Below are 144,179 nucleotides of genomic sequence, written 5' to 3'. Positions count from 1 at the left end.
ATAGGTTTTACAATCCCAAAACCCAAGTTCATACACAAACCAAGCTACCCTCCTTGACTAGGCTATTCTCTTCATTAGGACACCAAACCCTATTTTCTTGATTTTTCTCCCAAAATTTACAAAATGCCAAGAAAATAAATAGTCTTTTCAAATACCCTTTTCATATTTTTATAACATATCAAAAAATAAGATATCACTCCTTTGGAAAGATTGTATGGAACAGGGCAATTTGTCTCAAAATTAGGCCTAATTAGGCCACTTTTACAAAGCAATTACCCTTTAGACTTTTAACTCCAGACTTCCAAAATTTCTATAGTATGTTATTTTTATGCCAAACTAAGGATTCCATAGTTCTTTTACCAAGTTGACCTTTCTAAGAAAACTTTCCAACAAACCCTCTCATTAAATGATGCAAAACAAGGGTTTTACAGTTCTCCCACTTCCAATCACTTCTAGAATCCATTCAAAGATGGAACACAATATTTAGGATATGCCATAATTCATCCAAATGTAAAAACATACCCTTATTAAGGTAGATCTTCTACTACTGTACTTGTAGCACCATTTTCCTCTCCCTTTTCCATGATTAGTCATGGTGATCACCCTCTAATCAATTCTTCATACACTTAAAATTGTTAGTGGTATTTGAAATATGTTACAATAGATCCATTCCAAAGGAAATAGCAATAAAATACCAAAGGAATGGATCAGATCATTATTAGAACCCCTCAAAACAATGATTTCAATAATAGCACAGTTGGAATGAATAACAAAACAAAAAGATTTTAATGATCCAAAATCCTTTCAAGCAACCATAAAATGACTGTATGAAAGCCTTACTTCAACCAACAAGAGTTAAATGTTGTAGTTAATGAAAATAAAATGAAATCATTCAATGAAATGATGTGAAATGATAGGAAAACTATATTTATTCACTCCAAAACTAAGATTTCCATACAGTACTCCTTCTTCTTCTCCCTTCTCAAGAACATAGACCTCCCTAGGCTTTATAAACTCTTATTATATCTTCCTCTATTTTATTGATAATGATTAAAACTAATGAAACATTAAAATGATCCTAAAAACACAAAACTCCTAACTAGCCATTATGGTTTATTTCAAATTTGAAACTTTTAAAAAAAGGACTCCAACCAACCCCTAACTAATACTAACATATTTTAATGGACCTTATTACTTATTGAACTTATTAACAAGCCTCTCTAGACTCCTAAGGCATTATTAGCCCCTAGACTCCTAAGGCATTATTAGCCCCATTTACATTGCATTTTAGGCCTAAGATCTCTATTAGGACCTTTAGGACATTTACTCATTACATTTCATTTTTCAATACAAAAAGCCATAATAGGCTTCAAAATATTCCAATTTATTGGCTTTGTTGTCAAGATCTCCTCCTTAGTCCTTGGTGTCTTCATTGAATCACTTGCCCTCCTAGGTGCTCCTGCACCATTAGGGATAAGGAGCCTAGGACATTAAGAGATGATTTTAGAATTGCAATCAATATTGAAAATAATTTGAGGATTTCAGGGAGATTGGAGAACAAAAGAGATGATCCTAGGTTATTTGGGAGTAAGGGAAATAGAAAAGAAGAACACAAATCTATAGGAGGAAAAAGACAAGAGCCTAGTGAGATGAGTCAAGTTTTGAATGCTATAAAAGGCTTGAATCTTCCTGAAGGAAAAAATGATAGGAATCCCATTGAAAATAAGGCCCCTTATCAGTCCAACTTTGGTAGACAGAATAGATTGCAAAACTTCCTTTATAACACTACTTAGAAGGATGGTCAGCCCAATGTCCCTCTTCCTAAGAACACCAGTAACAAGGTTACCCTTGATCCTTTATCCAAAAAATTGATAAATGTGGTAGATGACCCTAAACTCACTACTGAACCCACATGGTGTTTTGTTTGTCAATTACCTCATGCTCCTAAATATTGTGCAGTAGCTTTGTCATTTTTTTGGAAATCAAACTGAGGTAGAAGAAAATCAAGAACATGAAGAAAGTAGTGATGATATAGGATGTAATATGTTTGAGTCACATTATGATCATTATGATAGTGATGACCATGACAAAGATGTAGTGGAACAAAGATAGTTTCTAAGTCATATGTAGTAGCAGGTATTTTCTAATGAGGAGAGTGATGCCAAGGACAATGTATGTAACATGGCATCTACTAGAGAGGAGGTGATACTAACGAAGCCTTCCAAAGAAGAGGTTGATCAAATTACTAGTAGTATGATAGCTCAAGTACAAACCAAACATATGGCTTAGAATACTGATAATAGTAAGGTGGCTAGTATATTTGTCAAGAAAGTTGATCATAAGAAAAAGGAAGTTGTAGAGCCTAAAGAAATTCTTGCTATGAAGGTCAAAATTTATAGTAAAAAATGGGAACCAAAGAAAGGATGAAATCCTAAGGAGTTAGAATTCTCAAATAATTTTCCTAAGAAATTATATGAGAAAGTATCAAAAGTGATCACTGTATATGACAAGAATTATCAAGGTACTTCTGATAAACATCATGAGAAGAAGGATATGACTATTGATAATCCCTCATATTCTTCTATAGATATGCTTAATGTTCTATCACAAATCACTATTAAAGTTCCTTTGTTTGAATTATTAAGGATCCCTGAACACTGAAATAAAGCCATAGCATGATTAGGAAATACTGATGTAAAGACAAAACAAGATTGCAATGAAATTCATGATCCCACACAGAGAAGCAAAGAAAAGATAAAAGACAAAGAAGCTGAAGTAGTTGTGTCTCAAATTCCTTAGATGTTTTTGGATAGCTCTATTAATGAATGTTTGGGAAGTGTTGAGCCACTTTTCTTGAGTATCATAGTACAAATGGTAAAACATCAAAAAATTGCATAATTGATTATGGTGCTTCCAATATTGTTATGCCTTTTGAAATAATGAAGGAACTAGGTTTGAAAGTTGATACCAGCCAAGGAAGATGTTGTGTCATGGATAAAAGAGAAGTGATAGCCATAGGTACTATTAATGCCGTACCCTATAGACTTATAGCCTATCCAAACAAAGAACTTACTATGAGTGCCTTGGTTGTTGATATGCCACCTTAGTATGGTATGTTATTATCTAGAAAATGGAGTGTTTCCATGGGAGGAAGTTTGCAATGTGATCTATCATTTTCTACTTTTAACATTGATGGGAACTGGCTAAAGATAAATAGAGAACCAAAGAGCATATATATGATAGAAGAAGATATTAAGGATGATATGACAAACTTTGTGGATACAAATGTTAATGCATTCAGGGCAGAGGTTTTGACTCTGAAGAAGGGTAAGCATAAATCTCAAATGGAAGTAGAAGCTGATACAAAAATAGATAAAGAAGATTTATGGACCATGTTCTTTGATGGTGCTTGTTGCAAAGATGGAGTAGGTGTAGGTATTTTGTTGATATCTCCAGCAAGGGTAACATACAAATTCTCCTTTACTTTAAGTTTTCCTTGTACTAACAACATAGCAGAATATGAGGCCTTGTTGTTGGGACTTAGACTAGCTCATAAGCATGGGATAAAATGTTTTTATGTTATAGGAGATTCTGAATTGGTTGTATTCCAAGTAAGAAATGCTTATGTGTTAAAAGACAAAAGATTAAAACAATACAAAAATGTTGTATGGGATATGATTGAATTTTTTGATGCATTTGGGTTAATTTGGAAAGATAGGACTAACAAAAAAATAGTAGACTTGTTAGCAAATATAGCAATAAAACCTAATGATGTTACATTTTTTGGCATATCCAAAGTTGAAACTCAAACTAGACCCTTTGTTCCTGATAATATCCAGAATTGGAAAATGTTTGAAGACGATAAGTTTTGAGATTTGTGAACTATGAGAATATGTTATCAGGACAAGAAATTGATTGTGCAGCTTATGTAGAGAATATAAATGGACAGCAAGTTGTACAATTAAAGACAAATAAAATTCTAAAGGGTTTAGTTCTTTTAGAAACTATTTTTGACAACCAAGACAAGTCACAAATGAATACTAATGAATATAATGCCAAGGATCTAGAGGAGGTAAATTTGGGAACAGAGGAAACACCTAAAAAGGTATATATTGGTAAGGAATTACCTCCTAAAATTAGGAAAGATTTGACAGACCTCCTAAGGAAGTATAGACATGTGTTTGCATGTTCATGTGATGACTTAAAGGCTTATAGAAAATATCTATTTCAGCATGAAATCCCTTTGAAATCAGATGCTAAGCCTTTTAGAAAAAAATAAAGGCCAATAAACCCTACTTTGGCTCCCAAAATGCAAGAGGAATTGGTCAAGTTAAGAGATGCTATGATCATAAAGCCTATTAGGAATTCCTCTTAGGTATCCAATTTAGTCCTTGTTAGGAAGAAAAATGGAGACATAAGGCTATGTGTTGACTTCAATAATCTTAATATATCTTCATTAAAGGATAATTATGGATTGCCAAATATGGAAGCTATGTTGCAAAGGGTCACTGGTTCTGAGCTTATGTCTATGATGGATGGATTTTTAGGTTACAATCAAATGGTTGTTAAAGAATCAAAATAATTCAAGACTACTTTTACTACTCTGTGAGGTACTTATGTTTATGTCAGGATGCCTTTTGGGCTTACTAATGTTGGGGCTACTTTTCAAAGGTCTATGGACGTGGCTTTTTCTGATATTATTGATAAATTTTTAGTTGTGTATTAGGATGACCTCACTACTTATTCCAAGGATGAGAATGATCATTGTATACATCTAGAAAAGGTATTTATCAAAGCCCTTAAGTTTGGTATTTCTTTGAATTCAAGGAAATGTAGTTTTGGCGTTACTGAAGGAAAATTGCCAGGACAACTAGTTGGTAAGCATGGAGTGAGGATTGACCTTGAAAGGGTAGAAGAAATAGACAATATTCATAAACCCAAAAGTGTTAAAGGCATTCAGTCTTTCTTTGGACAGATCAACTTTCTTAGAATATTTGTGATTAGTTTTGTAGAGGTTAGTAGGCCTATATCAAGGATGCTAAAGAAAGGATCTTAGATAAAATGGGATGGTGAACCTAGCATTGCATTCCAGAAGATTAAGCAAACTATTAAAGATGCCCCTATTCTCAAAGCTACAAATTATGATAAACCAATGCACATATTTTTCTTTGCCTCATTTCACATTGTTACTATAGTATTGTTACAAAAAAATGAGGAAGGTTATGAGCAACCCATCGCATTTTTAGCAAATCCTTACAAGAAACAAAACTCAAGTATGATATAAATGAAAAGCAAGCATATGCACTAGTGAAAGGAGTCAAATCTTTTAGGTGTTACTTAATGGGAGCTATTGTTATTGCTTTTGTTCCTACTACTATTGTGAAGGATATTTTTTCACAACAAGAGGTATCTGGTAGGAGATGTAGATGGATTAATAGGATACAAGATTTTAACATTGATATTTAGATTACCAAACTAGTTAGGGATCAAGGTTTAGCCAAATTGATGATAGAAGCCAATTTAGAGGTGAACCAAATTAATCGACTTGATGATAGTTGTAGGGGTAATCTTTTTTATATGGATACCTCTGACTAGTACAGAGATGTGATTTATTATTTGTAAAACATGAAATCTCCATTAGAGTTAACAAAAATTTAGAAAAGCTCCCTTAAGTTATAGGCCATAAGGTATGTTATAGTGCAAGGTCAATTATGGTGGAGAAATATGGAAGGGGTACTGTTGAAGTGTGTAGATGAGGTTGAATATAAAAGGATTTTGAAAGTGATGCATGAAGGTGTATGTGGTGATCATTACATGGCTAAAACCACTACTCATAAAGTTCTTAGGGCTGGTTTTTGGTGGCCAACACTTTTCAGAGATGCTCATGAGTTTGTAAAGGTTTGTGATGCTTATCAAAGGTTTAGTGGAAATTCAAAAAAAATTGGGAATTTACCATTAAGACCTGTTGAAGTATAGGCATCATTTAAAGAAAGGGGAATTGATTTCATAGGTGAGATCTCAAATAAATCTAGTGTTGGACATTCTTAGATCCTACTGTTGGATAAAATTGTTTAGTTGTGTGTTGTCTTTGATGTTACAAAAATGTATTATCAGTTATCAGTCAAAGTCTACTGAGCTTAGTTGGTCAACAAGGCAAAAGACAGAGTCTACCAAGCTCAAAAGGTTAGCAAAGTGAATTACAAAGTCTACAAAGCATTTCTAGAAGTTACACTATGAAGATAGTTTCTACTGAGCTCACTCGGGCATTGAAGGCTTATATGGCAGAAATTAATTTCTACTAAGCTCACAAGGTCAGCGAAGGAAAGTTAGTTCTTACCAAGTTCACTCAGTATCCAAAGGATTTTGTAGAGTTTGCAATGTTTACCGAGCTTCACCTGGTTAACACTAGAAATCAATTTTTGGAGCAATGTTTACTAAGTTGGGTTGGCCAATGAAGGATTTCATTATTTTGGGAAATAAAGTTTATTTGTTTAATGTAATGTTTGTAGCTAACTAATGTATTTTTTATTGGTAAATGTAATGTGTAAATGATCTGACTTGACAATTTGTAATGTATAAATAAAAGGTCAAGTTGTGAATTCTAAAGTATGAATGAATGGATGTATGAATGAGCGAGTATGCAAGTGAGTTAAGAGGAAGTGTGAGAAAATTTTGAAGAAGGATTAGATATCTTTGATGAGCAACAAAGTTGTATTCGATTAGAGAGGATCTATTGAAGCATAATAGAGATCTATATAAAAAAAGTTCAATTGCATCTCATTCAAGTCACTTATTGTTACTTTCTCATGATTGTATTAGTAATTCCTAAATCTCTTAACAGAGTTGGTCTAATAGCCATTTTGTAAATCCTCTAACAAGGTGGACAGTTCTACTGAATTGTTCTAAAGTCCTCTAGCAAGGCCACTCCTAGCAGGGTGATTAAATCCTCTAACAAGGTCACACCTAATAGTGTGCTTTGTAACCTTTAATAAGGTTGGCTCCTAACAGGGCTCACTTCAAAAGAGTGAAAATTGGTAGCTAGTTACTTGGTGGTTTTTTTCATATTGGGTTTCCACATTAAAATCTGGTGTCTCTTGTGTTCATGTTGTTTACTTTTTCATGCATGTTAATAATTGTGAATGCTTAAAGATCAATACCAAGTTAATCTACCGAGTTATAGCATTTTTCTGTATGGTAACTGAGTATTAGTAGTAACTAGTTATTTAAGACATCTAAGGGATTTGTGGATTTTTTTTTGTGGTAATTGATTCAACCCCCCCCCCCCCCCATCTCAATTACTCCATCTATAATTCCAACAATTGGTATCAAAGCTTTTGGTGCTTTCAAGAAAGATTTCAAGGTCTAAGCCAAAGATCAGGATGTCTTACAAGAGGGAAATTCCAAGGCTTAACAGGGATAACTTTTTAGCATGGCAAGGTCTCATGAGACTCCATCTAGCTTCTGTTGGAGACATAGGATTGAAATATTTGGATGAAGCATATGTAACTCCTTCTAGTATATTATCTATGAATGACATTGCTAAGAAGAAGACTCACAACACCATGATGATAGACATTGCATTTTCCCTAAGCTATAAAGAATTTGATGATGTCAAGAATTGGAAAACTGCTTATGAAATGTGGAACAAACTAAAAGATATTTATGGAGGAGATGATAATGTAAGAAGAGCCAAAGTAGAACATCTAAGAGGAAAATTTTATTAGATGAGGATGAGAGAGGATGAAAACATTGCAAAATATGTTGAAGGATTCAAAGCAAGTGTTAGTGCAATCAAAGCTTTTGGAGGAGATATCAAGGAGGAAACAATTATAAGTAAAGTTCTTAGAACATTACTTCCCATTTATGCAATTAGAGTTTCCACGATTTAAGAAAGAAGATGTGAAGAAAATCATAAGATAAATTTAGAGGCCATAGTTGGAAGATTGACTGCATTTGAGCTAGACAACTATGATAACTATGTTCCAGCTACCAAGAGCATTGAATCAGCATTTGAAGCCAAGCTTTCACTCAAGGAGAAAGGCAAGAAGATAAAGGATTCTCAATCAAAAAGTGAAGAAGAATCATAACAGAGTTTAGACAGTGATCTTGAGGTGGTTGAAGCCCTACTAGCAAGGAAATATTCTAGAGGCAAAGGGAAATAGAAAGGTAAGGTTCCTCTAATCTATTTTTCATGTGAGGAAATTGGACATATTGCTACTAGGTGCCCAAATAAGCAGAATAAGGATGAGAAGAAAGGTCAAAAGTGTAATGTCAAGAAATACTTCAAATCATTCAAGGACAAAGGTAAGAAAACATGTTTCATAGCTAAGGATTCTAATGATTCTGATGAAGAAGAAAATGAAATTGTTTACATTGCTATAAAAGATGAGTCTGACAATGATGAGGAAATGGCACTTATTTCTCATGTGAGCAAAAATAATACATGGATCATAGATAGTGGTTGCTCTCAACATATTGCTGGTGATAAAATAAAGTTTGAACATTTTGAAGACTATGATGGTGGTAGTGTGAGGTTTGATAGTAATGAACCTTGTTTCATAAAAGGAAGTGGAAGAATCTCACTAACCAAAGAGCTTGTATGTGATAATGCATATTGGGTAGAAGAACTAAAACACAATATGTTGAGTGTGGCACAGCTACTCAATAATGGATTCAAAGTGGAATTCATTCATGGAAAAGCAAGACTACTAGATGACAGAGGAATGCTAATTGGATCAGACACATAGACAAAAGGTAACTTGTTCTATCTTGAACTTGGTGAATTTTCATGTTTTATTGCTCAAGTTGAAGAAATTTGGTTATGGCATAGGAGGTTGTGTCATGTGAACCTTGATAACTTGGTGAAAATAAGAAAATTCAAGAAAGTACTAGGCATTCCTAATATAAAGAAACCTAAGGTTGGTATATGCAAGAATTGTCAGATTGGTAAGATGGGAAAGACTAGCTTTAAAAGTAAAAACTATCAGTCTAAGGAAGTTTTAGAAATTGTGCATACTAATTTGTGTGGACCTATTGGAATTGAAAGCTATACTGCTGAAAAGTTTTTCATTCTTTTTATTGATGATTACTCAAGAATGATGACTATCATGTACCTGAAAGAGAAATCAGAAGCATTTGAAAAGTTCAAGTGGTATTTGGCTAGAGTTGAGAAGGAAACAGGCAAAAGACTGAAATGTTTGAGGTCAGATAGAAGTGGTGAATTTATCTGCCATGAGTTCAATAATTTTTGCATTGAAAGGGGAATCAAAAGACAAGTATCAGCCCCTAGAAGTCCCGAGAAAAATTTAATAGCTGAAAAGAGGAACATATCTATCATGGATTGTGTAAGAACCTTAATGATTGAAAAGAGCATTGCTATCAAATACTAGAAGGAAGCTATCATCATTGTAGTTCATACCTTGAATTGAGTATAGTTGAAGAAGGACTCATTCAAAACCCACTATGAGTTATGGTATGGCTATAAACCTAATGTAAGTTATCTAAAATCATTTGGAAACAAATGTTACATTTTGAAAGAATCTAGAAAAGGAAAATTTGATGTGAAGGGTGATGAAGGAATTTTTTGGGATATTTTTGCAAGAGTAAAGCATATAGATATTTGAATTTGTCTACTAACAAAGTCATAGAAAGTGCACATGTGAAAGTTGATTAGTTTGCAAAAAGAATTAAAGAAGAAAACAAAAAGGAACTAGAAGATTATAAGAGATTTGTTTTCATTGAACCTGATACAGTGCCAAATACAATTGTCAATCAAGAATCTTCTACTCCTGAGTCTTCAATAACTGAGTTACAAGAAGTTCAAACCAAGTTGAAGGAAACTAAGTCACATTCTAATGCTATCAAGCCAATGCCTACTAAGTTTGAAGGACTCAAGTAGTAGATAAAACAGCTAGAGCCTGAAGCTGAAGTGCAAGAAGATGAAAATGCAAAGTGTTCAAAAGGCAAGGAACCTATATTAGCCAAGTATGTTAGGAGACATCATACACTCGATCAGATCATTGGAGACAAATCTAAAGGAATTATGACAAGAAGTAAGTTTAAAGGTACTTTTTTACTTGTTGATTTTGAACCTAGAAGTGTCAAAGATGCATTAGAAAATGAAAGTTGGATTGAGGCTATGAATGAAGAGATAGAGAAAATAGAGAAAAATAAAACATGGACTCTTGTACCTAGGTCTAAAGATAAAAATGTGATTGGAACTAAGTGGGTATTCAAAAATAAGTTGAATAAAGATGGTAAGGTGTCAAGGAACAAAGCTAGACTGGTATGCAAAGGATATTCTCGAGAAGAAGGAATAGACTACAAAGAAACATTTGCTCATGTTGCAAGATTGGAAGGTGTCAGGACCTTACTTGCATATGTTGTATGCAAAAGATTTAAATTTTATCAGATGGATGTGAAGTCAATATTTCTCAATGGTATATTGGATGAAGAGGTTTACATTGAATAGCCTAAAGGTTTTTTTGATCCAGACAAGAAGGACATGGTCTGCAAATTACACAAAGCATTGTATGCTCTAAAACAAGCCCCTAGAGTATGGTATGAAAGATTGCATAACTTTCTTATTCAGATTGGTTTTTAAAGAACTAATGATAATAGTAGCTTGTATATCAAGGAAGGACTAGATAATAAGATTGTTTTGGTAGAAATATTTGTGGATGATACTTTGTTTACAAGAAATGATGATCTTTGCAAAGAATTTTAAGAACTAATGAACAAGGAATTTGAGATTTCAATATTTGGAGAAATCAAATGCTTTTTTGGTCTTCAAATTTAGTAGAGTAAGAATGGCATCTATATCACTCAATCTAAATATATCAAGGAGATACTGAAATTTTTTGGTATGGAAGACTGCAAACTAGTTGGGACTCTTGTGTGTACTGGATTGAAGCTTAACAAGGATGATGAATCAAAAGAGGTGGACCAAACATTGTATAGATCTATGATTGAAAAGTTGCAGTATGTAGTGCATACAAGGCCAGAGATTGCCCTTGCAGTTGGTATTGTAGCAATATTTTTAGCAAAACCAAGAGAAAATCACATGATGGCAATCAAAAGGATCATAAGATATTTGAAAAGAACTAAAGATTATGGATTATGGTACAAATTTGAAGGTAATTTGGATTTGAAAGTGTTTACTGATGCAAATTGGGCAGGAAATGTTGATGATAGAAAGAGTACAAGTGGAGGAGCTTTCTTTCTTGAAAAGAGGTTGGTTTTTTGGACAAGTAAAAAGCAAAATTGTACATTCCAATCCACAATAGAAGCAAAGTATTTTGTAGTAACAATAAACTATTCTAATATTGTTTGGTTCAAATAGTTATTGGAAGGTATGAAGGAAGAAATCAAAGAACTTGTTGTTATGTTTTGTGATAATACAAGTGCAATTAACATATCTAAAAATCCAGTGATGCATTCAAAAACCAAGCACATTGCAATAAAGTATCACTTTGTCAGAGAATTGGTGCAGGATACGGAGATTAGATTGGTCCATACAAAAGAAAAAAATTGTTGACATATTCACCAAGCCTTTACCTAAGGATGCATTTTTTTTTCTAAGAGGTAAGTTAGAGGTCATTCCCCTATCTGAAGCTCACTAAAATGAAGTTTTAGTGATGCATCAACAGGTATCAAGTTGAAGATCTTTCAGTTGATGTAGAATAATCATGGAAATATTGCATATGAATCAGTACATAAGGTACACTACTATTCATTTGGTTTGTGTTGTCTTTGGCATGTGTTGTCAAAGAGGGAGAGTATACTGTACTATCATATCTTTCTAAAATTTGAATTTTTTTGTGAAGATTTTGATGTTTGTAAAGAAGCTGTGTAAGTCCTTCATAGAGGGAGATTACTATATTTAAGAAGTTTGTGGAATGAAATGTAAGAGAGAGAAACATTCTATCAGAAAAAGACTTGTTTTCAAATTTCATTCTGCTATGACATGTTGTCTTGCCATCAATGCCAAAGAGGGATATTGTTGGATACAATTGTTCAATTGTGTGTTGTCTTTGATGTTACACAAATGTCATATCAATTATCAGTCAGAGTCTACCGATCTCAGTTGGTCAGCAAGGCAAAAGACAAAGTCTACCAAGCTCAAAAGGTTAGCAAAGTGAATTACAGAGTCTACCGAGCATTTTTAGAAGTTACTCTATGAAGATAGTTTCTACTAAGCTCACTCAGGCATTGAAAGCTTCTATGGCAAAAATTAGTTTCTACCAAGCTAACAAAGTCAGCGAAGGAAAGTTAGTTCTTACCGAGTTCACTCGGTCTCCAAAGGATTTTGTAGAGTTCACAGTATTTACCAAGCTTCATCTGGTTAACACTAGAAATCATTTTTGGAGCAGTGTTTACTGAGCTGGGTTGACCAATGAAAGATTTCATTGTTTTGGAAAATAAATTTTATTTTTTTAATGTAATGTTTGTAGCCGACTAATGTATTGTTTATTGGTAAATGTGACATGTAAATGAACTAACTTGACAATTTGTAAATTATAAATAAAAGGTCAAGTTGTGAATTCTAAAGTATGAATGAATAGATGTATGAATGAGTGAGTATGCAAGTGAGTTACGAGGAAGTGTGAGCAAATTTTGAAGAAGGATCATATATCCTCGAGGAGCAGCAAAGTTGTATTCAATGAGAGAGGATCTATTGAAGTAGAACAAAGATCTATATTAGCAAAGTTCATTTGTATCTCATTTAGGTCACTTATTGTTACTTTCTTACCATTGTAGTAGTAATTCCTAAATCTCTTAACAGAGTTGGTCTAACTACCATTTTGTAAATCCTCTAACAAGGTGGACAGTTCTACTAAAAAATTTTAAGTCCTCTCACAAGGCCACTTCTAGCAGGGTGATTAAATCCTCTAACAGGGTCACACCTAACAGTGTGCTTTGTAACCTTTAACAAGGTTGGCTCCTAATAGGGCTCATTTTAGAAGAGTGAAAATTGGTAGCTAGTTACTTGGTGGTTTTTCCCATATTGGGTTTCCACATTAAAATCTAGTGTCTCTTGTGTTCATGTTGTTTTCTTGTGCATGCATGTTAATAATTGTGAATACTTAAAGATCAGTAACAAGTTAATCTACCAAGTTACAGCATTTTTCTATGTGGCTATCGAGCAACAGTAGTAACTAGTTATTTAAGACATCTAAGGGATATCTAGATTTTTTTTTGTGGTAACTGATTCATCCCCCCCCCCCCCTCCCCTATTAGTTACTCCATCTATAATTCCAACACCTAGTTGCTACTGATTACTTTACTAAATGGGTTGAAGCAATCCCTGCTAAAAATGCAACAAGTAAAGTAGTGATTAATTTCATCTTAAATAATATTGTGACCAAGTTTGGGTACCCACAGAAACTTGTAACTGATAATGCTATGTTTTTTAGATCTGAGGAATATAAAAATTTATGTAAGAAGTATGGCATTACAGAGTACACATCATCACCCTATCATCCCCAAGGAAATGGTCAAGCAGAATCAAGTAATAAAAGTATATTGAAAATCATCAAGAGGATTCTGGTAGAAAATAAGAAGGCCTGAGATTCAAAATTGCCATTAGCTCTATGGGCTAATAGGGTTACTGTGTCATCTAGACAACTTATTCTGATGCATTCCTTTTTGTAGCCCATAGTTGAGTCTAGTCCAGCCATAGCCATGTGTCAAACACTTTCTTTCTCACATTGTCTATCCTTCGTGCAACTTTAGAAATCGAGAATATGACAAGCATTGATATGCTTCCAAATCAACAGTTGTGATTGATCGCGGGCCTTTAAGACATTTTTTCCTTTGATGCTCCATGCAATCTCAAAATTTTGACACATGTTTAATGCTATGTCACCACCACTGGGTCCCACTCCTAACTCCTTGTGATGTAGTAAAAACCCTAAATCTTGACTAAATTTTTTGACATTCAAACATTCACAACTTAAAACATTTAGCCAAAAAGCTCCTACAATTATTTGACTTCCATTGAATCACTCCTTTGTGACCTTAACTTAATAGTTAGCCTAAATAGTTGTGAAGCCATGATGACTATTATCTTGATTGTTTTGCATCTTCACAGCATGTAGAACAGTTAGACCTCAAATCGGAGTCACAAGGAAATGAAAGGGAGTTCACATCATCGCAACTTGAAATACTCATAAGGATATTGTCATACAATACGAAGAATTTAAAGATTTGGGGATATAAAAAAAAAAGAACGTATAACCAAAGTTTTTATGTATCCTTTTTTATGCTTGCATGGCATTTTATGAATAATTCATCAGAACATCGGACATGACTATCTCTAGGGTGTTTCATGAGGATGGAATTTTATGAATAATTCATTATAACCTATGGTTTGACCACCCTATCCTAAGTATTTATTTAATTAGAAGAACATGTCTCATTTTAATTAAATAAATCTCATTATCCTATGTGTGCACATGAAAAAGGAATTTCCTATTTTTTAAATAAAAGAAAAAGAATTTGTGTCCATACATTGAATGCACACTTTCCAAGGAAATTGAATATGTTTTGCCTCTCATTCCCCTCCACACTTATTTTTCCTCTTAACCACATCTATTGATTTTGTCTCTTGAGAATTTTGTGCACCAAAGTCAACATGAGGGTTATTCTCCACTATATATTTTGCCTCTTAATCTCTCATTGTCCTATGTTTTTTAAAAGGAGGCTCTCTCCCCACTCTCTCATATCTTAGAGTCTAATGCTATTTTTATTTTGTTTCACTTTCTCTTGAGCACTTGAGCACTCACATTGTACTCTTGCATCCTTTCAAATTAGACTAGTTATTTAGTTTCTTGCATTCATAGTAGCTTTATCTCTAGTCATAGCTTATATTTTCATTGTTTAGCTTATCTTTACTTTATTTTTCTTAGCTTAAATTTTCTTGCATTCTATTTAGATTAGATTTAATTTTCTTGTACTTAGATCTCATCTTTGATTAGCCTTGCACTTTTATTCCAGCTTGCCTTGGCATCTCATTTGAAATTCTTGGATACTAGCATTCTTGCTCTTATCTTTGAATCTTCAATTTTATGGTGAATCATGAAAGGGTATCCTTTTGAGGCTCATTTGAGAGCCACCTTTGATACTCTATTTTCTTATTTTCCCTTATACATAATAGATAATAAGATCTAAGTCATCATTCAAGGTTCCTATTTCATTTGATCCCTTGGATAAAATGTCTTAGAGAAGCATGTCACATTTTTCGCATACATATAAAAAAATTATTTTGTTGTTTAGTTTCATTCTCATCATTCAAAAAGGATCATTTGGTTACAAGGACCTTACATCTATCCACATATTTAGAATGTGATGACTTGGAAAGTTTGTCTACATGTGCAATATGCGCTTTATCATTTAGTCTTATATTTGTTCCCCCTTAATGTTGGGGACACTCATAATCTTCATCTCCTCCATAATGGAAACATTTCCCATAAAAACCTTCTCTACCGATTCCTTTCCTTCTTCCTCTTCCTCTTTGATCTCTATTACTTTTATCACGAGAATGATTGAAACCCTCATTCCTTAGATTTTGAATTCTAAACACATCTTTATGTTTTCCTCTAGCACTCATTTTGATTCCTAGAGGATATTCCACCACTTCCTCCTTGACTTCACTATATTTTCTTTTTTTAAAACATATTTTTCATATTGTCTTCTACCTCTAAAGAAAATAGATACACCTCTTCAACATTGGTCATTCTAACTAGACTCAAAACATCCTAGATACTTGTCCTTAACCAATTAAGGTAACCAAAAACTTTATCCTTGTAAGATTCCACATGACCTATTATGATTAGGACTCAATAGAACTCTTTTGTATATTCCTGTACAAATCAACCTGCTTTCTTTAACCCTTGCATTTTCTTGAGTAGATCAAGCTCATATATAAGTGAATGAATTGTCTCTTCAATTTCTCGACCATCCATTCCAATCTTTTTATTTTCTCTTTTCTCTTCTATTTCTCTCCAATTAAATATCCTACTACCAAATTTGCATGACCCTTAATTTTTTCCTTCCCAAATTTGGCCCTCTTACGATCTTAGGCATCTTTGTACTCAAAATATTCCTCCAAATCATTAATTAATTTAATCAGTTCCTTTGGGTTAATATTTCTTGGGAATATAATATATATAGGGACTTCGATCTTGGGTCTCTTCCTAATCCTTAAAATACTTGGATCTTGGGTCTCTTCCTAATCCTTAAAATAACTGCTCACCTTCATCTAGATCTTTAACCACTTTTGGTGCTTCTTGTTTAACTTGTTCTTCTTAAAATTCCTCCTCACTTTTGTCTTTTATCTCAATATTCATTATCCTACGCATCTCCTCTTGCAATTCTTTCACTTGTCTCAAGAGGGCTTGTTCTTAATGAAGAAATGAGATAAAATAGCAATATCTAGTGTGAATAAAAAATATGTGATATTTATGTTTAATTTGGAAAAACTTTCAACTTGAAAGAGTTGTAAAGAATCCAAAAGCCATCTTCTTATTTGAAATTGTAAGAATATATACAATCAAAGATCAATATCAAGAGTCACCACACTGATAAGAATTCAAATTGAATATCTTATTATAATATTAAAATAAATAAAAATTAGTTTCAGACAAAATTTCAAAAACAGGGAATTTACTTTCCCCAACTTGGTGGGATCATAACTTTTGACTTATTGCTCAAAATTCAAAACTGCATGCACCATTGGAAATAAAAACTAAAAATATAGTTTTAGTCCCTAAAATAGTGAGCCTTTAATTTCCTAGTTTTAGTGAACAATGAAATTCTTGATTTTAGATTTTGAACAAAAGGCCTCTAAAAATGTCATTTAATAGAACCTAGAAAAAATTTAAAATAAAATAGTTTGTTTACATTTTTTAATTCATTTCATTGTAATGTCCTTGGCCACTCTAGATCGTGTCTCTCCCTTGAGAAGAAATGGGCCCCATTGCACTAAAATTCTACAATAGACAAGGGAATTGTACTCCAATATATTCCTTGGTCGACCACTTGCCCTGATGAAAGAATTGACCAACTCAAACCACTCGATAAAGAGAAATGTTCTTCAAAGATTTTAGCTTGACTTTAATGACATGGTTACACTATAATGGATTAGTACTGGATAGATTCAAATATGTAGCATGAATGTGTTCAACAACTTGAAAATTTTCCAATGATAGATTAAAATAAGGTCAAAACAATTCTACATTAAAAACTAGATGCAATCCTAGAAACTATGGCAAATCAAGTTTAAAAGTATTTTCACCAACTTGCTTCTTAATGGTATATGGTCCATAACAAAGAGGAAGAATCTTTCTATTAGGTCCTTGAAGACACTCCTATTGGAATACTTTAGAATAAATGAGAGGGGGGTGAATCAGTCATCCAAGGTCCAATGTACAAATACAACTTTTTAGTACTAAACAAATATATGTGCATGCATTAATCACCCAATATCTCAAACCATAGTATATACTGTCCTAGGTCAAATGAACTTTTCATAAATGTAAACATGAAATAACACAAAATCATTCACATAATTTGACACAATGATTTTATGTGAAAACATAATTTGGGAAAAACCACTAGTAACATGCTACCAATTTTCACTCTTCTAAAGTGAGCTCTATGAGGAGCCAACCCTATTAAAGGTTACAATGCACATTGTTAAATGTGACCTTGATTAAAGGATTTCAATCACCCTATTAGGAGTGAGCCTTATTAGAGGACTTTAGAACATTCCATTAGAATGAAACCCTGTTAAAGAATTTCCTCACGACTGTTAGGTCAACCTTAATCTAAAGGATTTATACAAACTTATATAGTTGTTAGATAGTAACAATAGGAGTTGATTTAATAACAAAACAACTCACTTACAAATTACATATCTCTTATTCATTTCTCCATTTTGCTTGGCATTCAATTTCCTTCATCAATGACTACTTGTTCAACCTTCAAGCTTCACCTCCTTAATCCTTCATGCTTTGTATGCCAACTACAGGTTCATTCCTTTGGCCACCAAATGAAGCAACACCTCAAGACTCCTTGTCTATCTCTGGTTTGCATAATGACACATTGTTCCTAGCTTGTTATCTCCTTATATAGAGAATTTATATCTTTTTTCACTTAACCACAATCCTCCGTCTTAAGATTAGGTCAAATTCATCGAATATACCCTCTTTTCCATTTTGTTCGCTCTAGAAACTTCTCTTACAATCCTCTTTAAATTTGTCTTCAACTAGTTTATCTTGAATTTTGTGCCACCAACTCATCATAATTATCTTCCACATGCTTCACACAAATCAAGAAATTAACCTTATCAGCTTAAATTCATCAAATATTTGATCAAACTCATTTCACTAACACTCAAAAATAGCATTTTGTTTGCTTGACAATAACTTCCTTTTGACGCTTGGTCAACACTAGGTTCCTTGACATACACTACGTTTAACTAGTGCTCGCCACACACTAAACTTCCTTTGCTCGACACCTACTAAATTTCTCTTTTCTCTACACATACTGAATTTCCTCAGTCACAACTAACTTTCTGCTTGGCCTACACTAACTTGCTCAACTTCCACTATTTTCTTGGTTAGGCTTGGCAAACCCATTTCTTTTCTTAGCCTTCTTCTTGTCTTTGTTCAAGTACCCTTTCATTGTGGTCTTAAGTAGATAAAAAATACACTATAACATCAAATTATTACTAAGTCTTAGTGCTTCTTTTAAACACCATATAACTTAACCTTTCTCTAGGTACTCTTGTTATCCTTTCTTTCCAAATCTTCTTCATCAATTAATAAAATGTTAGCATTCACACCAAATTAGGAATTGTCTAACCAGCAAGTAACAAGATTGACATCAGTGACAAAATAATGATTGTTCCATGATAGGTTTCATCAATCTTCCTCATTTCTATACTTCAACAATCTCCCTCTTTAGCATTGATGGCAAACTAATACCTAAAAAAATACCAAAAAGAAACCTAATACCTTGTATTGAAATATTTCCCTCTATTAGTATTTGTCCTTCTATTTAGACTACAATCTCTCTTCTTCTTTAGATATTTAGTGTAACTCTTCTTCTTTCTCTTCCTTCCTCTTTCTTATCTCTCTCTTTTTTGTTACTAACTCTCCCTCATACTTTTAGTAACATGTAGTAAACCCTCCCTCTTTGACAACAATACCAAAGAATTGACATCTTCTCATGTAGATATCAACAATTCAGGTTCTCCCTCTGTCACCTTGCATGTGATCTTTTTTTTTAGCTCCTTCCTTACTTTAGATAGTTCCTAAAGTAAGATACACTACATCAAGTTGTAACATATGTCATTCAACTCAGTTGATGTAGGGCACTACTCTTGCTTCTTAAGTGGCTTTGGATAGGGTATAACCCCTAGTTTACCTCTAAGATATTTGTGTACATCCCTAGTAAAGCCTTTGTGAATATATCAGCTATTTGTTCCTTTTTATTCACATATTCCATTCTCACTTCTTTGTCTTGAACCAACTCTCTCAAGTAATGATTTGTGAGTTTAATGTGCTTTGTCTTTGTATGCATCACAAGGTTCTTAGATATGTTTATAGCACTTGTATTGCTATAGTAAATTACCACAAGTTCAGTGATTTCTTTCTTCATTCCTTTGAGTAACTATTTGATCCAAACCACATTTGTACAATTCACTATAGCACCCACATATTTAGCTTAGTAGTAGATAGTGAGATGTAATTATGTTTCTTGCTAGTCTAGGTAACCAATATTTTTCCTAACAAAAAAGCTCCACCACATGTACTTTTTCTATTATCAATGTTTCCAGCCTAATAATAATCTGCATAGGCTCTCAATTCAAACTTGTCACATTTCTTGTTGTATAGACCATAGTCTTTTGTACCTCTCAAGTATCTCATAATCTTTTTAATAGTCATTAAGTGATTCTCATTAGGATTTGTAGAAAATCTTGCAATAATCCCAATAGCTGGTGCAATGTTAGGCCTACTATGAACTACATATTGTGATTTTCCAATCATAGACCTGTACAATGTTCAATTTACGTCAGAAGAATCATCATTTTTGGATAGTTTATGTCTTGTCATCATGGGAGTAGTAATTGGTCTTGAATCTTTCATACCAAAAGTTTTCAAGATTTCCTTTACATACTTGGACTAAGTAATGTAAATACCATATTTCATCTGATAAACTTGTAATCCAATAAAGAACTTTATTTCTCCAAACATAGAAATCTCGAATTCTTTCATCATTTCATTTGAAAATGTCTTACACAATGTATTTTTTCCTCCAAATATGATATCATCAACAAATATTTCAACTAGTAAAATTCCTTTACCTCCTTTTGTCTTCAAGTACATATTGTTGTTGTCATCAATCTTCTCAAAACCAATCTTCACAAGATATTTGTGCAGTCTTTCATAACATGCTCTGGGAGCTTACTTTAAACTATATAAATATTTGTGTAGTCTACACACTATTTTCTTATTGTTTGGATCAACAAATCATTTAGGTTGTTCAATGTAAATGTCCTCTTCCAGTATACGATTCAAATTTTTTGACTTAACATCCATTTGATAAACTTTGAATCCTTTATAGGAAGAATAAGTAAGAAGAGTTCTTAGACCTTCCAATCTTGCAACTGGGGCAAATGTCTCTCCATAGTCAATTATGTCTTATTGTGCATAACCTTTGCAGACTAGCCTTGTCATATTCCTTGTTACTTCACCATTCTCATCCAATTTTTTTTGGTACACCCACTTGTTTCTAATAGCATTTTTGTCCTTTGATCATGGTACTAGTGTCCATGTTTTTTTCTTCTCAATCTAATCAAATTCTTCTTTCATGGCTTCACTCCAAGCTTCATTCTCTAATGCATCCTTCACTAATTTAGTTTCATGTATGCTTACAAAACATGTCTCACTCCTTAATCTATTCCATTTCATTGTTCCAACCTCTTTTTCTCTGATGAATTTTTTAACAAGATTATGTCTTATGACATATTTTGATAATCTTGTCTCTATTCTTCTTTCAACAATAGGTCATTCATGAAGTTAAATCTCAAGTTCACTATGTACTTTTTTGTTAGGTAACTCAACATTCTTTTCTTGTAAACTAATCTCAGCATTAGAATGTACCTTGGCTTCTGATTATAACTCAACTCCTGAATGCAACTCATCATCCATTGTATGTGACTCGACAATCATTGGTTCTTATTGATTAGCAGCTATAGTATCATCAACATTAGCATACATGCCTTCATAGTAGTACATAAAGGTTTTTTAATTCTTAGGTTCCTTCTTTTGTTCATCTTCATGTATTTCTTCTTGACTTGTACTCAGTTCAAGGCATAGACAGTTGTACTGACAACTTCTCTCTAGTATTTTAAAGCAAAATTCTTCTCCATCATCAATGTTCTAGCATAATACATCACATATTTGTTCCTCTTTTCATCTATCCCATTTTGTGGAGGGTTCCTAGGTACAAAAGTTTGTCTTTTGATTCCTTTGTCATTGCAAAAGTTATTGAATTCATTTGATGTAAATCTCCACCTCTATCAGATCTTAAACATTTCAAGCTTTTACCATTTTCCTTTTCAACTTTAGCTAGATACCACTTAAACATTGGAAAAGCATCAATTTTTTCTCTCAAAAATATAATTGTCATCATTCTTGAGTAATAATCAAAAAATGGAATAAAATACTTGTCATATTTGTAGCTTTTCACATTAATTGGTCCACATAGATAAGTATGAAATAATTACAAAATTTATTTCAAAGCATGAGTCTTATTCTTAAAACTAGACTTTGTCATCTTGCCTAACTGACATTGTTTGCAAATCATATTACCAAGTTTCTTCAATTTTGGCAAATCTCTGACTCTTTCATCTTACTGATACTAACCAAGTTGTCAAAGTTTACATGACATAATTTTTTGTTTCATAGCCACACATCATCAAATTGTACAAAAAGACAGTTAGCTTCATTCATGTCAAGATAAAACATATCACCTCTTGTCTAATCTCCACTTCTAATGTGTTTTCCATTAGCATCATAGATCTTAGCTTTCTTGTGTTCAAATTTAACTTTTTATCCTAAACTATTCAATTGTGACACACTCAATAGATTATAGTTAAGTCCTTCTACATAGTAAGCATTGTCACACATGATCTTGTTTTCAATCTTATTGATCCTTTACCTTTCACTAGACAAGGTGCATCATTAACAAATCTAACACTACTTCCATTGTAATGCTCAAGGGTAATGAACTTACTTTTGTCACTAGTCATGTGATGAGAACATCCACTATCAATGATCCATCTTTCACCTTTGGTTACATAAGATATTAATATAGTTGTCTCATTTTCATCTAAATCATCTTTCATAGCAACATACACAACATCATCATGATCATCTGATTCATCATTAGATTCTTCTTCAGCAATGTAACAAGATTTTTTTCCCTTGCCTTTATAGCCTTTGTTACTCTCATCTTTTGTACCTTTGAGTTTTTCTTCATTTCTGTTGTTTTTCTTCACAAGACACCTTGCTACAATATAACCAACTTCATTACAATTAAAACATATAATGGGTAACTTTCCTTTGTATTTTCCTTTTCCTCTATGAAATATCCTAGCCAATAGTTCTTCGAATTCTTCTAGATCGTCATCATTTGTGCTACTATCACTAGCAACATGCTTGACCTTTTTCTTTCCTTTAGGCTCTTTGAGTGTTAGCTTAGCTTTGAAAGCAGAATCAGTATTCTTAGATTTGAAATTATCAAAATTTGAAAGTTCAAAAGCAGTGATTCTACCAACCAATCCTTCAATGATTAGATCAGTACCAGGAGTACACCTTAGTTCTCGTATAGCAAAGACTCTAATAGCATAGATAGGTAGCAAGGTTCTTAAAACTTTCTTGATCAAAATCTCATCTTCAATAATTCTATTTTCTCCTTTGATTGCATTTACAACATCTTTGATTCTTGAACAATACTAGACTGTAGTCTCACCTTATTGAATTTTCAGTTCATCAAATTTTCCTCTTAGACTTTATGCTTTGGCTCTCAGTAGATTCTTCTCTCTTCCATAGATCTTATGTAAGGCATCCCACATTCCTTTAAAAGTGGTACATATTTTAATGTCTTCAAACTCTGAATAGCTTAGGGTAGATGCAATCTCCAATATTGCATGATTATATTCTTTCTTCCATTTGAGTTGTTCAGTAGTTGGGGCTCCAACTACTACAACATATTTAGTAGTGATAGTTTCCTATGCATAATCTCCAAGTCCTCCTACATGTAGATTCATCAATCTTTTCCATGCAAGAAAGTTTTCCTTGTTTAACTTGGGCACCTCATTTCTATACATCTTGATCTTTAGCTTCAAGTACTTTCAAACTTTTCCCTTCACAAGCACCAAATGCTTTGATACCAATTGTAGGAATACTTTAGAATAACGAAGAGGGGATGAATCAGTTATCCAAGGTCCAAGTGTATAGATAAAACTTTTTAGTATTGAAAAAATACATGTGCATGCATTAATCATCCAATATCTGAAACCATAGTATATTACTATCCTAGGTCAAATGAACTTTTTAGAAATCTAAACATGAAATACCACAAAATCATTCACACGATTATTACTATCCTAGGTCAAATGAACTTTTTAGAAATCTAAACATGAAATACCACAAAATCATTCACACGATTTGACACAAGGATTTTATTGGAAACCCAATTTGGGAAAAATCACCAATAGCATGCTACCAATTTTCACTCTTTTGAAGTGAGCTCTAAGAGGAGCAAACCATGTTAAAGGTTACAATGCACACTGTTAAATGTGACCTTGATTAAAGGATTTCAATCATCCTATTAGGAGTGAACCTTTTTCAAGGACTTTAGAACATTCCATTAGAATGTCACCTTATTAAAGGATTTACTCATGACTATTAGGTCAACCTTAATCCAAAGGGTTTATCTAGATTGATACAGTTGTTAGAAAGTAACAATAGGACTTGATCTAATAACAAAACTAAAGATACAATTGTTAGAAATAACAATAGGACTTGCAAGTTACAAATCTCTTATCCATTCCTCCATTATGCTTGGCATTCAATCTCCTTTTTCAATGACTACTTGTTCACCCTTCAAGCCTTCACCTCCTTAATTCTTCATGCTTAGTATGTTAATTGTAGGTTCATTCCTTTGGCCACCAAATGAAGCAACACCTCAAGACTCCTTATCTATCTCTAGTTCACAAATGACACATTACTTCTAGCCTATTATCTCCTTATGAAGAGAATTTAGATCTTTTTTTGCTTAATCACAATCATCCATCTTAGGGTTAGGTCAGATTAATCGAATCTACCCTTTTTTTGATTTCATTCCCTCTAGAAACTTCTCTTACAATCCTCTTCAAATTCATCTTCAAACGATTTATCTTGAATTATGTGCCACCATCTCATCATACTTATCTTCCAAAGACTTCACACAATTCAAGAAATCAACTTTTTTGGCTTAGATTCATTAAATCTTTGATCAAACTCATTTTACTGGCACTTAGCAATAACATGTTTTCTTGGCAATAATTCTCTTCTAATGATTGATCAACACTAGGCTACTTGGCATAAACTAAGTTTAATCGTTACTTGACACACACTAAACTTCCTTTGCTTGACACCTACTAAAAGTTTCTTTTCTCAGCACATATTGAGTTTCCTTGGTCGCAACTAACTTTTTGCTCAACCTATACTGACTTTCTCAACTTCCATCGTTGTCTCAATCAAGCTTGGTAGACACATTTCTTTTCTTAGCCTTTTTCTTGTCTTTGCTTCATTGTGGTCTTAAGTAGATAAAAAAAATATTATATCATCAAAGTCTTACTTGGTCTTAGTGTTTCTTTTATACACCATATAAATCAACCTTTCTCTAGGTACTCTTGTTATTCTTCTTCATCAATCAATCAAATGATAGCATTCACACTAAATTAGCAATTATCTCACCAGCAAGTAATAGGTTTGACATCATTAACAAAATAATGATTATTTGATGATAGGTTTCATCAATCTTCCTCATTTCTATAATTCAACAATATTCTTCAAGAACTCCTCAAAATGCAACCATTGATTATCATGAATCTAGAATTGATGAGGAGTTCTATGTTGGTCATGTTGTCCAAAATATCATGAACTTGTTCTAATTGTCTAATCTTTTCAATGAATTTCTCTTATTTATCTATCTCCTTTTCAATTTTTGGTGGACTACTAGATTTTAGAATAGATAATGATACATCCATATTTGTTAATATTTGACACCCAAGATAAACCTCAAATAGACTATGCCCTGTAGTACTATAGAATGTGTGGTGGTTGTAGCTATGTTGCACCTAAGGAAAGATCTGATCTCATGTATGGGGACAATTGGAGTGATACATTCATAGGATATAAATAACTATGTGATTTACCACCTCTGTCTAGCCATCTATTTGAGAATGGAATGATATAGACTTTGTCAACTCTATGTCCATCATAGACCATAGTGAAGACCAAAAATTATTGATGAATATACTATACCTATCAAAAACAATGTTTTTGGCAAATTGAAATTAACCCAAACATGTTCAAAAAATTAGCTTGGCAGTCTCCTCGACTATATTCATTTTTTCTAAAGCCTTCATGGTAGCCATTTTATGAAATCTATCTACCACTACATATACATAATCATGTCCCCAATAGCTAGTTGGGATTCCAAACATAAAATCCAATTTTGAAACAAAATGCCATAAGTTATCAAGAAAATGTAATGCTAAACAATGGCCTAATTTATGATTTGTAGGCTTTCCAATTGCATAGGTTGCATAAGCCTGTATGTACAAAATGATATCATGTTTCATTGATGCAGGAGCATCCTAAGATAGTAAGCAATCCTGCATGCTAGAGTGGTTTGACCTTGGAGTTGGATGACTTGCTCAAAGAAGGGATGTTGCTCGGTCATTATTGGATTTAGTGTTGATCAAGGAGATTGGTCACTTAAGGAACTTGGCATATACTACTTTAGCTCACAAAACACTATTTTAATTGGCATACACTACATTTCTCAACATTTTTATATTACTCAACATGTTTGGTTTCTTATCATGTATTGTTTATTAGCAATGTTTGTGTTTTTGGTAATGCTTGATAGTTTGGCACACTAAATATTGTTCTTACAAATTGAATAGATCAATTTGGTATATTTAATGTGTATAACATATGATCATGATGTGGATCAATCATGGGGGCTGTGTGTGGACCTATTTGGGTCTTGGTTATTCATCCTATGTGTATTTAATGTTTTTTGTAAGCTAACTTGTGGCTTATTGGTTTATTTAGGTTCTAGATGATTCTATTTGTAGCAGGTCGACTTGTGGTCATCCAACTATTTAAGGAGGGCTTGGTTAGAGTTATAAGCATTCAGTCAGAGGGAGATGGGAGCAAAGATATTTTAGAAATTAGAGTTGTGAATAGAGAAAAAAGCTAGTAGCTATGACTTGGAAGACAAGGAGAATGCTTGGTGGCTTGCGAGTATGAGTTAAGATCTTCTTGGGGTTTCTTCCAAAGTGTTTTTGTGTTACAAATCTAGACTAGATAGGGTTTGGATTGGATCTTAAGAGATCTTGTAGAAATGTTACTTTCTTTGTATTTGGCCATAACTGGTAAAGCCTTATAGCTCAATGCATTGCATATAATTAGTTGTTTTATGAATAAAGAGTTGTGTTTTGGTATCAGCTCTTGTATGCTATGTTATGTTCCCATTGTGTGGTTAATTGTTGGGAACTAGATCACCTTCATTGGGTTTCATCTAGTTCTATAGTACATCAGGTGGTATCAGAGTGAAGGTTAGATTTTCTTGACTTGTGGATTTGTTTCTTTGGGTTTGCAAAGATCTTGGAAGATGCCTCTAAGATGATTGGACAGGTCACTAGATAGAGATTGATAGAGACTAAATTGAAGGCTAATCTCATTCCTTCTGACTATAAAATTGAGTTGTTTAAAAGATTGCAAAATTTGAAGTAGAAGGATGTGTTTGTGAAGAATTATACTGAAGAGTTCTACAAGTTGACTATTCAGTTTGGACATAGAGAACTTTCTAAGGAGAAGGTATCTTGGTATGTTAATGGTTTGAGATTAAATATTTAGGATGAGGCTAGTATGCTAAAGATTGATTTAGTTGAGGATTCTTATCAATATGCCTTAAAGCTAGAAGATAAGTTGAAAAGAAGACATCAAGGTACTTCCTAAGAAAAGGAGAAGTAGGATCACTCAGCGAAGGATAAATAGACAGTTGAAGATGAACTGAAACCTATTGAGAAGAGGAAGAGAATGGGTAAGGTTGCATTTAAAGGTACTTATTTTTGCTATGGAGAAGAAGTTCATAGATCTTTTAAATGTTCCCCAAAGGTCGGTGATAGGAGAGTTGTTGTGGTAAATGGGAATGTTGGTCAATGTACCTGAGTAGGAAGGGGAGAATTTTTTTTGCTTGACAACTATTGTTTGGTAAAAGGGTATTGGAACCTTTTTAAAGGATTAATTTGTTCATGACTCATTGTAAGTCTACTGGTGATTATAGATAGTGGTAGTACTAATAACCTTATTGTTGAGGAGATGGTTTTGAAACTTGGTTTTAAGACTTTAGCAGTATCAGTAGTTGTCACATATTACTTGGTAGAGCTTGGAAATATGAGTGCACAATTGTGCATGATTGTGTCAAGAATGTATTTATAGTGGAGAAAAGTGGAAAGAATTTTTCATTGATTCCTTTGTAAAATGAGGAACTCAATAGGAGGAACCTGAGTTTTTCTAGGAGTTATGAAATGAAGAATTCTGCAAGGGTTAGAGATCAAAGTGGGAAAAAAACATGTGGAATGCCAAGGAAGGATATGAAGAAGAAAAGTAAGTAGGTGTCTATTGTTGGAAATGATTGGTAGAAGTAGAATAGAGGAAAGAGTGTACAAGTTGATAACTTGGAGGATGTGTATTGAAGAATTAGTTTGGGGTTTATGTGTTGAATTTTAGAAGATGTTCTTCTTAGTTTCTAAGAACATATTTTTCACACCTGGTTATAGGTCAGTTAAATACCTTAGTAACAAAGGATTGGACATCCTTTCATAATGATTCTACAATCAGATAGCATCATTTTTTTTACTTAAAATAGTACACTGACTTCATTTGATTTATAAATCCAAGAGTGTAAACTTGAAACGGTGACTGCAAAGTATATGCTCTAATTCACCTATAAAGACATTACAACTAAAGAAAAGACAATACTTAAGGAAATCTATGCTAGAAATAGAAATGACAACTTAAAGCTTTGGATAATGTTGCAAATGGTAAACCTATCTAAGCACCTATAATGTAGGAAACAACCAATGGTTCTATTACTGAGTGGCTGCAGGAGCAACAGAGTATAACTACTTCAAGAAAACTTAATCTAATTCCTACTCAGTTACAAACTGAGTTTACCTTCTGTGTGAGCCCCCATGAAAGAGTGACTAAATTGAAAACTTAAAGACTAAGATCTAAAAATATCATTTATTCATTCATGAAATCATAAGTACAAGATGAGTAATAACAGAGTTGTATCCAATACTTGCTGGATTACAAAAATGGATTTCCTGAACATCTAACCCCCTTGAAATCATGAACTATATCTTATTTATATACAACTAGAAAACAAAACTACTAAGAACTAGGATCCTTCCATTCATGAACATAGCAAATTTTAGTTACAAAAGAAATAGCAACATTCAATGTAGGAGTAAACTACATTCATACACACAAGAATATAGGAATGCATGTTTCCTAGATTTCCTCCCAAAATAACTACTGAATGAAAGCAATTTCCATTGATTGGAAATAATGAAGTTGTTATGAACCTTGAAACTAGTTTGTTATCTTAATTACACAACATATATTTTGAGTCTCCTTTTACCCACTAACTTATCCTTTCTTGCAAGAGATTAGTGCACACAAAACCCGCAACCCATACCAAAGATAAAGATTCATAATAAGTTTCCCCACTTTAGCATTATTCTCATCACATGGCTGCAAGAACACTGCCCCATTGATTCATAATGGAAAGAATACCATATTTCATCCTATATACATATATATATCCATCATATTCTTTCAGTCTTAAAAGTAGCAAATACACACAAACATAGCATATAAACATGGAAAGTCTTAATATTGTTTATGAAAACCTCATTAAATACCAAGTTTTAAAACCATAAAATCATAAACTAGGCTCATCATTGCCCCCCAGCTTGACCTTTTGCTAGTCCCATAGCAAACATAAAGTTTTTAATTCTAGTTGTGATTTTGTAGTCAAAAGCTATTGAATGTCCAGCACCTCCCTTGGCATGACTCTAATAAAATCCTTTACCTTCCTTGTACCTTTCCCACCTATTCACCTCTCATTCCATATCATAATTGTCTAAATTTTAATTTTCCAATAGAGGTGACATAAGAAAAGGTGGCTGAAATGTAAGTGGAATCCAAAAACTCTCTCTTATTCTGCCCAAGAAGATATGCCATTTTCCATGTATCTTAGCCATGTTGAGGTTAAGAGGTGAATGTGGCCCCTTATCTCTTAGTTCTTTAGTTAAATTAAGCCCATGCCATTGGATGGAGTTCATGACTTTAGGCAACTCATCATTAGCTAAATTTTTATACTTATCAAATTTTGCATGCAAGAGTGGGTAAATGTGCAATTTTTCTTTATTCGAAGGTGTTGTCCTTAACCAATGTTAATAAGAGGTTTTTGGGTCCTCAAGTTCCAGCCTCAGATAGAGGAGAATTTTTTCCTCCAATTCCCTATATATCTTGGCTTGAAATTCTCAACTAACTTCATTCTGAATCCAAGACATAAGAGCTCTTGATTGGATATCCCCAGTAGTCAATAAAGGATTCTAGACTTTGTTATTAGGGACTACCAAATTATGGAGAACTAATTCACACAGCAAGTTCTTAATAGTTGAAGTAGAGTTATGAAAAGCTTGAATAAACTGAAGAAGTTCTTACAATGATGGGGACCTATCATACATGATGCAAGTCATTTGATAATTCAACAACTACTCCTTAAGAAAAAAGGCATATACATGATATGGAGATCTATATCTCATTAACCCAAGAATGAGAGATGTTACTTTATGAAGTTTCTTATGTATTTCTCTACTCTTTCTTCATGTTCAGGGGTTTCCTAATAATGCTCATTTATAACCCTACTCAATTCTTTCTTTTGTTATTTTTGTTATTCTCTTTTTGAAGTTAATTGATTAGACAGCTGAAAAATAATAGATAACAAAGACAAGGAGCCAGACTTATCTGACATAGAACTAATGCTTCCTTTTTTTGTTGAATAAAAGATAGGGGACTTCCCATTTTTGGAATTCACTCCTTTCATGGGATCTGTCCATAACACCAAGGATATCTCAATATTATTGCATTTTTGTGAAACAGGGGCTAATGCATCCAACCCTTCACTCAAAATATTCTCTACCATTTGCTTAACAAAATCCAAGTTAATAGCAAGGTTTTCTTCAAAAAAAAATCTTCTTTGTTGTAGGGGATAATTCTGGTTCATCTTCTTCCATTGTAAAAAATTTCATAGGCATTTCACCATTTTCTAAGGCACTACAACTATCAGTTGTCTAAGGACCCTTAGAGGATGAAACTCTTCTCTAGAATCCAAAATCCTACTCCTCAGGGCTAGAGTTATCACTAGTTATGATAAATTCCTTAGGCATTTGTTCTACAACAACCTATTCTTTTTCTATCTCAGGAGATTCCTCAAATAATTTCTGTTGAACATTCCTAGGTTCTCTTTCCTTTTTCTCAGTGGATTCAAATTTAGCATTTAACCCTTATGGAGATATGACTACAATCACTTTTTTCTTTTTTCTACTACTTCTCAATGGAGCTTCCTCCTTTTTATCAAAAACTTTCCACTTCATAGAAGTTTTTATGGTTGTAGGAGACTATTCCTTTGTCTTCTGGTGAGGACTAGCGATAGTGTTTTCTTGCTTATCTATGTTTCTTTGAGAAATCCTTTTTGACATAGGAGTAGATTTTTCCATAGAGGTCTTTTCCTCATCCTTATTCTAGGTGGACTCAAAGGTAGAAAGAGAAGGGACACCTACAAGAGTCCTTACTCTAGACCTTTTCTTAGAAGAAGATCCTAGTTCAAGTTCTCTAATAATTTTCTTAACCCCTTGCTCAGTTTGAATTCTCTACCAAACTCTTCATCCTATAGGATCTATGATTTTTTCTTTAAACTCTTGTGATAGAGAATCATCACATGGCATTCCAGATTGTTCCCTCAAATATTCTTCAACAATTAACTTAATTAAACAACAATTCGAGACAGAGTTGAGTTTACCTTCTTGAACCAAAGTATCCCTCTTCTTCAAAATGTTGAACATGAAGATGGGAATTTTTATGGCTGAAATTCATGTCAAAGGAAGCTTAAAAACTTGAAATTTACATAATGAAAGAATGTTCATCGTCCTTCACAGGTGAAATTTTTGATAACATGGACTACAAACTACCTAAATGGTTCTAGCAAAGAAATTTTGTGTGTATCTTGCTTCTTGTCAATATCCAGAGGTGGGTTTGTGTGGAGGGTAAACTATGCCCTGGCCATTACTAGATCAAAGTCTTCAGAGAACTCTTCCCCTTCCTGTGGCAAAACCATAACATCTACAACCACTGTCTATTAAAAAGGTACCTTTAATCCCTTGACCGAGGCCACTCCTTCCTTCAAGGTACTCAAAAATTGAAATGCAACCTCTTTGTCCCAACTGGTGAGCTTTTGAATATAATCAAACCACCCTTGTGCTTAGAAGTATGGCAAACAAGCTTGATCATCTAGTAGAACATTGTGCATTGTAGGTTCATACTAGAGAAGGCCACCCCCCATCTTTAGGTTGTCAAATTACTTCTATAAAAAAGTTGTGTGAAATTTAGATACACTGAAACACAAGTCAGATAAGGAGTTTTTGAAATGGCTCTACAAGAGGAAATTTTCAAAATGCAAAAGGTTTGGGTATTTCAAAAAATGGGCTGAAAATTAGCTCTTAAGCACATATGAGTGCAAATTAGGTATATAGTACACATTAACTACTCATAATTGCATAATCACAGACTCGTACTAGCCTTCTTTGCATGAGATGTGCAAAATAAACTCATAGTTTTTTAAAAACAATCACATCACTCAAAGAACTATCACATCACTCCAAGAAAGGGATGGCGAAAGTGTGTGAAAGTAAAAATAAGACTTTAAAATAATAAAGTATAATGATTTTATGAGTAAAAAAATGAAATTATATATCTTCCCTCCCAGCTTAATTTGGCAGTTGGTCCCATAATTGCACCAAGTGACAAAGCAAAGCTACAAAACTTGGAAAATAAAATTAAGAAATAAATACCTCTGATAGTGTATGAACCTAAAAATTTGCTGAGGGCATGTGTTTTTCTCATCCATGAATGAAAAATGATGAGGTGGATGGGTGAAAAGACATGAGATGATGATGTGGATTTATTGTAGAGAAATGAGTTTCATAAAGAAAGTGTTTATTATGGAAGTGACAAGAACTTTTTAAAGAGAAGAATTGGAATGAGTAGAAGGCTCATTTTTAGAGGTTGTAGGAGAGGTATTGCCATTGGCAAAAGAGAACTATTGCAAGAACTCTTCTTTACTCTATGGTTTGTGGTACAACTTCAAGCATTGACCATTGACTGGTAATTTAAATTGAACAGGATCAATGGTAGATAGTTGGATTGTTCCATTTGGGAACATGGCAACAATTTCATACGGTCCTAACCAACAAGTTTGAAATTTTCCTAGATTTTGTTGATACCTAGAATCATAAAGAAATGCCCAATCCCCCACAACAAACATTTTTTCTTTGATAAACTTATCATGCCATTGTTTCTATTGATATTGGATGGGTTATGTGTTATTGAATGTAGATTTGCATCATTCATCAAGGCCATTTAAGCTCAAAAAAATTTCTTTTTGTGCAATAGTAATTTCCATACCAAGTTCCAAAGCAATCCTTAATGTCTTATATAAAAGCTCCATAGGCATTACAACTGACCTGCCATAGACTAGCTCAAAACGAATGAAGCTTGTTGTAGATTTCTAGGTGGTTCTATAAGCCCAAAGAGCTTCAAGAAGGCATGTGGCCCATTCCTTCCTATGGAGTGCTACTATTTTTGTGAAAATGGCTTCAAGCTCCTTGTTGGTGACTTCTACTTGGCCATTAGCTTGTAGATGGTAAGGTGATGATTTTCCATGCCAAAATGTATATTCCTCCATGAGAGCAGCTATCAGATTAGATGTAAATTGAGCTCCCTGATTAGATGTTAACTCCCTAGTGACACCAAATCCTATAAAGACATTCATACAAGAATTCGGAAACATTTTTATCCCTTAGATGCTTCATGGGTTTTTCCTTCGCCCACTTGGTTACATAATCAGAGCAAACTAAAATATAGGATTTTCCTTGTGAAGAGGGTTCAATAAGACCTAAAAAGTCAATCCCCCATTTATTAAAGGGTGCAATGACTATCTAAGGTTGTAGGGGCATTTCATTTGATTTAGTGAGTCTCCCAATGAATTGACACTTATTATATTTCTTTGTGTATCTAGTTGCATCCTTGTGTAAACTTGGCCAATAGTACCTAGTAGTAAATATTTTAAAGGTTGTCCACTTGGTTGAAAATAACCTCCATACGACTCATCATGGCATGGCATCAAGATATCATATGTTTCATCTTTCCTTATGCACCAATGCATTACTTGATCAAGACCAATATAAAATATAAATCCATAAATCCAAGAATAATTAAAGCTCTTTTTAGCTAATAACTTCCTTTCTTTAGCAGAGAAGTGAATTGGTGTCTTTCATGTGGTTAGGTAATTAGCAGTATCTGTATACCATGGATTTTGTGCTGACAATAGAAAGAGATGCTTATCTATAAAATTGTCATTAATGGTTGCAGAATCATCAAGGACATGCAACCAAGAGATAAATTCAGCTACCATATTGGCTTTGTCGAGCTTATCTACTATTGTGATATCAAATTCCTACATAAGTAGCAACTAGCAAGAAAATCTTCCAAATATTGCAGGCTTATTCATCAAGTACTTTATTACAGAGTCATCAGTATGAACAAATATTTCATATCCAGTAACATAGTGCCAAAATTTATTTAGTGCATAGATAACTACAAGTAGCTCCTTTTCAGTAACTGTGTAGTTGAACTCTACACCTTGCAAATTTTTGTTGATGAAATAAATAGCATGTTCAATTGAGTCTATCTTCTAACCTAGCATTGCACCTATAGCATAGTTTGAGGCATCTATATGAATGTGGAAAGGCAATCCCCAATTGGGCCCCCTTAAAATTGGTGTTGTGTTAAGAACCTCTTTAAGCTGTAGGAAGGATATAGTACAATCAGAGTCCCAAGAAAATTTAGAATTCTTTTTTAATAGGTTATAAAGGGGTGTTACAAGTTGACTAAAATTATTTATGAATCTTCTATAATACTTGGCATGCCCAAGGAAACTTCACACATCCTTTGGCTTCTCTAATGTGGGTAAGATACTAATAACCTCAATCTTTGCTCAATCTACTTGGATGCATTTTGATGAGATGAAATGATCGAGTACAACCCCTTCTTCCATCATCATGTAACATTTTTCACTATTTAGGGAAAGGTTATAGTCTTGGCATCTCTTTAGTACCATTTCTAAATTTTCTTTTACTTCCTCAAAAGTAGTCCCATAAATAGTAAAATCATCCATGTAGATCTCCATACATTCAATAGATATATCAAAAAAGACACTTATGACAACTCATTGGAATGTAGCTAGAGCATTGTACAAGCCAAAAGGTAAAACTGAGTAGGCACATGTTCTCCATGGGTATGTAAAAGTTCTTTTTTCTTAGTCCTTTGGAGCTATTTATATTTTATTGTAACCACTAAAATCATCCAAGAAAGAAAAATATTTCTTGCCAACTAGGTTGTCAAGAACTTGATCCTATAAAAGGCAAGGGGAAGTGGTCTTTCTTAGTGATTGAATTGAGTTCCTTGTAATCTACACAAACTCTCCATTTTCCTCCCTTTGTTGGTACTATAACTAAGGGGTGAAACCCATTGGCTATCAAAGATAGGGTAAATAAAACTAGCACTTAATATTCTCTGCAATTCATTCTTAACTATATCCTCAAAATAGGGTTGACTCTCCTCTGAGGCTGTCGAACAGATTTGAAGTTAGTATTGATGTAGATCTTGTGAGTGTAGAGCATAGGATATAATCCTTTTATATCCATGTAGCCCCAAGTAAATTCTTTTTATTTCTCCTGTAATAATTGCAACATAATTTTCTAATGGGAAGGTGATAGGGCATTGCTGACATTCAGTTCTCTTCCTAGACTAACTTCCATCTTAATGACCTTATCTACCATGAATAGCTAAGTAATTGGATAAGAATCTATCTCATGAGGTAATAATGTGTGAAGGAATTGGGAGGCTTCTAAATACTAAGTTGTGTTCAAAGGTGGCAATATGGTTTCTAGGATACATTCCACTTGAGGACACACTTGAGACTCTACTCCATACTCATTCATGATAATGGATGAGTTTTTTTCATCTTCTTCCTGAGAAGCTATAAATGACTATCGACCTATCACCATGAGCTGATGGATGGAATTGACCTTTGGATCATCATCACCCAAGTCTGGCCAAATTATTTGGTCATCTTGTAACAATGGCTAAGGAAGGCAGTATAAAGTCAAGTTCTTAGTATGGATACCATTGGATATTGTCATCTTCCCACACTAGTAAGCTATATAAGCATTTATAGTTGCTAACCATGGTCACCCTAGAATTAAAGGATATCTACCCATGTTAGGCTTTGGGGAAAGGAAAACAAAGTCTATTCGATACTCCCAAGAGTATAAGGTGACTATGACATCTTCTATCATCCCATCTAGCCTAATAGTAGAACTATCAACAAGCTAAAGTATGGTTGGTGTTTCTTAGAGACCAATGATATGTAGTTGAGACAATACCTCCTTTTTCATGACATTGATGGATGCTCCTAGGTCAACTAAAGCATTTTGGACTTACATCTCATGAATGGTAACAGTGACCACAGGACTCCCAAGGTTAGAACATTTGGGTACAATTAATTTCTCCAACATTAAATTAGACAATTTTCCTAAGACATGAATAGTTTTTGGGTCTTTCTTCTTTTGTCCTAGTTGTTTGATACATGCTTCCATGATGGCTTTAGTATAGGTAGGAACTTCCTTGATAACATCAAGTAATGGTATTTTTACTATCATTTTCTTCAACTAATTAAGCAAATCAAATACTACTTGGCTTTCAGTAAACTAGCCTTATTCTATTAACCTAAGGAAACAAAGGCTCTTTGGCTACAAGAGAGGTATGTTGAACTGATACATCCACTTGTTTAATTGGGGAATCTTAAAATTTAGTTATTATAGGTTTATGTGGTAAAGAAAGAGTAGTATCTAACCTTAAGTGGATGTCATTCAAGGAAATAGCATAGCTTTGTTGTTGTGTTGGTTGTTTGGTATTGTTGGGATTAGGATTAGGCTGAATTAGTAGTTGATTTTTCTTAGGAGTATTATTGGCTATAGGAGGAGGCATTATAGCCTATTGCTGAGGTGGTTGCATTACGGCTTGATAATTGGGTTGGTTATTCCATTTTTCAGGTTGTTGCCAACCTTGCTAAGGTTGTTGCCAATTATTATGCCCACTAAAACCAATATTCTAAGAATTTTGCCATTGATTGTTACTATTATAATTTTGAAGAGGATCTTGTGGCATACCTTGTCTTTGAGCCCATGGCCTTTGTTGAGAAATATAGAGCACTTCTCCATTTTCATCAATAGCTTTAAACTTAGTAGGAATTGGTTGTGACTCTAGGCTTGCAACAGACTTGCATCTGTAGCTCCTTTTCTTCTCCCTACAATGTGGATAGTATTCAGCTAACATGGCATTAGCTTCATCCTTCTTCCTTCTTGCTAGAATGGTATCCAGCTAAGTGGCAACATCATTAATGATGTCTTATTTGAGATCTAATAGCAAGTAGAAAAACTCCATATTTGATACTCTTGGACCACCATTAGACTTATGTGGTAGGTTTCTAAGTCCCCTACCTTTCTTCATAGTGGACCTAGAATAATTTAGACATATACTCGGTATATCAATCTAGTTTTTTTGAGTGATGTATCCTCCCACCATAAGGTCTAGGGCCTCAATACATCCATCATTTACACCTCTCAAAAAAAGATCTTACTTTGATTCCTCATTGATTTGGTGTTGTGTGTTATGCTGGAGGTTGAACATGAACCATGAGACATAATCTTCCAAGGTTTCATCTTCCTTTTGAGACATTTTGAAAATGTCATCCCCTTTCAAATCTCAACCCCTTCAATATTCTTTATACTTTGTAAGAAACAAATTACTTATTACAAGCCAATTTGCTATAGTGTTGGCACCCAGCCCCATGAACCATCTCAAATAAGCCTTCTTTATGGTGGATGGAAATAGCTTCAACTGGTGGGCATCAGTTGTATATGCATAATTTCTACAAAGGATGTTAAACTCAAAGAAGAAGGTTTCAGGGTCTTCAATAATTAGGCCATAGAACTTGGGAAGTGTAGTAGAAGGTATGCTCTTTGGATTTTGATTACATTGCTTACGATGGATAGGAAAAGGAAATGCAAGTTGTGGCTGAGCCATTCTTGGAGGAGGACCTACAGATGGTGGTTGATAGATAACAAGGGAAAGTGGATTGTCTTGGTATTCAGGTTTAGCAAAAATCATTCAAATGCAAGGATTCTTCAAAGGATGAGGGTATTCATTCTTGAGAAGAAGCAAATGGATTTTCAAAAGTTTCTTCTTCTTCATTCTCACTATGAGGTTCTTCAAGCTCAGGATTAAAAATATCTTCTTGACTATTACGAGGAAGAAGTCTCCCAAGGAGGTCTCTTATTCTATGCATGAAAAATAATGTAGAATTTAAACTAACATAATGACTTCAAGGTCAAACTAAATTGGCACCATCCCCAAAAATGGCACCAAAAATGATTGGTTAGTTTAATACCTTGGAAATAAAGGATTGGACATCCTTTCACAATGATTCTATGGTCAGATAGCATCATGTGTTTTACTTTAAATAGTACACTGACTTCATTTGATTTATCAATTCAAGAGCATAAACTTGAAATGGTGACTGCAAATTATATGCTCTAATTCACCTTTAAATTCATTATGACTAAAGAAAAGACAATGTTGAAGGAAATATATGCTAGAAATAGAAATTAAAACTTAACTTAAAGCTTAAGATAATGCTACAAATGGTAAACCTATCTAAGCAACTATGTTGTAGGAAATAACCAATGGTTATATTATCGAGTGGCTAGAGGAAGACTGACTTCAAGAAAACTTAATCTAATTTGCACTTAGTCACAAACTAAGTTCTTCTTCTATGTGGGCCCCCATGGAAGAGTGATTGAATTGAAAACTCAAAGACTAAGATCTAAAAGTGTCATTTATTCATTCATGAAATCATAAGTACAAAATGAGAAATAATAGAGTTGTATTCACTACTTGTTGGGTTACAAAAATGGATTTCTTGAACATCTAACCCCCCTTGAAATCACAAACTCTAGCTTATTTATATACAACTATAAAGCCAAACTACTAAGAACTAGGATCCTTCCATTCAAGAATACAATAGCTTTCAGTTATAAAAGAAACAACAACATTCAAATTTGGAGTAAGCTGCATTCATACACATAGGAATATAGGAACGCATGACTACTAGATTTCCTCCCAAAACAATTGCTCAATGAAAGCAATCACCATTGACTAGAAATAATGAAGTTGTTATGAACCTTGAAAGTAGTTTGTTATCTTAATGACACCACTTAAATGTTGAGTCTCCTTGTACCCATTGACTTATCCTTTGCAAGAGATTTTCACACACAAAACCTGCAACACATGCCAAAGATAAAGATTCATAATAAGTTTCCCTACTTTAGCATTATCCTCATCACATGGCTAAAGGAACACTACCCCATTAATGCAGAATGGAAAGAATATCACATTTCATCATACATAATCATATATATATATATATATATATATATATATATATATATATATATATATATATATATATATATGTGTGTGTGTGTGTGTGTGTGTGTGTGTGTGTGTGTGTGTCATATTCTTTTGGTCTTAAAAGTAGCAAATACAAACAAGCATAGCATAAAAACATGGAAAGTTTGAATATTGTTTATGAAAACCTCATGAAATACCAAAATTAGGATGATATACTTGAGCCCAAATTGTTTGATGACAAAAATTAAGATCATTATCATATAGTCAAGCCTATAATTGGAGGTCTACTTACCACTTGATTACTACTTTATTGAGGTGAATATTTTTTAGATAAGCTAACCACATTTGATTTCTATCATTTTGTAACTTCCTTTGCCTTTGCAAGAATTGAAGAGATCTAAAGTATGTATGTATAACAATTTCCTTTCTCAAGATATAATGTTTTCATTATTTATAGGCCTAAACAATGGCATACAACTCCTTGTCATAGGCAAGCTACCTAAGTATCATATTAGAAAAAATAATTACTATGATATGAAACTATATGCCCTTGTTGCATGAGTATAGCACCTAGAGCATAATCTAGTGCATATGTTTCTATTTTGAATGATTGTTGCTAGTTTAGAAGGACCAATATTAGTGTTGAACACAATGTTAGTTTCAATTCCTCAAATGCTTTATGTATTTCCTCTGTCCATTGGAATTTTTTATATCCTCCACCCCTTAGTGATTGATTAAGAGATCATGATAAATGTGAGAAATTGAATACAAATCTACAATAGAAGTTGGCTAGACTCAAGAAACTATGAAGCTTGGTGAAATTTTAGAATGTAGCCAATCTCTACTTATTTGTATTTCTGCAGGGTCCACGTAAACACCCTCACTATCAATGGTATTCCCTAAGTATTGGATTTTTTGCATATCAAAATAATAATTTTCTATTTTGGCATAGAATTTATGTTATTGCAAAGTAGAAATCACGTATTTAACATGTTTTATATGCTCAAACCAAGTTTTTTTGAAAATGAGTATGTCATCTAAATAAACAACCACACAAGAATCAATGAATGGTCTAAGCACATCATTCATTGATCTCATAAATGTACTAGGAGCATTTGTAAGACCAAAAGGCATTTAACCAACCATTAAAACAAACCTTCCTTGGAATTGACTATCATCTTTCATACATCTATTGGATCAATTAGTATTTGGTTAAACCTATATTTCAAGACAATTTATGTAAAGAACTTATCCCCCTTAAGTTGAATCAAATGTCTTGGAAATAATTGATTAATTGTGTAATGTCTTTGATGTGACACAAAATGTCATATCATTTCCAATCAATGTATGCCAAGCTCACTTAGGCATTGAAGACATTTTTTTGTGTCTATCGAGCATTCTAGAGTTTCCCTAGTTCAAAAGGCAATGTCTACTGAGTTCACTAAGGTGAAAAAGGAAATTTTCTAGAAGTTGAGTGTTAACCGAGCTCACTCAATTAATGAAGGAAATTTTGGATGGAACCAGAATTAACTGAGCTCACTTGGTTATGAAAAGAACTTTGTGAATATATAGTGTTAACCGAGTTCACTTGGTTAACATAGGAAAATCTCTTTGACTTAGGATCTACCGAGGAGGGTTGGCTAATGAAGGATTTTTGTGTTTTGGCATATTGAATTCAATTGAATTGTTTGTTGGTTCTAGCTGACTAAGAAGATGAATATTAATTATTCTAAGTTGTATTCAAGCCAACTTGACAATGTGTAAGATATATTTATAAGGTCAGGTTGAGGATTGAATGTGTGGAACATAATTGAAGATTTGATGATGCTTAGAGGAAGCGAATTAGAAGGATAAGTAAAATATCCTTGTTGAGCTGCAAAGATAAATTTGATCAGGCAGGATTAAGTATACAAGCTAGAATTGAGATCTATAATCAGAATTCAGTTGCATTAGAAATCAAGTCATCTCAGTGTTACCTTCTAAACATTGTAGCAGTTATCTAAATCTCTTAATGGAGTTGTCTTAATAGTTATTTGTAAAACTACTAAAAAGGTGGCATTTCTATTGAAGTGCCTAAAAACCTCTAACAAGGTCACTCTTAATAGGATGATTATATCCTCTAATAGGGTCACACCTTATAGTGTGTTTTGTAACCTTTAACAGGGTTGGCTCCTAACAAGGCTCACTTCAAAAGAGTGAAAATTAGTAACTAGTTACAATTGGTGATTTTTCCAAATTGGGTTTCCATGTTAAATATTTGTGTCAATTGTGTTCATGCTATTTCTTTTATGTGTATGCAACTAAGTTAAAGTAATATTAACCACAAATAACATCTTAAGATTTTCATGTTAGGAATTTGTCAAGTTATTTCAATGTTTGTCAAGTTATAGCATTTTTCCTATGTGTTTGCCAAGTTACAGTAGATTTAGTTTTCCAAAGTTTTGATTTGTATTGACATCTAAGGGATTTGGGATTTATTTTTGTGGTAACTGATTCACCCCTCCCCTCTAAGTTACTCCTCTTATATTTCCAACAAAAAAATCATCAATTCGAGGAAATGGATATTTATTTTTCACAATAATTGTGTTTAATTCCCTATAATCAATAAAAAGTCTTCATGTCCCATATTTCTTTTTACCAAGAAAAATTGGAAAACCACATGATGAAACACATGGTCAAAAATTTCCCTTTTCAATCAATTCTTTAATTTGTATCTTCATTTCATCATTTTCCAAAAATAACCTCATATATAATTGCTCATGTGGTAGTGGTACTCCTAGAATCAAATCAACTGAATGCTTGGCTTGACAATATGTTGGGACCACCACTGAAGATTTAGACACACTTCAAGACTCTTTCAAAAATTTAGCCATTTCATTTTTCTAGTCTATTATTGTGTCCACCTTAGCATGTGTACTAAGAACAACTAACTTTTTTTTCCTCAGGATGAGTCATGAGAAGAATAGAAATATGAGTTTAAGCAATAAAATATTTACATTGTTTGGCACTAATCAAAGAAGTAATTTGAGTTGGACATACATCTCCTATTCAATATTTCAATTCACCAAGCTTGATTGTGACACTACGTCGTCTAGATTCATTCACCCCATGTGTTTGATATTGTTGGTCTCAGATTGATTTTGACAATTGAGTGTCAACACACTTAACCAATTCTCAAGATGATGCAGAGTATAATACAGAAGCTGAGCTATAGTGTGTGTCGAGCTAGATAATTCAATAGGTGCTGAGTGAACTTTAGGTGCCAAGAAAAGTTCAAGTCTCAGGTATAAAGTGATGTCGAGTCACTATAGGTGCCAAGAAAAGTATAGATGTTGAGTGAAACAAAATTACTATAGGAGCCGAGTGAGACAAAATTCCTATATGTGTCAAGCATCAGCAACTAGCAAGTGTCGAGTAACACAAAATCAACATATGAGTTTGTGCCTTCATAAAATTAGATGTAAACCATTTTTGAGCTGACTTAGGATGAATCTCAAAGGATCTTGAAGATAAGATTGAATCTTTTGTATTACCTATGTAATCAGCATGTAGCCAATAAGAAAAAAGGAGAAGGCATGCAACCAATAGGAAAAGTGAAAGAATTGAGTAGAAAATGAAGAGTAAATATTGATCGTAGATTCATATCTAACCCTAAGTCTTTGAAGCCTTTAAAAGGAGGATGAAACCCCATTGTATGTGTGCATGAGGAAGAGTGTATGGGTGAATTATAGCGAAGTGCAGAAGAAAGTGTAAAGACTTAGAAAGAGCATAACAACACTGTAGAATTCAGTCGATCAAGAATAGCATATCAGAGTTTCGAAGAGAGACATATTAGATCAAGCAAGGATCATAGTAGACAGAGTAGAATGAGAATCTGGAATCAACAATTAAGGATTACAAGTCATCAGGTTAAGGCTTTCTAATACTCTCTAGCAATTGTATTAGGAGTGAAAATCCTATGATGATAGGTTGGTTTAGTAGCCATGTTGTAAGCATTTAGACAAGGTGCTAAATCCTTTAACATAGTAACATTCCAAGTGAATGTTTGTAAATCCTTTAACCAATTCACTTTTAATAGGGTGTAAAGTCTTTAACAAGATAGGTCTTTCATAGGGAAAACTATTGGAAGTGGTCAAACTTTGTAACCTTAAATAGTTACATATTGTTGCAGTGATACTTCATGGGTGTCATCCCCACCCCAGTTTTACCTTCTCATTTTGGAGGGTTTTTGGGTTACCAAATTCTTGTGTTATCTATTTTCATGCATCTCTTTACTTTCATGTTTATTAGATGAATTTGATTCATGTGAATGATATCAACTAAAAGGTTTTGAAATGGTTAAAGTTAGTGACTTTTGATTCACACCCCCCACCTCTCAGAAGTAAATCTTCCCACTTGTAAATTCCAACAATTGGTATCAGAGCCAAGTTCTCACAAGAAGGAGCCTTACATCTTGGAGAAAAGATTTGGAAATGGAGGTCTAAAAACTTGGGAAGATCATAGATAATTAGGCAATTGATATACAACTTGCTCTCCATACTTTGGAAGAAGCTAGGGAAGAACTGAGAAAATCCTTAAAGAGAAGAAGAGAGATTGCCATAGCTAAGAATGATACACAGTACAAGGAGATTGACACCTCAAAACTATTTGCAAATGGATATTCCAAAGAGTTTGATGCAGCAATAGTAGACCTAATGGAGAAGAATAGAGCCCAAGTAGAAGAAATTATAACACTCATGCTTGAACAAGAGTCACAAGCCATGATGCTTTGTGAGGTGACTAAATAGAAGAAAAGAGCCATTGAAGATAAGATTATGCTAGAAGAAGACAAGAGAAATCTAGCAAATAGACTAGAAGAAAAGTCAATTGAACTTACAAGAATTTCAAACATGTAGCTAGACACCCTAAGCCAGATGATGAATGCACACCATGAACTGAATGTCAAGGATATTGAGATCTCTACACTGAAGATGCAAAATGAACAACTAAAAAATGACCTGAAAAGAGAGAAGGAGATCACAGAGAGCTTCAACAAATCCAATGAGGCAATCAAGTACTTTGAGCAACTACTAAAATCACCAAGGGCTAGCAATGATACTTCAGGATGAGGTTACACCAGCACTGAACAAGGAGAGTCATCCAAGACTACAGAAGAAAGGAGTAACAAAGGTAAGAACACTAAACCTACTTATCATTTTTGTGGTAAAAAGGGACATACCTCTAATGTATGCAAGAGCAAGAATACTCATCAGCATGAAAAACCTAAGAATGTAAGTCACTATCATAAGTGCAACAAGCAAGGACATCAAGCACATGACTGTAGGACTAGAACTATCAGAACACCAAGATTTGAAGGTCATTGCTACAATTGCAAGAAGTATGGACATAGAGCTTTTGAGTGCAGATCAAAGCCTATGTGGACACCAAATCAGCCAACAAGGGGAAATAACTATGGACATCACTACAATTGGGACTATAACACCAAGTATCGTTGTCATTACTATCAAGAATATGGACACATTCCTGAAAATTGCATAACACATTTCAGAGGAAGCTACAGAGAATGGTTGAGTCAAACTACATGTTTTAGTTGCTTGAAGACTGGTCATATCAGCAAGAATTGCCCAATAAGGTCAAAGGAACCCAACTCAAAGAACAAAAAAGGTAAAGAGAAGGTAGATGTTGAACGCATCATAGGAGAAATGAATAAGACGTGGAAGAAGAAAAATGGGAGTAGCATAGAAAATGAAGGGATCACTTCACCTAATAGGTCAAGTGGTCACACTTCATCAAACTAAGCAAAGAGAAGGCATGAGGGACTGATTTACAAAGCTTTATCATACATGAGTTCCTAAACAAGCTAGTACTAAAAAGAAGAGATCGGCATGATTAGAGATGCAAAGTTAAAATTTCAAGATTTCATAAGGCCCTCAAATGCTGCGTAAGATCTTAGTACAAGCCAAGTTGATTGCCAAAATCAGTAGGAGTCGAATGACTAGTTACAGCCGAGTTGGTAGTGGAAGCCAAGTAAAGAGAAATCTCAATTAAAGTTGAGTAAAGGATACTCCTATGGATGTCGAGTGGTGAAAAGGAAATGGAAGCTGAGTAATGTAGAAATTCTTAAGAACCCGAGTGGATAGCTATAAATCCACTACGCATTAAATGCAATGAAAATAGGGTATATTATCGCATTTTCAATCATTTTTCTTCATCACAAAGAAAGAGCAAAGATGAAAAAGAGTGAAAAATGAATCCAAAGTAGAGAATCAAGCATTTAAGCAGATTTCAACAGCAATTCAACACAATTTCATCAAATTCAAGGTATTTACATTTGTGTTAAGTTACGCAGTTTCACATTTTCTTTGTGTTTAAACCCTAGATCACACAAATGGCTTCTAGCTCTGGGAAAATATAGGTGAAGGAACATTCGAGGTACAACTAGTGTCCAATGAAGTAAAACAACTAGATTTTTGGCCAATCCCTAAAGCGGGATATAAAAATGACCCAGCTAGAGCCTATCTGTCACACCCCCTAAAGTAGTTATGGTTCAGGTTGTAAGAAGATGTTACAACTACAAAATTGGAGCCATAGGAGACATGGAGATGAAGGAAGCCTATGAGAGATTGTGTGAAAATGCAGTGTTGAAAGAAGAGTATCAGATTGTTGAAAAGAAGGGTTTGATACGTGCCCTAGAATTCCCCACAATATTCAAGACTGAATGGATCAGGCTAGTGTTTAGCAGAATACATGATGGAAGCTTATGGTTGGAGGATGGTCCAGTGAACATTTAAAAAAGGGTTTTACATAGAGTGACAATATACCCAACCCTAAATCGGCCGAAGACCCTAAGGAGTGATTCTAAGAAAGCTATTGAAAAGAACACTGGTGCCAAGTGGAACAAGAGAGGAATGACAATAGATACTATTCAAGACCCTCTTGTTGACTTTGTTGTTAGGGTTATTGCACACAAATTTTACCAATCCAATAGACTTAACAGTGTGCCTTGCATTGTAGTGGATGTGGGTTACAAATTGGTGAAAAAGGATCATACCTATGATCATGCAGAACTGCAACTACAACAAATTAATGAGAATTAGCAGCAATAAGGAGAACCAAGGAAGCACACTACAAGTTTGGTGCTATTTTGATTTGCATATTCTTTTATGTACAGAATGAATTTCCTTCTTTTGCTAAAGTGGTATGGAAAGAAAATAGGTCTATCATAGCTCAAGTTAATGAATAAATAGAACAAATGGGAGCTAATTTTGAGACCCTAATGACTAGCTTTTTGAAGAGTTCAAGAAAACCATGAAGCAAAGGCTAAGAATACCAATTTCATTAGTGGAGAAGCATGTAAATGATGTATGTTTTCTTATAGATATTGACTACACCTATGTACAAGTTGTCATACCAAGAGTTAGATGGTTAAGACCTCTTGGCTATGAAATAAATATAGATAAGGCATTAGCAGCTATAATTGTACTACTAGCTGAGGAAATGGACAAGAGTGCACCAAATTTTGTTACTTTTGATGTGGTTAGGTCAAAGGTGGATATGGAGTTAAAGACTGCCTCCACACTGAAGAAGAAAGACAAACTTGTAAAGAAGTTAAAGGCCAAATTTGGTGAAGGCATGACAGAAGAAGAAGAAGAAGGTGAAGAAGCAAAAGATAATGAAGAGGAACAAGGATAGGAAACACTTGCTTTGACCCAAGGAATGGGGGAGGATGCAGAAGAAGAGGAAGGTGTAAAGCAAGAAGTACCCAAGGCTGAACCAAAGAAAAGAAAAGCACAAAAATAGCCAGTTGCACAGCCCAAGGGGAAGAAGAAAGCAATAAAGCCAAGCCCAACCAATCCAACTACAAGGGAAAATACCAGGGCAAAAACTCAAGTGGCAAAGGAATAGGGGAGGTAAAAGGCCACAGAGCAACAAAGGCCTACAGAGCAAAAGAAAAGAAGAAAATATGTTGCACCCCCAGAGTCAGACGAAGAAAAGATAGAGTCTAATAATGATCAGTTCAAATTGGTAAGGCATTCTACCAAATCTAAATTGGAAAATGTTTGTAATAACATTAGAGACAATGCAGATTTAACTAGTTTAAAGACCATAGATTTTAATAAATTGTCAAGAGAAGAACAGAACATAGTGGAAGAGTCCATCTACACTATGATGGCTAAGTTCAAGACCACCCCACTTGAACTAGACAATTCAATGCCTAAGGAGCTAAGCTCCATTGTAGAGAATAAATGGCATTACTGCCTTAAAATGGAGAAGGAAATAAGGGAATCAACATTGGCTCATGTAATGCCTGACCTAACTAAAGGTCAAATAAGCAAGGCTAACAAGAAACATGGGAAAAAATTTGCACCTATATAAGAGCCTTTAGAACTTTGCAAAATCAAATTGAAGATGTTGTGCAAAAGTCCACACAAATGTGGAAATTGATTAATGGATTAACAACTATCAAGGAAGGAAAGGAAAATCCTTTTGAGGGAAGAAACTATGAGGAAGAAGAAGAGTATGAAAAAGATGAGGAAGGAGAGAAAGATTAAGAAGAGGCAACAGTGGAGAAGACACAAGGTGAAGAGGAAACAACTAAGGAACAACAGCCAGAACATAGTGTCTAAGACACCCAAATGCCACCACCAAGTCCTCCACATGCAGCAACTACAGAAACAATAATTGTAAAGGATATTCCTGACACCTTAGGTTAGAACATCAGTCCATTGACTGCACAAGATCTCAAAAAGATCCTTCACCAAACCACATTGCAATCACAATTGTGTACAAATCCTATTTTGGTGTGGAAGAATTGCAAAAGGCTATAGCAGAGATTACTAGGGAGAAGGAGAAGGTGAACACACAAGAACCACCTTCACAACCTCCCACAGCTATAGAAGACCAACCAAAAGAGCAAGCAACATAGGATACAACTACTAAGGTTGATTCTACAGTAAAAGTAACAGCAACTGTCGAGGAGCCAGCAAAGGAGCAGATAGGACAAGATGTTCCTATAGCACAAAACCAAGGTGCACCTCCTCAAATCATTATCATTGATCAAGGCAGTAGAGAAGAAGAGAAGGAAGAGGAGAAAACCCCTAAGGAAAAAGAGCAAGAGGCAAACAGACACTAGTAAACTTTCCTACCTCAGAGACTCCTACCAAGCAGTCGAGCACTGATGTAGTACCATTGCAAATCTCAGCACCAGGCTTGAGCTCCACCAAGTTAGCAAGGGTACTTCACTATGGAGACCCTGCATTTCATGAGGAAATATTCATACCTAGTTATGACTCCAAGACAATGAACCTAGTGCGGATAAAAGAAGTACAAGAGGCACTGGAGAGAAGGAAGAAGCAAGAGATACTCAAAAATGAGTATAGACAAAAGCAAACATTAGTGGAAATCAAAGACATGTTCCTTGATGCATTCAGCTTGCCTATACTTGATGAAACCAAGCCCATCATGGAGCAATTGTCCAACATAGTGGACCAAGTACAAAATCAAGACCTTGATACAAATGTTAAATTATTAGAATGGTCTGAAAATAAATTTCAAATGAAAGTCAATGAGAAGATATCTAGTGAGATAGCACTTTCACAAGTTGAATTGGCTAAGAAGGTTGAAAAAGTAAAAATAATACTTGAGAATATATTCTCATTGTACTCCAAATTGTGTGACTCATCATACTTCACACAAGAAACTAACCAAAGAATATTGAGCTTGGAACACAATCTTAAGATTTCTAGCACACAGCGACCCAAAGATCCAACTCAAAGTGAGAAGCATTTTGCAAATACGCTTCACACTCAGAAGGAGTTAGTTGTATTGATAGCAAAAGAGGCCAATGTCAAGGCCAAATTGATACAGATTCAATCTGCCATTACCCCACATTTGGAAGTATTACATAAGGAAATGGCCTATGCAGAAAATGTTTTAAAGAAAGATCCTAATCTTTCTACCTTAGAAGGCCTAGTACATCTTGCAACAGAGACAGCCATCTAGCACAAATCACTAGAAATTGCCTTAGACAATTGGGATGTTTCTCTGAAGATGATAATGGAGGTAAACAAAATGTTTTTGGCTAAATACTCTATTCATTCTTAGGACCCTTTGACATAACTGTTAAAAAGGGGGAGATATTTATTATTGCATGGGGCAAATTATAATAAGAATAGGAGATAATACGTTATTTGATGGAAGTAATTAAAGAATATCCAAAGGGGGAGATATTCAAATTCACATTTTGAGGAAGTAATAAGGGAATAAAGCAAAAAGGATGCAAAAATTGCAAGAAGATGTGAAAAGGGGAGCAGAAACAAAGGGAGAAATAAAGCAGAAACAGTACACTAAAATAAGGGCAAAGAGTATCAGACACATCAGCATGAGATAAATTTAGCACAAGAGTCTTTGGTTGCAGGAGTGAAATTTTGGCTACATAAATGGCACATCAACTCAGGAGGAGTTACAAAATTTTGAGGTATACAAAATTTTGAACAAGTTTTTGAAGTTTTGTACATATGTCGAACAAAATGTGTAGTATACTCATAGAGATTAGATTCACAATGTTTAGTTAAGTATTTTTGCCACTCATGTTAAAGGGGGATATTATTGGTCTTAGATTGGTTTTGACAATTGAGTGTCGACACACTTAACCAATTCTCAAGATGATGCCAAGTATAATAAAAAAGTTGAGCTACAGTGTGTGCTGAGCCAGAGAATTCAATACGTGTCAAGTGAACTTTAGGTGCCAAGAAAAGTTCAAGTGTCGAGTGATAAAGTGATGCCGAGTCACTATAGGTGCCGAGCAGAGTATAGATGTTGAGCAAAAAAAAATTACCATAGGAGCCGAGTGAGACAGAATTCCTATATGTGTCAAGTATCAGCAACCAGTAAGTGTCAAGTAACACAAAATCAGCATATGAGTTCGTGCCTTAACAAACTTAGATGTAAACTATTTTTGAGCCGACTTAGGATGAATCTCAAAAGATCTTGAAGATAAGATCGAATCTTTTGCATTACCTATGTAATCAGCATGCAGCCAATAAGAAAAAAGGAGAAGGCATGCAACCAATAGGAAAAGTGAAAGGATTGAGCAGGAAATGAAGAGTAAATATTGATCGTAGATTCATACCTAACCCTAAGTCTTTGAAGCCTTGAAAAGGAGGATGAAACCCCATTGTATGTGTGCATGAGGAAGAGTGTATGGGTGAATTATAGCGAAGTGCAAAAGGGTGTAAAGACTTAGAAAGAGCATAACAACATTGCAGAATTCAGTTGATCAAGAACAGCATATCAAAGTTTCGAAGAGAGACATATCAGATCAAGCAAGGATCATAGCACATAGAGCAGAACGAGGATCTGGAATCAGCAATTAAAGATTGAAAGTCATCAGGTCAAGACTTTCTAATACTTTCTAGCAATTGTATTAGGAGTGAAAATCCTGTGATGATAGGTTGGTTTAATAGCCATGTTGTAAGCCTTTAGACAAGGTGCTAAATCCTTTAATAGGGTAACATTTCAAGTGAATGTTTGTAAATCCTTTAACCAGGTCGCTTTTAATAGGGTGTAAAGTCTTTAATAGGACAGGCCTTTCATAGGGCAGACCATTGGAAGTGGTCAAACTTTGTAACCTTAAACAGTTACATATTGTTGCAGTGATACTTTGTGGGTGTCATCCCCACCCCAGTTTTACCTTCTCATTTTGGAGGGTTTCTGGGTTACCAAATTCTTGTGTTATTTGTTTTCATGCATGTCTTTACTTTCATGTTTATTAGATGAATTTGATGCATGTGAATGATATCAGCTAAAAGTTTTTGAAATGGTTAAAGTTAGTTACTTCTAATTCACCCCCCCCTCCTCAGAAGTAAATCTTCCCACTTGTAAATTCCAACAGATATACGTATGGGTTCCCCAACAAGACATCACATACATCTAGAGGTGCTACATCACAAACCATTTCATTTTTTAATGGCATGATTGAGTATGGAAAATGACATTGTTGATTTATTTGAATATATTTTCCCTCATTAACCCATCCCATAGACTATGGTGGTGGGTATCTTTTCATTTGTAAATTTAATATTTTAACTATATCCATAGAAACTAAGCTCTTTTGGCTACCACTATCAACAATAAAATGTAGAGGCTTTCCATCGACCCACATCTATGAATGGGATAATTTCTCTTCATCTACGTGTGGCAATACTTTGGCAATTGAAACTATGGAATACTGGTCTTCTTCTATCACTAAATCACTCTTTTTTTTCTCACAAGTTTATCTTGGTGACTATTCAGGATCAACTTCCTCTCCTCGTATTTTTTCATCGAATATTTAATGCTTCAACAATCCTTTGTGCTATGGTTGGGCTCTTATATATCTTTCACCACGTGCCTATATCTATTTGTGTCTTTTTAGTAGCCCACCACATATTCTTAGGTAGATTTAAGGGAGGGTCCTTGTTTACCTATTTTCTTACAAATATATGTCTACCTTCACCCCTTAGATTATTATTTGTAAAGTAATTTATCTTCCCTCTTTATTTGAACTTCTCTTTAATTTCTATAGTGTGTTAGAAAGCAGTTGGCAATCTCTCAATATTCAAGAATTCCATCTCATTTTGAACATATCTTTGAAGCCTACTACAATATTTCACAATTTTGTTTCTCTAAATCTTCTATATCAAGTTTTGTTAAAACGGTATGGAATGTATTGGTGTAATCTTACATAGATTAGCCCTGCTTCTGTCGAAGAAACTATTATTCTATATATTTATGTTCATATATATCTTTAGGGAAGTATGTGTCTTTTATTTATTCCACAAATTCTCTCCATTTGGGCTTGTTATTAGAGAGTATTCACAATCCTTATTCAACAAGTGATTCCCTATCTTTATTTGACATCTTAGTTTCCCATGCTAGTTTCACATGGATTTAATCTTTCAAAAGAGAAAATGTTATCATTTCTACATCATAGAAATGATTTATAGAGAATTATTGATCCAATCTTGATAACCAATTATCAACGGCATCAGCATTTCCTTCAAATTTTGGAATATTAAATTTACTTGTACTTTAAAAGGGAATTTCCATGAAATGGTGTTATTGTCCCATAGGATTGTTGGTTCTATAAAATGTGTTTTAATTGACTTATCATCTCTTCTAGTTGCCTAGTTAAAGCATGTTCCAATATTTTATTAACGATGTCTAATGAATCATCTAACATGTTTGATTGTGCATGTCTCAAAGGAGGGCATTTAAACAAATCGTGTGTGTCCACCTAATCTTTGATAGGAAGACCTTGTGTGAATTGGCATGCAAGAGCATCCTTTCTCTAATACCACTTAGCTAAATCAATAAATGGGTCAAAACGAGAATATCTTGTGCAGATCAAAAACCTATGATATTAATGTTCAATTTGGAAAAGCTTACAAACTCAAAAGAGCTATATGAAATCCAAAAGCCATCTTATTTAAAATAGTAAGAGAATACACAATCATAGAACATTAGTAGTCACCAAAAACATCATAAATTGAGTTGAATATCTAGTTGTAATTATATAACAAAAATTATTTAAAAAATCAAAACCTAGGAGTTTATTTACCCCAACTTGGTGGGGTCATAAAATTTGACTCCGTGCTTAAAAACTGTTTACACTATTGGAAAGAAAAACTAAAAATTTAGTTTTAGTCCCTAAAATAGAAAGCCTTTGGTTGTCCAATTTCAAGGACTATTGAAATTCTCAGCTTCATATTTTGACCAGAAACCTCCAAAAATGTCATTTACTAGAACCTAGAAAAAAACCAAATAAAACTAATTTTTTAAAATATTTCTTATTCATTTCATTCTAATGTCATTGGACACTCTATATTAGAACTCTAAACCCCTCTTGTATCACTCTTATAAATGTCTTGTCATGATTCTTTGGTGGAGGCATTTTTGCACTTATCACTCAAACCCACAACCATAGTCGTGGTGCAAACTGCCTCACATTCAGTGATCTATCTACACACTCATGAACTTCTACTATGATTCCACTTGATGAAGGGTACCTCCCTTATCAATACAAACAAACATAAACATAATAGAAAAATAACAATAAATTGATAGAACCAAAAAATTACAAGAACAAGAAACCTATTTTCTATTATCTCCAAGGAAATGGAACTACAAGATTCAAAAAAATAACATGCACAGTCAAATGAACATTAATATTTGCAAGCTAGAGTCACCATATACATCCTCAAAACTACCCTAGATAACTGTACACGCCTTCATTATGCAGGGTACATTAAAACTACCCTAGAAGGTTGTAGAGATTTTTAACTTAAAATTTTGAGGTTAACCATCATTAAAATATTATTCTTTATCTTTTCTTACATTGGAATATGCCCCAAACTCAAATGAGTTCTTGAAGGAATTTTATTGTTTCCATTTTAAATAGTACAACTTCCAAAAACCATAACTCTTCACCCATTGACCTAATGGGTTATTATAACCTCATTTCAGAAATGGCTCAAAGTACTTCACAGCAATGACCAATGAAGCAATGGTCAACTAAGGTTTGACCCCCTTTTGGAGCCTTTAAAGCCTTCAAAAATAAGTTCAAAACTTTTTTACCCTTCTACCAAAATAGAAAATTCTCAATTTCTTCAAAAGAAATCTTTAAATTATGCCAGTACATCTTCTACTTCCTCTTTACTAACTTTTGAAATTAAAGAAAAATATATATGCTCATGCATCATGCCTTCAAGGAACTTCCTCACATCAACTAAACATAGTCTAGCATTACTACACACATTTCCTTTATTTCCTTCAACAGCTTCAATTTTTGTTGGACTTTATCCTTTCATAATAATAAAAATAGGTATTTGTGTACCCATCATGTATGACACTATGATCGAATATATAGAGTCGCCTTAACAAAAAATAACAAATATCCATAAGAAGATTATCACACAACATCTCATCAAGATAGTTCCTAGTCTTGAACTTTACCAAATTGGTCATTGACCAAAGCCTTGTGATCTTTTTGCAACCATGAATTTTGGTAGGGATTCAGATGTTTCTTTCTCTCCAACTTCAATTTATGAACCATCTCCTCTAAAATGGGATTATTAGTGCTACCACTATAAAAAATGGCATTACATACTTTACCATTACACTTATGTCTTTTGTAGAACACATTCTTGTGTTGTTCAGGTTCGTTCTCATAATCTGTCAAGGATCTTCTAGTGAAAAGGACCTCTCCTCTTTCAAACTCTTTGAATTGTGATGACATCTTCATCTGTATTGTCAACTAGTGTGTTGTCATCTAGTCTTCTATTTTTTTATCCTCGTTAACTCTATGTCCTTCTCCACAATGGAAACATGTCCAACAAAAACCTCCTCTTCTTGGTCCTTGTCCTCTTCTTCTTCCTCTTCGATCCTTATTATTTTGATCACAAGAATGATTAAAACCCTCATTCCTTGGATTTTGACTTGTACCCACATCTTCATTTTTCATTTGCTCCTCATTTCAATACCCAAATGATCTTCCACTACCCCATCCACCCTTAAAGAAAATTGATACACCTCTTCAATATTGATCACTCTAACCGGTACGCATCTCCTCTTGGATACGTATCCTTAACCCATTAAGGTAATGAACAACTTTTTTCTTTTTCTTTTTTGCATGACTTGTTCTAGTAAGGATTCTATAGAACTCTTTCATATATTCCTCAATATATATTCATGATCGTTTCAACCCTTTCATTTTTTTGAGAAGGTCAAGCTCATAGTCAATGGGAATGAATTATCTCTTCAATTTATCCATTATTTTGTCCAATCTTGTGATTTTCTTCTTTCCTCTTATATTCCTCTCCAATTGAATTTATTGCCACCAAATTTTTGCATGATCCTTCAGTTTGGCCTTCACAAATTTGAGCTTCTCAAGATCTTTGACATCTTCATACTCAAAATATTCTTATAGATCATTGATCTAGTCAATTAGTTCCTCTAGGATGATATTTCCCACAAATGTATGACTTCAATCTTGGGTCTCTTTCCAATCTTGGAAATAACCCTCAAATACCTATCTTCCTCGATATCATTAGTCTCTTCTGGTGCTTCTTGTTCAACTTGTCCTTCTTCAAATTCTTCCTCATTTTTATTTTTTATCATAATACTCATTCCTCTATGAAAATCCTCTTGCAATGCTTGCACTCTCCATTCAAGGGCTCTAAGATCCTCTTTTGTCACACATGTAACTCTCCTGCCATGATTCCTTTGTGTGGGCATTTTTCACACCTATCACTCAAACCCACAATCATAGTCTCAGTTCAAACTGCCTTAAGTTTGATAATATATCTACATACTCAAGAACTTCTTCTATGGTACAACTTGATGAAGAATATTCCCCTTATCAACAAAAAAACATATAACATAATAGAAAAATAATAGAAATTCGCAAGAACCAAACAATTACAAGAAGAGAAATATTATGTCCTATCATCTCCAAGTAAACAAAATTACAATATTAAAAAATATAACATGCATAGGCACATGGTCATTAATATTATGCAAGTCAGAGTCACCATATACATTCTCAAAACTACCATAGATAACCCTATTGGTTGTCATTATATAGGGGAAATTTAACCACCCTAGAAGATTTTAGAAATTTTAACCTTAAATTTTGAGGTCGGCCATTCTTAAAATATTATTATTCACCTTTTCTTACATTGGAATAAGCTCTAAACAACTTTTGAAACTCGAATAAGTTTTTGATGAGGTTTTGTTTTGTTTTGTTTTAAGTAGTGTAATTGTCGCAAAACATAATTCTTCACCCATTGATGGGATATTATAACCCCATTTTGAAGATGGCACAAAGTACTCCACAACAATGACCAAAATAACACTAGCCTAACAAGATTGTCCCCCTTTCGAGCCTTCAAACTGAGTTCAATGTTTTTAACACTCATTTGTCAAAACCAAAAAAAATAACATCTTCAAAATCAGACTTGATCTTGCATAAACAATTACTGATTAGGTTAATATAACCAAAATGAACCTCCAATGAAGAAATTAGAACATTTTGAGCTCCAACAAATAACTTACTAAAAATATTAAGTTTCCTAAAATAATAACGTGCACTAAGATAGCCCTTATTGACAAACCAAAACAATATTTTGGATGATGCAAAATTGCCCTTACACTCAGGTTGCTTGTTCATACATCATTTTGATAATGGTACTAATTGTCAAGAAGACTATGACTGGGAGGGAATATAAGGTGAAGGATATGTTGTAGTCGCATTTCAATTGTATGGAGTTATATCTAGCCAAGGTGGAGATGTCAAGGCTTATAGACTATAGGGTGCAGTACATGTCCTCTTAGTTGTTTAAGGGTGCTTGTTGAACCAGCTCTTTTCATATGATCCTCTAGCCTCTTGTGCTCATAGAGATTTCTAGATTAAAAGTGTTAAATAGTCAAAGTTGACTTATGTTTTCATGCTTAATTTTCTTCTTAGTATATGATGTTTAAAGATGGCTCTCATCGAGACCCTCACAACAACAATATCTAACTGAAATATAAAGAAATCACATCAACCAAATTTCTGATACTGTTTTGCTTCTAGTTTCTACAAATTTGAGCTTATAAATTTGTTCCACTTAAGATACCTTTTGTGTTGTGATGGACACTATTTATTTCTTGATTGATTATGTGTATGACTTATTGAGCAGACAGATTGACAGACAAGCGCAGAAGAGCCTTGATGTACTCTCAAGTTGTATCAGCCATGTTCATAAAACTAGCTAAAAAATGGATCAGATGATAAGAGTGCAGAGGAAGAGAGAAGGATCGATGTTCAAATCCCACACAAAGCACAAAAAGGGACCTTTCGGGTAACCATATTTTCAGGTACCCATTCGCAATTTGGACTATGAGTGAAATGGGTACGGTACCTGAAGGGCACGTCATACAAGTCCCTCATGACCCGTGGCGCAGAGCACACAAGTTGTTCATCGTGGCTGACGATATTTTCACAAGGCAGCTAATCTACTACAGAAGGAAAGCCAGTGTGAGTGTGGGGAATGTGTTTCCCCTCATATCTATTCTTGAGGGATTTGTGGTTTCTAACGTAAACAATATGCGGGTGATCATGGATCCTTTATTCAAGCATCAGGGGACTAAGCAATTGTCATTAGTCATAACTCAGATAATTACACCTCTAGAACCAAGTTTAAACAAGATAAATGATCAAAGTCATTCCAGCAGCAAAATATTCATGGGATCTACGTAGAGATAGCTAGAAGTTCGCTGCTCTATGCACGAGTGAGGTGGGTAGAGAGAGCTATGTTGCATTTGTGGGATCCACTCTTAAATATTACATATTAAGAAGCAAAATGATCATGGGATCTATGTAGAGATGGCTAGAAGTATGACTATTCTATGTACGAGTGAGGTGGGTAGAGAGAGCTTGTTGTATTTGTGGGATCCACTCTTAAATATTACATATTAAGGAGAAAATTAAGCTTGGCAAAAATAAGTCAACTTTGACTATTTAACACTTTAGTGTTGGAATAAAGCTTAGTGTGTCATTTTTAAGTCGTCCCCTAAGGATGGGGTATGGATCATAGATTGTTAATCCGTTATGTGTATGGGGTGTCTACGAAGCAACAGTAGTTAATAAGGCATGTTGACCTTGATAAGAGGGAGTCTCGATTTCAATAATCCTTGCTACCTTCTAAAATGCATATTTCTTTAAGACGAAAAAATATGAGGTGAAAGTCTTTTGAAAGATGTTTCTCTTTTCACTCATGGGAGTATTCATGGGAGTATTCATGGTAGACATCATGTTGAGAGACTTCATGATGACACCACATTGAGAAACACTTTGATGAGCACACGTGCACATGTTTCTTTCCACCAATAAGTATAACATTGTGAGTGTCATGTTCAATGACTTCGTGACATTCTCAAAATGAGAAATTTTTTGATAAACTTTTTATTTCACAAATGGGTATATACATTATCAATTCCATATTGAGCGACTCCATGACATTATCATGTTGAGAGATTATGTGATAAATTGTTTGTTTTACAAATGGGTGTAGACATTGTGTGTCATGTTGAGTGACTCGATGATTTTATCATATTGAGAGATTTTCTGATAAACTTTTTGTCACAAATGGGTGTAGCCATTATGGGTGTCATGATGAGAGACTCTGTGACATTGAATATTTAGAAAGATATCGTCCCTAGCTAAGAGGAAGTGTTGATGTTATAGCAGCAACAGTTATTTTTCCCTCCTTTAGTTGCCTCACTTGTAATGTCAAGATGATGTAGCCCAAACCCTTCACAACAATAACTCAGAAAATTACACAAGACATAAGTTTCAGAAGGCCTGATTCTTCATTAAACTTTTCCAACTCTACCCTGCCTCTACAATGAAAGAAAAACAACTACTTATTACAATTTCAAAAATTACCATGTTTGGCAAATTTTTGAGAAAAACAATTTTTTCCATTTTTGGTAATTTTCAAAACCCATCCTACAAATCTTGATTTTTCTCAAGAAAAGCCCCCAACTAAGACAAGATGAATTGCCAACTAATCTATGAAATCAAGAATATGATTTCAAATTTATTACAAAACAACTTTCTAAAAAATTAGGGAAAAAACTAAAAAATCCAATTTCGGAGACCAAGATGATATTTTAGGCTCTCGCGAAAATGTCAAAATGGCCCAGCAATCCAAATAGCTCCTCCTCACGCAACTGCCTTTTAAATTTCAGCCAAAACCCACATTTGAGTCAAGAGTTATGACCCTCGGAAGTAAATCTCAACCAAAACCCACATCGGAGTCAACAGCCTTGATCCTTAGATGCTCCTGCATCACAAGACAATGAAGAGAGTCGAGACATTGAAGAGTCAAGACAAGTTAATATACTTCGAGAAGGAATTCACATATACTATTACAAATTAATATCTTTTATTTGTTGAGATATCGATACTAAGGAATTTATAATTGTCTGCATATTGATATGTGTTATAATCATCAGTTCGGTTTGACTCAGTGTTTGGGCAAATTATAAGTAATATCTTTGTGGTTGGGTTTTTCTCCCTCAAGTTGGAGAGCTTTTGTGAGATAATTTTTTATGTCTTATTGTGTATTATTTTGTTTTGTTGCTTATCTTTATTTTTGGTATAAAAAATCAACAAGGTCAACTTCCAATAGTCATCAAAACATTTGGATCAAACAACAAATGTAGGAATTGGTACTCACATGTGTTTTATTTTGGGCCCCTTTTGGAGGGAATGTCGTGCTAGGCATATGAGTCCACTTGGACTATAGTGAAAGACACCCTAGTCCACCTCGAAAAGGACCAAAGAAGGATGGTTATAGAGTAGGTGGTCTCATTACATAGAATCTGGTCACTACATGAGCATACGATAATAGTTTAGCTATGACAACTTTACGAATGAGTGTTAGGTAAGCTTTGAGTTTGCATATCTATTATATAGCCTACTATTTATGTTGACTAGTTTTGAAGTTATATCTTTAGACATATTTCCTAATTTGTCTTATTTAGTCATGTCAAACACATAACAAAGAATAGTTCGAGCAATCAACATTAAGTCCAATTCTCACCAATAGGTATAAAGTTGTGTCAATTATATTAGTCTTAATGTATGTTGTGTGAATGGGTTTAATTCTTTAGACTAGTGAATCCCTTTCAACAACATCATAGTATTGTTATGAAAAAGTTGTGTCAAATAGATTAGTCTTTAATATATGTTCAATGAATGGGTTTAATTCTCAGTTTAGACTAATGAATACCTTTTGATAACATCATAGTATTGTTATAAAATAAATTTCATAGTTAAAATATAATAAGAAATGTGTTTAAAATAATTGATGATAATGTGTCACTTTGAAGGGGCAACCTCCTCATCCACTTTAAGGAGCATACTTACAATAGTCTTCATAAGAACACAATGCCCAATATGATAATAACTAATGTATGCCTCCTATATACCATACTTGTCTATGATATCAACTAGGCCAACTTAGATAGCAACATATAGTCCCTAAATGAACCATTCAAGTAAATTAGGAGATAATGATAATATGATTTAATCAAGAGTTGCAATAGTTAGAAAGTGGCTACTCATAACCCAATACATACTATAGGGCTATGAGCATTATATTCTCCCACACTTGCCTACCCCTTTTACAAAAAAAAACCATTTCATCTTCATTATCTTTTTCATTTTATTTTTTCTTCTTTATTATTTTCTTAACTTTTGCTTTTGCTTCTTATTCTTACCCCTCTCATTTTTGTATTCTCGTTATTTATTTTCTTTTTGTTCTTGTTATTTTTCTCTTTATTCCTTCTTTATTTTCGCTATCTGTTGCAAAGTTGTAGGAAAACAATAGTAATGATCACTCAAATAAAGTCCAAATTCTCTTAATTGTAACCTAGAAATGCATAAATTGTAATTGCCCAAGGAAATATATCTCCAAGAAAATAGTTATTTTTCAATATTGAAAAAGAATTTGATAGAAACTCATAATTTTACATAAAATGCTTAATTTTGTTTTGTCCTTTGAAAATTGGACTATATGTGTATCTTAATTTATTCTTAGGAAACTCTTTAAAATTTCAAAAAATCACCCCAAAAATAAGAGATGCATACTTGATAAAACAATCTCCAAGATTTTTAAAAAGAAAGCATTGCCTTCACAATGTCAAAAATCATGCCTTAGAACCACATTTTTATGAAATAACTTGCAGAAGAAAATAAATAATATACTGTGGTGAAAAGAAATTGATAATACAAACCCTTCTTCACTTTAAGGGAGATGCATACAATAGCCTTCAATATGAATACATTAATGTGTGTACATGTTTTGTGCCTTATAATATCACCTAGGTTGATTTATACAACATATAATCCATAAACGAACCTAATTCACTATATAAGAATATAATAGTAGTAATATTATAGGAGTCAATAAGTGGCTCCTCCAACATTCCTAAAATCCATGCAAGGCTGGCATAGCTTCCACACGATATAATGACAAGATAGGTTTAATCACAATAATGCATTGATTGAATATACAAGAGATTGCTTATAAAGGCAATGTGTGGCATATTATCAACCAACATGATACTAGAATTAAATGCACTATGCAAATAATAAATACCTAAGAAACTTAAAGTAAATGAGGTGAACATGGCCCCATTATAACTCTCTAAAAATTACACTAAGGACGTAAGTGAATATATGAATAGGTCCACACTGATGTCTAGTTAGGAAATAACCTCACTCACACTCAAATGTGACTCAATTAAAAATTAAATATAGCCACAAAGTGACTAATGATAACCCAAAACACACTATAGGAGAAACATAGTATTTATCTTTGTGATCTCATCTTATAACTACTGTCAAGGTATAACCATTGTGTTCCCCTTTCTCGTCATCACCAAGAAGCATGAGATTTCAAGTAAATGCTACCTGACAATCCATTATATTTGTGTAACTTTAACAACCTTGGAAAGTTTCTGTTGATTCCTAAATTAGATGTAACAACTATTTATAATTTAGATTCTCTTAGAATTTGGATATTGATTTTCATATGTACTCGTGGAGGTGGAATTTTCAATGACAATTATAAAGCTATATTTACTAAATTCTCAACTGGAATCTAAAAATTGAGTATTGGAACATCTTAATGTAATTAATCTCATATAATAAGGGTGATGATTTTGGATGTGCTCGTCATGGTATATGGGTCATAGTAAAAGACATACAAATCCTAAATGTCTAATACTGACATGGTGGTCAATTTTGCAATTCATTGTTAATTGGGAGTTAAATAAATTTATATACAATTTAATTTTAAAAAGTTATGATAATACATAACTACAATTGAATGACCTATCAACAAATATGTAATTGAATATGGTGAGAACTTGGTATATTATCCTTAGAGAAACCCTCCTTTAAAACTTCTATAAATAAATACTTGCTATGGAATTTATACTCTTAACAAAGCTAACAAACTAGAATCTAGCCTCAACAAGTGCCACCAAGGTTTCCATGTTGGGTGTGCACTCTATGACAAAGTCTCACCAATCTTGGATTTTGCCTACTATGCCATATATATTAGACTTTAGTTACTTTAAAAAGATGTTATGCACAATCACAGCAATCATATTGCATTCCAATATTTTCCACTGAAAAATTCCATTTAGGGTATGTACCTTCGTGTGCACAACTATAGTTTACTGATATCTTATAGCAAGTAATAAAAGTTCTTGTTAAGTAACAATGGTTGATTCTAAAGAAGTCAAGCAAATAATCAAACAATGGCATGCTTATGTGAGAACACAGAGGCATTGATGCCATAAGCATTCTTAAACCATGCAACCACCCACAATTAGTACTCACATAGAATCAAACTTTTGTGTGCATTGTGACATAAAGCTTCATTAATCTTGAATTTGCCCATGACCGCCTATATATCATATTCATTATATCATGTGCACTTCATCATCATCTATTGGTCTTTCTAGTTTGCTAATATCTTATAACATATAATATTGTTCACTCAACAAACTTCATAGGTTAGTTTCTTATCAAGAAACAAATCTTACTTCTAGAGAAGTTAAAGGTGGAACAACTATTTACATTAGAGCATGCAAGTAATTATATTTAAACCATTTCCCAAGTCATGCAATCTAACTACGAAAGAAGGAGAACCATATGCAATAACTACAAAGGGAGAACCATATGCAATTTGTTTTAGTATTTACAATATATATTATAGTCGTTGGGATTAGGTGTCATCAACCTTTTAAATCCTTGTATTATTAGCCCCTGCCTTATATAAGGCGTGGAACTAATGTTCCCAATAGCCCCTATCCAATTAATTTTTGGGAAACATACTAATGTCACGTTATTAAGTTTGTAAGGTTTAATTTAAAAAATCAATAATCATATGTTAATTCTGATTTTGCGATTGGTCAATCCATAATTTCCTGGGGTTTATTCTTATTTTCGTAAATGAAAATTTTGAAAATTATAAGTTGATGCTCCAAGGAAGTTTCTAGAGCCCTCTTTTCTTCAATACCTTTGTGGTTGTTACCGATTCATGTCGTCAATCCCATGGGCGATAAAATTATGTTTTAACAAGGATTTCACTAAGTAAGGATAAAAACTATTAATCTTTGAGTTCCTTGGCTGCCCAAGGCTTGTTGCACTTCAAATCTCCCGCTTTGGCAACACATTGCTTTGAAACTGGTTTGTAATAAAAATATTTGGCTTTCTATTGACATGAATCTTGTCATTGACGTTTTCATTCCAGAAGACTGTGAAGAGCTGCTATTCAAACAAAATGTGCCTCAAGTGATCTCTTATTTCTTCTCCAAATGTTTCAGATGTACACATTACTAATTTGTTTTTTTAACAAAAGAACGAATAACCCCAAATGTGAGCGCCATTTTCAACAAAAAGGAAATAGTTTTCTTGTCTTACTCTGTGATTAAGCTTCATACAAAATATGCATTTTTGTCATCCTAGTTCATAGAATTTTTTTTGAATATTTCTACATCACTGTATTTTGGGGAAAATTCCCAATAAGCTTTGATTTTTCAAACATTTCTAAGGACAATTGCCCCATATATATATATATATATATATATATATATATATATATATATATATATATATATATATGGTGCATTTAGCTCTATAATTTATTTACAAGTTTCTTGAAGATCACATTCACCTAAATTTTAGACATTTTTATCTCAATACATAATATAATAGAATAGAGAGATTAAATGATTCATTCCAAGCAAAAGCAATTTGATGGAATTTTCAACCATACCTCTGTGTTCTTTCAAAACATGGATCTTTTGATATTAAAGGTAATTTAAAAATAAATTTACAATGTTATTATGTATATTTATTTATTTTAAATAAATTTATATATTTAATGATAAATTTATTATACTATTATAGTATTTTTATTTTAAGTTAATTTTAAGATAAACTTATATTATTGAGTATCTATATTCCTTTGTTTAACAAAATATTATGTATTCAAAGATATATCTATAATGACTTTGGAAAAACAAATCGACATTTTAAATCAACTTAAAAAATGAATTTGTTAAATTGACTACTTGAATGTATATTTTTAAATGGATTTACTTATTGAAAGATAAATTAATAAGATTAATTAAATAAATTTATTTATTCATGTTAATTTAATTTAGACTATTTAAACTATCCTTCTTTTTCTCTCGTTTCTACATACATATTCCAAAATTTTAAAAAATTTACTACATAAGTTTGTATCTGATTTTTCAAAAAATAGTTATTCATGTTAAGTTACTTTAAACTATTTTAACTATCCTTATTATACAATTTTTTTACATAATTCAAAATTTTAATTCAACTATATGTTTTTCAACATTATAGAAAGTCCATTTTTCCATTTTTCTAAAAGACAGGGACTCCAGCTTCTCAAAAGCTCTTGTTTTATTTGGTTAATGTAAATTACCCATAGGAATGAAATTTATTTACCAACAATGGTTAGAAAGCTCATATAAAGATGGAGATACTTTCACTAGTTGGGCTTTACAAAAGGGACAAAGTACTGAGCATCCTCTTGGGTACTTAGAAGCAGACTTTCCTCCCAATATTACACAACAATTTTCAAAATAGTAAATTATCCGACTGACATGGAGATCATGTGGGAAGCATGTCAACAAGAGTTTTAACCAAAAAAAATAGCTGTAGCATTAGGTACCCTATCTTACAGCTAGATCTCGGTCGCACAAGACTGCGATCATTGTATCTTGTCGAAGAACTTCAATATGATGTGAAAATGGTTACGCAGATCATGCTCTAAGTCAACAAAGCAGCATTGGAAGTTTGTAGTGCAGTTAGGTACCTCCCGAAAAGGAGTACGAGGTAGTCCCATATCACTGTCACCATATGTCAACCCAAAAATTATGACTGCTGTCGTGGACTATAAAAGCCCCTCTCCTTTCAAAAATTCACTTAATTATATCATATGCATGGCCACATTTGACTTTGCAATATGTATGTTTGAACATGTTTCTCCTTTGGAGACAATTCAAGCGGAAAGAGAGCCTAGGTGTTCTACGATGATTTCTAGCAATTTCCGGCTAGCAAATTAGGAATGCTTGAAGGAAGATATTGTACATACAAGTTCATTAGTCAAAACTCAAAGATAAGTTCTCCCAGAAACAACTGGGTCTATATATTGCAAGTTACAGTTATACAAATTGAAACTGCCTGACATCCAACAGGATCCTGCACCCCTCAAAAATTTCCAAAAGAGTTGTGTCAAAAGAGGTATGTTTACTTGACCAAACAGTTTGGATGGAAACATCATACCCTCTCAAGCTGTTCCCGTTCATCAACAACCATTTGTTGCCAAATAAGACTGACAATAAATTTTGTCAACAGAATGTCACAGACAATGCAATTCCGAATATGAAATAAGATTGAAAATCAAGATCTGTAGCTATCCTAGTTGGGATCCGGCCAGCAATTGATCATGACTGCTCACAATGACATGCCCAAACCAAAAAGAATCAACTAGAAGTAAGAGAGTGTACTAAATACTATATGCTATGGCAAAAAACAGAATCCATAGAAGGGAATCAGTAAGTCCATGTCCCAAGCAATAAGTCTAAGGAAATGACTTCCCAACAAATTCAAATGTGCAAGGAAAAACTTTTAAGCATAGCCAAAAACTTGAGTAGGATATTATAAAGAATGATTATAGAGCCAAAATGGTTTGGTTAAAAGAATAAGTATCCCTACAGTCAAGTTTTACAGCGTTTAGAGAATTCTTGAATCCGTTGTAAAGCCACTGATGCATCATGGTCACTTAGAGTAGCAAAACACACACGGAACCATCCGGGTTCAATGCAATGACAAGAAGATCCCGGAGTAATATTTACTTTTGCTTCTGATAATAATCTTTCCCACAAGGCATGCTCTCCCTTCTGATTGAAGGATGGCATGAAATCTGCCATTTCAACCCACAAATAAAGACCCCCATTACTCTTAAAACATTTAATGCCTGCATTCGTCAATCCTTCACTGAATGCAGCAGACCTCTCTCTTAACCTCCTTTGATTCTCTCTCAAATATTTCTTGATAAACTGACTATCTGAAAGTATGGAAACAAGTAAACACTGTGTATGAGATGAAACAGCGCAAAATCTGGCAAATTTCTTAGCAGCATTGATGACTGTGTCATTATAAGAATAAAGAGCTCCAACTCTAAAACCAGCAAGTCCCAAGTCTTTGGATGTACCATAGATAATATGGACTCGTCTCTTGTCAAAGTCTCCTGATTCTACAAGCTTTGCTATACTACTGAATTCAGGGCTATCATAAACTGATCCTGCATAAATTTCATCACATATAAGATGAATGTTCTTGTCCCTTGCAAACTCCAAGAGCATGGTCAACATCTCCGGATCTAATGTTTTACCAACTGGATTGGAAGGATTTGATATAAGAAGAGCACGAACAGCAACCCCCCTCTTTTTATTAGTTTGAATGAATGCCCTCTCAAGTGCATTCATTGTTACATCAAAATTGTCAGTGCTACGACAAGGAACAGGCACTAATTCAACACCAGTACGCAAACAGAAATCCCTGTCAAAACTGGCAGATGGTTGAACAACAAACTGATTTATTCAGTAAACATGGTGGCAAATTTGAGAATGTCAAAAATAGAAAACCATTTTATAGAATGAAATGCACACAATCATCATTCACATACTACATAAAATTCATTTGCAGTTTATGAACATAACATTTCATAGTGTAAGGCATACAAAATGTTCAATGCCTACCCTGGATAATATGGTGATGGAACCAAAAATGCATTTCCTGGCTCTGCAAGACAAAAACCAAGGATTTCAAGGGCTGCAGAAGCCCCAGCAGTCAATACCATTTGAGATGGATTGAAGGCTGCTTTCAAGACATCCCCCATTAAGCCAGCCATAGCCTGTCCACAAAATAGCATCAGTTAAGTTGAAATGCATACTTTGCCAACTACAATCTCTATACATATGTTCTTGTACCACAGCCTCAGTTTCGTAGAGAACTCAATTCATATATGCAACTTATGAATTTGTTTTAAGAGTTGCAGGCACACATATCAAGAGGTTACAAAAAATCATAGCTTCACTTTTTTCTTCCTAATTTTAGAAAAAACATAGAAAACAGAGAAAAATCATGTCTCACAAAACTCGGTTGAAAGGAAGTATCCCAAGAGAATCAAGATTGAGACGTACGAAGTTGCAGAGACAATTCTACATGAAAGGCACTTAATGCCATAAAAAATGGTCAATAATGCTTTTAATTCTTTGTAAAATTGAAAACGAGCAAAGATTTCCTCTACAATTTTCACTTCATATATATTAAAATTGGAGGCATGAACCATGATTTAACAACCCACCTAGTTTAGTCTTTGACTAAACTATTATTACCTAACCTAAGATTTAATATTGACCCCTGCCTCTGTCCCACCATTGTCTTGTTACTTGACCTATCTAACAGAATCCCCCAAATACTTCTTTTACCTCATCAGTACTATGGTGTAATATAATTTACTAGCATTTCTCACAAACTGGCTACGACACCATATCAGAATTAGAAGCACAAGCCATGATTCAAATCTAATATCCATGTAGCAAATTACAGAAATCGCAAGTAACAATATGAACTTAGTTCAACAAGCCACTTAGATTAATCTTTAATTAAAATATCCTATAATTCATCTAATAATGCTTCTGGTACAACATTTGAAAAGAATTTGATCCGACGACATATGAGATATGAATACAAAATGCTAAATAATATTACAAGTTGCAACTGAACAGATTAATGCCAGACGTAGAATGCAATGCCAAAGTTGTGAAAAATTGCTTCGTAAAAGCAAAAAAACTGAAAATAAAATAAATTGAATTGTACAGATTGAAACAATTTTATGCAGGGAACAACTTCAGAGAATTCAACCATAACCAGATACAACAGAAACCACAATGGAAAACAGCAGAACCAATTTGGAAGCTAAGCATTGGCCCAGAAGATGAGAGAGGAGGAGAGACACATTAAACAAAGTGTATGTCATACACATGGTGAATTAGTACTAGTTGTGGAGTTAGTTGACCAGAAGAAAGGAAGGAATGCGCAAACAAATGGCTAGTCAACAAAGAGTAACTAGTACATGAATTTCTGATGGAAACATTTTGGATACATATTTTATGAGAACCAAAATCTTACTTAGGGCTCCATCTTATGAGAACCAGGCTAGTTCATAGACCAAAAATGATGGTCTACATGGGTTGTACTCCGTTTTACGAGAGCACGAGATGAAAACGGACAGCAAAACAATTTCAATTGAATACAAACTTTATCTGTCTAATGTTGAATGCAATACAATGTACTACCAGGACAAATAAAATTTAAAATGATGTAGAACCAACAAAATTAGACTAATTTTTACAGATGATCACAAGTCATCAACTGTCCTTGCACAAGCATCCATGTTGAGAATGATTTTTAGGCGGGATGACCTAATTAATACAATCAATAGAGGAAATTCAATTAGTCTTTATTGTTTTAATTTTATCTATAATAACGGTAGCTTCATCTTCAGAGTCATGGACACAAGTTAACAGATAATGTTTCCCTGTAGAGGCAGGCAAGCAGTGCATAGATTTAATGGATAGTGAAAAGAAGTATCTTCCATAGTCCTTTGACCTGAGATATGGCTGAAGCTAATAATCTGAGTTACCAGGTTTGCACCCTGGACCCTCAAACCAGGTCCAGGTGCAAACTGGGTCATGCCCGGTATGCCCAGGGTCCATGCACAGACCTGTGGGTCTCTCCAAGTACAGACCCGGGCGTAGACCTGAGAGAACGACAGGTAGACCCACCCAGACCCCTGAGAACCAGCAGCGATCAAGTTTAAAAGTGGGCTTAAAAACAATCAAATCACAATTTTTTTTTGGTTTTAACTTTTTTTCATTCTAACCCTAGAACGCCCCCATATGAAGCCTCTAAAAACATTTCATTTCACATTTGTTCTCTCCATTTTGCCTGTTTGAAGTGACATGATTGTATTCAAAGGAGATCAATTGTGGGGTGGCAAATAACTTACAAAAAGCAGACTTGAGTGTTTAAACTTAAAAGTATGCATTTCAACCATAACCGTTAATTTTTTGATAGATTGTTTTGAGTTTTTGATGAATTTTAGATTTTACTCAAGTATATGAAGAAGTTTTGAAGTAATTTTGTCTTTCATTTTTTTAATACATTGCAGCAATGAATCATCAACACTCAATGGGTGGGGAGGGGTCTCCAAAATTTAAATTTGATGAAGGGTCTCCTTTATGGAGACACTTAAAAAAATTCTCGACTTCCTAGAGGTGGGGGGTTTATTTGGAAATATAATTTTTGCAACTCACAATATAGAAGCTTATACTATAGAGTCAAATTTTGTTTTTTGGGCCCTAGGGGTAAAGAGATTAATATGTATGAGGAGAAAATAGCAGCACTCATAAAAAAAACAAGATTTTGAGAAATTGGTTGCAAAAGGAAAACAGGGTGGTTATAGTTCTGGGAAACAAAAAAAAACGCCGCCCACTTAACCAGCCTCTAGACATCCCTTCTTGCCTATGCCTTCTAGGGAGGATGAAGATGTAAAAGAACCAAAATCACCATCCGCAAGAGAGGTCCATTAGATAAGGTATTTTTAGATAAGGCATTTCAAAATAAGGCAAGAAATATTGTTGATGAAAAAATTGCATGTTGCCTATGCGAATGGTCTTCCACTCAACTTAGTGTGATCATTTTACTAGAGGGAGATGTGACAAAAATAAATAATGCATCTTATGGTTACACAAGCCCTGGATTTGAAAAGGCGTGCACCACCTTATTGCATAAAGAGGGGAAAAATGTAGAGGTCCAACCAAAACCAATTAGAGAATCTTGGGTTCAAACAAGTGTGTCTATTGTTTTTGATGGATGAAAAGATTGCAAAAACAATACATTATTCAACGTAATTGTTGTATCCCCCAAGGGGTCAATATTTTTTAGGGCGGTTGACTGTGAAGGGGAAGTAAAAGATGTACAGTTCATCACCAAGATTCTCAATGATTCCATAGAAGAGGTTGGTCATGATAATGTTGTCCAAGTAATTACAGACAATGCAAAAGTTTGCAAGGCTACAAATGCTTCGGTACAAGATAGATATGATCACATCTTTAGGACACCACGCATTGTCCACTCATTCAATTTGGTGATGCAAGCAATTGGCACACAAATAGAATGGGTGAGAAAAAATACGAGGGTGAGGAGATTCAAATGTTTGTGACAAACCACCATATGTCACAAAGCAATTTTCAGAACTTTCTCAAGATTGGAATTATTGAAGTTAAATTTCAAATTTTAATTTATTTAGTTTTATTTATTATTTTATGTCAGGTTTTACATAATTGAATAAAATATTTTGTGTTGTTTACATATTTTAAACATGTTATTACCTTACTAATAACATGTCTTTAGGTGGCTGAAACCCAGTTTGCATCTCACACAGTCATTCTTAAACGACTTGTGAGACTGAAGGAGGCATTGTCATAGATGGTTGTTAGCAAGCAATAGGGAATCTAGAAGCAATCCAATACAATGAAAGCCCAAAAGATGAAGGCAATGATATTGGGTGATGATTGGTGGGCTTGTGTCAATTATGTATTGGAATTCATTGAACCTATCATGTCTATGCTTCAATTTGTCAACACTGATGAATCATGCTTGCGGGATGTCAATGATAGCATGGGCACAATGTTGGAGAAAATAAAAGTGGTAGTTATAATACATAATACATTCCTCTATTCTTGTTTATTGACAGATATCTAAATTGAAATAGCTTACATCAAGATAACTTACATGAACATCATTAAATATCTCAGGTCATACAAAGGAGAGAGATGATCCTAAGGACACCTTATACAAAAAGGTGGAAGCAATTGATCTTCACCGTAAGAACAAGATGACTACACCTTTGCACCTCCTAGCATATGTTGTCTCCCAAGTACTATAGTACAAGAGTACTTTCTATTCCAAGTAGAGTGCCGCCATAAAGATGATGAGACTACTAGTGGGTACATGAGGGCATTTAGTAGACTCTAGCGATCCAGAGGCGATGGCAATGTTAGGAGAGAATTTGGATTGTTTATCTCAGGAAAAGATGCATACTCTATTGTTGTTAATGACCAAAGCAGAATGGATGATATTACATGATAGTACCTTCATGGGCAAGATTATATGTACCTCCAACCTCTTGCAATTAAGATTGTATCACAAGTAAGATTTTAAATTTTTTTGGGGGTTGGGCGGGGGGCACTTTCATTGTAGAATTTAACACTTGCACTCTCGAATTTATCTTGTATTTTTTATTTTGTTGGTTATCTTTCTAGTTTGCGAGCTCTTTTGTCGCTAAGAGTACATCTCTTTTATTCACACCAATTTGTGCCTCGTGGCACGTTAAGGATCTAAATACAAGAAGGGGGCAGAGAAGCTTTGGGATGTACCACCCAAGTCTACTAACTTGGATTTGTCCATTTAGAATCATGCTAGAGCCACTTTGCTTAGTGTGGATGATGATGACACGGCACCCTCTAGCGCTAGTGGAACCGGTTTGGGTTCTAATGATGATGTTGATCTACCACTTGAAGTTGCTAAAGACCCCATTGATATTGACTTTTTTGATAATTGATGAACATTATATCATGTTTCAAGCTTTTAGTGAACTATATTTCCAATTTTTATTTTGTAATGTAGTAATTCAATGTGATGATTTTCTTTAGAATCATGAACACAAATCAATGATCAAGTATCTAAATTTGTCACTTTATCTTTGACATTTGATATTGATCAATGATCACGTATTTAAATCTTTTGCTTTGTTTTTTACATTCGGTATTGATCAATGATCAAGCATCATAGCTTCATACTATAAAATGATTTAGTTTTACACTTTACATATTTCTCTTAACTTTTGTATCTATAATGCATATACATATTGTCAGTAAACAGTTTTTTCCCCTTTAATTTTAAAACTCAAAGAGAGAAAAACTCTTAATAAACTAACAGATTGAAATTCCCAAAATGTGTAAGGAATTCTTTGCATAGTATTATTTCACAATACTATAAGGTGCAGCAACCAGTTTGAAAAGATATTCATTAATTCCTCCTTTGAGGGAAACCCTTCCCAACAAGTATTTTAAAGAAAATACTGAAAAAGCCTAAACAATCAATTCATATAAATGAAAAGAATGTGCAGATTGAAAAACCACTTAAATTTTATAACCAAGATCATCCACATGATTAATCCCTATAGATGAAAACAATTTGAAGTTCACTTTTACTACTATCTATTCGAATTCTCTCAACCTCAACAACAAGATTCTAAATTGCAATAAGACAATGTAAATCTTTTCACAAATGACCAATGTAGATTCTATCATTACAGAACAGACAATATTATCTATTCCAGAAAAGCTTCAAAACATAAAACTATAGAATCTTATATTTCCTTATCACAACCAAAATTTTGCATCAAAGTTTTTCTTTCAAAATGCAAATACCAAATCCAAAAATATTTCTAGTTTCGCATCCACCAAGAGAGAGTCTTTTTGAAAACAGTTATTACATATATATACCCTAAATCCAAAATTACCCCGCCAAGAGTAGATAGTAATTTGGTTACTTAACCAAGCTAACCGACTAAAACAAAGCAGAGAAAATAAAAACTAGAAAGCATGCAACTAAGAAATTCCAAGTGTCATAAGGCTTTGTCCACGCCAGCAACAATCCTTCCAACTTTCCAACTTTCATAAGCGGCAATAAAGGATGAGGTGACTGACTGACGTGGCAGACTGAGAAAAGCAATCCTTTGTTTCCAAACTTCTTTTCCCCTCTTCAGCTCCGCTATCTTTCCTTTGTGCCTCTCTAGGTGCTTCTAATTGATTATCAACATGGCCTCGACATGGGCAATGTTCGAAAAGTCTTGTTTCACAGGTGATTTCTTTTCTTGAAGCTCCAAGAATCTCTTCTATACTTGTTTGATGATATCTTTTGTGGGTAAGACAGAGTCACCTTCTCCTTCTACACACTGCTTATAAAACCACTTCAGATTGCCGAGAATTATATCATCTATGACCCCAAGCTCAGATAGCATTTCTTTGACTTCAACTACACCTTGCGCAATTGCTTCATTTCTCCATTCAATGCATTCTTGGATCACGTGGAAAGTTATCATCAAGACCAGCCACAGGGCATTCAGACAGGAATTTTTGCAAGCCATACCCATGTATTTCATCAATCCACAATATCACTTTCGCCCAATTATTTTTCTCCTTCTCATATCCCTCAATATTTGATTCAACCTTCTTAGTAACAATTGAAGTCTCTTTACAAGTATCACTCAAGAGATTCACTTGTGTTACTGCTTCAATTCGCACAATCTGAACCCATTCTTCAAATGTCTTAGCTGTGGCTTTACACTTTTGTAAATTATCCAAGAACTGTTGATTGGTTGGAGACTTGACATCAACAATGGTTGACATTTCATTGATTGGCTTCAGATCAGGATGTAGAATTGCATTGATATATTGGGCCATGCTTCCCATAGCTTCCTTCATATCTTGTTATCTTTAGCATCTTTCCATACCCGGTCTGCAATCTTCTTGTTAGACACCTCGAATGTTTTCATGTCTACAGCCGTACTACCTTTACCAGGTCAATTTTTGATACTTGATAATCTTGAGGCGTGAGTTCTTCCTGAAGCTTATCCTATGGAGGTTTGGCAATTTCTGCCAACCATCGTCCTATGTCCTTGTCAAAATCAATTTGAGACTCTGTTTTTGCTTTCTTAACTTTAGAAGACCTTCCAAGGCATTTACTCACCAAGTCATCCATTGGCATGGAGACTAGTACCATGCTTCGTTTCTTTTCTACAAAAGTCTCTAACCACTTAGGTGACACAGGCTCCTTTCCAAGCATGGCAGTGTTGTTAATCAGAGCCAGAGTATTCATTGGTGCATTATCTCCTTCTACCATTTTCTACTAGACTTCTATTGAGTCAAACATATCTGGGGCAATGATTTGTTCTATTAACACTTAGGTTTCTGGGGAATCCAAATTTATCGCAATCCCACTCTCTGCTCTGTTTTGCACAGCCTTCTTGCTTCAGGTATATGAACAAGTAGTTCTTTTAGTGCTCACTATTTGAAGTTGACCTTGAAGTTGAACTGGAGGAACAAATACTTCAACTTCAACTTCCTCTTGACTTGCAACAGAATCACCAATAGCAACATTAGAGAGCACAATCAGCTTTCTTGAAGGCTTCTCTTTTTTATCTCTTGAGTGCTTTTTGGGCTTTTCTTGAATTGAAACTTGATTCATTTGTTGAGCTAACCAATTTTCTGTTCTCTTCAAAACTTCGGACATGCAAGAATGCAAATCCTCTGCTTCTCTCTTGTTCCAATCTAGCTCAGGGATAGGGAGACATTCTATTTGTTCAATATACAAAGGATGAACCACCTCCTCATTATCATTTTCTTTTATCTCACTCATGTCAAGTTTAACTTTGAATGCTCGTATTTGGTTTATGGTCAACCTCGACCACAATCTTTTTCTCACATCAAACTCATCAGAGCAATTAGCCCAGTAGTCTTCTAAGTGAGGGACATGCCTAAGGGAGGATGCATATTTTAGATTTTAATCAAAGTTCTCTTTACCAAGGTAGGGCTTGAGGCACAGTTTGGACATTGTTGAATCTATCAACATAGCCTGTTTGACATTAGGACATCTATAGTGGTCGATTTCTATAGGAAACAAGGCAGCATGAGCCTTTTTAATATTTTCAGACAAATTAGTGACATGCAGGAGTTGCCTACAGGTTTTGGAAAGGACAATGTCATCAAGACAATAGCGAGGCAACTTAAGAGGTTCTCCAGCGAAACCCCCAACTCTGATGTAGGTGAATCTAGAGAATTGTATATAAAAACAACCATAAATCTTAATAGCTTGCATAGACTCTTCAGAGATCCCGCAAATCTCTTGGCCTCGGAGCTCAAAAACTAGTCTCCCTAAGAATACATCATTAATCCTCTGGAACTCCTTGTAGGGCTCTTTTGCTTGTAGAAAGTCATAATACAAATATATGGTCATGTCTTATGTCCAGGGTTCGTGTGGTAACCCTTCCCATTCTTTTGACATTGCCAGGATGTAAACCAAAAAGGAGGACATGAAGAAAGGACCGAAGTTATTCAAATCTACAAGACCTGAGTGCAAACCTTCGGCTCTCAAATCTGCCCAGTCAATGAATTTTTGTCCCTCAACAATTTTCTGAATGAACAAATACATTCAGTTATCCTAGTGAAAGGCATGCTCATTTCCTTTTACTCTGTTGAGCAGAAAAACTATGTCGACGAACTCTTTAATGAAATGTTCAATAGTTAGTGGTTTGGGTAACCTTGAGCCTCCTAGTGCTGGCTTTAAAAGCCAAGTTTATGCCAAAATAGAATCATAATCTTTCTTTTTCTTTTCATACAAGCGTCCAAATTCTTCAAAAGTCCATGGCTCATAGGGTTCTTTATGAGGTATCCTTAAGGAGGAATTGACTGTAACTCTATCAATTCTGACCAAAACTTCACCTGTGACCTTTATACATCTAGTATGAGGATCATAATGATTCGCACACTCAACAATCAACTCTGGACACCCTATGGCAATCAGGAAAGTGGCAGCTTCTATTAGACCACTACCGGTGAGTTTCTGGTAAATGGGTCCAGCTTGTGCATTCTTTACTCTCTCTACCAGTCGGGTTAGGTCTACATTGACTAGGAAAGTATCCCGAATCTCAGACAGAGAGCTCAACAAACAAGGCTTCTCAAGTTTAGGGAGCTTAGGTCGGAAAAGAGTCATGGCCACCTTGACAGGGAATCACAAACTTAAATGCTTAAAAAGAAAACTTTAATCAAGAGAAACAGGAATAAGAAAGAAAAATATATAGAAGAAGCCAAAATGTGCACTCATTGGTTTCTGCTAAGTCAAGCACTTCCAGTTTTGTTCTTACCAGCGTGATGTTTTGGGCTCCGGCATAGCAAGATAGGCAATTAAACCAAAAAAGGAAAGGTTTTAAAGCACGAGATTTCGAAAAATCAAGGACAGATATGGAGTGTGTGAATTCATTAATATCGGCATGTCAATTTGTTTGACAAGACTTTCCAACTGTTTATCATTGCTCATCTCCATCACATCAACATGCGAACACATTTTAATGATGCCAGATAATCATTACTTTTACTTTCCTAGAAATAGCTGGTACTTTCAACACATGCCACTTAACTGTCACATTTATTGCTTTTTACATCTTCAACACATGGCAAGGAAGCGGGGCCTCCTTTAAGTAAAACGTACATGCTTTGCTTAACTAAATCCTTGTGAGAAGAAAACAAGTGAAATCGTTAGAAATAAAAGGGATGAAGTTGAAGTTGAAGTTTCATTTTCTTGTTCAACACCTTTGCATGGGACCTATTGGGCTGATGAAGAAACAGGAAAAAGGATTCTACATTTGCGCGAAAGATACCGACTTGAAGTAGAAGTTCAAATAAATGGGTACTAGGTTCAAATTCAACATCAATTTAGCAAAATTATGGGTATCAATATCTACAATCGGCAAGACAAATTCGAGGCTAACACATATACATATACATGCATACATATATACATATATATATATATATATGATAATAATTTGAGATTTTTATCTTGGCATTTGACATAAAGTTCACGTATACTAATTAGACGTAAAGCTCTCATTGTAGGGAGGTGACTGTGGTGGATTTCACCTTCTCTTATTCTTCTCTGATTCCCTCTATTAGCTGCTTTACCATCACCTACGTTCCTTTGGTGGACCATGTCCTCCTCAACTTTACCTTGTTTCCCTCCCCCACTCCTTCCTCTTGACCCAACCCCCCCGGGATAGCCTCCACCTTGCTCAACTACCTTTCTACGTTCATCTGGGGGACGAGTCACCTCTCTAACCCCTACCGCATCACCCCCTAGAAATCCCCATAGCACTGCAAGAACACGTCCCCATAACTAGTGGTTTGATGATGAATGAAAATCCTTTCACCACATCGTATGTGCTGCCTCCACCCTCCGTTCGACTTCCTTCGCTATACAAAAGCATTCTTACCACACCTCTTCATGTGCTTTAAAAAGCATACGTTCATCTTGCTTCATAATTGATCCCTTTGAACCTCGCACTTTCAGTCACCCAAGGCCTTCTAGCGCAACCTTTTCCCTCGCAAAACCCCCCTACTCCATAGACCTTGATTTGTTAGTTTTGCACACCTCCACACTTTATGAAATTTTGGGACAATACTCCATTATTGTCACCCCTCCCTCCCACTGTCACCTTTTCAAAGTTAGCAACATCGACGAGGCAATCATGCATCTGAACAACAATAGGGTTGTGGACAAGGAAGGGTTCCAAGTAGAACTCTTCAAATATGCCATAAGGGCATTGGACTTCTTCCTCACAAAGCTATTTAACAAAGTGGTTTGCATAGGATTCCCCTCCTCTTGGTCATGACAAATCATACACCTAATACACAAGGCTAGACCTACCTCTGATCGCAACAATTATAGGACCATCATGATTGGGCACATTTTCTCCAAACTCTATGTGATGCTTCTGCACGCTATTCTTTCCAAGGAGTCGGATCAAAAGCATATTAAGGTAGGAGACCACGTTGAGTTTCGCTCGAACTTTCATACCACGGACCACATCATGACCCTTAAGGCAATTATTGAAGAAGTGAGGCATCACTCCTTGAAGGTTTATTGTTGCTTTGTGGATTTCTGCAAGGCCTTTGATTCAATCCCCAAGACAACACAAATTCAGAGGCTTCAAGACATTGGGATTTTGAAGAACCTTCTGAACACCATCATCAAACTTTACAAGTCAATGTTTGGGTGCATTAGGACCGCCCAAGGGTTGTTTGAGTTCATTTAGAGCACCAATGGGGAGAAGCAAGGCTGCCCTCTTTCTACCACATTGTTTGGACCATACATTAATGAGTTAGAGACTTATCTTCAAACATACTCTCTTTTTGGTGATGGTTGCTCCTTACACTAGGTCTTGATCTATATTTTTCTTTTTTCGAATGACATTGTCCTCCTGACCTTGTCTCCTGATGAGTTGCAAAGACTTCTTGATGGCCTTGCTTCCTTCTGCAACTCACAGCAATTAACGGTTAACCTAGGTAAGACCAAGGTGATGGTCTTCAACTATCTCAAGACTTCTCAACTCTTCTTCTTCTTCCAGGGCACAAAGATTGAGATCTCGTCTTCCTACATGTATCTCAGGGTCACATTCTCTAGCCCTCATTTTAGCACTAGACCAGCACTTCAGCCTCATATCAACAAAAGGTATGGTTCCTTGGCCCTAGTTAAGAGACAATGTTTTAGGCATCTTTCAAGACACAACATCGAAGTTGACTCTTACGAACACTTTGACTAGACCAACTGTGCTCTATGGTTCCATGGTTTGGGGGCCATCCTTGTTGGAGTCGGATTGAGCCTCGATTGAGCGGGTTCAAACCATATTTCTTCAGAGCATTCTCTAGCATAGAATTGTCCAGGTTGAATTCGGGGGACTTGACAATATCTTAAGCTCAACCCAGTTCTTACATCATCTGCGAGGTCTTGCAGACTCCTCGGAGGGATGCCACAGATACTCCTACCTTGCCTGCTACTCCTCTAACGGTATTGCTCGCTCAGACCCCACAAGGAGGTCTGGTTGTTGGTTTTTTCATACTTCAGTTCTTCTAGGATCTAACAAGATCGACATCGTTTGCCTTCCTCCTTTCCAATACTCTTTGGATACCCCCACTCATCTACTACCACCTCATTAAGAAGTGAATGGGCGCATTAGGATGGATATTTACAAACAGTACATCCTCACTACTTGATAACCCCTTGGGGCGGTTGAACCTTAGAATGGCTTTCTATTATGTACACTATTTGGATATTCAACACAAGATCATTGTTCTCCCCTACTATATATCCCGTAGCTGGTCACATGCGCATTGTATCTGTCTTGGCTCCTTCAAAGTAGGTTAACACAGAGTCCACATTTAGTCTGACCATTAATTGCAGAGGGATGACGGATCTGCCAGCTTTGCAACATAGGGGTTGCAGAGATAGAGACTCACTTCATTTTAAACTGCCCAATTTACTACAAGATCAAAGGGAAGTTCCAATATTTGTTTAGACAAACTGAGTCTCTCCCCTCCTTTTTCAAATACACAGACTAGAGATGCCTTGCTCTCTATCTTCAGGAAGCCTTGAGGCTCCAAGACCACTCTATTGGAAATATTCTAGAGTATGCTAAGTTACTGAAAGGTGAGGGGTGAATCAATAACTTGTAAAACTTCTACAATTTCAATTCTCAATCCAACAATCCAATTAGCATTTAATCCTTCACATATAATCTGATCTAATTGCATGCATAAGAAACTGAAAACATGAAAGCACTCATAACACTTAGACACAAAGATTTGGTGACCCAGAAACCTTCCAAATAGAAAGTAAAACTGGGGTGGGGATGATACCCACAAGCTTTAGTACTACAGTATAAAGTTGGCCTATTAAGGCTTACATTGATCATTTTTGATGATTTGCCCTGTTAGGAGCAATAAGGACTGCTAGGTCCACCTTGTGAAAGGATTTACAAACATACAATGAAGTATGCACTCGGTAAAAAAATTTATAAAAGACTGTTAAGTCTACCCTGTTAAAGGATTTGACTGATCTACCTATTAGGATGAAGCAACAGCTGATCTCTAATCTGCAACTTGGTTTGTTGAATGAGATTCCTTTAAGTACTAATCACCTTGTTGTGATAGATATGTCTTTGTTGCTCCTTATATTGTTGTAGCCTTTGTAATTCGCTCTTTTATACTCTTCTCTGATTATATTCGATTACATTGCATTCACATTCACACTTACACACTTGGATATGATACAATTCATTACATATATACCAATCCAATTATACAAATTACAAAGTCAGCCACCATACAAGTTTACACAAATATTACAAAGTCGGCCCAAATGAAGGAACTCAAATTCTAAAGACCGACTTGGTGAGGTTCTGATACTCAGCATCCACTGTCAAAGCTCGGCATCATCATGCACTCGGTAGATGTAGAAGCTCGGTCCATATTGATCACTTCCAAATAGTTTTGAACTCAGTCAGCACTAATGACTCAGAGAATACTGTGAAACTCATCATATAAACTGAATCACTTGTTTACCTTTGCATAGCTCGGAAAACACTATCACCTCGAGCTCAGTATAAACTGAGTCACTTGGTTAACACTGAATGGCTCGGTTAACACTAGACTCGCATCACATAAACTGCGAACTCAATGAACACTGCACAGATCGGTTTGCACTGGTAAACTCGGCATACACTGAGATGCACGGTTTACACTGCTAATCTTCACTGTAACTGTAATTGCTCGGTAAACACTGGAATTTGTCCAAAGGACTCGGTAGCAACTAAAGAACTTCGTGACAACTGAAATGCTTGGCAAACACTATTCACTGTACAATAAACTTGGTAGTTATTTACAATCCGAATAATTGTATGTCACTAATAACAAACTTGACTGATATGTCAACACACTCTTTACAGAAGCACTTCCACATAAGATTGCACCTTGATCAACTCATCACCTCATTCTTCATTATGGTCTCCCCGGTGCAAGGGACCACGTGGCCTCGCGATCCCCCTTTGGGTACCCTCCCTCCTATGCATCCTCACAGATCAGCCACACGGATGTGGCCTTCCTCCTCACCATCATCCAGAGGGTTTTAGCAACGACTAGGGATCTCTTCTTGCCCTAAGGCCTATCCTTCAATTCTGAGTTTCTTCTCTGCTGCTTGGGGCTGCTAGTGGGTCAGCTCAGTTTCTTTTAGGTTTCTTGTTTTTGTGTTTGTTGTTCTATTCCTTTCCCTGGACACCATTTGGTGCTCCTTCTGTTGTCTTTCCTTTGGCCTAGCTTTTGTAGTCCCTTGGACCTGCTTGTTTGTCTTTTGATTGGACATTAATAAATTTATCTTATCTATTCTTTCAGGTATAGATCAGAAATGCGGGATTAAACATGCAACTCAAAATAAAGATAATCACAGAAAAATATTATTTCAATATTCACAGAATTACAGTCATAGATTGATTTGCAAATGGCATCGTCTTCTGCTGTTAAAATGAACTCAGAAAAAAAAAAAAAAAAAAATTATATGAAATTGGATTAGGGTTTAATACAAAAGACGTGATTTTTTTGCATTTAGCAAGTTCAAAAGGGAAAAAATGCCTTACAAAGGTTTTTTTGACTCCGAAGTGTTTGCTTGTCTTACAAAAATTAACTGATCTTTTCATCTATGCTTGCAGGTATTGATCAATAATGCAGGATTAAACATGCGAGTCGCAACTCAAAATAAAGACAACCATAGAAAATATTATTTCAATATTCATAGAATTGCAGTCATAGATTGATTTGCAAATGACATTGTACTCTGCTGTTAAAATGAACTCAGAAAATAAAGAAAAAATAAATTATATGAAATTGGATAAGGTTTTAATATTAAAAACACGTTTATTTGCATTTACTTGCAAGCTTAAAAGGAAAAAATTGCTGTGGTTTTTTTTGACTCCAAACTATTTGCAAGTCTCACAAAAATTAAGAGATCTTTTCATCTATGCTTGCAGGCATTGATCAGAAATGCAGGATTAAACATGCAACTCAAAATAAAGATAGCCAAAATAAAATATTATTTCGAAATTCCCAGAATTACAGAGTCAAATATTGATTTGCAAATGATCATCTTCTGCTGTTAAAAGTTAAAATGAACTAGGAAAATTACAAAAGTATTTCTAAATCAAAGTATTTTTGGGTTACATTGTAGACAGTAGGGGTGTTCATGTTGATCCTGCGAAAATTCAGGTCATCGAGGATTGACCTCCTAAGATTATCACAGAGATACATAGCTTCTTCAGATTGGGATAGCCTATGAATCAAGTACTTTGGCGTAGTTCTAAGGAAAAATTTGTTTGCACAGAGTTGCAGCAGCAAGCATTTGTGGGGTTGAACAACAGGATATGTTCGGCCCCAGATCTGCGACAACCCTGCAAAATCTGCTTTGTAAATTACTGCAAAACAATGTGGACGCTTGAGCCCATACTAAGGTTTTTGTATTGTTGATGATATGACCAATAGAGCAAAAGAAGATCATAGGTAACAACCCCATAATAGCAACCATCTCTGCTCAACAAAACCATATGGATTGAATATTGGCAAGATAGCAGAATGTCTTCACTTCACCAGCAGGGGTTCCACTACACTGTCATGTGAAGCATTCCTTTGACTTCATCCCAGGCACACCCTTACCAAATAGGCCATCGTATAGGAGATCAGTTTTGAAAATGGTGAGGTTAGATGACAAACTGAACAGTTAATTCAAAAGGGCCACATCTGACAAAGTGCATCCCCTTGTGACAACCCAATTCTTTTGTCCAAAAGGAAAGATGGCATATGGAGACTATGCATTGATTATAGTACTTTGAACAAGATCAAAGTAAAGAACAGATATCTGATTGCTCAAAATGATAATCTTCTGAACCGTTACATGGGGCTAAGTTCTTCACCAGGACTGCTTTGAAGTCAAGATATCACCAAGTGCCAATTGATCCTCGAATGTTTGGAAAACTGCCTTCAAGTCCAAAGAGGGGTTGTTTGAATGGTTGGCAATGCCTTTTGGGCCGACAAATGCCTCTGCTACTTTCATGACAGTAATGAATGATATTTCTCAGACCCTTCACCGATTCCTTTGTCGTGGTCTACTCATCATACTCATCTTTAGTTAGACAGAAAATGAAGATGTACAACATGATGAGCAAGCACTTTCAAAATTGCAGCAACATCAACTCTATGCCATTAGAGGAAGTGTTATTTGGAATGATGAGCATCCAATATTTGGGCTATATTGTGGGCAGCAGGGGTGTTGACATTGATCTCGCAAAGATTCAGGTCATCAAGGGTTGCCCTTCTCGTAAGAATATCATAGAGATTTGTAGCTTCTTGGGAATGGGAAATTTCTACTGGAGGTTTGTACTTAGATTCTCTCATTTGGCATGGCCTATGAATCAAGTACTTTGGGTTGGATCTGAGGCAAAATTTGTTTGCACATAGGTGCAGCAGCGAACCTTTGAGTGTTTGAACTTTGAACAATAGGGTAGTTTCAGAACCAATGTTGGCACTTCCAGATCTGCAATAACCTTCTGAACAATGGTTCATAGTGAAACAATTTATGAAACAGTTCGTAGGTATCCCATATATGACAGAGATGTATGCAATTGTGAAGGCCTGCAAACAATCGAAGCATTACATTCTAAGAAAGAGACAATCATTCATACAAATCATAAATCCTTGCAATTTTTGCAGACACAAGGGAAGTTGTAGAATGATAGACATCAGACGTAGCTTGAATACTTGCAAAAGTCTCACATCAATATTTGTCACAAAAATGGCAGCAGTAACAAAGTTGCAAACTACTCGAGTAGGCCCCCAAATTACAACTTTACTTATCGTTCCAAATGTTGGAATTACGAGTAGGAAAGGTAAACTACTGAGAAGGGGGGCGGGAATCAGCAGTCAAAACATGATCCCATAAACTTTTCACCGCTCATCCATCTCATGCATTCAATAGATAAACTGAAATAACATGTAAAGCACATACATCTAAATCATGTAAACACATAAGCAATCACACATTTGACACCTGATATGATTACCCAAAAACCCTCCAAAGAAAAGGTAAAACTGGGGTGAGGATGACACCCACAATTCTTCACTACTACAACAATAAAGTGTAGCCAATTAAGGTTACGATAGTTTGACCATGAAACATGATCTGCCCTGTTAAAGGCTTACAAGGACTGTTAAGTCCCACCTTGTTAGAGGATTTCAACACCTTGCTAAAAGTGTGTCTGGCTAAAGGACTTCGGAACATCCATTTGAAATGTCACCTTGTTAAAGGATTTACAACAGTCTGTTAGGACTACTCTGCCTAGGAGATTTAACTAAAATCACCTATTAAGATGTTTCAACATAGATCTTGTGATTGGCTCTAGTTGTCTGATTAAAGATCAAATCCATACAGTGTCCTTCTTGATCCTCTCTAATCTGGTGTGTCAATGTTGTATCCTTTATCCTTTGTTCTTTTCAAACTGATTCTGCAATTCACTCTCTATAACTTCTAAGTCTCCATGAATGCTCTAGTTTTTGCATGCAAGCTTCTCTCTACTTCTCCTTCAATTCCTTACACGCTCGTGAAGTTTAGGGTTTTGTCCTCCTTAAGAAGACTAGAAGACTTAGGGTTAGGTATGAATCTACAACTAAGATTCATCCTTTTTGCCGCTTAATCCTTCCCTTTTTCTGATTTTCTACATGTAATTTGCATAGGTAATCCGCATACAGATTTGTCCTTATCTTCAAAAGATTGTATTCTATCCTTTGGTCGGCTGAAAAATGGTTTACATAGTTGTTTTTGCAATCACAAACAAATATGTCCAATCTGTGATGCTCAGCACTTGAAGTTACTAATGCTCGACACATACTGTAATTTTGTTTCTGACTCGGCACATGAACTGCTCGGCATCTACTGTTTGCTCGACACTTGAATCACTCAGCATGTATTGTTTGCTTGGCAGTTGAGTGACTCGGCACTCATTGCAACTCGGCACAGTCTTGTATTTACATATCATGCTCGGCATGTATTACTCATTCGGCATGATCTTAGTGAATGACTTAAATGTGTTGACACTCAATTGTCAAAACCAATCTAAGATCAACAATCTCCCACTTTGACATGAGTGTCAAAAACACTTGACTGTATATATTCAATCTAAACTTTTCGAGTATAATATATTCACAACTCAGCTTATATACAAAACTTCAAAACTTTCAAAATTTTGTATTAGACTATTAGCTCAAAATTTATAACTCTCCCTGAGTTAATGTGCCTGATTTGTATCAAAAATCTGTTCTCCATTATGAGTAAATTTGTCTCCTTGCTGATACTCTTTGTCTTCAATGTGTTGATACTCTTAGTCTTCAATGTGTTGATACTCTTTATCTGATATGCTCTGTTGTTCTTTGTTCTGTTTGCTCCCCCTTTGATTTATTTAGTTTATCTCCCCCTTTTTATTCACTTATATCTTCTCCTTTCTATGCTTTTATCATCTCCCCCTTGCTTATTTATCTCCCGCTTTTTTTGACACTAATGTCAAAGGATCTATACACTGATGGTGTATTTGTCCAAAAAGGATTTGTGGACCTCCATGATTATTTTCAGAGCAGCATCCCAATTGTTACATGCAGCAAGGTGAACTAGTCCATTTGCTAACTCTGCTGCAAGGTGAACTAGTCCATCTGATGTAGATAGATTAGGATCTTTCTTCAACAATGTTTCTCCAAATCCTAGTTCTCTATGGAGTATCTCCATATGGTGGGTAAGGGAGGCTTGGATATTAATCAACTTGGCTCTTATATTAGCCTCTTCTGCTGTTAACACTGCTAGTTGACTCTGTGATTGAAGCAATCAATGAAAATGCTTCTCACTCTGCGCTGGGTTTTGAGGTAGTTGCATACCTGAGACTTTTAAATTTCTCTCCAGGCTCAGAATTCTATGGCTTGTTTCTTGTGTGAAGAGTATGGGATCACACAGTTTGGTATACAATGAGAAAATGTTCTCAAGTACCTTCTTTACTTTCTCAATTTTTGTAGCCAATTCAACTTGTGTCAATGCTATGTCACCAGATATCTTTTCATTCACGTTTCCTTGAAATTTCCTTTCAGACCATTACAAAAGTTTTGCGTTAGTGTCCTGGTCTTCATTGCTCACCTGTTCCACAATTTCTAATAACTATTCCAATAGTGGCTTCGATTCTTCAGGTGTTTGCAAGCTGAATGCATCTAAGAAGATGTCTTTGATTTCTTGTAATGCTTGCCTCTGTCTATACTCCTTTCCGAGTATTTCCTGATTTTTCTTCTTTTCCAAGGCTTGTTGCATTATGCCTATCTGTTCTAATGTGATGGTTGCATAATCATACTTAGGTATCACTATTTCTTCATCTAGAGTTACATCTCCATAGTGAATTACCTTAGCAACCTTGGAGGAACTTGAACCTGGTGCTGAGATCTACAATGGTACAGCTTCGCTGCTCGGCTCCTGAAGGACTTTTGTAGGAGTGTCAGATGTTGGTAATGTTACCAATGCTTGAGCGGCCTCTTGTTCCTTCTCCTTTGGTATGTCCTTAATTTCTTCGGATCTGTTATGATCAATTATAATGCTCTAACTTGCACCTTGTGTTTGTGTTGTAGGTACAAAAGTGTCTTTCTATCCTATTTGCTCTATTGTGGTTTCCTTTTCCTCTTCTCTTGTAGTATGTTGTTCACCAGATCAACTTTATCAGTTGTGTCAACCTTTGTGGATGTGTCTACTAATGTTTGTACTAAAGGTTGAGCACTAGTAGCTGAAGGGATGGTAGAAGGTGGTTCTTGTGTATTCACCTTATCCCTTGTAATGTCAGCTACTGCCTTCTGAAGTTCATCAACACTGACCAATACTAGATTCTCACACAATCTGGCTTGTAGTGTGGATTGGTTAAGAATCTTCTTGAGATCTTCTGCAGTTAAAGGATTGATGTTCTGAGCTGAACTATCAAGAACATCCTTAACAGTCATAGTTTCTGCAAGCATACTTGTGTCATGTGGAGGGCTCATGCTAGGCATTTGTGTGTCTTGCACACTCTGTTCTTCCTGCTGCTCTTCAGCTATAGCCATGTCATCTTTTTCCTTTTCTGTCTCCTCCATAGTAGTATCCTTTTCTGCATCTTCTTCCTCCTTATCATTGTTGTCATCATCATTATTTCTTCCCTCAAAGGGATCTTTGTCTCCTTTAACAGTTGTCAATCCATAGATCAATTTCCACATTTGGGTGGATTTCTTGACAACATCTTCAATATTGTTCTGAAGGATGTTAAATGCCCTGTATTTGGGTGCCAATCTTCCACCATATTGTTTGTTTGCTTTGACAATTTGTCCTTTTGTTAAATCTGGCATCACTTGGGCTAGTGTGGATGATTCTCTAATTTGTTTCTCCAAGTTTAAACAATAATGCCACTTATTTTCAACAATATTATACAAATCCTTAGGCATTGTATTATCTAATTCCACTGGAGTGTTCTTGAATTTAGAAATCATTGCATTTATTGATTCCTCAATCAAATTTTGTTCTTCTCTACTAAGTTTCCCAAAATCAATATTTTTGAAATCTATCAAATCTGCATTATTCTTAATATTATCACAGAGATTTTCAAGATTAGATTTTGGTGGATGACTTACCACTCTAAACTAACTTGTATCTTCAGATTTTGTTCTTTCACCAACCGTCTCTGGTTGTGCAATGTATTTTCTCCTTTGTTTTTTTATGCTCTGGCCCTTCTTGTTTAGTAGCCTTGGCCTTTTCTTTGGCTTTCTCTTTGGCCTTTTGTGTAGTGGCCCTTGTGTTTGCCCTTGTTGTTGGTGTTGAAGGCTTTGCTTAGCTTGGCTTTGCAATCTTTTTAGCCTTTGTCTTTGCCACAAGCTGAGTTTTGGCCTTTCTCTTCTTTGGTTCTACTTGTTCCAATGCTTCTTCTGCTTCCTCAGCACCCTCTTCTTCAATGTCCTCACCCATGCCTTGGGTTAAAGCAAGAGGTTCTTGGGCTTGTTCTTGCTCTTCCTCTTCTTCCTCCTCATCATCTTCTTCTTCTTCACCAAATTGGGCCTTTATTTTCTTCATCAATTTGTCTTTCTTCTTTAATGTAGAGGTTGTCTTCAATTCCATTTCAACTTTGGATTTCATAACATCATAGTTACCAAATATCCTGGCACTTTTATCAATCTCCTCTACCAGGAGTGTAGTAATGGCAGTTGAGGCTTCATCCACATTGATTTCATAGCCTAGGGGTCTTAACCATCTTACTCTAAATATTGCCGCCTGTATGTATGTGTAATCAATATCCACAAGAAAACATATGTCATTGTAATATTGTTCTACTAAGGAGACAGGTATCCTCAACCTCTGCTTCATAGACTTCTTTAAGTCTTCAAAATAGCTTGTCATAACTGTTTCTAAGTTCTCACCAATCTACTCAATATATTCATTGATTTGCACAGCCACTGATCTGTTTGTCCTCCAACCTATTTTGCCAAAGGATGGGAATTCATTCTATACATCGAAAGACATGCACACAAGTATTGATCCAAATTTACATTGTGCACTTTTTGTCTTCCTAATAGCACCTAGGTTTTCATTTATCTATTGTAGTTGAAGTTCTACAAGATCATAAGTATGATCTTTCTTGACAATTTTATAACCAACATCGACTGCAATGCAGGGGGCACACTATTTAACCTGCTTGACTGATAGAATTTATGAGAAATAACCCTAACAGAAAACTCAAGTAGAGGGTCAGTGATGGTATCAATTGTCATTCCTCTCTTGTTCCATTTAGCTCCGGTGTTCTTCTCAATTACTTCTTTTGAATTGCTTCGTAGGGTCTTTAGCCAATCGAGGATTGGAAAACCAATCACCCTATGAACAATTCTCTTTGAAATCTCGATTGGTCCTTCTTCCAACCATAGACATCCATCGTGTATCCTACTTAACACTATTTTTATCCATTCTGTTTTGAAAACCATGGGAAAATCTAGGGCACGTGTCAAACCCTTTCTCTCCACAATCTTAAATTCTTCCTTCAAAACGTCGTTTTCACACAACTTATCTTAAGTTTGCCTTATTTCCATATCACCTATACATCCTACTTTGCAGTTGTAACATTTTCTCACGTCTTGGACCATTATGGCCTTGGGTGGAATCATTGATAACGTGCTTGACAGGTCATTTTTATAGGCAATGTCAGCACTGGCTTTGAAATTTGGTTGTTTGACTTCATTACTGACTAATTGGAAATCTAAAACTTCTTTCTCCTTTACATTCTTTGAACTAGAAGCCATTCTGTCAAGCTAGGGTTTAACAAATTTTAATCTACGTAACTCGGCTTATGAAGAATAACTTGAAATTTCGATGAATTGGAGTTGGATCATTGCTAGGATCTTTGCAAACGCTTCGAACTAGATTGTGAATTGCCTCTTCGCTCTGCTTGTTCTCGCTTGAATTCGTACTGACGAAAAATAGGTGAAAATCGACCTTATACCTTTCAAAACTTCGCATTTAATGCTTGGCACTTGTACAGCTGTAAACGCGGCAACAACACAATTTTTGTTCGACTCAGCATCTATAGAGGCTTCCCTCACTCGGCAACTACTACAAACTCGGCTCTAACTGTCTTTGACTAGCAGTTCAGCATTAACTAGTATTTCACTCAGCATACACAGAAGACTTTTCATGCTCGGCAACAACATGAAAACTTGAAGATTTAACCTTGAATTTTCCACAACTTCTTGCACCTTAATTCGTGCTAATGTAATATTTTCAGTGCTAATTTCTTTTGGAACTGATGTATAATGCAACACTTTAAGTATCAGTCCCACATACCCTTTGTTTTCCTAGTTTGATGAAGTGTGACCACTTGACCCATTGGGTGAAGTGATCCCTTCTCCATTTGATATATGGCCAGCATGCTTCTTCTTCCATGTCTTGTTCATCTCATTCTTGATGTGTTCTACATCTGTCTTGCCTTTACCTTTATCAAATTCACAACTTGGTGCCTTGGACCTAGGTGGACAATGCTTGTTGATGTGACCAATCTTGTGACAGCTAAAACATGTAGTTTGACTCAACCATCTCTTGTAGTTACCACTAAAGTGAGTCCTAATGCAGTTTCCAGGTACATGTCTATATTCTTGACAATAGTGACAACTATATCTTATATTGTAATCCCAATCATAAGAATTTCCATAGCTTCTTACCTTTGTCGGCTTGCTTGATGACCATGTGGACTCGGATCTGCATTCAAAGGCTCTATGTCCATACTTCTGACAATTGTAGCAGTGTCCTTCAAATTTTGGTGCATGCATGATTTTGGTTTTGCATTCATGTGCCTGATGACCTTGTTTGTTGCACTTGTGGCAATAAATCATGTTCTTAGGCTTAGCATTCTGATTTGCATTCTTGCTCCTGCACACATTAGCTATATGTCCTTTCTTACCACAACTATGACAAGTAGGTTTAAAGTTCTTACCTTTATTGTTCCTTTCCTCAGCAATTTTGGATGATTCTCCTTCTTCAGTGCTTGTATAGCCCAGTCCTGATGTATCTCTACTAGATCTAGGGGATTTTAGTAGTTGCTCAAAGTACTTGATGGCTTCATTTGGCTTGTTAAAACTTTTAGCAAATTCCTTTTCTCTTTTCAAGTCATTCTGCAGTTGTTCATTCTGCAACTTCAATGTAGTTATTTCAATATCCTTGACATTGAACTCATGATGAGCATTCATCATTTGACTTAAGGTATCCAATTGCATGTTTGAGATCCTAGATAACTCTGTTGACTTTTCTTCCAAAATGTTTGCCAAAATTCTTTTGTCTTCTTCAATCATGGTCTTGTCTTCTATAGTTTTCTTCTTTTGTTTGGTCACCTCACATAGCAATATAGCTCATGATTCTTGCTCCAACTTGAGATTTTTGATCTCTTCAACTTGTGCTCTATTCTTTTCCATTAGATCTGTGATTGCTACATCGAATTCACTAGAGCTACCATCTGCAAATAGCTTTGTGGTGTCAATCTCTCTATATTGTGTGTCATTTTCTGCTATAGAAATCTCTTTCCTTCTTTTCAGGGAACTCTTCAAAGCATCTCTGGCTTCATTCAGTTGATGTAGTATGAGATGTATTTCGATCTCCTGGTTCTCAATGGTCTTTCCCAACTTGTAGACTTCCATTTCAAGATCTTTCCTCTAAGCTGTAAAACTTCTTCTGAGAACAAGGCTCTGATACCAATTGTTGGAATTTCAAGTAGGAAAGGTAAACTACAAGGGGGGGTGAATCAGCAGCTAAAACATGAACCCATCTCATCCATCTCATGCATTCAATAGATAAACTAAAATAACATGTAAAGCACATACATCTAAATCATGTAAACACATAAGCAATCACACATTTGACACCTGATATGATTACCCAGAAACCCTCTGTTGGAGTTCTTTCTGGTAAAGAACATACCAGGTAGATTTAAACCCGATACCAAGAAATAAAGACCAGGGACATGCCTAAGGATGAGCTAAATCATATATTCAGCAACGCTAAATCTTAGTTCTGGACCAATTAAGAGAGTCATATCAGGACTCACTTCACTTTAGGCTCTGCAAAGCCAAGGTGGGCAAACCTGAGGGATTTGTCTAATTTATCTTGATACTTCACTACAAGACTACCCTCTATAGCAAAAATGGTCAATATTCTTCTTCAATTTGCTGGTAAATATCCTGATCACAGTAGCTAATCATAACCAAGGAAAGTAACCACAAATAAGCCATGACCTACAATTCTAGTTCTTCAAAATATAAAATGGGAAATTGATATTCATTTTGATTGATTTCTCAGCATAACCCAAGTATGCAACGATAGAGAACATGCATCCTTCAAGCTGACCAGTCCCTTATCCATTGGGCCTCAACTGAACTTTAATATGCAGATGGATACCTGAAACATACTCATATATTCAGGCATATGATCTATCTATTTGACTTGCAAATAGACATCAATATTCATTAAAACTCTCGTACTTATGGTGATATCCTTCTGGTGTAACTTGCAATCCTATCAATATAAACAAGCATTTACTTGGAGCTTTGTTCCAACAGCAAATCTATTCTGATATGCAACCTTAAAGGGGATGTAACTAGGTTCAAGCTCTTAGTTCTTAAACACAGAACATTGCAAATGACACAAGCAGGAGATGAGAATCAAAATGAAACTAAGAAGGTTAAACTCTTTGCATTAATTTCATTGAAAATAATACGTCATCTACATACAAAAATTCAAAAGATACAAAGAAGTGACTGTGTAATACAAAATGCCTCAAAAGAAATACAATATGCTGTTCATAACAGGAAAAACACTAAGAAAAATTGGTATCACAACTATGAGAAAACCCAGGAAATTGAAACCAAACTTGTCTCTCAATACTCCTAAAATTTTCAAAGAATTGGAACCCGTACAAAGAGTAGAAGAAGGAGATATATAGGAGAAGATATCTCAGGAAATGCAAGCTGAATTTGACATCTGTCCCACTGAGAAATCTTCACAAATGGAGTTGCTGAAACTCAACTTCCTCTATCTACCTGCACTTTGAAAACCATTAATGATACCAAAATATCTAATATAATTCCTCTTAAAATATGCAAATATCTCTTTGAAGAAGATATCAGAATCATCGAATCGTACTGAGGTCTCAAAAAGATCTGATTCAGCTAGTCACATCGGCCCATTGCCTGCAAAAACTCAACTTGCAACCAACTGTATTTAAAAACCATCAAATCATCTTGAAAATTGTTGGAGAAGTCATAGATGATTAAATTATATATATATCTGATTGCAATTTCATCTGCAACATTTTATTTCTACATTTCACCATGATGTCCCCGAAATAGGAAAAGCTCCTGTAGCTGCCACGTGCTGATACCTGCTCAAAAATTGATTGTAGAAATGGAGAGTTCATCTTTTGCCGGTTCCAACGATATATTACACTTCATATTCCGGACAAAAATCGCCCCCCTAAGAGCATTTCAAAATTCCGCTTTCCGGGTAGAATAGAACCAATTAAAATGAAAAATTTTTTAAGTTCATATAGTCAGAGTATATAAAACATTAAAAATATTTCAACCATTTCCATTTTAAGTCTGACCGCTAATCATTTTCACTTGCTCCCCGTGCCATGTGCCCACCTGATTTGCTGAGTGGCCCCCCTGTTATATTTTCCATTTATCTTCATTTTCGTAGCATCTCGGGCCCTCAAAATCAATCCCCCGACCTTACGATGAAGGCAGACCCATAGCATCATATTTCTTTCAAACTGGGCCTTCGATCACCCAACCAAACCGTAGCATCGGCGGGCAAAATTTGGTGTGTTACAATCTCCCGACGAGGCCTCCGTCGTAGCATCGCAGGGGAATGAAAATCTTCTTATGATCTCACACCGGTCGTAAGATCGTAGGCCTTCACACTCAGCCTCCCGATCTCACGACACAGGCCACGTCGAAACATCGGAGAAGCTCGAGAATTGCTCTCTGATCTTACGAGTAATCGTAAGATCGGGGGCCTTTAAAATCTGTGCCCCGATCATACAATTGGGCGTTCAAACTGCGGGCAGGTCCCACACGCACATGGGCTACCATCTTGAAACAACATGTCTTTGAGACACCTCAATGGTTGACCGGGTGGGCATAAAAATAAATGCAAAATACCTTACACCGCCTATGTGGTATAAAAGACCCCTACATAAACTTCCAGCTCCTCCTTGCCATGGGCGATGCCTGTTGATATATTGGCATTCCTTTTCCTTTTGGGTGGCAAATTTGCTTCATGCCCGCACCATTGATTCTTCCCTCCATGCAATGGCAACCTCCTCCTTACATGTGGGCTGCCGATAATTTAAGACGTGAGACTCGCTGCAAGGTGTGGACCGCCCCCTGCCTCCATACACTGCAGAAGACATGGATTTTGAATATAAAATCGTGGGGCACTACCTCCCCTGCCGTATGGATAGCCCTTCCCCTTCTCTTGACAACCCTATATCAAATTCAAATATATATCTCAGCCCCCTCATGAAATGTTTTGACCTTGAGAGCAACATCATTAGTCAAAAGAACAACATGCACACCATTTGGTAATCTATCATTCATTATAGCAGATTCGAGAATATGGTTTTCTGCAATAGATGACACAACACTTCCAACTGAGAAATATTCTGCAGAGCCTTGCTCATAAACCCACCAACCCTTGTTTATCATGTACCGTTCAATCCATCTCAGATTGACTGGAATCAAAATCGAACTCAAATTAATCATTTATAATTCACTTTATCACTATTCTTTAAGCTATGAAATCTGTGTCAAGGGGCATGTTGCCTAGTTTCAAGAACTAATGAAAACACCTGTCAGAGCTCTGAAACTCTGGACCTCTGTTCTCTCTGACATGTTCATCAAGCTTGCAAAATCTTGTTGCATGACGACATCAAGGTCAAAAGATATTGACCCCAAAAGTTGCCTTGTTAAACTTACCTATAATAAACATATCAGAAAACTGGAAATTGCATTTGGTTTGAGCTCCGAAAAATAGGCAAACGGGCACATGAGGATCTGCAAACTGGGGCACTTGTACTTTGTCATGAGGACAGTATGATTCTGTGATTTGGGCTCATGACAAATCATAGGGCGAATTTGGCAAGCGTCTGAAGTAGGCTACCTGGATTTGCAGGACAGTGGACACCAGTAAAAAATCATTTTTTGCGAATGGAATGACCTTGGTAAAGTGTGAAGACAGATTCATCAAAACTTGAAAACTGGCACACTTGTAGTATTTTCAGTATAGAATGCAAGGGAACAAACCATTTGGTCCTACCAATCATGGGCACAAAGATATGACATCTCGAACAGGGCTCCCAATCAATCTGCAATTCTGACTACCAGTGAAACCTTAAAAATTGCAAATGGAATCGCATTTGAAAACTGATCAAACGGATTCAAAAAAACTTGAAACTTGGAACATAGGTTCTTTGATATACATATTAAACTTTCTCAAAGTGGCGGATTATGAAACATAACCAGGTGCAAGATATTCAGATACAAACATGGCCTCTGAACATTGTTTGACACTGGAGCAAAAAATACAGAACTGACATCAGCTCAAAACAAGACTTCGCTGAGTGGTTTGAAATGTCAATCTATCTTCATAGGACAATATGGACAAGCTGAATGAAGGGTGTTAGAAAAATAAAACACCATTAGGCATTAAAATCTACAGCCGAGTACATATGCATGAAAAGCATTCATAGGGGCTCAAAGCAACTCAAAATTTGGAATGGACACTCAAATTGGGAATGCAAATTTTAGCACCAATACCCTCCAAAGAGAAGGTACAACTGGGGTGGGGATGACACCCACAATTCTTCACTACTGCAGCAATAAAGTGTAGCCAATTAAGATTACAATAGTTTGACCATGAAACATGATCTGCCCTGTGAAAGGCCTGCCCTGTTAAAGGCTTACAAGGACTGTTAAGTCCGACCTTGTTAGAGGATTTGCTTATAAAGAAATGAAGATAAATAACAAATAAAAATAATGAACAATAAGACACAATCAACAAAAGACAACAAATTATCTTGGGATAACCCTTCAACCTGAGGGAGAAAAACCTAGCCACAAATATATCACTTATATATATTTAATGAAAGAGTAGAAGACTTCTTTACAATTTGCCTATATGCTAGGCAAAAATGAAGTGATGATAATAGCACCTATCAATATGCAGACAATAATAAATTCCTTAGTATCGATCTTCTTGAACAAGAGATATTGATTTGTAGTGTATATGGGAATTCCTCCTAGAAGAATATATAATTATCTTAACCCTTCATTGTCTTGACGTTGCAAGATCAAGAGCCTTTGTTGTTTTTTGTCTTTATTACCTTGACGTTACAAAGATATTTGTTTATTTCAAATATAGGAGAGAAAGATAACTCCAGCAGCTATAACATCAACAACATGACTGGAAATTTTGGCATTTCCAAAACCTTTGTTGTGCTTCAAAGGCATTTATACTAGTCCAAGCTGCAGCATGATGTCATTTCTTATATCTGGTCATGTATAGCATGTGTTATTGTCAAACCTGAAAATAGGAAAAGGAGATTATATTTGCCAATTCTTGTTCTAGATAGACCGCAACAATCTATTCCCATAGAATTTATGTCTGGCTTATCCACTACCAAACATGGTCATGACAACGTTTAGGTTGTAGTGGATAGGTTTTCCAAAATGCCCATTATGATAGCCCACAAGAAAGGAATCTCAAGAAAAGACATTGTCGATCTATTATTTACCCATTCACTATAAGATTTGGCTATGAAAGTAGACACCCAATATCCAGAGGCCAGGTGAAAAGCACAATAACAAAGGATATAATATGATAAAAATAAATTATTCTCACTAAAGAATGAAATAGGATAGATCAACTGAATAACTGAATTAGCTAGATTCAATTCATCGATATGATTGGACTAATATTAGAAAGCAGACCCTAGGTTAAATAGACCAAGGGAGGAACGTACGGGTATATAAGATTTTGGCAAGTGTACTAATCTTGTGACATGATTTATAAAGTGATTGTCTTAAACTTGTGACATGATTTCTAAAGTGATAACATATCACTCACCAAAGGTAGAAAAGTGAAAGTGTCACATGTCCACGAAAGGTGGGTCACCCTCCAAAGTTGAAAGATGTCCACTAAAGGTGGATCCCCTTCCAAAGTGGAAAAATGTTTGTATCGCATGTCCACTAAATGTGCATCATCTTCTAGCGTAGAAAGGTATTTGTGCAACATGTCCACTAAAGGTGTTAAAAGTAATAAAGTGAGAGGTACACCAAAGGTGCCAAAGGTGGAAGTCCAACTCAAGGTAGAAAAGTAATAATATGATAACACCATTGAAAGTGGGAATGTTCCTAAAAGGTGAAACAATTAAACACACCTCTTAAGTGCAACTTAAGGAGAATGTAAGCACACAATGCAAATGGGTTAGAGTACTAGGCCAGGTTAGGAACTCATGTACAAATACAATACAAGCTCTCAGAAACAAAGTAATGGAGAAAACTCAGTGTTGTCGGTAAAAAGTATTATAGCTGATAGGTAGAACTTGTATCCAAAAGGGCGCGTGATGGTTGAGTCATCCCTTGGGGAAAGTCTATGTACATCGTCCAAATGGACTATTGGATCATCATTGTAATCATTATAATTGGAATTTCATATGTGCTTATATGAATAAAGTATCTGTTTTTTGTTACATTCTAATATCTTAATGCGATAAAAATTCGTTTACCTTGTAAGGTAAACATTTGGTGTGGTTGCCAATCGAACCTGGTATACAAGAGTCGTTATGAAGATTAATGCTAAATCTGCTCAATAAGGATAGGAATAAAATAAAAGACAAGGATGATATACGCACAGCACGGGAAGCATTAATTTTAACATAATAGGCGAAGCGCAGACAGAAGTTTCGGCAGCTTATCGACGGGCACTGAAGGGGTGAAGGAGCACTAACGGAGGGAGGGAGTGCATTCACCTAGCAGACTGAGGAATGTCGAAGTTTTGCTTGAAGAAACACGACAGAGATTAAATTTGGTAGAAGAGAAAGGAGTTCCTAAACTTGCATACGCTGAGGGTAGAGAATCCGAACGAAAGAGAAGAAACCCGCATGGCTCGAGGTGTCGAAGGAGCACGAGCATGGGGTGAACTCTTTGTTCCCGATAACGAATGGATATAGGTAGAGAATTGAACGATGTCGCTTGAAGAAGATCTCTTCATACTAAGTAACGCGGTTGTCCAAAGTAAGGCGGTTGTCCAAAGTAGCGCGGTTGTGCAAAACAACACAGGTACTCAGAACAACATGGGTAATCAGAACAATGCGGGTGCGCAACAAGTACCATAGATTCAGAAGAAATTAACAATGGCAGGACCAAAGAAAAAACTGCCGAAGTTTAATGGCGATGGGATGTCTGATCCAGTCAGACACTGTAAAACATGTGAAGCAATCTAGAAGGTAAATGGTGTAACAGACCAAGATGACAAGGTCCGACAGTTTCCGGCGTCTCTACGAGGTGTAGCGATTGATTGGTTTTCGGATGCCGATCCGCAAAAGTTAACTTCATGGCCAAACGTCAAGAAAGAATCCATAGCAAATTTTCGACTACTGAGGGATGATAATGAAATAGTAGCAGAAATCTACAGTACTAAGCAAGGAAAAATGAAACAATCCACATAAATGCAAGGAGGCTGAAAGAGCTAGTAGGAAAAATGAAAAGCCAACCAGCTAACGAGTTGAAGAAAAGGTGGTTTGTTGAAGGGCTATGACCAGCAATGAAGAAGAAGATAAAAATTGTACCTCTAGCATCATACATGGATGCATATAACCGAGCAATGGACCTAGAGAGTGAGCAGAAAACGAGCAAAAAGAAGAAAAACAAATCATTGAACTCAGATGATTCATCCTCTGAAAGCAGCAGCAGCGACGAGGAGTCAAGTAAGAAGGTTCAAGCACTACAAAAGGACATGTTACGAATGATGAAGGAATTCAAAAACATGAAAAAGAATCCTGGCCCAACGAGAGAAGGGGAACTGTAGTGTACAGATTGTAAGGAGGAGGACCACACAAAGGGCTCCTATCTGAAAAAACAATTTTGCGATATCTGCCAAATTGTGGGACATTCCACCAAGGAATGCTCGGTCAATATGAAAAGACATCAGCAAGTATTACTGACACAAGAAGTATCCACCTCGGGAGCAAGAACGAAATCAAACAATGACGCAACCTCAGGAGGGTATCATAACAACAACCGACGTCGACGAGGCGATAACAACAATAATAATAACAATAAGTGGGGTCAAAGCCAAATACAATACTATCTGAGTGGACGACCGATGATACAGTGCTAGGTGTGCAACCTCTAGGGACACTTTGCCAAAGACTGTACCACAAAGGGAACACCACAGCTGTTGTGCAGATGGTGTGGTCCTAGAGACCATGAGGATTCGAAATGCCATAAGCAAGGGTAAACCTATTAAGTATAGAAACATGTGATGAAAAGCCATTAGCTATCACTCACGAGCAAGCACAGAAAACAATGTATCCGGATCCGGAAGAGGAGAAGACAAGGTTGCAGCAAGCACGAGCAAAATTAGAAAAAGAAAGGGAAGGTGAAAAATGACAAAGGTCACTCTCGGCACCTCAAAGAGGAACCTAGTAAAACAAAATATCATACAACAAGTAATACAAACAGAGGTTCCTATGAAGCTGAATGACCTTCTTACAATGCCTCAGCTACAGACTGCAATCCTGAACATGACACCACTCCATAAGGCAATAGAAGAGCCAGGAAAGACACACAAGGTGGCAGCAGAATGACTGCGGCAAACCTAATGCTACTTGCACTCACTACAGGAAGACACTCTACAGTAGTAGAAATGGGTATACTCGGAACCATCCTTACGAACACAATCATCAATGGAGGATCAAAAGTGAATGTACTACCAAAAGATATATGGAAGAAGTTGGGGCAACCTACATTTCAACTGTTCACTGTCGATCAGCACGGGATCGAGCCTTTAGGGACTCTGATGGTGCAACTCGTAACCATTGGGACACAGCCATTTTTACTGGACTTCGTGGTTATAACATTAAAAAGAAAAGTGTACGTGCCATCCTCGAAAGGAGTTGGCTAGTACAAGCGAAAGTAAAACATGATTGGAAAGGGAATACTCTGTCCATGGAAAGTGGAGGTCGGAGATTTATAATTGACCTACATACACAAATGGTAGGAGAGGAGGTAGCATCATCGGATCCCAAAGGCGAAGGCGGCGAAAACAACAAAGGGAAGAAACGAATGGCGCCTATCGAAGAAGGAATACTAAAATTGGAAGAAGGGTCTAACAATGATAACTTGGACTCGATGAGTGGCCTACTCCATTGGCAAATGGAGGACTATGAGCTCTTTCCGAGCTGTAACATGTTAGCGATTGAGGATGAAAAAGATGAGAATGAATTTCCGAAGTAGTATAGAGAAGTGAAGGAAAGAAAAGCACAAATAGATGAAACACCTGCACATATGTTTAGTGAAGACAAACCTATTAAATACGAAGAACCTACAGTAAAAACAATGAACTTAGGGGATGGGGCTGACCCGAAAAATATATTTGTGGGAGATGACTGGAATCCAGTTTTGAAATCGGCAGCATTTAAAATATTTATGAAATATAAGGATGTTTTTGCAGTGGGCATATAAGGACTTAAAAGGGGTACCACTGGAAATATGCGTCCATCATATACCACTAATAGGAGCAATACCCGTACCGAAGCGATCGTATCAGATGAACAAAATGCCTCACGAGTCACCAATGAGATCAACCGAATGCTTGAAGCAGGCATTATTTTTAGGGTGCAGGCGAGTGAGTGGGTATCACCGATTGTGATATCTTTGAAGGACACCACTCAGATAAGAATATGTGTGGACTTTCAATGCCTGAATGCAGTAACGATCAAGGATCTGTTCCCGATACCATTTCCCGACAGTATTTTGGAAGAAGTTGCAGGGCATGAAATCTATTCATTTATGGATGGATTCTCTGGATATAACCAAATATCCATCACGGAAGAGGATAGGCTTAAAACAACCTTCATAGTAGAAGATGAAGTATATGCCTAGAATAGAATATTGTTCGAACTATGCAATGCCCCAGCAACATTGCAAAGAATTATCTTGCACATATTCAATAAGATATCAGTTGGGAATTTCAAGCATTTTTGGACGACTGGTCAATTTTTAGTGCGGAGGATAAGCATCTGACCACACTCAAAGAATGCATGGAAAGATGCAGACGAGCAAGACTAGCAATAAATCTGAAGAAGTGCAGATTCATGGTACCGCAGAGGAAGCTATTGGGACATAGTATGCAAAGCAGGATTAAAAACTGATCTTGACAAAATTCGAGTGATCTTGGAAATGCCACCATCAACGAATGTAATAGAGGTGAAATCATTCCTCGGACACATTGGATACTACCGAAGGTTCATTAAGAATTTCGCAAAAATTTTCCATCAACACGACAAACTAATCTACAAGGGCGAACCCTACAAATGGGAAGCAAAACAGAATGAAGCCTTCGAAGGACTGAAAATAAAATTAGCTACAGTGCCTATCCTAGCTTATCCGAATTGGGATAAGGAGTTTCATGTCCATGTCGATGCATCGAACTATGCAATTGAAGCAACGTTGGCACAGACAAGTGATCATAGATTGGATCATCCAATGTACTTTGCGATTAGGCTACTATCTGAAGTGGAGAAAAATTATAGTACAACAGAGTGGAAGGCTCTTGGAATGGTGTACGTTTGTACAGAAGTTTAGACATTATCTATTGGTGACTGCATTCATATTTTAAGTAGATCATCAAGCGTTGTTATATCTCGTGAACAAGCTGACCATCCAAGGACAAATAAGCAGATGGCTATTATTGTTATAGGAGTTTACATTCAAAATTGTGGTACGGCCTAGGAAGAGCCATGTAAGCATGGATCATTTGTCAAGGATCAAACCAAGAGAACCACCGGAAGGAGTCAACGTAGATTTTCCTAACGCATAATTATTCCAGATTGTTGTACTACCATCCTAGTACGCAAGTATTGGGGAACATCTTTTGACGGTGCAATTTCCTAGAGAAATGCCACCAAACGAGAGGAGGAAATTGGTGTTGAGAAGTCGAACGTTTCAGTTGATCAACGGGTTGTTGTATAAGATGGGACCCGACTAGATTTTACAACGATGCGTTCTATAAGAAATACCAAAGGTGTTGAAGGAAGCACATGAAGGACCTGCAGGACACATGGGGCCAAAGACAACTACGTGTAAGATACTTCTGGCAGAGTTATGGTAGCCAACTATGCACAACGACGTCAAGGAGTGGGTCATTCTGTGCGATACGTGTCAGAGGGCTAGGAAACCACTAAAGAGGGATTTCATGCCTCTGAACCCTTCACACAAACAGGAATTATTTGAACGCCTCGGTTGGACTTTGTCGGACTCTCTCGCCTTGCCTCCTCCTACTGAGCCAAAAATGTTGTTCTCTCAAATTCCTAAGTTGCTCTCTCTGACTCCTGAGTTGCCTTCTTTGCAACTAGATCCACCCTCATCGCTGCTAACCTAGTAGCTGACTCCTCCCGAGCCCTTTCCGCCACTACTTGGTCTGACTAGCTCCTTTGAAGGGCATAATAAGCATCCCGATATATCCAGACGATCTCCCAAGTCAGAGCCTCTATGCAACTCTCCATACCCAGCTCTCTGGTAGTGGCCCAATCCTAGCGCATCTCTGAAGTCTCTATTCTAGGCCACCCGTGCTCTTCAAAACAGACTAAAAAGGCAACTGAGCACCCTACTCTCATGAAGGATATGACATGCTCTAGCTCCTTGACCACTGAATCCAACAAATGTGTCTACGCAGAGATCACCACTCCGCAAGCCCGAGTCACTACATCAGCAAGAAATGTCTCCACATCCTCTCCCATCGATGTCTCTGGCCCCAGTGTAGACTGTTGGGTGCCCATAGCCGTCTTCACTACTTCTACCATCCGCTCAGCAGCGCTATCCGTGGAGGAGTGTGGTATCTCATCGATCTGCGTCTGATGACTGTTCTCCACCTGTGTCTACATGCCTCGAGGATCTACTTCTCGCACAAGTGTGAGAATGCCTTATGCTCATGCTGTTGTGCAGTTAAACCTCGTACTCAAGTAAGTGCTCAACTTCTAAGATTTACTTGCTCTACTCGGCTCCTCAACTACTAGCATTGCTAACAACACTGCATCTACTACAACCACCGCGTTCGAGCCCACTACATCCAAGTGAACACCAAGCGTCCTCAAACCCTCACCCGTTCCTATCTCCATCACTCCCTCCTAAGTCTCTATGTATCTCAGCCCCTACCTTTGGTACGACTGGCAAGTCTCTCGGACAACCCCTTTAGGTAACCCCATTGCTTCCTCTAGTACGGCTGTCGTCATCGGTGACGAATGTGACTCTGTTCCCACTACAGCTACAGCCTCTAGGATGGGTGGCGTCTCTGTAGCTCGCTAAACCACAACGATAGCCATAGTCATCATAACTGGTTGCTTGAACCAACCAAACCCTGGGATATGCGTCGTACCCACCGGAACCAACTGCGTTGTTGTTGAAAGTGCGAGTCACAAAAATAGTAGTGGTGTTGCTGTGATCACTTCCACCTCCTCGTCATCTTCTTCCTCCTCTCCGTCGGTCCCACTCTCATCAGAAGAAGTCTCTTGTCGACCACTATTAGTACCTCCTTCATCCTGTCTCGGTCGCTTATGTCCGGTCATGGTCTTGTTGCCAAGTGTGTCGTAAGGAATCATCCACGTTGTAGCCTCCAAGAACAATCTGACTGCGTAATGCGGCATGTAGAATGTCTTATGCTGCAATGTCATGAATTCGTACATTCCTTTTGCCAACAATGTTGCCCAATTATACACTCTCCCAATCAGGATTATGTTCATCATCGCGACCTATGGAAATGAAATGTCGGACGCACAGCTCGATCCTATGAGTTGACTTTTTACTAAGTCCATCAAACATCGCCAATGCCCTTCCTAAATATTGGACTTCTTCAATCCTCTACCCTTCGATGTGTCCATGAGGGATTCTTTCTTTCTTTGTGTCAAATCCCCACATACCAACTATATCAGTTGTGCCTTGACCTCTTGACTCAATTTTTTCGGCTCGTCAATTTTCTTCCCACCCTGTGCATGACCAGGTATTCCAAATACCCGTGTGAAATCTAGTGCTCTGAATGAAATTTACAAGGTCGCACCCAAGATAGGCGAACGGACTAGTTCAAAAGAACCTATCATATGTCTCTATCATTGTGCGCAGGAAACCTTCATAATCTCGAATGCAAAATATAGGCATCTATATTGCCCATTCCACCTGTGCCTTCCGAAAGTTGTTCTTCACAAGATGGTTATCAAGTGTCTCCTGCCACCATTTCTTGCATTCCGCTCCATTCAAACCCTCAAACAAGACATTTTGTGTTGTGAGATGATCGGTTGCAGTTGGTTGTGTTGTTTGCTTGCCTTTCTTTTTACTTGCTCCTATGCTTGTGCCTCCTGTAACACACACTCCTGACAGCAAGGTTATCACATTTTTGTTCATGGGGTTACGCTCATCGCATCTTCCTCCAACTTCTTTTTCCAAGCCCTCTTTTCAGCTGACTACATAACTATCACTTCCCTTGTTTTTTTGTGTGAAGAGAGCAAAAACAGTTAGTCAATTTCTCACACTTCGTCACAACTCTACCGTACACTTTTTTTCTGAATGCTACGGCTCTACAAGTTGGGTTTCAACTCTACCGTATAATTGGTACAGCTCCACTTTAACCTCTCCTAATCGATAGGTTTAGGGAATACCGTTCTGCGCACTTGACTTTGCTAACCGTACGGCTGCACCTGCAATTTGTACTTCTCCATTTCTACACCTCTTCCATTACCATATGGTACAGTGGTTTGACTTGGCTATGTTCTTCTGTCAAGGTAGTCTGGTGATCTCATGTTCTCCTATTTTGTCATGCGGTGGTACTTTGGCTACTCAACTTGTTTTCTTTGTTACCGTATAGTCGTACAGCAACCCCAACCCTCTCGGCCTTCTAACCGTACAGTATGTTTGGATTGTGGTTTTTCCTTCTAAGCCATACAAAATACAGTCCTAGTGCCCTTTTCTCCTAGGCAGTACGATATACTGATGATTGTAGCCATACGAGATCTTCATTCTATTTCCCAAGTCCGCACAATGCAAACTAAATGGTTACCTGCTGGCAACCCTTTATCTTTCTTGGTTGTACGGTACCTATCTGTTTGCTTCAAAAGTCATATGGGTGCTCTTCTCCCTTAAACCGTAAGTGCATATGTTCTTTTCTCGACTACTCCCTAAGCCATACAGTATGGATGTGTTCTTCCACTATCCTTTTTAAGTCATACGGTGTGTTTAGCTCATAAACTTTTTCCTCTAGACCGTACAGTAGTATGGTTCAGCTCTTAATAGGGTGACTCTTATCTCCTTGTGGCTGTCTGGGCTCTGGTTTCCACCTTTGCTAACCGCACGGTGCTTTATAACCTATCCCGAATGATTGTACAGCCTATTTACCAAGTCGTACATTTTGTTCTGCTTCTTTCATGTTCGTACGACTCTTGCTTTTGGTATATTCTCTTATTATTATTATTTATTATTTATATTTACATATATACATCACTACTTATTATTATTTTATACTATCTCTAAGTTGTTCATCCATGGAGGCACATTATTTCTTTCATGATAGACTTTCAACTTAGACCCATTCACTGCATCGAGCACTTCCTTCCTGTCGAGTGTCCATAATTTTATTGCTCCATTATCAACAACTTAGCGAATTCTATAAGGCCCGACCCACTTTACTTTAAATTTGTCTGGTTTGATCTCATTGCGCCCATTGTACTTCAATACTAATTGGCCCCACTGAAACTTGTTGAGCTTTAAGTGCTTGTCATGTCATGCCTTATGTCTGCATTGTGTAACTTTAGTGGCCCATTGTGCCTATAGTTATCATTTGTCAAGTTTATTTAAATTATACAATCTTTCCCTCAGATTTTTCATATCTCCTACTTTGTTTACAATCGCGATTCTTAAACTTGGTACCATGAATTATGTCGGTACCATGGCCTCCTATCCATACATCAACTGGAACGAAGTGTCCTGTGGTTACCTTGTATGAAGTACGGTACACCCATAACGTCGATGGCAACTTTTCCTCACAATCCTCGCCTTCAACTGTGCAGGACTTGTAAATTACTACAACCAAGATTTTGTTTGTTGCTTTCGCTTGTCCCTTTGCTCTCGAATAGTACGGGCTCGATCGAGAATGGTATATCTTGAACTCTGTGAGCAGTAGTCAGATGACATGATTGACGAAATGTCCCCCATGGTTGCTTGTCAATTGTACCGAGATTCTGTACCGTGTGATGATCTGCTCGTAAATGAATCTCGCCATGCTTACTACTGAGTTATCTAGTAGGGCATACACCTCTACCCACTTGGTAAGGTACTTCATTGCTACCACAATGTACTTGCATAAATCCCTCTTCTTAGTTGTTTAAATCTTGATGTAATTGATGTTTGAGTTATGTTTTGAGTTTTGATGTATAAGTTGTCTCTATTTTGTCGTCCGAAGATGACTCTACTTTTTGGGGGGGCAATGTTGTCAGTAAAAAGTATTATAGCCAATAGGTAGAATTGGTATCCAAAAGGGCACGTGATGGTTGAGTCACCCCTTCGAGAAAATATATGCACATCATCCGAATGGACTATTGGATCATCATTGTAATCATTGTGTTTATATGAATAAAGTATATGTTCTATGTTACATTCTAATATCTTAATGCTATAAACATCTGTTTATCCTATATGGTAAACACCCAGTGGGGTGAAACTCTTCCCCTAAAATAAAGATGAAAATACAAAAAGCTCACCATGATGAATGAGAAGAAGAAAACCTCATGTGAGGGAAAAGTCTCCATCATAAGAGATGGATTTATGCCACTACAACATGCAAAATCAAATACTTTGTATTCCAACTGAAACACCAAATCTCCGACACTATCAATAAGAATGCTCATATGCTAAACAATGTATATAGATTGTGTGATCAAATGAGACAACCTCAAGGATCCTTCTCAGTGGCAAACTTAACTCAGTTATAATAAGAAATCAATTAATCTCTCTTTTATAAAAGGGTTTCTTAATTGTAGGCGATCTTTGGACAGATGTGGATTTGAATCTAACAACCCTTAAAAATTATTATAGTAGCAGAGATACGTCAAGTTTCAAATTGTCAAAGGTAAGGAGGTCATGCTCTTATTATAATATTACTAAAAAAAACATATTATTCAAATATACCACATGTTGTGTTAGAAAAGAAAAATTAGCATTAAATCATTCAACTATCAAAAACATACACAATTGCAGGCAAAAGCCTACAACACAATGGTAAATTGTGAGCCTCTTATTGTGAAGAACCTCCTTATAGCAATATCGTGAGAATGCTCGAAATAACAGAATACAAAGTGATAGCAGAACTCAGAATGAATCTACTGATCGCAGGCCACTTCGAGGGGGTAACCTCCTTTGAGCAAGCGCAATACAATAAATTCGTCCGTGCCCATCAAGGGCCTCAACCTATTCTTATATACTGGGTACGATCTAGAAAAGTAATACTACCTATGCATGTGGGATAATAAAATATACTCACGGGACGACTTACAAAGCATATGCGTCCAACAACACTACTCTAACAAAATAAACAGAAGGAACACACAGGTTCCTAACATCCCCTCTCCCTTAGCAAAAAGCTTTGTCCTCAAAGCTTAAGGTGTGGAAATTGTTGTTGAATCTGAAGAAGGGGTTCCCAGGTAGCATCCTCTGGTTGCATGCCATGCCACTGAATCAAGACCTCAGAGATGGAGCGAGAGCGAAGCTGGCGAGTGCGCTGGTCAATGATTGCCACCGGCTCCAGGATAATGGATCCTTCCGTATCCATTTCAGGGAGAGTAGTTTGTGCTCTGACAGTGGTACCCAGAACTTTCTTTAGACAAGAAACATGAAAGACTGGATGAATGCGGGAAGGAGGAAGTTCCAGTTTATAAGCAACTGAACCAATCTTCTGCAGAACCTTATAAGGCCCATAAAATTTTGGGGCCAGCTTATGACGCCCTTTCAGCTTTAGGGAGGATTGTTTGTATGGCTGTAGACGAAGAAAAACCATATCCCCAACTTGAAATGAGCGCTCAGAACGGTGTTGATCTGCTTGCTGTTTCATCCGATTGCGGGCCATGTGAAGATTATCCTGTAAGGTACGAAGAATCTGATCCCTGCTGCGGAGAACTATGTCAACTGCCTGGACTGGTGAGCTGTTGGGAGTGTAGGGAAGGAGCACTGGAGGTGCCTGACCATAGACTGCTTCATATGGAGTCATTTTAGAGGCAGTGTGGTAAGAGGTATTGTACCACCATTCAGCTAAAGGGAGCCACTTGGCCCACTGATGTTGCTGTTCGGAAGTGAAGCAACGAAGATAAGTTTCCAAGCATTTATTGACAATTTCAGTTTGACCATCAGTTTGTGGGTGATAGCCCGAACTCATCTTCAGTTTGGTGCCAGTTTTCTGAAACAGTTCAGTCCAAAAATGACTGATAAAAGTTGCATCACGATCAGAGACAATGGAAGAAGGGAGTCCATGAAGACGAAATATCTGGTCCATGAAGATTTGTGCAACAGAGGAGGCAGTATAGGGGTGGCTGAGGGCACAAAAATGACTATATTTCGAGAGACGATCAACCACAACCAAGATCACTGTCTTGCCACCGGATTTAGGAAGCCCTTCAATGAAATCCATAGAAATATCAGTCCAAATCCGTGTAGGGATGGGCAATGGTTCGAGCAAGCCAGGAAGGAGGGTCGTTTCACCCTTGTGGCGTTGGCAAGTATCACATTCAGCCACCATCTGTTGAATCGTCTGTTTCATCCCTTTCCAAAAGAAGTTTCTCCTTGCTCGCTCATAAGTTTTGAGGAAGCCTGAGTGCCCTGCTGAAGGAGAAGCATGGAGTTCATAAAAAATAGCCTGATGTAGAGCTGGGTTCTGAGGAAGCACTAGCCGACCCTTGTATCGAAGAGAAGCACCATCCCAAGAGTAATGTGGTATAGCAGAAGGATTATTGGCTAGCTGGTGAATGATTTGAGATAAAGAAGAGTCACTGTCATAGCCCTGCTGAACAGACGCTAACCAATTGGGAATGGGCATAGAAATAGCGGAAAGGGAAGCTTGATTATCAAATGTGCGAGAAAGAGCATCTGCCACAATATTCTCCTTACCCTTCTTGTAGGTGATCTCATAATCATACCCCATGAGTTTGCTGACCCATTTCTGTTGTGTAGGAGAGGATACCCGTTGTTCCAGGAAGTATTTCAGACTTTGGTGATCGGTTCTGATGCAAAAATGACTCCCTAAGAGGTATGGCCGCCACTTCTGTACAGCATGCAAAATAGCCATCATTTCTTTTTCATAAGTAGAGAGGGCTAGATTCTTACCAGAGAGGGCTTTGCTAGTGAACGCAATAGGATGGTCATCTTGCAGGAGAACAGCACCCAATCCATTGCCGCAAGCATCACTCTCAATAGTGAAGGGTTTGGAAAAATCTGGCATCGCGAGAACAGGTGTACTGCACATAGCCTGTTTCAGTTGTTCAAATGCAGTCTCAGCAACAGGGGTCCAGGAGAAGGCATCCTTTTTTAACAGAGCTGTCAATGGTGCTGCAATTTTCCCGTAATCTTTGACAAACTTGCGGTAGTAGCCAGTCAACCCCAAAAAACCCCGAAGGCTCTTGAGAGTTTTAGGATGCGGCCAAGTTTTCATGGCATCTATTTTTGTAGGATCCACCCGCACTCCATGGTGTGCAACAATATGCCCGAGATACTCCACTTCCTCCTGGCCAAACACACATTTAGATAGTTTTGCACAGAGGTGATGATCAGAGAGAAGTTGCAAGACAAGCTCCAGATGATGGAGATGCTCAGCCCAAGTTTTGCTATATATGAGGATATCATCAAAGAAGACCAGAATGAATTTCCGGAGGTATGGTCGAAATATGTTATTCATCACTGCCTGAAATGTTGAAGGAGCATTCGTGAGGCCAAAGGGCATGACTAAAAATTCATAGTGACCATCATGTGTGCGGAAGGCAGTTTTAGGTATATCCTCCTCATTAACCCGAATTTGATGATACCCAGAACGAAGATCTAACTTGGAGAAAAAATGAGCCCCATGAAGTTCATCAAGAAGTTCATCAACAACTGGAATGGGAAACTTGTCCTTTATAGTGAGATGATTAAGTGCTCGGAAATCAATGCAGAGTCGCCATGACCCATCTTTTTTGCGAACAAGCAGAACTGGAGAAGAAAAGGAACTGGTACTAGGGCGAATAATACCTTGCTTCAGTAAGTCACGGACAAGTATCTCGATTTCGGTCTTCTGATGAAATGGGTAGCGGTAGGGCCTGATGTTGGGCGGAACACTGCCAGGAAGGAGCTGAATACGGTGGTCCTCTGGACGAGAAGGAGGTAATCCCACAGGTTCAGCAAATATACCAGAATACTTGTCCAAAATGTGTTGGAGATCGGCAGGAGTGCTAGAGACTGCTGATGGCTGCATCTGAATGGAATGGAGCTGAGCGATGACACCATGTGAATTCTTCTTAAGAAGTTTTTCCATACGGTGTGAACTGATGATGCTGAGAGACCCTGGTTGTAAGCCTTTCAAAGTGTGTTGGTGCCCCTCGGCTGAAAACTGCATCCAAAGTTCAGCAAAATCCCAGAGAATGGGGCCAAGAGTGCGTAACCATTGGGCACCCAAAACCACATCACAGCCACCTAAGGGTAAGGCAAACATGTCAGAGCGCATGTTATAATCTCCAATAGAGAGACGCACATTGCGACATTTCCCTTTACAAGGTAAAGTGCCCCCATTGGCAATCATGACTTCAAAGCTAGAGCAGGGATGGATAAAGCAATCAGCCTGTTTGGCTATTCGTGGATCAATGAAGTTATGAGTGCTACCAGAATCAATGAGTATAGTAAGAGGGATCTTCTTGAAGAAACCCTGGACCCGCATGGTTTGTGGAGTAGTGACTCCTGCCAAAGCATGGACAGATATCTCTGGTGGAGCTTCTGATGAAGGAGGTTCAGGCTGGTGAGGCTCAACCTCATCATCCACTGTTTCCTGAGCATCTACATATTCTTCCAGTTCCGGTGGAGAATCCACATCCAAGAGATAGAGCTTTTGCTGAACACATCTATGGCCCCGAGACCATTTCTCATCACAATTATAACAAAGCCCTTTGTCTCGCCTGACTCGCATCTCTGTTTCAGACAAGTGCTTGATCGGAGTAGTTCTGGGAGCTGGTATGACTGGAGGGTTGTGAGAACCTGTATTTCTGAATGGAACAAAATTAGATCTGGAGCGTTGTAGAGCACTAATCTTGTCTTCCGCTAACTTAGCCAACCCAAGGGCTTCCATCATTGTAGTAGGTCGAAACATTTTGACTTCTGAGCGAAGTGCATCCTTCAGACCACTGACAAAACAACTACGGAAGAATTCATCAGACAAGCCCTCTGTGTAATTAGCTAATTTTTCAAACTCTGTCTGGTATTCTCTTACAGTGCCTGTTTGACGCAGTTTAGTGAGTGCTCCTGTGAAATCATCAAAGGAACTAGGGCCAAAGCGCTCCAAAATGAGGGTGCACAATTCTCTCCACGTTGGGCCTACATTAGCCTTGATGTACCAACGGAACCATTGAAGAGCTTCATGTTCCAAATGAAAAGATGCAAGGGAGACTTTGTGGTTATCCAAAGTATTATGCAAGCTGAAATACTGCTCTGCCCTATAGATCCATCCAGTCGGATCAGAACCATCGAAGCGTGGAAAATCAAGCTTTGGTCCACGGAAATTGCCAGAAGAGGACCTATTATCTCCTGAATGGTTTCGGCTCATGGCTGACTACTGAAAGTTAAGACCCGGAATTTTGTCATCCAGATCTTGAAGTTTGGTTTTGAGGGATGCAATTTCCTCTTCCATGATTTTTGCTCCTGTACGCGTAACAACCATAAAACAAGGTTTTTTTTTTTTTTTTTTTCTTTTTTTTTTTTTTCTTTTTTTTTTTTTTTTTTTGTACAGTCGACTTAGAAAAATTCACTCACAGACAGAACAACTGAAAAGAGTTATTGCAATAACAAGAGATATTAGAAGTGAGAGGAACCTGAAGGCCACGACAGAAAAAAAATTTGATGTAATTTCCACCCAGCGAGCCCAAGAGAGTGCTCTGATACCAGATGTGAAGAACCTCCTTATAGCAATATCGTGAGAATGCTCGAAATAACAGAATACAAAGTGATAGCAGAACTCAGAATGAATCTACTGATCGCAGGCCACTTCGAGGGGGTAACCTCCTTTGAGCAAGCTCAATACAATAAATTCGTCCGTGCCCATCAAGGGCCTCAACCTATTCTTATATACTGGGTACGATCTAGAAAAGTAATACTACCTATGCATGTGGGATAATAAAATATACTCACGGGACGACTTACAAAGCATATGCGTCCAACAACACTACTCTAACAAAATAAACAGAAGGAACACACAGGTTCCTAACACTTATCTTGAAGGTCTTGGGTTCAAGTCTACTCGAACTTAATAAATAATAATAATTAATTAAAACAATTAATAAAAATTAATCTTGGCTTCAACCTATCACCCATCAAAGAAAAAAAACATCCACAATTGCAATGCCGGTTCACAACCTCTAAGAAATTCTTGTCCATGAAAATCTCTGGACCATCATAAATGTCAACACAGATGGATGAGATTTTATCACAACCTTGCATAGTTAGTAAAGTATAGAGAAATCAAATTTAGAGATTGCAGAAACTTCTTAACAGAACTTCCATATGAAAATAAGAATTTTAACATAGAAGAGCATTAGGTTAAAAATTATGAAAGTGAGTTTTTTGGGATTAAATTGTGAGTAATTTTTTACTCGGCGTTTCAAAATCTGATTCAAAGCATTGAGTAAAAAAATGCAATTTAATCCCAAATAATATGCATTCATATGCATGGACCATGGAAAACTATTTACTTCTAGGTTAACAAGATGACACAATTGCATCATGTTCCTACCTTAATGTTTCTATATTAAGGTTGAAATTGTTGTAAATTGGAATAATATAATTAGAATGTTGACATTGTAAAGCATAAAACATAAGTTGAAGTTATTTGAGTAATAATTGTAGTAACAATATAGTAATTATTTTGACAATTAGTAAGGAGAAAACTTTAACTTTGAGTCATTTACACTTTAAATGTTAGAACATAAAATAATTTCCTTTGTAAGTAAACAAAAGATGCATTGTATCTAAATCCTCTCAATTAAAAAAAATTATAACATATTGCATAGTTAAACAACATTGTAACAAAATCTATAACATATTGCTTAGTAAGTCACGAGCCCTATTGAAAGGGCAGTAAAGGGATCGATTCTTGCCCACCCGTAGTTGAAAACAGCAAGAATGAAGGTCAAGAATGGTTAGAGATCAAATGACATACACATGCATGATATTGATGTTAGCATAAATGGTGTTTATGGTGCTTCACTAGCAATTACTATTGGGCATTACTGACAAAAGGTTGACGCACATGGAGGGAGTTCTTTGGGAGGCATAAGGGAGATAATCGAAGAGATAAGAGGTTGTAAATGATGAGTAGGGGAGATATAAAGAGATTCATTGATCTAAGCAATGGAGAGATAAGAGTCATAGAGGGATAAGGAGTCAAGGAGAGATAAGGAGGCACTCAGTTAACCAAAGCAATAAGGAGGAAAATGTAAATATCAACATGAAAGAGATCCAAGTGTTAATGTGTTAGCACATGCAATACCACCTTGAGGATGGGGTCCCTCAATGTGAACCCATTAATTCATAGCTCTAGTCAAAAGGATTGACTAATAAAAAAAACATATTATCATATTCATTATTAATAATTATTAATAATTTATATTATTATTTAAACTAAGTATTCTTCTATTTATTAGTAATGATTATATAATAATAGTATTACTATTAAAACTGAATATTTGTTCACTAGCCAAATATATAACTATTACAACAATAGTATTGTGTATAAATTATAATTATACATGTAATAATTATTCTATCTTATAATAATGATAAATACTATTAGTTATGCATAACACCTATTATTATTAATTTATTCATAATAACAATTCTACTATTTATTATGAATAACTATATATTTTTATAATAAGTATAAATTGTACAATTATATTTAATGTATACTATCATTATTTCGTTAATATGTATAAAGTATATTATATTCTTATTCATTAGTTATCATATTATTATCTAATAATGATAATTATTATAATAGCATAAAAGAACTAATGATCTTAAATGAGCTCAATAAAACAAAACATTTTTTTCATGTTTGATATAAATAATTGTAGATATTTGTTAAGTTATTATTATAAAAAAAATCAAGTGGTTTTATAATCCACATATTGTCAAAAGGAATAGGACAAAACGAGTCACTATTATGTAATAGTGAAAAGATTGTAGGTGCAAATGCAAACAAAAATCCACATATTAGGAAATTTAACCAATATATTTTAATTCTTGCTTTTTATTCATAGATGTTTTGACTTTTAAAAAGCTGATGTCGTGCTAATATGACTGTAGCACACTATTAGCCAATAGAATAATAGATAAAAATAATTTCTATATTTTAAAATAAATTTAGAACATGTAAACTTTGAAATAATTGATGAGCATATTTTAATTATAGATGCTGATTGGTTGATGCTTTGGCTTTTAATTGATTTGGACAATTACATTAGTATCCTGCCATGGGAGAAACTGATAATTAATAAAGATAAGAAGCTCCTACTATTAAGGAGGTCAATTACCTCTTCATTAAACTAACTCTTACCACCATTTTCGTTTGCAATAGTAATACCACTCATCAAGAACATATCATGTGCATTCCTAATTCTATCCGCCCCAAAAATGATAATCAGGGCTTTGATTAAGTTAAAAAAATTGAAACTTGATGCAAGGCTAGGATATAATCAGTTTTGACAGAGATTAATTTTAGCTGACCAAGCTCAGCACTGAAAGAGTACAAGAGCTTTGGCATTTTTTCGTACATGTATGCATAGCTCTCTAAAATTGCTTCCAAGCTTGTAGATCTCATTTTCTAGCCATCAGATCATGTATGATGTAGCTCTTCTCAACATTTAAGATGCTGCCCATCAGTTCATCTTTTACTCTCCTATGACAAGGCCCATGAGCCTATCAAAGCTGAGATTATTTACAAATGATGAGAAATGGAAAATCCGACATCTCTACAGCTCTCTCAATATCAGAACTCTACTAAATCTTAACTATTGTATATTAAATTAACCTGATTAATAATAAGTTAAGACTTAGAAAGCAGGGGACTTGTATTGCTTGGAACTCTACGGCAATCTAGGTCTTAAAATATTATTGTTAATCAAGATTATTCACATCTATCATCCTTTTTCAACTTATAAATCTGAACTATTGTAAGCTAAGTAAACCACTTTAATGGTGCACATCAAGTCCTTGCTGTTTTCTCTATGCTCTACTTTTGAACCTGACTTTTCTGGTCTCCAGCTTGTTGGTAAATGTCAATTTGTTATTATAAACATATTTCAATAAATCAAAAAAGGGCTTATCCATTGTATGAGTAATTTCTCCAAAGAGATTACAGTCCAATGAAATTAAATATAAAGGAATCACCTCATGGTAAGTGACAATAGTAAAGGAAGATACATACAGCTCTCAAGGTCGCCATTCCACGAAAATCTTGATATCCTGCAATTTCTCCTAATCGCAATGGCCTATCATTGGGCCATCCCCATGATGATGCTTGAGGATAAGACCCAAGCCAATCTTCAATCAGATCGAAGGATAACTGTTTAGGAAAAACAAACTGTGTAAGCCTCCTGATATTTTCAGCCATATTTCAAAATACATGGAAAAAAGTAAACCCATAATGTTGTGCCACATGTGCAAATGAATATAATTAAACCTGGTTGATTTTAATGAGACTTTAAGTTAAAACAATACCTGCCTGTCTCATTTGTAAATACTAAAGAACTAATATTGAAACAATCGAAAAGCTTAATCTTTAACCTAGACAAAGATACCAATCTCATTTTCAAAAACTGATACTAAACGATTAAAACGCATCTAAAATTCCTAAAATATTTTTTATCAAAGCAAAGAAATACCACCCAATTTGCAGTGAACATACAAAAGCACAAAATTCTAATTCATTTAAGTCGACATTCTATTAAATCCCTCAGCTTTCATGTGAAATTCTGTTATCCAAAACAAGGAATGGAACATCAAATCATAGGTACAGATTTACTCTGTACTTGAACTGCATCCTTGATGTGGTGCAGATTGCGTAACAGACATACTACTCAAAAATAACAACTGCACTTCTCCTTTATCAAATACTACTTTCCAAGTAACAAAAGCCCAAATAATTTTTCATTAATTGCTATCACTATGCTGAAAACTTGGCTGATCTTATAAATAATAAACACAAAATGCATGGGCATACAAATACAAAACACCCTGGACTGTACACACAGAAAAACCACAAACCCCCATATACTCACATCCATTTCATTCACGCACATGTGAGTTGTACATATGCAGTCTCTACAAATGTAAACAGCAGGAAAACTGATGGCTATATATTGACTTTGTCAAAAATGATTTCAAACAAATCAAGAAGTTTTATTAATTTCTATCATTTAATAATCCAAAATTCAAATAGTGAGATTCTAGATGTTTTAGTCTATTATCTCAAAGAAAACACACACATTACAAGTGATTCCTATTATCAAACATTTAATCACCTAACTGATTCTGAATGAATTACTCTACAAAACTATCATTGGGTTTTTTTTAAAATAATATTTCAACAACAGAGACCAATCAAAACGCCAAAACAATGCCTACATATCTGCTCTGTTAAAAACATAAAATCAGAAATAATTATCAAAAACTTGGAAATTAAGTTGATTTAAGTGGTTTACGGCAAGCAACCATTACAAGTGGGTCAAATCATCCAGAACATAAGACCCATCTGATACCCAAAGAATCCCATTGCAGCAGTATCATCTGAATTGTCAAACTACCATTCAGACAACAAGAATCGGTCCAATATACTATAGTCAATTGTCAAATGCAATGACTGGACGTGAACTAACTTGCTAAGTTCTAACACACATTGCAAATGAATTGTGATAAATAACAAATCACAACTGACTCCTATCATCTAAACATAAAACAACAATCAGAATCCCAAAAATTACTTAACAAACTTCACATCTGGTTTTTTAAAAATTACCGTGCTACCAAATTATTTTCAACAAAATTATCATCTTGAAAATCAAGATTAAAAAACAAAAACCACTTGGATTCCCTCTAGACTATTCATAAAATCAAAAGTAGAAGTAACCTAGCATCCACAACAATATCATCCAAAACATAAAACAGCCATCTGATTCCCGATAAATTACTCTGCAACCTCTCATTTGCTTATTCAAAATCTACCAATCAAAACAAATCAGCTACCATACAGAACACTACATCGTTATCTAAAACAGAAAACTCCAAATCATTTTCCATAATCACCATTCAAGATGGAACCAATTGGAATCCTGCCAGAATACTCTCAAAAGCAGTGACTTAAAGAGAGCTTCTTCCATCCCTTGTTGAAATATAATGCTCCGACAGTTGAGACTTCAAGTAGGAATCAAATAAGATACATAGAATTTCTTTCAGTTAACTGATAACAGTCTCCAGTTAACTAACAATCTGTTTTAATAGTTGGGAATATTTTTAGTTGTTGTCGTTTCCATCAGCATATTTATAAGACATCATTGAAGTTAATTAAGTCTATATATTTCTATTCTCCGACAATGAGTAATAAGTTGTGAGTTTGATGTTCTATTTTCCCTGTATATCTTTGTTCATAATATGATACCAGAGCAGCTTGATCTGCTACAGCTGCTACAGTAACAGTTTGAGCAGTGGAGAAGATAAGATAAGATAAGATAAACTATTAATGTCCAGCAAGAGACCACAAGCGGGCCTAAGGGACCGAAAGAGAAAGGAGAAGCTTTTCCTGAGGAAGAGAAGCACTGATTTAGATAAGTTGTCAAATGACATCTACAAAAGAACCACCAGAAATTGATTGCTTCATAAAGATCAAGAACTTGCTGTATTTAAAAAGGGCACCAACTTGAAGACAAGGAAGGATGCAGAAGAAAATAAAATTTAAATAGATGCGCAATATTCCAAGATGCTAGTGAATTTGAGAAACTATACCTCATTGAGGTTACAAGGTCTGAAATCTGAAGTTTAGCATTATGCCTTTATGAGGGTGAGCTTGGATGATAGCTAGGCGACCATAGTTTAGAAGCAGCTTGAAGAATTCTTTCTAATCCAAGAACTGTTGTTACAGAATAGCTTCTACAAAATGTATTGTTTTGTTTAATCTTGTTATTTAATTTGATGTTGTAGCATTAAGAGGAGGTGTTGGGATATAATGCTCCAACAGCTAGAGTTCTAATACAAATCAAATTAGATTTGTAGATTTATTCAGTTAGCTGTTAATAGTCTGCAATTAACTGTCAATCAGTTCTAGTTAGTTGGCAGTATTTTTAGTTTGTTGTCAATACTATTAGCAAATTTATAGAATCTTATTAAAGTCAGCTGAGTTTATATATTTGTATTCTCCAGTGATGTATAATAAGTTCTGAGGTTGAGGGTTGGAGGCGTAGCTTGATTGGCAAGAACTTCCCATGATAAGTATGAAGCCAAAAGGCTGAGTCTCTCCCCAGCCCATGTGGAACTAAAGGGCGCATCATGTCAATATCACCATTAACATTAAAAAGCTTACCAGATGCACTGCAATTTTCAGGGGGGCATCCCCATTCCTTTGAATTAAAAAACATAGTTGTGAATTCGGTGTACTGTTTTTCCTATATATCTCTGTTCTTAACATTTTTTTCGCACTACACCTTTATCTAGGTAATAAAATACATATAGCATTACCAGTGACTCATGCCATCAACAAGTGATTTTTCTCCTTATGCTCTCTATCATGCTGATAGTGGATGATGGATTGTGATCCGAAACGTTGATGCAAAAATGCTAACACAGTCGAATCCAGAAACAGCATATAGAAATAAAATACCAGTGTTGCTCTTCTAGAACTCTCTCACACATCCTGATAATATAACACGGAACATGATCCAGAATGTTAATACCAAAACTAAACAGAAAACCAAATCCAGGCTACTAAGTGAATACATATAGATTGTGGAAATTCACTAACATTGAACTCTACAAAATCCTTATCTAGTACTAAAACTCAATAGACTGTTCTCAGAAGAAACAACAAAAGTAAATTTCTACAACCGATAACAACGCATTATTACCAAAAACATAATACACAAATCCAGTTTCTTCGTAGTTACAGTCCAACCCAATGAAATCCAACTGATTTTTCAACTACAATCCAAAAGCAAATCACCTCCCCCAGCATCCGTGCGCATACGAACGTTACACTTTGACTCCTACCATCCAAAAGATAGAACACATATCTGGTTCCCACTAAATCGCTACACAAAACAGCATCACAATGACTCTTACCATCCAAAACATAGACCATCCATCTGATTCCTACTAAATTTATATACACATCAACATCAAATCGATAATTATCCTCCAAAAATAAAACGCTCCTAATGAGCTACTTCCATAGTTGTCCTCTGAACATTCAAAAAACACTATCTAAACAGACAAAATCAAAATTTACTCTAACAAGACTAAAAGTGATCTCTGCCATTCACATCAATGATTTAACAATGCAATTACATCTAGAACTCAAAAAAAAGCAATCAAATTTTGCACAATTATAGTCCAATCCAAAAATCTCCACCTGAGTGTGAACATGCCACCCCAACAATAGACACCTGATTTTCAGAAAAGAAAAGAAGCCATACCCACCTGATTTTCTGCCAACCCCATCTGAATGATGCCATCAGGATTGCTTTGAGCATCAAAGGGATTCTCCTCGCAAGCCTTCAAACCTAAGTAATAGAGGGAAACCTCCCTGTCGGTGGCATGGGTAGCCCTGGAAGAGACAACGGGAGGCCTGGTGGGACTCGTCAATTTCTTAGGTGTAATAGAATGTGATGGCTGAGGCTCAGGAGGAGGACTAGGGGGAGGAGGAGAGCGGTTTTTCCTGAGATAGAGCTGCAAAAAGTAAAACAGTGCACAAGGAATGACTGAACCCAAAACAAACCCTCCGCGCCCCTGAACAACCCCCTGAAGAGGCACAATAATCCTCATGGCTCCAGGGCCCCTTTCCTTTCTCCGTTCTTCAATTCCCCTGCTGATGCTGCTGTTTGGGGTCATTGATTGCCTTGTTCACAGACTTCCATTCAATTGTATTTTAACTCTCACTCTCCTTCCTGCAGAATCTCAGACGACCAAGCAAGGAATCATGATGTAATGGGTTAAAAGTCTACAGCGATCTGTTCTCAACACAAAACAACAAAACCCAATGGTATAAATCACATCGCCAGCATTGGCAAGCTTTTGCTAGGTATGCGTTTTGTTTCTTGGATTTTCCTTCAACCATTTAGTCGTGCGTTAATCAGAAATCACTAATTTTGGGGTTATTTCAATCTTACAATAATTTCTCAACTTCCATCTCTCTCTCTTGGTTGAAAGAAAACGAAAGCCCCTAAAATAAATATCTAGATTGCCGAGTAATCAAATGTATTTAATAGTGATAGATAGATAGATGAGATTATTTAGTCATGGACACCTTTTGCTACACCAACTTTGTTAATTCGATTTGCTTTTGTGTGGGTTACAAAACTTTGTTAATTCGATTTGCTTTTGTGTAGGTTGATGATGAGCCCACCAAACTTCTCAATGTGTAGGCTAATAGAAAACATATTTTCACAAAGGTGCAAAAGCAGAGTAGCACGATGCTTGTGAGCAACCCAGTTTTAGCGAGGGCTATTGTAGGGAATTTTTGTTGTTCGATACAAGAGCACAAGCCTATAGGTTGAAACCTCTTTGACTAAGAGCCAAAGATTGAGGGGTGTCTATTCTACTAAATTCATTTAGGCACAATTGCAATCTGATCCCTTATATTGTTGAAGTCTTTCACTCAACAAGACTTGATTTATGATATTTGATTGTGTTGTTATTTTCTTTTCATTAATGTTGAAAATCACACTCTGATCCATGTAGGATGAAGAGATAAACTGAATTGAGAAGCAACATTCAAAGTTAAATGTTATAATTGAACAATTAATTTCAATGTATGAGTTGAGTTTGCAAAAAGTGTAGATATGTAGAGGAAGAATAAAGTTATCACTCGCCTTTTAATAATCGCACACTCTATACACATGAATTACAGTTACAAACTTTTAAAAATAAATAATAATAATAAGCTCATTGATAAATATATCATGTAAAAATAGCTACACTTATTCCCCTAATAATAGTTAACTTTGATCTAGCAGTAGGACATTTGTGCATATTGACAATTTTGACAATTATTAGGACATTTGTGCATATTGATAATTTTGACAATTTTTAGGACATTTATGCAAAAGTATTGACAATTCTTCAGTAGGGTGCAATGTGTAGTTGTTGAGGAATCTTTAAGTAGGTATCAAGTGAGCTTTTAAAATGACTTTGTTTTGACACTTGCGCTTATAACAAATTCCATTATGTGGCATTACTACCCAGAACCCAAAAATAGCTATAAACAATTAAGTAGATACTGAAACAACCAAAAGTAAATCATCAAAATCTGATTTGACATTTAGGATTTGTGGGCATGCAAAGTTAGCTACAACAATTACTAATTTGCTCCCACTAAATAATAGAACTAATAAGTATTATATAGGGATTTGTTCATCTTATTTTTATATATTTACATTTAGTTGATGGTTTTTATATTATAAATATAAAATAAGGGTGTTGTACCCCTAACAACAACCCAAAGGGCATAAAGTCATCAATAGAAAAGTAGTTTTAATTCATCAACAACATGATATTGACATACGAACATCAAAAACTAAACCAACTAAGAAACATAATATAAATGAAAGTCTTAACTATGGAACCATAGTCTAGTAAGTTATTCGAGTTATAAAAAGTCTTAGCACAAGGTCACCTTAGGTCATAAACAGAACCAATAGAAAAAACCAAACAAAAACTAACATTAGTAGTCATTCTTAATTTTGCAGCACATTAGACCAATCTTTAATGAGGAATTGTTTAAGTTCCTTGTAATTGATTTCATCATCATTGATTCTCTAAATCTTCTTTTGCATCAATAAAAGGGAATTGATGGAACTATGCATGTCACTTTGACTGCACTGAGTGGCACTCCCTAGCTTTATCTCAATATTGTGACTTTGGCTTAAACATTTTCAGTTCTTTTGTAGTGGCTTTACATTCAAAATAATTTCCTTCCTCTTAGAGTTTATAGGTCCCCTTTACCCCAATCTTTTTCATCCCCTCTTCCTCTGACATCATGTCACATTAATGAACCCCATTTTTATGCTCTCAAAAATATTGGTGGAGCTATCCTCAATGGATTTATTTGAATTTTTTATATCCTTCTCATCTTCATTCTTCTTCATTATGGCTCTCAGTATCATGTTCCACGTCCTCCTTAGTATCATGCTCAACCATTTTTTATATAATTTTTACTTTCTTTGTGGAATAAGTGGCCAATCTATAGGATTCCCTATTTCATTTTTACTAGTCTATCTCCTCATGTCATTTTTGTCTTTGATGACCATATCTCTTCTTCTTACTAATACTAGGAAGTGAAGTACTACATGTAAGATCATCTGGCTCACTTTCAATCACAGGATGTGTGGGGGTTTATGGGTCCTAAGTCAAGAAGCAATTTTAGTAACACTTGGGTATCGTAGGTGCTTTTTTTTTTGCTAGGGCTTAGAGTGTCTAATGCTAGTTAAGGGGTGAGTGGTAAATTTAAGGTTTCTTGCACAATAATTTTTTTGGGAGGGGGACACAAGGTGAGATGAAAATGGTAAAGATGATAAATGAGGCCTTCATGAAGCAGGATGGGTTTTACCCGTAACTTTTCAACATTATCAAACAATTCCTTAATAGAACATTCAATATAATTTAGAAGGAAAGATGGAAAGGAGACGAGACTATATTCCCTAAAAGTGGTTTGGAAAAGGCATATGGTAAAATTAACAAACTTTGAGCATGTCCTTGTAAGCAAAATGTTTAACTATCATTAAATATGTATTGTTTTATGTGGATGATATTTTTTACCTCTAAAAATCACCATGTGGTTTAACTAGGACCTTATTTCTCCTAACAAACTAGTTAAGATTGGCATTATCATGTGGCTTGTTTTTCTCCATCTCTAACTATTGGTGGCAACCCAATCACTTGGGAAATGACTTCTTTACTCACTTCAAAAGACATTCCATCAATAACAACTCTTTTCTCCCCACACAAGATTGCAAACTACATTGAGGGGCCCTTGTCATATCTATTAATTATTTATATGAATAACAAGACTCCGCCATCATAACATATCTACTGACTCAAAGCATAATTTTTTATGTCTTCTAATTTTCTTGGCTTGATTTGAAGGATGTCCCCATCCATTTTGTCGCCCAAGTTTTTGCCTTATTATAATTCATAATGATAATAAAAACTAACATGAATAACCATAGACTGAGGTTGAAATGATTAATTTGTGTGCTAACTCCATTATCATTACTTTTATACCTTCTCATGTTATTCCACATGAAGAGAATGTTATAATCATTTTTTGTTGCACCAAAAACTCAAATTGTCAATGCTTAATACAAATGCTAGATTTAACCCAATCCAAAGGAGGCAGTTAAGCTATGTTATGAATCTCCAAGAAGGTGTTGACAATCAAGTCAACAATAATTTCTGCCTTAGCATCAAGTAAGCCTTTAACACCAACTGAAGGGAGACCTGAACCCATTACCCAAGGCTCTAATACCAATTGTTGGAATCATTTGTCATTGCACCAAAAACTCAAATTATTATTGCCTAATGCAAATTCTAGTTTTAACTTGATCCATGGGAGATAGTTAAGTTATGTCATGAATCTCCAAGGAGGTGTTGACCACAAAGTCAATATGAAAAAATGCATTTATTTACATATAATAAATTGGGCCAAATTTCCATAACTTTCACAAACTTTTTCCCATCTAACATCACTTAGATATCTTATTGTTTTCAATTCATCGTGAAGTCATTTCATCATTAAGACTTATTATGAAGTGTTTGCATGGCTCTTTCCATCGCAAACATTCCACTTCAACTTGTAACATGAAGACTCCTCTATCAAGGATACCACCCTCTACTTATGTTTGCCTTATCATCACTTTCAAACCTCTGACAACACTTCCCTTTTCCTACCTTGATTTTTTGAAATTGGTGTCATTGTTACACCTACTCACCATCAAAATGCAAAGTAGAGAAAAGTAGAGCCAAGGTTTTTAATCCCAAAATTAATTATTGTTTATTTTACTCTCTCCTCGTAGGAGATTTCTAACATAACATGGGATGTAATTTATGTTTAGCCAACATTTGGACCCGCAAATATAAGACCCAATATTGCAATGTGTTAGCCACCATGTTACCTTTTTTGTAGGAATTATTAATAACAAATAGATGAAGCCCTAGATGAAGTTTTCTAAATATCCCCAATAATTCAGTATATGAATCAAATAGCTTTGGTAAGGCCTTGAACAACATCAATAGTCAACCTCAAGTCCCATTATATTGCCAAAACATTCTTTCCAAATGAAAAGGAAAATTTAATTCCCCACAACAAGGCCATCCTTTTCACTTGATTATTACTGCACACACTCAAATTTTTAATTAATGCGGTGATCATTTCCAATGTTTCCCTTATATTTTGTTCCATCAAAGTTCAACTTTTACCACCCTGCATTTGTAGTTTCAATATAGTGTTCCTCCTCACTATACTCTTAGAATTTTCAAATCTAGCATAGGTATTGGGTAACTCTTAGTTTATCATAAAAAGAGGTAAGGGGAAAGGGTCATCCCTTATAGGTAGTAATAAAGATATTTCAAGTAGTTTATAAAGAGGTCTAAAGAATTCCTTTGTTGATTTTTCTACATCTCTGAAAATCTTATTGTTCATTTCTCTCTACAAGCTCCATCCTAAGTGGAGTGGGTTCTCCCTCCAAAGTTGTTTGATTAAAGGGTTATGAATCGGTCCTCTCCATTGTGAGACTAGGCGTTGACTAGTATTGTTTCTTACTCACGTTTCTCAAGTTTCATCATCACCATTTGCTAGTTGATAGTTTTTAATTAGAGGATTGATAAATATGGTATATTTTAATAAAAAATTTGTTCTAATATTTTGAATATAAGCTATTAAAATAAATTATTTATTAATTAATATATAATACCCTTGCATTACTTTTGGACTTCTAATGTGTGAAAGTTTGACATAAAGAAAGTGTAGGTGGAGAGAAAATACATTGTGATTCTTAATTCCTTAAAAAATAGGTATTGATAAATTTAACACCCTCCACAATGATTTTTTTTTGAGAAAGAACTACTATTGACAAATCTTTCCTTTTCAAAAAATAAAAAAATTACTAGTGGTTTGTTCTACATCACGAGAAATCGATAAACAATATTGACAAACTTTTTGTTTTTTGGACAAAAATTCATTGTCATGAAAAACCCTTCTTTAAAAAAATTATAATAAAATAAAGGTCTAAGTAGTGGAAGTGATCAAGAAGTTTGAGGGGTAGTGATTATTATAGGGATTGTGGGGAATCTTCTCCTCCATCGGGTCAAGGGGAAAGAACCTCACGCTCTATTTATGTGAAATGATAATGACTATGATATATTAATTGGCATTTTCTTGAAAGTGACATCTAGTTTTTTAGTTGGATTCCTTGTCAAGTTCCTTGCATAAGAATAGGTCCTCCTATTTATTGGTAGAGACTTGATAATGCTTTCAAACACTTATAACTACCCTTAGAAAACTAAAATATGACAAGAGCATGTTAATTGATAGAATATTGAACTAAATAAGATAAATCCTAGGATCCTCTATAACATAGAATTTGCATTATGACTCCTATAAATTTTAGATTATCCTCAAGCATCTTATTGAAATATATACATGAAATAGTACTTCAATATAAGGAAGTGAATATCCATGTGTAAATTTACCTTATATTTAAATGTGTGTTTCATGTATATAACCCTAACCTAGCCTACAATTATGCATTATTTTGAGAAATGGATCCTAGCCTAGAGTCATAAACTACAATCCAAATCAACATCATTTGTTATTTGTCAAAATTTGCATATTCTTTTTTAATTTCACCTACACTTTTATAACTTCCTCAAGTGTTTATTTCCCTAGCATCTAAGTAAGCTCATTTTAGTTGTTTCATCATGTGTTTATCTTGTAGGATGTCCCAGACACCTTTATAGTAGCTACATTTTTGCATTAGTTTTGCATTAGCCATGTGTTCATGTCATCTCCTACTATGTTTTAGCATGATTTGTATGGACACTAGCATGCATGGACATATGTGTGTTGCATATCATGTTACCTTAACATTCAAAGGTTTGTTACCTCATTTTATACTTATTTGCTACCAAATTCAATGTTTGCAACTTAAATGTTTGGAAATGGATAGAGAAGCCTTTCTTTCCCTCATATTCGGTTGAAATCAATCTCTCTCTCTCTCTCTCTCTCTCTCTCTCTCTCTCTCTCTCTCTCTCTCTCTCTAGTAATATATTTATATCATCTTATTTATTTGAGTATTTTTATAGAGAAGCCTCTCTTTCCCTCATATTCTAATCATAAATATATTCTTTTATTCTATGAGATTTGTATTGAATTCTCTCTCTCTTTCTCTCTTAAGCCTTTCTAGTAATATATTTCTATTGCCTGGTCCATTTGATTAATTTGGGGTTCATTGCATCCCTTTCCTATAAAATCATTTAATTTTATATATCTTTCATATATTTATCCATCTATTTTTTGTTGAGGTGGAAACAAAAAAAAGTGATGTGACAAAGATAAGTATCCTAACAACCCCAAATATTTTCCCTCTTCATTACATCTATAATAATTTAGAGACATATGACTACACAAAGTCTTTCCTATATTTATTTGTATTATTTCTTCTTAATTTCTTCTATCTAGCATCTGTTGCTAGATTTATAATTTTATATTTTTTGATGTTCAAAGTACAAATTTAGGTTTTGTCATTCTCTTTATCTTTTATATTTCAACATGTATGAGACCACTCAAACTTTTGTACATTATATTGACATCCTTAGATGAGATACTCAATTTTGAACCAAAGACTCCCTATTATTTGGACTTTGTGTTTTTGTATTTAAAAATTTTTATTTTACATATGTACAATCACATACATTCACCCATATAACTAATTAGAGATATCTAAATGTATGTTGTGAAATGGTTCTCGGTAACATAGTTTTTCTGAGTTATAAGTTCATTTTCCTCCATTTTTCCAACTTCAATCCTAAAAGAGAGTTGAACATTATGTGTGATTATTTCATTTTTTTGTGTTTAAATTGATTGGAAGTGGCAATGCAAGAACTTGGTAAAGTAATATAAAATTGACAAAATTTAACATAAAGAAATTGATATTTAATAGAAATATAACACAAAAGCACAAATTTATAAAAACAAATATAGAGAAGAATTTGTTCCTAAATGCTAGAATTGAAAGTTCTAGCTAAGTGTGCTAGGTGACATAAACTTGGAGGTGCTTGTATTGGCTAAAACTTCATATTTAAGGGCAAGATGCTAATTGAATTTTTTCCTCCATAATTTTACATTAAATTTTTGTTGTGGGTGTGCAACTTGATATAAACATAGGGTTTTACCTAGCACAAGTACATAATTATGTGTCTTAGTTTATTCTGCTCAATTCTACAACTTTTGGCTATTAGATCTATAACTTGAACACATAAAGTAAGGGATATGTTGTGTTGTGAAGATGCTTCCCTAATTCAAACCCCATGTTGGTGTTTTCACCTGTATAGTATAGCTATGATGAAGAAGAAAATAGAGATTACCCTTGGTAGGGTAGAGGATAAATCCAAAATAAAATGTTGAATTGAAATGACATCACCTTAGGATGGGTAATGATAATGATGTAATTCTCTTTAAATAAGTCCTTTAAAGGTTGATATAATAATGCAACATGTAATGCATAATAATATCAATAATGAGAACATGCTTGCATGTAGATTATTGTAGCTTTCTACTCCACAATTCTTAAATCCGAAGACTTTCTCAACAATTCTTACTCAATGTGTGACTTGTAACTTGTAAATTCTACATATTCTTGTATTTTAAAATGAATTAGAAATGATGCATTTATATAGGGTTCATAAGGAATTTAATATTTTAGACCAACTTCTAATGGTCATATCAAATAATTAGGATTGGATCACAAATGAAATGAATCAACATCACACACATTTGATTTTATGCCCTGTTTGGAGGGGTTACAATGCTCAATGTGCTTGTCCACTATGACTATGGCAATGGGCACACTATTACCTCCAAAATAAGTCTATAGAAAGATGGTTTCAAACTAGTAGGTCCCAGGATATTGGATATGTGCACCTTATGAGGATATGTTAATACTTTGACTGACCAAATATAGGTTTTAAATGAGCTACAAGAGAGCACACTAAAGCAAGAGCCTAAAAAGGAGTGTGAAATTATAAAGGGTTACAATTTATGTTTTTTCATAATTAATGGTGTTTCATATTAGATGTGTACTGCAACTTCAAAAATTAAAGAAAATAAAATCTAATCTTCTATTGAAATTGTTTAAATAATGTGGTTATAGTGTATCTTAAGATTATTAAAAAAATGCCTAGTCAATTTTAGCATGACTTTTTTTTAGTGTGAAACTTTTGGTTGCCTCTAAACATGTATAGTTTATAAATTTGTTATTATTTTATTATTCACCACTAAAAATTCCTTAGAAATGGGAATCTAAGATTGGAAAATAAATAAGCATTACTTGTTAATAATTTTGTAGAAGATGGTAAACCATGGTAAAACAAATCTTGTTTATTGAGAGAGTGGTACTCTATTTCACAAACTAGAAAATTTTGTTCTTGAATTTGAGATGGGATGTATAGATGACAAGAATTTAGTTGGGTATAGGGAATACAATAAAAAACATTGCAATAATGATATCACTCTTTGATGTGAACAAGGCCCTCAAAATAATGACGAGAAATATGGCTACACATGTGAATTGAAACCTACATTTTCTTATATGTGCCATTGTTACATACATTGTTATAGAGAGATGTGATGAGAATTATCTCAAAGTTTTCTTAATGTGACCCTAATTTGCAACCAGGTCATGTTCATTGCAATAATAAAATAGATAAAATGTTGAGTCTAACAATAGAAAGAGTGGATTTTTTTCTTGAGGCAAATGTCCAACCTTTATGTGAGGAAGGTTTTCAAAATTAGAGGTCAAATTATAATTAATATGGTGTAGATGATGTTGAAATATCTCCTCATTTCAACTATGCATAGCTATTGTATTACGTCAATAATTATTGTGTTATTAAAGGTTGAGGTATCAAAAGAGGTAATGAAGGTTATTATCCAATATTTAATAAGAATTGGATGATGTTGAGGTCTTAAAACCTTTATTGAAAATGTAATTATAGTTTAGATTTTTTTAATACATAATGGGTTGAAGCTTTTATTACTCATTTATTATTAACCTTTGAAATTAATTATAATTATGTGTTTAGATAGAGTAGACTCAAACCCAAGATCTTCCAAATGAGAGGCTCACAATTTACCATTGTGTTGTAGGCTCTTGCTTAGTTATAGTTTAAATTTCATCCCAACAAAGTTTGTTTTTGTTGGTTTTTAGTCTTGTCCCAAATACTCTCTATTCTTATTTTTTAGATAGGGATTGGGGTACATGATGATTTATTGGAATTGAATTTCTCAAAACTTTCATAGAGATCATACATTTTCTATGTAGGAATTAGTCTTTTGATGTTAATTATATATTTTTAAAAAGCAACAAGGATGATAATTTGTAATAGTATATTTTTCTATAAAAACTGAGTTATATGATTTTATAACAAAAGGAAAAGGATCAAATGATCGAGATAAAGCATGAGATAATAATACACATGTTATCAAAGTGAGAACAACATGATAGTTAGAGGCAAAAATAGATCCAAAAGAACAAGGGGACCTAACCAATGGAGGACATAACTAGGAGAAATGACCAATAACACTTTAAGTTGGTGGGGAGGGAGGGGGATTTTATATTGTCATGCAATAGTTTATAGATGGGCAACGAAAAGTATGACCATTAGACACAATTAGCATCTTTGGTCGTAGCCACCAAGTTTTACTCCATGATTAGCTACTTGGTTAGTGACTTCATTGTTAAATCATTTATTTTGAGTGAATAAAAATACAGTGCAACTATGCTTATCCAAGATATTTCATCCACAATAACATCTAACCTCTATCTCTTCATTCTCTTCTCCTGAACACCAATAATCAATGGCATAATGTCCTCTTCCACCCACAACCACTCTACTATTTCTACTTCAAGTCATAAGAGAACTCTCCTTCCACAAAGCCAAAGCTTCTATCACATTTTTTTTTCAAGTTGTCATAGTCACAGGTGAAGAGTTTCATTTCTAACCTATTGTATTATTGATGATGTCACTCCTACTAGCACCTCTTCAGTTACCCTTAGTTACACATCAAAGTCAAACTTTATTACCTTAACCTTTATCTTCTTCATTGTGTAAATATCAACCTTCAAATATCAAAATAAAGGAAAAGCATTAGACAAATACAATTCCTCGTCAAAAAATAATACATTCTCCTCTATGAACCTCTCTTAATTCATCCAAAGAAATCTTCATCAAGTCTCATATACTATTCAAATTGACTTCTCCTACTCCAAGATATTATCATAATGTGTTAGATATGCAAATATTTTAGATGACCAACAATAGAGCATTTTACCAAATAAATTACAACTTGGGGCTTCTAATTTTTTTAAAAAAATTGTCATCAGAGAGAGGGACATCCCTAGGAAGTGTTTGTATTATTCCTTATTAATTTAAGAATAAATACCAAAATTTTCTTATATTGGAGTGAAAAAGAAATAAATTATAATTTATCTCCTCCTCGCACAAATGAAACACACATATAAATGGCCCAACTGTGTCAATCTTCTATAATATATCCTAACTAGGAGATTTTTCTTATATGAAATCCATAAAAATGCATTATCTTTTTGAATACCAAGCCTATTACAAATAATTTTTAGTAGAAGAAGAGGAAGCACTATCATTAAAATAGGTAGTATAAAAATATTTGACAACTCTCTCTCTCTCTCTCTCTCTCTCTCTCTCTCTCTCTCTCTCTCTCTCTCTCTCTCTCTCTCTCTCTCTCTCTCTCTCTCTCTCTCTCTCTCGTGTGTGTGTGGGCACACACACACACACACACACACACACACACATTTTTATATATCTACATATTTCTCTATCATTATCTCTCTATATTTCTTATTTTATCTTTCCCTTGATTTCTATTTCGATATCACCTGATCTCTCTCTACATTATATTTGTCCCTCTCTCTACCTCTATCTATAGAATTTCCTATCCCCCCTCTTTAATATAACATGAACCTATTAATAATGGAGTTCAATTACCTTCTCGATTCAAAGGTTTTGTTCAATTGTGTTTAGGTTCCTAGTGATTTGAAGTTACTAGTTTTTTATTGATAACTACAACCTTTTGGCATAAATGTAATTGAAAATAGACCAAAAAATTCTTTATTTAACCTTTTACACATGTTTAGTGTACCTATTGCATATGAAGATGACATTTCTAGTATATTTTAAAATCTATAAATTATACAATCACATTGTATTCTTTTACTATTATAATAAATTATTTAGACCTTTAAATTATAATTAATTTATATTTTTTATTATAGGAATTATTAGTCCCTGCCATGGCAGGAAACTATTGCATTCATGAAAAATGAATGACCTTATTATCTTGTCCAATCAGGGGCCTTTATTTTTTTGCACCTTTTTCCCACTATAGTCACATAGTTTTGATGACATTTTCTCAAATTTAAGAGAAAAATTTTTTTTTGTCTAATTTTATTGGTCTATGGTTTCTATAGTCATGAGTTTGGAGTTTTTCCTTTTTTGTACATATAAAAAAAAAATTAAAAAATTGCAAACTTTAGGAATAAAAAAACTATATATTGAAAAATTCATGATTACGATTGTTTAGATTCCATAAATAACAAAGGAACAAGATAAGAAAGAAAAGAAATCTATCAACCATTTCAAGTTATTGGGTTGAAGGTTGTGGGACATACATTCTTTTCAAGTCAACCTTTTTCCTATGCGAACATTGATTATTAGTTCCTCAAGAATTCTATTATCTATTTATAGCATTGGTTGATAGTTTTCTAATTGCATCTCTTGAAAGCTTTCTCTCTTCCTTCATTAGTACAAGGTACGTCAGAACTAACTTTATACTTTTGCTTTTATAACATATTCTTTTGCATTTTTTTTGTGATCATAAGTGTTTTTTCAAATCTATGTTTTTCAGATCTATTTTTTCCAAATCTTTTTTGTTGTAAAATAATTGTGGGTTGATTTTTTTCTGCAGAATTTGAGGGTTCCTTAGCCTTTCTAATAGATGAACAAAGAAGCTTTGAATGATTGTGCTCATAACTATATGCAAGCTTAGTCTTAGGCTTAGTAGGTCTCTCATAATCAGATCCACCTCCATACATGTATGATTGGGTAGTCTGTGATCCAAATCCCCATGTGGTTGTGTAGTATTTGGTCTTCGCCTCTATCACTTATTTGTTACACTTCTTGAAACTATTTTATAAATGCCTAGGAAAGGAATGACGTTAAAATCTCTATACCAAGAGTAAAAATTTCTTACATTTTGGTTTTAAACCTCTCATTTATAAAATATATGCAATCGTTGGTGGATATCTTATATATTTCCTACTAAAACTACAAAAAATTAGGTATATCTCCACATCTATTAAAGACTATAGTTAAAAATTTGTGGGTTTTGATTTTGATACCAGTTTCCCATCTATTTGGTAAGGTCATCCATGTTTTGCCTATTGATCCACAAATTTCCATCTTAATGTTGGTTTTATGTTGAAATTACAAGTGGGAAAGGAGTAAGCTTCAGAGGGAGGGGGATGAATCAGGAGTTTAAACTTGGATCCATAAAACTTTCACCTTTCATACATCACATGTATAATAAATTGAAATAACTTATAAAGCATATGCATCAATCATGTAAACATGTAATCAAACACACACACTTAACACCATATATGATTACCTAGAAATCCTCCAAATGAGAAGGTAAAGTTGGGGCGGCGATGACACCCACAAATCTTCACTGCCCTATTTAAAGGCTTACAAAGATTGTTAAGTCCCACCTTGTTAGATAATTTCAACACTCTCTTAGAAGTGTACCTTGTTAAAGGACTTTAGGTCATTCACTTGGAATTCCACTATGTTAAAGGATTTGCTAAAGCCTGTTAGGAGGTTTAACTAAAATCACTTGTCCAAATGTCCCAGCATAGATCTTGCAGTTGGCACTTGCTTGCTTGATAATAGATCACCTCTATCCAATCTTTGATTAATCCTTCACAATCTAATGTATTAATGATGTATCCTCTATCCTCTATTCTTCACTTAATTGATTATGCAGTTCACTCTTACTACTAAGTCACCTTTTTTAGGATTAAACCACAGACAGAAATAACAATTACATGCAAATATAACCAATATCAAAAAATAATAGTTCACATAGAAAAAACACAAGACACCAAGATTTAACATGGTTCATCTAATCCCTGGGCTATGTCCACCAAACAATAAGTCTCATATTTGTACGATATAGTAATTACAACCTGAGTACAATCTATAATCCCTTACAGCTCAATACTGCGGCAAGAATCAATTTCGCATCACAACTATGAAACAATCCCTAACCCTAAGCTCTTTTATACAAGTATTTTTACTGCTTTAGGGTTATAATTAATTATTACATGTCGGCCCAAAATCTCGATAAAATAGGGCCCAATTTTTTTTCACCGAGCCCCAAAGAATTTATGAAGTATGTATAGTACTTTTGTGATCAGTCACCACAATCTAACAATCTCCCACTCGGGGACTGATTAGGCTCCACACTAAACAACAATCTCCCACTTGGAGACTGATCCTGTAGGTATGCCGCTACTCCATGAGGCTCCCACTGGATCAAACCACCCTGAACAACATTTCATCTTTCATGGCGGAGTCCACAATCTAACAACCTTGAATGCTCTACAAATTGTCTTGTTTGAACCTCCAATTCGATCATTCAACACTTTGCAATACTGTAAAATCTGTTAAAAAAATTAGGGCTTCATCCTTCTTAAGAAGATTAAGGTGGCTTAGGGTTAGGTATGAATCTGCGACTGAGATTCATCCATTTTTCTACTTAAACCTTCCCATTTTTTGATTGGTTGCATGTAAATTGCATAGGGAATCTACATATAGATTTGTCCTTATCTCTAAAGGATTGAAAACTATCCTTAGGTCGACTAAAACATGGTTTACATAGTTGTTTGTGCCATAACAAACAAATATGTCCGATCTATGTTACTTGGCATATGTAGTATTTGATGCTCGGCATACACTATTCTGACTTGGCACCTAAACTGCTCAACATCTACTATTTACTCAGCACTTGAATCACTCGGCATGGTCTATCTGCTTGACACTTGAGTGATTCGGTACACGAGTGACTCGACACTCATTGCAACTTGGCATGGTTTAATATTTACATGTTGTACGCGACATGCATTACTAGTTCGACATGAACTAAGTAAATGTCTTAAGTGTGTTGACACTCACTTGTCAAAACCAATTTGAGATCAACAATCTCCCCCTTTGACATGAGTGTCAAAAACACTTGAATATACATAATCAATCTAATCTTCTCGAGTATAACATATCCATGACTCAGCTTTTATACAGAACTTCAAAATTTTCAAAATTTTGCAATAACCTATATACCTCAAAATTTATAACTCCCCCTGAGTTAATATATCTATTCTGTATCCAAAATCTATTCTCCATTCTAAGTAGATTTGTCTCTACTAACTGGAACTCTTTGACTTCAATGCACTTATACTCTTTCATGCTCTATTATGCTTCGTTTTTATCTCTGCATTGTATTTCTCAAAAATGTGTAACTCCCCCTTTCTTTATTCTTCCACATAGGATATTCTCATCTTTTTTGTTGTCTCCCCCATAGGATATTCTCCCCTTTTTATTCTATCTCCCCCTTAGAATATTCTCCCCCTTTTTGACACTTATGTCAAATGGGCTATACACAGATAGTGTGTTTGTCCAAAAATGATTTGTGGACCTACATTATGATTTTTAGAGCTACATCACATTTGTCATATGCAACATCTAGTGACTTGAGTTGGATGGCAAGCATAGAAGCAAGGTGTACTAGGCCATCTAGAGTAGAAAGATTGGGGTCTTTCTTTAGCAAAGTTTTTGCATAGCCTAATTCCTTCTGCAATATTTACATGTGAGGGGTGAGAGACGCTTGTATATTTATCAGTTTGGATCTTATGTTAGCCTCTTCTGCTATTAACACAACTAATTGACTTTGTGTTTGAAGCAATGTATTAAAATACTTCTCACTTTGAGCTGGGTTTTGATGTAACCTTGTACCTGATATATTGAAATTTCTCTCCAAGCTCAAAATGTGATGTTTGGTCTCTTGGGTGAAGAGTGTAGGGTCACACAATTTGGTGTACTATGAGAATATATTCTCAAGTACCTTCTTCACATCCTCAACCTTTGTTGCTAGTGCAACTTGAGTCAGTGCTATCTCATCAGATATCTTTTCATTGACCTTATGTTGGAATTTCTTTTCTGACCACTCAAAAAGTTTTGCACTAGTATCAATGTCTTCATTGTTGACTTTTGCCACTATGTCTGACAATTGCTCTAATAGTGGCTTTGTTTCTTTAGGAGTTGGCAAGTTGAATGCATCTAAAAAGATGTCTTTGATTTCTTGCAGTGCTTGCTTTTGCCTATATTCTTTCCTAAGTATTTCTTGATTCTTCTTCTTTTCTAAATCTTGTTTTAAAATGCTTATTTGATCTATTGTCATTGTGTCATAATCAAATTTAGGAATCATTATCTCTTCATCTAAAGTGATATCACCATAGTGAGTTAGCTTATCAACTTTTGAAGAGCTTGAGCCTTGCACTGAGATTTGCAATGGTATAGCTTCTGTGCTCGACTTATGAAGAAGTTTTGTAGGAGAAGTGCCAAATGTTGGTAGAGTTACTAGTGCCTGGATGGCTTCTTGCTCCTTTACCTTAGGTGTTTGTTCACCTTCTTCAGACTTATCTTGATCTATGACAATGACTTGAATTGCACCTTGTGTTTGTACTTTAGGTATAGATAAATCTATCTGTCATGTTTTCTCTGTTGTTATCCCTTTTCCTTCTTCTACAATTTGTTTCTGTTCAACTGTATCAACTTTAATACTAGTATCAACCTTAGTAGATGTGTCTACTATTGTTTGAGTGAAAGCTTGTACTTGAGTAACTAAAGGGATGGTAGAAGGTGGTTCTTGTGGATTCACCTTATCCCTTGTAACCTCAGCTACTACCTTTTGAAGTTCTTCTACATTGACCAAAATTGGATTGTTACATAATTGTGCTTGTAGTGTGGATTGGTCTAGAATCTTCTTCAAATCATTTGCAGTTAATGGATTGATGTTGTAAGTTGATGCATTAAGAACATCCTTGACAATTATAGTTTTTGCAGTTACACTTGTGTCATGAGGGGGATTGGCACTCGACATTTGTGTGTCTTGCACACTCTGTTCCTCATGTTGTTGTTCAACTATGGCCATGTCAATATCTATATTTTTTCAGTCTCCCCCTCAACTATATTTCCTTCTTCCTTATTGTCTTCTTTGTCATCTTTTTCATCATTCTTACCCTCAAAGGGGTCCTCTTCTCCTCGTTTCATAGTAGTTAATCCATAGATCAATTTCCTCATTTGTGTGGATTTCCTTACAACATCTTTAATGCTATTTTGAAGAATTTTGAAGGCTCTACACTTTGGTGCAAACCTTCCTCCATATTTCTTGTTTGTCTTGGCAATCTGCCCTTTTGTTGGTTCTGGCTACCAAGGCTAGTGTTGTTTCTCTAATCCATTTTTCCAAATTTAAACAATAATGCCACTTTTGTTCAACAATGTCATATAGGCCCTTTGGTATAGTGTTATCAAATTCAAGTGGAGTGCTCTTAAATTTAGAAATCATTCCATACACTACCTCTTCTACTAGATTCTTCTCCTCTCTTCCAAGTTTTTCAAAATCAATATTCTTTAAACTAGAGAAATTTGCATTATTTCTAACATTTTCACACACATTTGTAATACCAAAGAGTGGTTTGTGACTTACCACTTTGAATTGACTCAAATCATCTGATTCAGTCTTTTCTTCATTTGAGTCAGGTTGTGTAATATACTTTCTTCTTTGTTTCTTCTGCTCTTGGCCTCCTTGTTATGTCACCTTAGTCTTTTCCTTTGCCTTATGTGTGTTTGTACGTGTGTCAGCTCTAGTGGTAGGAGCAACAGGCTTGGCTGGGCTTGGCTTTGCAATTTTCTTTGCCTTAGTCACAGGCTGTGCCTTACCCTTTCTCTTCTTTGACTTAGCATGTGTTGGTGCTTCCTTGACTTCTTCTCCCTTGGCATCATTTGTTTCTTATTCTTCCTTGTTCTCTCCCATGTCTTGGGTCAATGCAAGAGATACTTGTATTTATTCTTGTTCTTCCTCTTCATCTTCTTCCTCTTCTTCCTCACTTGCACCTTCACCAAATTTGGCCTTTAGCTTTTTCACCAGTTTATCTTTCTTTTTAAGTGTGGAGGTAGCTTTCAACTCCATTTCAATCTTTGATTTCATCACATCAAAGTTTCCAAAGATTTTTCTTGTTTTGTCCACTTCCTCTGCTAGAAGTGCAATTATTGTTGTTGATGCTTCATCAACATTGATCTCATATCCAAGTGGTCTTAACAATCTGACCCTTGGTGTAGCGGCCTGTATAAAGGTATAATCAGCATCAACTAAAAAGCATATATCATTGTAGTGTTGCTCAACTAATGAAACATGTATCCTCATTATTTGTTTCATTGACTTCTTAAAGTCCTCAAAGTAGCTAGTCATCAATGTTTCAAAAATTTCTCCCATTTGTGCAATATACTCATTGATTTGCACTGCTATTGACCTATTGGTCTTCCATCCAACAGTACCAAAGGAGGGAAATGTATTTTGTACATAAAAGAATATACAGATAAGTATTGAACCAAATTTGCATTGTGCACTTTTGGTTTTCCTTATAGCTCCTAAGTTCTCCATCAGTTGTTGCAATTGTAGCTCAACTAGATCATAAGTATGATCTTTCTTCATAAATTTATAGCCAACATCTACTGCAATATAGGGTACACTATTGAATCTACTAGATTGATAGAATTTGTGTGAGATTACCCTAAAAACAAAGTTCAGTGTGGATCAATGATAGCGTCAATTGTCATTCCTCGTTTGTTCCACTTTGCCCATGTGTTCCTCTCTATTACTTCTTTGGAGTTGCTTCTCAAAGTTTTGGATTATTCTAGGGTTGGGTAGCCAGTCATCCTATGAATTATCCTCTTTGATATATTAATTTGTCCTCCTTCTAGCCATAGGGATCCATCATGTATTTGGCTTAAGAAAATTCTGATCCATTCGGTCTTGAAAATGGCAGGAAAATCTTGGGCATGGGTCAAACCCTTCCTTTTGAAAATTTTGAATTCTTCTTCTAGAGCATCATTTTCACATAGTCTGCTATAGGCTTCTCTGATTTCCATGTCTCCTATTCCTCCTATTTTGCAATTGTAACATTTCCTAACATCTTGTACCATAATAACTTTTGGCGGGATCATGGATAGTGCACTAGATGGATCTTATTTATATGCTATGTCAAGGATGGCCTTGAATATTGGCTATTTGACCTTGTTACTAATTAGTTGGACATTCAAAACCTCCTTCTCTTCTACATTCTTTGAGCTAGATGCCATTTTGTAAAACTAGGGTTTGTGTACAATAAAAAATTGTGTAGCTTAGCTTGTGATAAATACCTTGAAAATCTCGTAGAACTAGTGTGAAATCGTCACCAAAATCTTTGCAATAGCTTTGAAAAAAAATTTGAATCTCTTTATGCTCTATTTTCTCTTGCTCAAATTTGAAATGATGAAAAATGAGTGAAAAAAATGACCATATACCCTTCAAAAATCCTTACAATTAATGCTTAGTGCTTGTATAGTTGTAAACTTAGCATTAACTTGATTTCAAAATCATTCAACATCCATTGATATTACCATTACTCAGTAGCTACTATAGACTCAACATCAACTAGCTAATCTAGTAGCTTGGCATCAACTAGTATTCCACTTGGCATCCATTGAAAACTTTTCATGCTTGGCAACAGCATGAAAACTTTAAAAAACAAATCTTGAATTTTCAAAAACATCTTGCAACTTCATTCATGCTAATGTGGTCCTTTTAGTACTAATTTCTTTTGGAATTGATTTATGATATAATACTTTAAATATCAATCCCACGTACCTCTTGTTTTCTTAGTTTGATGAGGTGTGCCACCTGACCCATTGGGTGAAGTGATCCCTTCTCCATTTGATGTACTGCAACCATCTTTCTTCTTACATGTCTTATTCATCTCATTCCTGATGTGTTCAACATCTACCTTGCCTTTACCTTTATCAAATTCACAACTTGGTGCCCTTGATCTAGTTGGACAATGCTTACTAGTATGACTAGTCTTCAAACAACTAAAGCATGTGGTTTGAATCAACCACCTTTTGTAGTTACCATTGAAGTGAGTCCTAATACAATTCTCAGGAATATGTCCATATTCTTGATAGTAGTGGTAGCTATATCTTGTATTGTAGTCCCAATTATATGAGTTTCCATAGCTTCTTACTTTTGTTGGCTTGTTTGATGACTTGGATTTTCATTCAAAGGCTCTGTGTCCATACTTTTGACAATTGTAGCAATATCCTTCAAGTTTTTGTTTATGCATGATCTTGGTTCTGTATTCATGTGCCTAATGACCTTGTTTATTAAAGTTATGACAATGAAACATGTTCTTATGCTTGACATTCTAATTTGTCTTGTTTCTCCTACACACATTAGCAATATGTCCTTTCTTTCCACAACTTTGACAAGTAGGTTTGGAATTCTTACCTCTGTTGTCCCTTTCTTTAGCAACTTTGGATGATTCTCCTTCTTCAGTGCTTGTGTAGCCCAGCCCTGATGTATCTCTACTAGATCTAGGGGATTTTAGTAGTTGCTCAAAGTACTTGATGGCTTCATTTGGCTCGTTAAATTTTTCAGCAAATTCCTTTTCTCTTTTTAGGTCATTCTGTAGTTGTTCATTCTACAACTTCAATGTACTTATCTCAATGTCCTTGATGTTCAACTCATGATGAACATTCATCATTTGGCTCAAGGTATCCAATTGCATGTTTGAGATCCTAGTTAGCTCTGTTGACTTCTCTTCTAGTCTGTTTGCCAGAATTCTTTTGTCTTCTTCAATCATGGCTTTATCTTCCATGGCTTTCTTCTTTTGTTTAGTCACCTCAAATAATAGTATAGCTTGTGATTCTTGCTCCAACTTGAGATTTCTGATTTCTTCATCTTGGATTTTGTTCTTCTCCATTAGATCTGCAACTACTGCATCAAATTCACTGGAGTTACCATCTGCAAATAGCTTGGTGGTGTTTATCTCTTTGTATAATGTGTCATTCTCTGCAATGGCAGTTTCTTTCCTTCTCTTCAAGGAACTCTTTAAAGCATCTCTAGCTTCATTTAGTTGATGTAGTATAAGATGTATTTCAATCTCTTGGTTCTCAATAATCTTTCCCAATTTGTAGACTTCCATTTCAAGATTTTTCCTTAAGCTGCGAAGCTTCTTTTTCAGAGAACTTGGCTCTGATACCAATTTTTGGAATTACAAGTGGGAAAGGAGTAAGCTTTTGAGGGGGGAGGGGTGAATCAGGAGTTTAAACTTGGGCCTATAAAACTTTCACCTTTCATACATCACATGCATAATAAATTGAAATAACATATAAAGCATATGCATCAATCATGTAAACATGTAATCAAACACACACACACACTTAACAACATGTCTGGTTACCCAAAAACCCTCCAAATGAGAAGGTAAATCTGGGGTGGGGATGACACCCACAAATCTTCACTACCTTGTTAAAGGCTTACAAAGACTGTTAAGTCCCATTTTGTTAGAGGATTTCAACACCCTATTAGGAGTGTGCCTTGCTAAAGGACTTTAGGTCATTCACTTGGAATGCCACCCTATTAAAGGATTTGGTAAAGCTTGTTAGAACTCCTCCACCTAGGATATTTAACTAAAATCACTTGTCAAAATGTCTCGGCATAGATCTTGTGGTTGGTACTTGCTTTCCTGATAACAGATCACCTCTATCCAATCTCTGACTAGTTAATTCTTCAAGATCTGATGTATCGATGTTGTATCCTCTATCCTTTATTCTTCACTTAACTGATTTTGCAATTCACTCTTACTGCTAAGTCACCTTGAATGCTTTGAAAACTATCTTGTTTGCTCCTCCAATTTGATCATTCACCACTTTGCAACGCTATGAACTCTATTAAAAATTTTAGGGCTTCATCCTCCTTAAGAAGACTGAGGTGGCTTAGGGTTAGGTATGAATCTATGGCTAAGATTCATCCATTTTTCTATTTAAAGCTTCCCATTTTTTGATTGGCTGCATGTAATTTGCATATGGAATCTGCATATTGATTCATACTTATCTCTAAAGGATAAAAAATTATCCTTAGGTCAGCTGAAAATGGTTTACATAGATATTTGTGCCATAACAAACAAATATGTCTAATCTGTGTTACTCGACATATGTAGCCTCTGATGCTCGACATACATTATTCTAACTCAGCACCTGAATTGCTCAACATCTATTATTTACTCAGCACTTGAATCACTCAACATGGTCTATCTACTCGACACTTGAGTGACTCGGTGCATGGGTGACTCAAAACTCATTGCAACTCGTCATAGTTTAATATTTACATGTTATACTTGCATGCATTACTAGTTCGACATGAACTAAGTAAATATCTTAAGTGTGTTGACACTCACTTGTCAAAAACCAATCTGAGATCAACATTTTCATCATTATTAAGATTATCATTCATCTCATAATTGATTTCCCTAGAAATTATCATCATTCATACCTAATAAAATAACATCACCATCAAATTCAATATCTACATTACCCTATCAGGAAAAATTATTTGCATCAATAGCTAGTTCCATGTCCATAACTATTTTCTTGGGATTAACATCTTTATTGCTTGCCTAAGGAACCATGTACTCTTTAGTCAGAAGACAATCATTGTGATTAATAAGAATGACATTATTTGTTGTTGCCTTCACTTCATACCTTGAAGTTGCTAACCTAGTGTCTCTAGCTAGAGATCTATATTTTAATCTTTGAGCTGGAAATGTTTTCAATATAGACTTTGTTGAAATTATAGATGTGCACAACAATATAACCTCATAATGCTCTTCCCAAAAATCATCTTGATCCATGTAAAATGAAACTCCCATCTTGCATGTAACTTCACTATGATCTGTTCAAGAATAAGCCAATACTTTGTGACTTTTCCAGACAATGGTCTTTGCAAGAAATTGACCAAAATTGCCAAGGTTATAGTCTTTATGATCACATGGGTTGGTCAGTAGGAGTTGACTATGTATAACTAGTCATTGAAACTATGAAGCCTTCCCCATCCCTTAGAACTTGAAGAATCTTCAGACGAGGGCTTGGGTTTGTGATAGGCAATTGCTTGATCATATCCACCACCATAGGGGTGTGGATCATAATCATCAAAGTCATCCATTGCATCACCATGATCCTCATAGAATATAACCATTGTATTGATATAGATGATCTACTCTATTCACAAACTCACTTTCACATATGCATATATAGAAAGTGGATTAATTTATGTGTGAAATTGAAGTTACATGTCAAGCTTTTAGTTAGATTCTTGTACAATTTCTATTTTTTAAACAAAGGCCACAGTAGAATTGAAGAAACCAATTTTATGCACTTGTAGAGGTATACTTTACCACCATGACATCTATGATGGATCCATCTGCTATCCAATATGATGCGACCTTGGCTACATCAAACTCTACTTGTCACATTCAATTTGGAAAAAATAAAGTGGAATTTGAATATGCTTCCTACTTTTACTAATTTGAGTCATTAGGGGAATTCTTCTTTTGAGTCTTGAATTGGTAGTGTTTTAGGATTATTTGGTCTTGGAGCATTCCAACTGTCTCTAGTGCAATGTTTTTAAATCAATCATGATCACTGGGGAATTTATTCATTCGGCTTATTGAATGTATGTTAGGATAAAACCACGGACAAAAATAAAAATTACATGCAAATATAAAAAATATAAGAAAATAATAGATCCCACATAAAAGAACACAAGACATCAAGATTTAATGTGGTTAACCCAAACCCCTGAGCTATGTCCACCAAACAACAAGTCCAATATTATTATGATCCAGTGATTACAACTTGATTATAATTTGTAATCCCTCACAACTCAATACCACCACAAGAAGCAATTTTTGCATCACACCTTATGAAACAATCCCTAACCCTGAGCCCTTTTACACAAGTGTTTTTGCTGCTTTAGGGTTAAAATTAGTTAAACATGTCACCCGAGGAATTATGGAGTATGTACAATACTTCCCTAATCAGTCACCACAATCTAACAATCTCCCACTTGGGGGCTGATCAAGCTCCACACTAAACAACAATCTCCCACTTGGAGACTCATCCTGTATCTATGTTGTTACTCCATGAGGCTCCCACTGGATCAAACCACCCTGGACTTTG

At 35.4% G+C, this 144,179-nt stretch overlaps 1 protein-coding gene across 1 annotated transcript; it reads right to left on the bottom strand.

The window, feature by feature from the left end:
• Positions 1-66,013: 66,013 nt before the first annotated feature.
• On the bottom strand, positions 66,014-120,613 carry ACS12 (1-amino-cyclopropane-1-carboxylate synthase 12). The gene is made up of 4 exons (XM_089811896.1): positions 119,964-120,613; positions 115,705-115,842; positions 67,140-67,294; positions 66,014-66,948 (listed from the first exon to the last, which is right to left on the bottom strand). The coding sequence occupies exons 1-4, from the start codon at positions 120,372-120,374 to the stop codon at positions 66,096-66,098; spliced, it is 1,557 nt and encodes a 518-aa protein (XP_089668022.1). The 5' UTR covers positions 120,375-120,613; the 3' UTR covers positions 66,014-66,095.
• Between the last annotated feature and the right edge of the window lie 23,566 nt (positions 120,614-144,179).

Source organism: Cupressus sempervirens, chromosome 11, assembly GCF_028749045.1.
Source record: "Cupressus sempervirens isolate cs-2001-9-10 chromosome 11, ASM2874904v1, whole genome shotgun sequence".
In the NCBI taxonomy this organism is placed as follows: Eukaryota; Viridiplantae; Streptophyta; class Pinopsida; order Cupressales; family Cupressaceae; genus Cupressus; species Cupressus sempervirens.
This window is presented reverse-complemented; position numbering and strand designations above follow the sequence as displayed.

Excerpts from the sequence above, each read along its gene's own strand:
- ACS12 (XM_089811896.1), bottom strand. The coding sequence starts at position 120,374 with ATGACCCCAAACAGCAGCATCAGCAGGGGAATTGAAGAACGGAGAAAG. Across the intron at positions 115,843-119,963 it reads TGGGGTTGGCAGAAAATCAG|TTATCCTTCGATCTGATTGA; the intron begins GTGGGTATGGCT and ends TTTCCTAAACAG. Across the intron at positions 67,295-115,704 it reads GAATGGCGACCTTGAGAGCT|GCTATGGCTGGCTTAATGGG; the intron begins GTATGTATCTTC and ends TTTTGTGGACAG.